This window comes from Marmota flaviventris, chromosome 8, assembly GCF_047511675.1.
Source record: "Marmota flaviventris isolate mMarFla1 chromosome 8, mMarFla1.hap1, whole genome shotgun sequence".
In the NCBI taxonomy this organism is placed as follows: domain Eukaryota; kingdom Metazoa; phylum Chordata; class Mammalia; order Rodentia; family Sciuridae; genus Marmota; species Marmota flaviventris.
This window is the reverse complement of record NC_092505.1, coordinates 65,920,996-66,025,802: the sequence shown is the minus strand read 5'-3', so window position 1 is coordinate 66,025,802 and position 104,807 is coordinate 65,920,996. Positions and strand designations below refer to the sequence as shown.

General features: G+C 36.3%; 1 protein-coding gene and 1 non-coding gene across 2 annotated transcripts; one reads left to right on the top strand and one right to left on the bottom strand.

The window, feature by feature from the left end:
- Positions 1 to 7,354: 7,354 nt before the first annotated feature.
- Slc9c1 (solute carrier family 9 member C1) lies at positions 7,355 to 88,259 on the bottom strand. The gene is made up of 27 exons (XM_027935908.2): positions 88,112 to 88,259; positions 87,158 to 87,258; positions 84,690 to 84,818; positions 83,607 to 83,772; positions 80,665 to 80,793; positions 71,452 to 71,613; positions 69,486 to 69,585; positions 66,442 to 66,585; positions 65,172 to 65,346; positions 61,427 to 61,508; positions 60,019 to 60,185; positions 58,233 to 58,358; positions 40,855 to 40,952; positions 37,942 to 38,061; positions 34,806 to 35,001; positions 32,905 to 33,093; positions 30,650 to 30,799; positions 29,169 to 29,220; positions 27,932 to 28,080; positions 18,515 to 18,640; positions 17,284 to 17,382; positions 16,578 to 16,751; positions 13,868 to 13,999; positions 13,571 to 13,756; positions 12,376 to 12,502; positions 8,880 to 8,935; positions 7,355 to 7,399 (listed from the first exon to the last, which is right to left on the bottom strand). The coding sequence occupies exons 1-27, from the start codon at positions 88,257 to 88,259 to the stop codon at positions 7,355 to 7,357; spliced, it is 3,528 nt and encodes a 1,175-aa protein (XP_027791709.2).
- On the top strand, positions 10,493 to 10,599 carry LOC114093416 (U6 spliceosomal RNA). The gene has a single exon (XR_003582898.1). It is a non-coding gene; the product is annotated as a U6 spliceosomal RNA (small nuclear RNA).
- Positions 88,260 to 104,807: the final 16,548 nt, after the last annotated feature.

Sequence of the window (104,807 nt, the reverse complement as noted above, 5' to 3'; positions counted from 1 at the left end):
ACAAGGGATGGAGTACAAGTGAGAGTGTTACACATTGCTCTTGGCAATCTGAAATGCTACAGCCTCTTTGTAAACCAAATGGCAGTTACGTGTAAAGTTAGACTTCTCATGCAATGCAGTAATCCTGCTTATCTGAGTTTCACAAAAACTCCCTCATCAGAAAATTAAATGAAATAGCAAAGAAAGTAAATTCTTAACAAAGTTTATGTTACCCAAGTGAAACCTACATCCTCTAAGAACCTGTATGTAAAGTTGTATATCTGCCCCCCAAATTGGAAATAGCCCAAATAATCTTCAACTGGTGAATGGCTGAACAAACTATGGAGTGGAATACCAATTGGTGCAACAACTTGATGAATCTCAAATGCATTATTTGAAAAAACCAGACATAAAACTGACATTTTGTGACATTCAGGACAAGACAAAACCAAAGTCTGCCAGAAGCAAGGGATAGGGAAGAAAGTGATTTTCAAAGATATGGAGGGAATTTCTGCTCTTTTCTTTATCCTGATAGTAGTGGTGGTGGTATGTCTCTTTGCATTCCTTGTCACAGAACTGTAGATTATAAAGGGTATATTAGTTTTATATATATCTCAAGAGGAAGAAAAGAAAGAAATTTGGGGATAGGAATCATGGATTTATTTTGCATATTCTTTTATTTTTTATTTGTTCTTTTTTAGATCTACATGACCGTAGAGTGTATTTTGACATATTATACATGCATGAGTAGTGTAACTTATTCTAATTAGGATCCATTCTTGTGGTGTATATGTTGTGGAGTTACACTGATCATGTATTCATACATGAACATAGGAAAGTTATGTCTGATTCATTCTACTGTCTTTCCTATTCTATGCCCCCTCCCTACTCTTCATTTCCCTTTGTCTAATTCAATGAACTTCTATCCTCTTCTTGTGGGTTATCATCAGAGAGAACATTCAGCCTTTGGATTTTGATGATTAGCTTATTTCACTTAGTATGATAGTCTCCAGTTCCATCCATTTACGAGCAAATGCTATAATTTCATTCTTCTTTAAAGATGAGTAATATTGCATTGTGTATATATACCATGTTTTCTTTATCCATTCATCTGTTGAAGGGCACCTAGTTCAGTTCCATAGTTCAGCTATTGTAAATTGATCTACTATAAACATTGACGTGACATAACACATAACATCACTGGTATGTGGAGTGGAATAACTGGGTCAAATGGTGGTTCCATTCAAAGTTTTCTGAGGAATCTCCATACTGCTTTCCATAGTGGTTGCACATATATGCAGTCCCACCAGCAATGTGTGAGTGTGAGAGTCAAGCCAAAGTCACTCCATTTTGTTTAGTAACTCCATTTTATAAAACAACCATTCCAAGTAGAAGGGTCATGACCAGGGCAAGATGTTCTTTTCCTTTTGCTATAGAAACCTTTAAGAACACAGAACTACCTAATGGAGCATTGTTTCTGTAACTAGGGTAATGGGGCTATGTTTCTGTAACTGGGGTGTCTGGGCTAGTTGTGATTGGCTAAGCGTCCTGCTGCCTGACTGCACTCTCTCACTACTGCAACTTGGCTTGCTTGCATTGGCTAGACCCCCAAACGTCCCTTTTGTGATTTTCAAGCTTATAAGGAGCATCCTTGCAATTGTTCAGGGCTGATCAGGGAAACAGGTTTATGTTCTGATCAGTCGCGACCAGTGTGCTTCAATAAAGGCTTGATTCAATTATACATGAGTGGTCTGGAAGTCAATTTATGAAACCCCAGGATGAAGCTTTAACTATAACATGAGTATACCTTTTTCCCCACATGTATTGTTCTTGGCATTTTTGCATTATTCTTGTATGTGACAGCTCTTTGTAGTGTGGTCACTCATTAGTTCATTCCTTCAACAATTATATATTGAATATTTACTATTTGCTGGGCACTGTGGATTCAATGGTAAGCAAAGCAGATGCCTGCCTGCCCTTATGGAGGAAATAAAACAAAGGGCAAAATACTTTTTTATTCCATCTTGGATAATACAGAGTTATACGTATAGGCAGAAACGGGCAGGGGAGAGGCTTGGAAGAAACAATTTGACAGAAACTAGGGAACTAGTTGAGCAACATCGGATCCATCCAGAGCATTCTTATCCAGCTGCTCTCCAGACTGAGTCTAGCTCTGGGAGGAATTTCCAGGTAAATGGATAGAGAGGCAGACAATCCCTACCTAGGAGAACAAAGTACTCCAGAGGCAGGTCAGCCTGTGAAGGAAAGGAGGTAATGCCAATCCAGAAGTCCTGATGCATGAAGGAAACTATATTATTATCTGCAATGTTTTAGTCTTATATGCATAAAGACAAATTTAAAATAAGTCTAATTTTCACTATTGAAAATAAGGGAAGAGATTGTCCTTTGTCTTAGAGTATTTACTTTACAAAACTTGTTTTTTTTTTTTTTGCTCTGTCTTTGAAATGCATGCACTTTTATATTTTTTTTAAGGCAAAATATGCAACCCAGCAAATTTTCTCTAAGAACCTAGGGGGTTTCTCTTGGAAAAGTAACTATGGAGGAAGACAGTGACCCTATCTTCCAGTTTCCCTGGGAGGCCAGGAGCTTAACTTCAGTTGAAACCCAGCTCCAAATTGCAAATCTACCTGCAATTAAAGATAAATGAGAACTATATTTTTCTTTTAAAGGTAATTAGTGAACACATTAACCAAAGAGTGGAGGATGAACCACATGGAACAAATGTCCTCTTATATGAAAACTAATCCTTTTTTATGTTTTGAGAATGTATGCAATAGATTGTTTGCCTGGCTATATAAAAGGACAAAATTACTCTTTTAGGGATTGTGATATGCATTGCATTTATTCCAATTTAATATCTATAAAAATTAAGGGTTTTCTTTCTCTTCTACCTCTGTGGAGAGGTTTAAAGGAGAGACAGGAGAATTTGGTTTAAATTATCTCTAATAGTCATTTTATTAAATTTTTTATTAATCCCTCAGATAATTAACTCTAGGAAAAATGTTATGGTAGAAAATTTTCTTATTTTGTGAACATCTTAAAAATCACAAAATCCCTCTTCCTAGTAAATTAGATAGTTAAATAAGAAAATATATAACAAAGTTTACTTTTAAAATTAGGGTGTTCATTGTATATAGGTTTAAGAAATCTAGGACTACCTTAATCTGTTTCTTCCATTCTTCACTTCTAAAGCCATTTCCTTCCCCAGGCTGGATAATTGCAATAAATATTAAAGGATATCTTCTAAGTTACCTAAATCATCTATGTGTAGAAAATTTGGGATAGCAACCATGGCCTACCATTTTGTGTGTGGACAAAATGTAGCGTGTGTGTGTGTGTAATAATCTAACTTTTACTTACTTTGTGCTGAAGAAGAGGAGCTGATTAGGAGTCCTGATTGATGTCTGAAAACCACAGCTACTCATTGCTAATAGTCCTCATTAAAGAATGTTTTTAAAAAGGTGATAACTGTTTGTCCCAGTAATTCTGGTTGGGCTTTTGCATTTTGCTCCAATGGCTGGTCAAGAACAATGAGTAACCTAGAGGGTTATTTTGATTGGAAAGGCCATTGTCTGAAAGCAAAGTGGGAGTTTGTTCAGTTCACTGAAACTCTCTTATAGATGTGACTGGAAGGAGGGTAGCACAGTACTTCTTTGTTAATGAGTGACCCTTGAGAATAATGTTTCTTCTTTTACAAAGTTTCTCATTAAAAAAAAAAAAGAGTAACATAGAATATAAAAGATAAATAACTACAGGAAAAAAATACAAAACAGGAGGGCAGGCACTGTAAAAGTTCAAGAACTCAGCTAAATTTTTAAAAATCAAAGTGAAAGGCCCTTTTATCAAAATATCATTAAAAAACAAGCAATGTTATGGACATTGTAAACAAATTAAGTGGGTTACCTCTGACAGTCAAATGGAAGCAAGCTCTAAGCGCCCTCTTCAGGCCAAAATCTGTGCATGACATTCTTTCAGATAGAAGTGAAGTCCTGGGCACAGAGCCCCCATTCCTGCACACCAGGCGGGTGCACACCAGCACACATGGTCCAGGGTTATTTCGTGTTTCAGTGCCTTGTGTAGGGAGACGTTTACAATCCAGTCCAAAAACCTAGCAGACATTGACAGCCCCTAATACTGTGGAGTGTGTGCTTCTCCAATAGCTTAGATTTTATTTGGAAACCTAGGCCACCTAAAAACTTTGTAAATTATGCTGTTTGGAGTCTTTCTGATTCCAGAGAAAAGAAAAGAAAGCAATCACATTCTCTTAGGTCAGTAATAAAGGGGTGTGTGTGTGTGTATGTGTGTGTGTGTGTGTGTGTGTGTGTGTGTGTGTGTTTGATTCCTACTCCCCTCAATCCTTTGTCTTAATTTTCATTTGGTAAAGAACCAGGTTATCTTTACCACAAAGGACATTTTTGTGACTGGAATCTCTGCACTTTGCTCCTAAGAATGTGCCCATCGCCAATTGTTTGGCACAGCATTGAGATTTCTTAACTTCCAGGGAGGTCTGAACCTGAAGGCACATTTAAATTTTTATTAATTCTGTAGGTATTTATTCAGTGTTTAGTATGGGGGAATATATGGTATGATGCCTTATTTTCAAATCTATAATCCGCTTCCTACAAGTTGTAGGATTTTTAGCAAATAGCTCAAACTCACCCAAGTTTACTCATTCATAAATTGGAAATAAAGGTGTCTACTTAACCTAGTTGCTATGAAGATTACAGGAGTTCATACCTATATAGTCTATTATATAGGCTAGTATACCTAACAAAGCATGCACTCTCCTGTGATGACTATTTTCTAAATTTGTGTACCTAATATTGTGCTCATTGTTCTGGATAAAATGGATGCTAGAGGTTTCATTTAGGGTTGGGTTATGTGGTTCAGTCTGAATCAGGTTCCATTCTTTACTATTATGGCTGAGAAATTCTGAGCTCCCAAGATGAGTGAAATATGAAGAATGACAAAAATCAATACTTGGATCCAGAGCAACATTTAAACCACATTTTAGTGGCATTTTATTATCCATAATAAAATGAATTGAATCATTATCACTCTAAAGACAATGCTCAAACTACCTTAGGTGACATAAGCTTTTTTTTTCTGACTCTTAAGACTAAAACTTACTGTAATATTTTTGAGATATCTGAATATTTAAAATAATAGATATTTTACATCAAGAACATTTTGCAAATATATATGTATGATCTGAGCTGGCTGGTCACCACGTTCAGATGCCTTTTCTACAGAGCTCCAAGAGCATCCACACAGGATCCAACCAGAAGCTGGCCCCTCTGGATGACGGAAGTGTGCTGCAGCCACAGCAGGCCTCCCAACACAGTCACACCGATGCTTGCTTCCATCTTCAGTACAGGCTTGTCAACTGCTTCTAACCCAGGAGGGAAGAAAAAACACAAAGAAAGCAGAGAGCTTTGGAATCTCGCAGCATTGACCAACAACCTGAAACAGGATGTATAGAGAGTCATTTCCACCCCCTCCCTCTCCCACCATGGAATATCTCCTGGCCTTTATGGTCAAGGGTAAAGAAGGAAATTGCAGGAGTGAGTATGACCATTATCTCATCATAAATTGGTGGCAGCAAGACAAACTGGGGGTAGAGTCAGAGCAGCACCTGGGGCCTGCTGAACTGGATGCAGGTGGTGTATGGATTATTAGGAGGAAGATGTTCTACTCTGGCAAACACTAACTTAGTTCCATAACCCTCACTGAGCTTCAGGTCAGGTTTTTCCCACTCTGTTATATAGCATCGGTGAATGTAAAGAGTGACAGAAAGGAACAGCTAACTCTCAAGTTATACTTCAATAATGCTTAATAATCATTTTTTCATTATAGCACCAATAGAACGACACACAATAAGAGAAGTGAACAAAACCACCTCTGCTTTCACCTAATTACAACATAATCATTTAGATTTATTTTTTTCTAGTCATTTTGGGGTTAAAAGATGTTTATTGTATGTTTGTTGTATGTTCTGCCTTCCTCTTCATAGTCTACATTGGACTACACAACCAGTCTTTTCAGTGGTTGTATGATATTTTCTTGTATGAATGTTCTATATTGGACGCTTGAACTCTTTTAATCATTATATTATTATTGCCATTAGAAATAGTATAGTGTCCTGGACATTTTGTTTACTTTAATACCTGGGCTACTTCCAAGAACCACCGAGTCAAAATATGTGAGCATATTTATGGTTGTTGTTATAATAAATTGCTTTCACTCATCTATCAGCAAAATACAAGAAAACCAGTATCATTCAATTTCCATCTATTTCAAAGGAAATAGATTTTGACATTAAAAAACTGTACATATTTTAAAAAGCAAATGTTTCTATTTCATTGTTGTTTATGTTTGTATTTTGTAATTTACTGTTTTACCACATTTGTCTTGTACCTGAACAGGCTGTTCATGAGCTTGCCTACTGGAGTTATAATTTTCCTTGTTATGCTATATGATAGATAAAGATATTGCTTGTATTGTGAGCACATAATTCTTGCAAATAGTTTTCCCTAGTGTACTGTTCATGTTTAAATCTATTTTTTTTAAATTAAATCTATTTTTAAATGCTTCCTTTATCATAGGATGTGGCATGCAAGGTTACATTTACTTAGATGAAGATAAACCTATTTATCTGATGGTTTTTATTTTTTAACCCAGTGCTGTGCCCTGTGACATAAGTCATGTAAAACAGACATACACACAGATATTTATAACAGACACATCTGGCACAACCAGCTGTCAGATCGCTAGACTCATGGTTCCCCAATGGTCTTGTTTTCTCATGTCCTCCATTCTGAACATCCTCTTTTTTCTCCAAAGAGTCTGTTAATTCTTCATTGCCAGCTCTTTCTATTTCAAATTCCTTCAACAACAGCTGGCACTATCCACAGTGTATCCTCTATTGCTATTTAATTGTCCTCCAGTATGGTTTGTCTATGTAACTAAAACATAAATCCTTAGAAGCGAAGTCATAACTTATTATCTTTTGATATCTTTCAACATTACATGGTCACTTGAAAAACAGCCTAGTGAACTGGGAACAGCCAGTGTTGCATGGTGGGGTTAAGTAGCAGAACAGAGAGGGGGAAACCAGGAATCTATGTTTTAAGAAATCTAGACAGAGGAATCTTATTTTAAAGTTAACGTTTCAAATTGGAATTTAGAGACACTGGGAGAATCAACTAGTGAGTGGGAAGTGCTCTAATCCACACTATCATACTAAGGGCAAATGCACTTCTGGTTTCAGTCTCCATTGGGTATGTTCCTAGTCATGTTGAGGAAACTGAGGCAGCTTACCAGGTTTTCACTTAGGTTTTTTCTAGGAGATGCTTTAGACTTTAATATTCTCCTCGAGTAATGTTCCAGACTCTTCAGCCTAGAAATTGGGATAGGAAACAGGAGTCAAATTCTGAGGCTGTTAATAAGGGTCTGATTTATACAATCTAGTCTATAATCTAGTGTATAATCTAGTTCAAAGCCAGTTGAGGCTGGCTTTGAACTTGTGATCCTCCTGCCTCACCCTCCCAAGCTGCTGGGATTACAGGCGTGCACCACTGCACAAGGCTGGAAAATTAATTTTAAATGCCTACTTATAATCTTGTTGATTGCTTGTTGAGTTACTTAATCATCCATTTATCATTATACATTTTGATTTTTTCTAAGTTTTTATTCTTATAAATAATGCTCAATGAACATTATTAGGAGAGCTGGGACTTCTACATTGTGTGCATTGTCCTGAGAATCAGGACACTTTGCAAGGATGTTGTGACAGGCCTTCAAGGGAGCTTTTCATTTAGTGAAAGCAAAGCCACAATCCTAAGGTGGTCTTGGTGGGGAAAGGGTTTGGGGTAGTGGAAAGGGAGCTGGCACAGAAACACAGCCAGGATCTAACATCAGGGAGCAAAAGTATCTACTAGATAACACAGTCTGATGATGTTCCACTGGCTAATGTTAGTGCCCTTTAGTGAACTCCCACTTTCAACCATCATGCCATCATTTTGTATTTTAATTGATGGACAAGCAGTACTTTTTGAGAACAGGCACAGGAAGAACATCAGCTTCCCTTGCTCTTTCCGCCACCTCCCCACACACCCCAAATGCACTAAACTGAATCCTGCAAGCTTAATAGAGAGATGCCCTAGCCAGCAGGCACTGGAAATAGTTTATCTTAAATGTCTTCCTCATCTTTCTATTTTCATTGTCATTTCCCTTTGTTCTTCCAGGCAGAGGTAGGCTGGTAGAGATGTAATGAGGCATTTTCACTCTATCTCTCCACTCAGTTTCGATTCAAGGTCCCAATACTGTTTCATAACTTAGAATCCTATTGCAAAGTTGGCTTATGATTTTGAAGATCTTAAGATCCCCAAGTGATGTATCCAAATTCGTAGAAAACCATGACATCGATCAATATTTGTGGGACTTTCTGAGTAACTTAGGTTACCGTGGGATAAGTAGATTATAGGGCATTTGTTTTTGAGCTCTTGCTTTTATCAGGCACTGTGAGAACAAGAGCATTGTACCTTCAGGCTGAGAGTCTTCACCCCAGTCCAATTTTAACATGAGGTGGAGGGGAAGGGCCTTATATACTACAGCACAGCCATCTGTGGTGGTACCTGGATGCTAATGTAAGTCAAGGACGTTCTGATATCTCTTTACACTTGTTTTCCTTTGTTATTTCTTTAGTATTTACAAAAAATAATGATTTATATCGTATACCTTGTAATAATAGAAACTTTTCATACTAAAATCTATGTAATGATTTTCTTTGGAGTAAGAAAAATACACTGGTAGTTCCTATAAATTGCAGAGTTTCTTTTACTCAAACAAAATTTAAAAAAGAACTGTTCCAAGTTTACCTCCTCCTTAATATCACTTTCTTCTTGCAGTTCTTCTTCCAGGAATCCACTTGAAACTAGTTCAAAAAAGAAGGTGTGAACTCAACTACTGAAATGTGGGTCACAATTTCAACTAGTCGAACTGTTAAGTTAGACCATATTCAACTCATTCATACTGTGATCTGACATTGTGATCTGACATTGGTGTGAAGCGTAACCTTAAAAAAGGCTTAGATATATTTTATTATAAAGATCATATAACAATGTGCAGAAAGTTTGAAAGTTAAGGAGACAAAAATCATCTTTTATCCCAATATCTCCAAATACTTTCAATATGTATTTGGAGTGCCAGGCACATTAAGTAATAAGGACACCTAAGACAGCACAATAGTTTTAAGATCCTATGCCTTTTTTTTTTAGATAGTACAACAGCAGACCAGCAAACATACAAACAAAACCAAAACCAACTTGACATTGGCCTATAGGACAGTACATGTTGGGCTACTGGAGTGTACAGGAGAGTGGTTCAGTGAGGTTTGGAATTATCATTGATGGCTCCCTGAAGAAAAAATTAAGATTAAAGGGATAAGAAGGAGTTAGCTGTATGGAATGGAGACCTGAGGGTAAGGGGATGTTTAGAGGGTTCTAGGCAGAAGGAGTGTTTTGTGAAGGCTCAGGTGTGGTACACACCCAGATCTCCCATTTCAGGTGAACCATTAATAGTTTGCTATGGCTAGGTTTTGGAGAAGGAGAAGAGACATCTGATGAAGGGGCATATGGTGAAGGACCCATTAATATTTCTTGTGGACGCTTAATCTTAAATTCAGTGGGAACCTATATAAATACAGTACTTTATGTCCACTTAGTTTCAAAATCATGCAACTGTAATGTAACAAATTATAATTCACTTAAAGTTAGCAACCTAGTGTTTTTATCATTGGCATTTTTACTTGACATATATCCTAGGTCCTTCTCTACATTACAAAATAGAAAATTTCTTTTTAAATTATTTATTTGTTTGTTTATTTTTGGTACCAAGATTGAACTGAGGGATGCTTAACCACTAAGCCACCTCCCTAGCCCTTTTTCATATTTTATTTAGAGACAGGGTCTTGCTGAGTTACTTAGCTCCTTGCCAAATTGTTGAGGCTGGCTTTGAACTTGTGATCCTCGTGCCTCACCCTCCCAAGCTGCTGGGAGGCACGAGGCTGGAAAATCAATTTTTAATGCCTACTTATAATCTTGTTGACTGCTTGTTGAGTTACTTAATCATCCATTTATCATTATACATTTTGATTTTTTCTAAGTTTCTATTCTTATAAATAATGCTCAATGAACATTTCTATTTCTTATTTGCTTATATCTTTAGGATAAATGTCTAGAAATTATATTGTTTATAAATACCTTTATGGCTTTTGCAATCTCTGTAACTTTATTAATGTATTCTGGTACCAACAAAGTAAGTACATATAGTAAATTCACAACATTTTAAAATCAATAAGTATTATTATTCTTTTAAAAACTCACTAATAAAATAAACCAAATATCTAATTTGTTATTATATTATTACATCAACAACCTTGAACATTTTTCTGCATTTCACTTTCAATTTCTTCATTAAATTGTCCTTTGTTGTGCTCTCTTTGGCAGCACACAGACTGAAATTGGAACAATACAGAGAAGATTAGCATGGCCCCTGTGCAAGGATGACACGCAAATTTGTGAAGCGTTCCATATTTTTAAGTAGGACCTAATCTCCATCATGTGGAATTAGGCCCCAGCTTCCTTAATAAGATTCCTGTGGCACAAGAATTAAAATCAAGAATCAATAAATGGGATGGACTCAAACTAAAATGTTTCTTCTCAGCAAAAGAAACAATCTGTGAGGTGAATAGAGAGCCTGCATCTTGGGAGCAAATTTTTACCCCTCACACATCAGACAGAGCACTAATCTCTAGGGTATACAAAGAACTCAAAAAGCTAAGCACCAAAAAAACAAATAACCCAATCAATAAATGGGTCAAGGACATGAACAGACACTTCTCAGAAGAGCATATACAATCAATCAACAAATATATGAAAAAAATGTTCATCATCTCTAGCAATTAGAGAAATGTAAATCAAAACAACTCTAAGATTTCATCTCACTCCAGTCAGAATGGCAGCTATTATGCATACAAACAACAATAAGTGTTGGCGAGGATGTGGGGAAAAAGGTACACTCATACACTGCTGGTGGGACTGCAAATTGATGCAGCCAATTTGGAAAGTAGTGTGGAGATTTCTTGGAAAATTGGGAATGGAACCACCATTTGACTCAGCTATCCCTCTCCTTGGTCTATACCCAAAGGACTTAAAAACAGCATACTACAGGGACACAGCCACATCAATGTTTATAACAGCACAATTCACAATAGCTAAACTGTGGAACCAACCTAGATGCCCTTCAATAAATGAATGGATAAAAATATGTGGCATATATATACAATGGAATATTACTCAGCAATAAAAGCAAATAACATCATGGCATTTACAGGTAAATGGATGGAGTTAGAGAAGATAATGCTAAGTGAAGTTAGACAATCCAAAAAAACCCAAATGCTGAATTTTTTTTTTTTTTTTTAAATATAAGGAGGCTGATTCATAGTGGGATAGGGAGTGGGAGCATGGGGGGAATAGACGAACTCTAGATAGGGCAGAGGGGTGGGAGGGAAAGGGAGAGGGCATGGGTTTATTAATGATGGTGGAATGTGAGGATCATTATTATCCAAAGTACAGGTATGAAGACACAAATTGGTGTGAATATACTTTGTATACAACCACAAATATGAAAAATTGTGCTCTATGTGTAATAAATATTGTAATGCATTCCGCCGTCATAAATAAATAAATAAATAAATAAAATTGTCCTTTATTTATTTCTTCATTACTAATATGGTTATTGACACTCAAGATTTTAGAATTAATTTTTATATTTCTAAATTCTAACATTATTTTTCCTTTAAATAAATGACAACTATTAACTTCTATTGTTATTATTTATTTCAAAATTTAATTCTTTATGATTTTAAATCTCAAAATTATTTTTCAAATTTTAGTCAACAGATTTTTTAGGAGTTATTAAATTATCATTTATGTTCTGATATAATTTTTATCATGTGAAATTTGTAGGAAGAACAGAATTTATATCAAGATTACCCATTTAGTTCTAGTGATTTATATGTCAGTTCTTTTAATTTTTATTATTATTGCCATATAAAAATTTTAATTCGGGGGAAGAGCCTGAAGTTCCCTCATAAATTTTTTCATATTATTAAGATCATTATGCATGTTTATTCTTATAGATAAAATACAATAATTTCTAAGCGTAACTTGATATTCTGAGTTCATGTATGAGTATTGAATATGGTGGTTGAAAAATACTCTAGGCAGCATGAATATACCTGTTCCAAATATATATATGACTATTTTATAAAAGAATAGTAAGTTCTCAAATTTCCCAAAAGAAATAACTCACTTATTGATCCTCGTTTCAGGGAAGTTTTAGGTGTAGACATATACTTTCTTGTGTTCCATGTGTGTTTTTCCAGATCAATTGAAGTTTGAATAATCATTATTTTTGTGAAATCTTCTGTGCCTTGTATCTGTAAGTTCATAGAATGCAAGTTAATTTCTGAATACATAAAATGCAATTAAATGTTTCTCTAGTTAGCTACTATTTCAGGTCCTCTCTAAATATTTAAAAGATGATGAAATTATCAATAAATCAACAGAAGTAAGACAGATATCTTAAAATTCTTAGGCTGATTGTGGGAAGGTCAATATTCCATATACTGTCATTGATTTTTAAAAATATTTTTAGTTGTAGGTGGACACAATATCTTTATTTTATTTACTTAATTTTCTGTGGTGCTGAGGATCGAAACCAGTGCCTCATATGTGTGAGACAAGCACTCTACCACTGAGCTACAGCCCACTCTTATTGATTCTTAAAAATATTTTATTTTTCTTCCAGATGAGAAAATTATGAAGTTTAATTATCATTAAAAAAATTAATCAAAGAGTTTTTCTATATGGCAGAAAGAGTTTTAAAAATATTTCAAGAAATCATTCCAACATGTGCTGGTTTTTAATGCATTGAATCACACTGATACTGAAATCCACAATAAGCAGGGCTGTGTGAGTAGGGGATAGACAGAGTTAGACAAGTGTAAGGGGGCTCTGGGACTTTCTTGTGTGAGACAATGCAAGAAAGTTAAGGTGAAATGATTGGGTTTATGGGTGCCATGCCTTAAATCAGTGAGGGAATAACTGGGTGGTACCTGTAGGCAGGTGGGGTGCAGCTGGAGGAGGCGGCGTTATAGGGAGCATAACTTTGGGGTTTACATTTTGTCTGTAGTGAGCACAGTTTCTCTCCCCACGTCCTGGTGCAATGATGTCCTGAGCAGCTTTCCCCTGCCACATCCTTCCTCATGATTTTCTGCCTTCCCTCAAGCCCCGAGGAACGGAGCTGCTATCTGACTGCAAATCGATGCTTTACCAAAGCAATCGATGAAGACTGTATGTGGCTGTCATGGGTGTTTATGGAGTGGGGGGGGAAAGAGGATAATGGGAAGGTAGAAAGTTGAATTATGATAGCGACTTTTCTGATACTAATACATTGTTGGACATAAAACATATTGGCCTGAAGACACGAATCAATATTTCTTTACCCGATGGCATGTTATAGGAATTAAGAAAGGTGCCTTATAAAGTTTTCGTGACAGACAATCTTCTACGGCTCCATGTATGAGGATAACATAGGTTACACTTTCATCATAGATACCAATTTTGGTATTTTTTGGTATATCTCTTATGTGCATGTTATAGAGCTCTAATTGCATCTTATAGTTCCAGTCCTATAAGAAAAACACAATTTCATAGCCTATTGATTATTTATGAAGTTTAATATAAATTTATGGTCAATTTTGGCAATATCTTAATGAGAAGTTTGTACAAACACCTCTCACCTCATAAGATAAATGTTCCCTGATTTTTTGAGCAGTAATTCCACGTCCAATTTTTAGCCACATTTTATCTTCCATGCCAGGATATTTTTGTCTAAAGGCTTCATACAAGTGAGATTTTGGAATAAAATATGTCTGGGAAAAGGAAGATATAAATTTAATATTTCATTCTGTGCACCTATGGTTGAAGAAATAAGGTTTTCCCTATAATAACATTAAAACTAAGATTTTCAATTTAGTAAGTTTCTTACTGTGGCTTGGAAACATAATAAAATGTATATATTGGTCACAATTTTTGTGATCTTGTCTTGTACTAAATTTTATTTTTATTTTTGTGATGTGGTGTTGGTGAATTGAACCCAGGAACTTGCACATGCTAAGCAAATGCTCTACCACTGAGCCACATCCCTAGCCCCACTGTACTAAATTTTATTTTGTTTTATTTATTTATTTTTGGTAACAGGGATTGAACCCAGGGACTCTTGACCATTGAGCCACATCCCCAGCCTGTTTCATTTTTTATTTTGAGACAGGGTCTCTCTAAGTTGCTCAGGACCTCACAAAGTTGCTGAGGTTGGCTTTGAACTTGCAGTCTTTCTGACTTAGCCCCACTGAGCTGAGATTACAGGTGTGAACCACCATGCCAGGCACCACTGCACTAAATTTCAAAAGGCCACACGGTCCAATGAGAAGTTCTTTAGTATTCTTCTATTAAATTGTAGGTATGTGATATTGTGTGAAGTTTTGATATATGTACACGTTGTAAAATGATATCTATTACCTCACCTGCTTATTTTTATTAATTTATTTTAAATTAATAATAATAATAATATATACTTTTGGGTAATGACCCATTTGTAGTTATTTTTTACTCTAGGTTACTACTTCATATTTCTTTGTATGACTCCTGATGATACATTGTAGAATTCTGTCTTTGAAAATTGTTGATTCTTGCTGGAGTTGGCAATCTATATACAATCTGATTACTGTGAGCTTGTGTCAGCTGGGTTTTATGATTTGCTTGGGCCAATCAGCAGAAAACCATATTTTCCAAGACAGTGCAACTTAGAAACTCTTTTCCCTCATGATTCTGCTAGGGCTTGCTCTTAAGCTGTTAGGGTGGATCTATAACAAGCCCCAATCAAGATCATGATCATCACTCCTAAAGTCTATTCTTTCTTATTCCTTAACTGTCTACTTTTGGTTTTAACAAGTATCTCCTTCTCTGGCAAGATAGAACCTTAAAAGTCCCCAATCCTTGATGCTTCTAGACCTCAAAAGTCTCTATTCCATTTTCAACAGCCTAGTAAAGCTGGGCACAGTGGCAGACTCCTAAAATCCCAGCGGCTCCAGAGGCTGAGGAAGGAGAATCACGAGTTCAAAGCCAGACTCAGCAATGTAGAGAGGCCCTAAACAAGTTAGTAAGACCCTGTCTCTAAATAAAATAAAAAGGGCTGGGGATGTGGCTCAGTGGTTAAGTGCCCCTGGGTTCAATCTCCAGTACCAAAACAAACAAACAAACAAATAAAACAAAGCCAAAAAAGAATAACTAAGTCACTCTATTTTTACTCATTCTGTGCATGTGCAATCCTCAACAGAGGGCTTGTGCAGAACCATCCTGCAGACTCCCTGAGTCTCTGCAGTTCCTTTTTTTGCTCCCTGCTTGGCAGATTTCCACCATCTTAACCTCCCCCATTTCTCTTTCCATGAGGTTCTTACCTGCTGCGTCATGGGTGGGATCAGGGTGCATGTGGGGCTTACATTGTGAATTTCTCTTAAGGTTTTCAGGCATAAACTGCCTATTTCAATGGCTGAAAACATTTACCTCATATATTTTGTCAAGTTTTGTAGTCATATATGGTTAGTGTGCTAGTAACTTCATCAAAGCCTAAAGTAGAAAGCTAGTATTTAAATTCAAATCCTAGGTATCACATAATTTCACTTATAAAATTTTTAATTTCCATCACCCAATGACAGAAATGTTTCAAAAATATAACATGTCAATTATCATACTTAAACAAAATTAAAGATAACAGTATCATCTGATATTCTGCTGATATTAAAATTTCCTAAATTATCTCAAATAAACTCCTAAGAATTGGTTTGTTCAAATTAGGACAATTATATTTGGTCACTGTATTTCCTAAGTTTGTTTTTAATAATTTTCTCTTGCCTTCTTTCCCTCTCTCCACACACTATTTGTTGACGAAGTCAGGTCATTTGTCCTGCAGAATCTTCCATATTCTAGATTTAGCTAAGTATTCCTTCCTAGTGTCACTTGTTTTTAGCTTGTATTTTCCATAAACTGGGTTGATATAATAGTTTGTAGAGCTATAGATTTTCTCTTTTCTTGTAACTTCAAGAATGGAAGTCTCCGTTCTTTTTGAGTTCAAATCATGCCAATGGGACCCTGCACATTGAAGATGTTGTCTTCAATCATCTCTAAGGAAGTTTTCCATTAATTAATTCTTTCACTGCCATATCAAAAGAGGAATTTAACCATATGGCAGGTTCACTTTCAGAAGCCATTTAGCTGGACATTATGCTAGGTGAGTACTACTTTGCAATAAAGTTTGCTCCTTTACTTTTCTTATTTAAAAATAATAATAAATTGAAACTAAACAGTAGACATATTACACATTGAAAAGACCTTAAATTTTATATTAGACATTGGATGAGGTACCACAGTAAGACATAGGTGATGTTTTCTAACCTCCACTACAGTTTTGCAGGTGGCAGAATATTTCATTGGCTCATTAGTTAAGCAGTTTAACTCTCCTATTATTTCACCGCTGAGCACATAGTCTGTGTAAATGACTGGGTAAGCTTTCTCCTCTGTCTCCAAGAGTATTGTCTCATTCTCTGTACCTAGATTTACTCTTTTAAGCTGTTCAAGAACAAAGAAACAGAAAAATGCGTTTACCAGGTAATTTATGTTGTCCAAACTGTCAACCTTATGGTTTCTTCCCACTTTGGTTTTAACAATTATAATGCATACATGTTATTTTAAAAATGAAAATACTTATTTTTCCTTAAGTAAACCTATTATTAGCAATGACCTAGACACAAAGCATTCATAAATACTCTGATCTTTTAAATTTCTTCTGCTCAGCCAACTATATCTACTTTATATAAACATAAAATGAACAATAATTTATAATTTTCTGTCTTAAAACATGATCCTTTTGATGGATTCTTACTATCTAGGAGAAAATATGACTTAAAAGGTTATATGTATTATTATCCATTCTCTCTCATCAATAATATTATAGTTTGAGTGGTATCTACTGCCCTAAAAATGAATTATGCAAACTATGTACTTCTTAACATGGAAAGATATCAATTATCAATTTTATAATAAAAGTTTTTCTTAAACTAATGCTCACAAGTACATTTATAAATAAATATCCCTGATTTACCTTTACCATCCCTGAAATAATAATATAGATTCCTTTTGGCTCATCACCTTCTTCAAATATATCATTTCCACAATCAAATGTTACAATTTTAGCTCTTTCCTAAAAAAAAAAAAAAAAAAAAAAAAAAAATCACGAAATACGTAACTTACCAATGATATTTTGGCAGTGGTTGAGAACGTTGAAATTCACATTTTAATAAAAGTGTTACATTTTTAAAGTAAATATTGTAAATGTTCAGCAAAATCTAATGTATTGGTAATAAGTTTGTAAGAGGAAATAGAGATTATGAATAATAAAGAGGCCGGTAGATATTCATGACTATTTTAAATTTCAGCTGGAGTGTTTATATATGGGTGAGGAAAGAAATAATCTAAAAATGAGGATATAATGGAAGAATGAAAATGCTTCATGTGAGTGAAAAATAATGGAAACAGATGAAGGTTTGTGGCATATATTCTATTACTTATGCTCATGAAATAAATTAAAAAATTCCTTCACTCTAAATGTTTTAAGTAGGTGAAAAGATATAATTGGTCTTTTGGCGCTTGATTGACATAGAAAACAAATATTATTGAAGCCAGTTAGACCCATTTATTTCTTAATTCCAAAAACTTTCATTGAGTAACCACTATGCAGCATGCAAAGTGAAAGAAACTGGATATTCAAAAGATGAGTGAGCTAAAAAAACACAGTAGGTGACAGAGATGTAAAAATAATTGTCATATAATGAACTTAACGCTATAATGAAAGCACATACTGGAAACGATGGTAGCACCTTTGGTCCTCCCAAATCCAAGATGGACTACAGGATGGTAAGGAATTGGGCCCAAGGCCTACTTCTCTGAGCACCTCTGGTGGAATGTTTCTGGAGATATAATTAGCATGTAAATTTTGAAAAAAAAAAAAAAGTGGAACTGAAGGGCATTTCAAGGAAAGTAAATAGCACCTACAGATAAATGGAATTAGAAAACAGTGTCAAGTGTGTGGGGCACCATGAGTGGATGGGTAGGAGTAGAATATTAGGGACTGATGACAAATGGGAAGTAGGCAGGGAGCCCGTGGTAGAAGGACTGTGCGTGTCATTTCAAAGGGATTTTGATTTTATCCTACAGATAATCAGGAACAATTAGAGAGTTTTTAACTTAGAGTGTATCATGGCCAAATACTTACTTTTGAAAAGATTAGCTGTTGGTACATGAAAGATGATATTACTAGCAAATAAAAATCTTACCTGAATAAAGTCTATACGGTCTTTGTCTTTCTCAAGCCACGGAATGTGATACATAGTTTCGTCAACAGTTAGTGGCTTGATAACAGATTGAAAATCAAGCACCTCTCTTTTTCTGGCCATGATTACCTAAGACCATACAATTTAAAAAAGAAGATGAAACAAACTGGTGTTCCCGGAATGTTAAAAAAAAAAAAAGTCATTTTCTATTATTTCCTAATCTTGATCTTCTGAGATTTTTGTTCTTGCATAGAAACATCTGACCTCTTCTCTCTTATGACATCTTTGCGTTTCTTTGTATGATCATCATTCTAAAGTAGTAGCTTGGCTTTTTAAAGCAAATCTTCTTACTGAAGTATAGCAGATGTCCAAAAAAATATGCATAAATCATAAATGTCCACACAAAGCAATGGAGTGGCTGACCATGGACTAAAAACTCCGAAACCATCAGCCAAAATAAACCTTCTTCCTTGCTTTTGTCAGGTGTCAAATTTCTGATACTTGGAAGATAGGGTCCTTTTTGTGTGTTCTGTTTTCTGCAAGTTTTATATGATGTGCTTCTGAGACATGTGCACAGTTAACTGTTATGGTGTTGAGAGGTAAGAGATGGGTAACTGATACTGTGCTAAGGACTAAACTTGACAGACATTAACCACAAATTAGTATCCAAACTTTCCCCTGGAATATGTCAACCCTTCAGTAGGTTCTAGAATTACAACATGGTTACTTCAGAGAGATTCTTCCAGTGCAATTCCTGTCTAGGTGGGGAAAAAGACTCAAGAGCTCTCCTCTCACTTTTGCGTGTGTGTTGGGAATCAAACCTAGGTAATCACTCCACTGCCAAGCTGCACCCAGTCCAACAATCAGTTTTTGAAAAAAATAATTTCTGAGCAATAAATTGTATTAGTAACCTACTGGTTAGGATCCCTTGAAGTTTTATTTTTTATTATTGTTTATTACATTAACTTATTATTTTTATTTTTTTTTTATTATTGGTTGTTCAAAACATTACAAAGCTCTTGACATATCATATTTCATACATTAGATTCAAGTTGGTTATGAACTCCCAATTTTACCCCAAATACAGATTGCAGAATCACATCGGTTACACATCCACATTTTTACATAATGCCATATTAGTAACTGTTGTATTCTGCTACCTTTCCTATCCTCTACTATCTCCCATCCCCTCCCCTCCCATCTTCTCTCTCTACCCCATCTACTGTAATTCATTTCTCTCCTTGTTTATTTTCCCATTCCCCTCACAACCTCTTATTTGTAATTTTGTATAACCATGCGGGTCTCCCTCCATTACCATGCAATTTCCCTTTTCTCTCCCTTTCCCTCCCACCTCATGTATCTGTTTAATGTTAATCTTTTCTTCCTGCTCTTCCTCCCTGCTTTGTTCTTAGTTGCTCTCATTATATTAAAGAAGACATTTGGTATTTGTTTTTTAGGGATTGGCTAGCTTCACTAAGCATAACCTGCTCTAGTGCCATCCATTTCCCTGCAAATTCTATGATTTTTTCATTTTTTAGTGCTGCGTAATACTCCATGGTGTATAAATGCCACATTTTTTAATCCATTCATCTATTGAAGGGCATCTGGGTTGGTTCCACAGTCTAGCAATTGTGAATTGTGCTGCTATGAATATCGATGTAGCAGTATCCCTGTAGTACGCTCTTTTAAGGTCTTCAGGGAATAGTCCGAGAAGGGCAATAGCTGGGTCAAATGGTGGTTCCATTCCCAGCTTTCCCAGGAATCTCCATACTGCTTTCCAAATTGGCCGCACCAGTTTGCAGTCCCACCAGCAATGTACAAGAGTACCCTTTTCCCCACATCCTCGCCAGCACTTGTTGTTGTTTGACTTCATAATGGCTGCCAATCTTACTGGAGTGAGATGGTATCTTAGGGTGGTTTTGATTTGCATTTCTCTGACTGCTAGAGATGGTGAGCATTTTTTCATGTACTTGTTGATTGATTGTATGTCCTCCTCTGAGAAGTGTCTGTTCAGGTCTTTGGCCCATTTGTTGATTGGGTTATTTGTTTTCTTATTGTTTAATTTTTTGAGTTCTTTGTATACTCTGGATATTAGGGCTCTATCTGAAGTGTGAGGAGTAAAAATTTGTTCCCATGATGTAGGCTCCCTATTTACCTCTCTTATTGTTTCTCTTGCTGAGAAAAAACTTTTCAGTTTAAGTAAGTCCCATTTGTTGATTCTTGTTATTAACTTTTGTGCTATGGGTGTCCTATTAAGGAATTTGGAGCCCGACCCCACAATATGTATTTCGGAGACAACTTTTTCTTCTATCAAACGCAGAGTCTCTGATTTGATATCTAGCTCCTTGATCCACTTTGAGTTAACTTTTGTGCATGGCAAGAGGAGGGGATAAAGTTTCATTTTGTTGCATATGGATTTCCAGTTTTCCCAGCACCATTTGTTGAAGATGCTATCCTTCCTCCATTGCATGCTTTTAGCTCCTTTATCAAATATAAGATAGTTGTAGCTTTGTGGATTAGTCTCTGTGTCCTCTATTCTGTACCATTGGTCCACCTGCCTGTTTTGGTACCAGTACCATGCTGTTTTTGTTACTATTGCTCTGTAATATAGTTTGAAATCTGGTATCGCTATACCGCCTGATTCACACTTCCTGCTTAGAATTGCTTTTGCTATTCCGGGTCTTTTATTTTTCCATATGAATTTCATGATTGCTTTATCTATTTCTACAAGAAATGTCATTGGGATTTTGATTGGCATTGCATTAAACCTATAGAGAACTTTTGGTAATATCGCCATTTTGATGATGTTAGTTCTGCCTATCCATGAACAGGGTATATTTTTCCATCTTCTAAGATCTTCTTCTACTTCTCTTTTTAGGGTTTTGTAGTTTTCATTGTATAAATCTTTCACCTCTTTTGTTAGGTTGATTCTCAAGTATTTTATTTTTTTTGAGGATATTGTGAATGGAGTGTTTTTCCTCATTTCCGTTTCAGAAGTTTTGTCGCTGATATACAGAAATGCCTTTGATTTATGCGTGTTGATTTTATATCCTGCCACTTTGCTGAATTCATTTATTAGTTCTAGTAGTTTTTTTGTAGACCCTTTTGGGTCTTCTAGGTATAGAATCACGTCATCCGCAAATAGTGATAATTTAAGTTCTTCCTTTCCTATTTTTATGCCTTTAATTTCTTTCGTCTGTCTAATTGCTCTGGCCAGTGTTTCGAGAACTATATTGAATAGAAGTGGTGATAGAGGGCATCCCTGTCTTGTTCCAGATTTTAGGGGGAATGCCTTCATTTTTCTCCATTGAGAATGATGCTAGCCTGAGGCTTAGCATAGATAGCTTTTACAATGTCGAGGTAAGTTCCTGTTATCCCTAGTTTTTCTAAAGTTTTGAACATAAAGGGATGCTGTACTTTGTCGAATGCTTTTTCTGCATCTATTGAGATGATCATATGGTTCTTATCTTTAAGTCTATTGATGTGGTGAATAACATTTATTGATTTCCGTATGTTGAACCATCCTTGCATCCCAGGGATGAATCCTACTTGATCCTGGTGCACAATTTTTTTGATGTGCCTTTGTATCCGATTCGCCAGAATTTTATTGAGGATTTTTGCATCTAGGTTCATCAGAGATATTGGTCTGTAGTTTTCTTTCTTTGAGGTGTCTTTGTCTGGTTTCGGAATCAGGGTGATGTCGGCCTCATAGAATGAATTTGGCAGAGCTCCCTCTTTTTCTATTTCCTGAAATAACTTGAAAAGTATTGGTATTAATTCTTCCTTAAAGGTTTTGTAAAACTCCGCTGTATACCCATCTGGTCCTGGGCTTTTCTTGGTTGGAAGTCTTTTGTTTGCTTCTTCTATTTCATCTATTGATATTGGTCTGTTTAAGTTGTCAGTATCCTCCTGACTCAGTCTGGGCAAATCGTATGACTTAAGGAATTTATCGATGTCTTCACTATCTTCTATTTTATTGGAATATAGGTTTTCAAAATAATTTCTAATTGTCTTCTGTATTTCTGTAGCGTCTGTTGTGATATTTCCTTTTTCATCCCGTATGTTAGTAATTTGAGTTCTCTCTCTTCTTCTCTTCGTTAGCATGGCTAAGGGTCTGTCGATCTTATTTATTTTTTCAAAGAACCAACTTTTAGTTTTGTTAATTTTTTCAATAGTTTCTTTTGTTTCAATTTCGTTGATTTCTGCTCTGATTTTAATTATTTCTTGCCTTCTGCTACATTTGCTGTTGTTTTGCTCTTCCTTTTCTAGGGCTTTGAGATGAAGTGTGAGCTCATTTATTTGTTGGTTTTTCCTTTTTTTGAGGAATGACCTCCAGGCGATGAATTTCCCTCTTAAAACTGCTTTCATTGTGTCCCATAGATTCCAATATGTTGTGTTTGTATTTTCATTTATCTCTAAGAATTTTTTGATTTCCTCCTTTATGTCTTCTGTAACCCATTGATCATTCAGTAACATATTGTTCATTTTCCATGTGATGTAGGATTTTTCCTTCCTTCTTTTATCATTGATTTCCAGTTTCATTCCATTATGATCAGATAAAATGCATGGCATTATCTCCACCCCTGTATATTTACTGAGGGTTGCCCTATGGCATAATATATGGTCTATTTTTGAGAAGGATCCATGTGCTGCTGAGAAAAAAGTATATCCTCTTGATGATGGTTGATATATTCTATATATGTCAGTTAAGTCTAGGTTGTTGATTGTGATATTAAGTTCTATAGTTTCTTTATTCAATTTTTGTTTGTAGGATCTGTCAAATGGTGAGAGAGGTGTGTTGAAGTCACCCATAATTATTGTGTTGTGGTCTATTTGATTCTTGAACTTGAGGAGAATTTGTTTTATGAACGTCTCAGCACCATTATTTGGTGCATACATATTGATAATTGTTATGTCTTGTTGGTGAATGGTTCCTTTTAACAGTATATAATGTCCTTCCTTATCCCTTTTGATTAACTTAGTCTTGAAGTCGATTTTATTTGATATGAGGATGGCCACCCCTGCTTGCTTACGAGGACCGCGTGCGTGGTATATTTTTTCCCAACCTTTCACCTTCAGCCTGTGTATGTCTTTTGCAATCAGATGTGTCTCCTGGAGGCAGCATATTGTTGGATTTGTTTTTTTAATCCATGTTACCAGCCTATGTCGCTTTATTGGAGAGTTTAAGCCATTAACGTTTAGAGTTACTATTGATATATGGTTTGTACTTCCAGCCATGTTTGATTATTTATCTTTTTTTTTTTTTATTTAGTTTGTTTCTCCATGGTTAGCTTTCCCCCTGCCCTCTGTTTTTATAGAGGCACTTCCCACTGTTGGTTTTGGTTATTGTTTTTCATTTCTTCCTCGTGTAGTGTTTTGCTCAAGATGCTTTGCAATGCTGGTTTTCTGGCTGCAAATTCTTTTAGCTTTTGTTTATCATGAAAGGTTTTTTATTTCGTTGTCGTACCTGAAGCTTAATTTTGCTGGATACAGAATTCTTGGTTGGCATCCATTGTCTTTCAGTGTTTGAAATACGTCGTTCCAGGATCTTCTCGCTTTCAGCGTCTGTGATGAAAAATCCGTTGTTAACCTTATTGGTTTACCCCTGAATGTAATCTGCCTCCTTTCTCTTGTAGCTTTTAATATTTTCTCTTTGTTCTGTGTATTGGATATCTTCATAACAATGTGTCTTGGCGTTGGTCTACTGTGATTTTGTGTGCTCGGTGTCCTGTATGCATCTATAATTTGTATATCCGTTTCCTTTTTTATTTCTGGAAAGTTTTCTGTAATTATTTCATTCAGTAGGTTACTCATTCCCTTGGTTTGAATCTCTGTACCTTCTTCTATCCCGATGACTCGTAGGTTTGTTTTTTTTATGTTATCCCATATCTCTTGGATGTTTCTCTCGTGATTTTTAACCAACCTTTCTGAGTTGGCTAGGCTCTTTTCAAGATGATATATTTTGTCTTCATTATCTGACGTTCTGGCTTCTACTTGCTCCACTCTGTTAGTGATACTCTCATTGAGTTTTTAATTTGGTTTATCGTTTCCTTCATTTCTAGAATTATTATTTGATTTTTTTTTATAATCTCTATCTCCTGATAAAGATGCTTAACTTCTTCTTTTATCTGTTTATGTAATTCATTTTCAAAGTGTTCTTTCACTGTTTGGATTTGCTGTCTCGTATCCTCTTTAAGGTTCCATTCCATCTGTCTAAGGTATTCCTTGAGTTCTTTATATGACCATTTTTCTGCTGACTCTAGGTCCTCCTGAATATTTAGTCTGTCCTTCATTGTTTGTACTCCTTTTCTTCCTTGCTTTTTTATGCTGCTCATGTTACTTCTTGTTCTGTTTGACTGCTGAGTTACTGTTTACTCTTATAAATTTATTTGATGCTTGGGAGGAAAGATATTAGAAGGGAAGGGAAGAAGTCACTAAAGAGAATGAGAGCAGGCAGGTAGAATTCAAGGAAGGGGGAATAAGAAAATTGAAAAGAAATGAAAAGACAAAAGAAATAAAAACAAAACACACAAAAAAATTAGAAAATAAATAAATAAAGAAAAGAAAAATTTTTTTTTACAAAAATAATAATGATAATAAAAATAATTAAGATTAAAATTTAAAAAAAATAATAATAATAAAGTAAAAAAAATTAAAAACATTTAAAAAAAGTTAAAGAACGACAACCAAAAAAATTGAAAATGAAAGAAAAAAAAAGAAAAAGAAAAAGAAAAAAAATGATAATAATAATAATAATAAATGCAGTCATAGAGTTCGATTAACTTCTCTCCCAGTAGGTGGAGCTGTGCCCACTGGGTCAAGCTTCTCCTCTCAATAGGTGGGAACCAATCACTGTGCAGCAGCTCTTCGTCCCAGACTGGGCGGGTCTCCAATCCTGAGTGCCTAGGGCCTTCTCTTGTGTTTCCTCAAGCCAGGCCGCGCTCACCTGTGACGCTCACCACAATAATGGCTACACGCCAGGTCTGCTGCTCCTGGGAGCCCTGTCGCGCTGGTTTCAATGCAGTTATCTCCTCCACCCATGACGTCAGTTCTCTGCCAAGGTGGTATCCCATGCAAATGGTGACCGTTCGTTCCCTTTGCCGGGTGACCAATGCAACGGGTGGGTCCTGACTGTCTCTCCCAATCCCCGTTTCAATCCTGTGGCCACTGCCTATGAAGGCTCGGTTGGCTTTTACCTCTGTAAGTTCCTAAGGGCCAACCAGTTATTTCAGCGGGATAGTTAGTGCTGAATCATGAGAGGCAGGTGAACCGGAGCTTGAATGCAGCCGATCCGGGCTCGGTGTGTGTGTTCTGAGGTGCCCAGACTGTACGCCCCAGATCCACGTCAGCTCAGCATTGCCTAGTGATCCTGAGCAATCAGAATTTATACAATTTACAGCTCCCTATGCCCGCGCAGTTGAAGAGGTCAGAGACTTGATCTCTCCCCGCCCGCTGCCATGTTAGATCTCCTCAATGATATTCATGTTGCCCTTACAGCTTCCTGGCATAAGCAAGTTCTTGGGATTATACAAACTGCTGCTTCTGTTTCCAGTCCAGATTTCTAGAAATGAAACCCTGCCGCCGTCGCCTCTCCCCCGGGGCCACGCTCACGGGCGCCCCGGGGCCCAAGCGGCTGCCACCGCGGCTCTCCGGCCCCCTCCTCTGGAGCACGGGTCCCCTCGCAGGGGGATGCAGAACGACCCCAGAGCAGGCTCTGCCCGAAGGTGCAGCAGCGAACAGGCGACCCAGGTGCTTGAGGCCGCGGTCCAGCCTTCGGAGGACAGGGCTCGGCACACAGCCCAGCTCCAACCTCTAGATGCGGCTGCTGGACAATGTAGACAGAGCCATCAAGACAGCAATCAGAGAGCAAATGGCGGCTCCTGCGGAGTGGATTTTCGGCACAGAAACCACAGCCCAGCCAACAATCCCAATCCACGAACTCTCCCTGTATAAAAAATATTCAAAAAAAAAAAAAAAAAAAAAGAAAGGCTGGGCGCACTGAGCTTTCTTTGCCTCGGGTACTTACAATCCACTGCTGATTACACATTCAACTTCTCTGCCCGGAGCGAAGCGAAAGAGGAAGCAGATGGGAGCAAAGCGCCCGCGGCTCTGGGTGGCAAAGCGTCCGGGAGCCAAGCGTCTCTTTTTCAATCTCTTTGTTCTTCCTGCTGCTTGGCAAAGTGGTCCACTACAGATTAACGGTGAAAGGAGCTCTTACACGCTGCGCGAAATCTCGATTAAAGCCGCTGCTCTGAGCACCACGCTCAGCACTTCAGCAACCCCCGTGCGCAGCGGCCATCTTCTCTAACTTATTATTTTATGGATGATTCACATCTTAAATTTTTGAGTCTTTACGACATAGGTTGAAAACTATTATAAGCTACTACTATAAGCTATTATAAACTACTATAAGCCAACTTTGCTTGATGCTTGCTTTTGTAAGGAGTATTTTGGGGATAGGATACTGCCAAGTCATTCATTTACATGTTTTTTATAGTTGCTCTGGTGCGACAATTACATCATCGAATAGTTGTGGCACGAACCATAGTGCTTGAATAATATATTTGCTATGTTGCCCTTTCTAGAAATGTTTGTCAATCCCCCCTTGACAGAAATATGTGCTCAGTGAGATTTTTTTTAGCTCTTACTACATGGGTGTTACATAATTCATGTTGGGTCTGTACTTTTAATTGCAATTGTTAATAGACAGGAAACAGAGCTGGGAAGTTGGCAGGAAGCTGACGGTGGGAGGACTTCACGTGTCGTTCAAAGGGATTTTGAGTCTATCCTATAGATAACCAGGAATAATTAGAAAGAATATTTTTCTACATTGTCTTTTACTGGGGATACATTTTGTATACTATTTTGTTTCTGGGTACTCTATTGAATTCTCTTAATAATTTTACAGCTTTTAAACTAAATCCTTAGGATTTTTAATTAAATGATGAACAAATAACAACAGGTTATAGAATGAGTTATGAAACTTTCTATCTTTTAATATGTCATGTCACTGTACCACTATGTAACTTTGAGAAAGATAATGTAGTTAGTCCTAATCCTACACCTGAGCATTCTCATAGATTATGGCTTGTATGGGAAATGTTATTTCAGTATCATAGATAATTATCAAGAACACATTGATATCCATGGTAGTGAAGGATGAAGATTAGATTAATTAGACCATTGGTTTGAGAGAAAGATATGATCTTTCACTGGGGGCTAAAATGGAAAAAGAAGTTGAATACTGAGGCTACAGGAAGAAACCTTTCTATGGTGGGTGCTTGCCCTTAAATAATTATTTTAAGTGAGATTTTTATATCTCAAGGATGATATTTATTGAAAGAGTCAAAAGCAGGCTCCAATACTGTGAATGACTACATATGAAGTAAATATATTTGCTCCAAAAATATTTCAATTTACCTTAAAAATTTCAGCACCTTCAATTTTATGAAGAATTCCTTCTAACCTGAACGCCTTGACAATTTCTCTCGCCATATTGAGCATGACGTTAATCTCGTCCTTTGTTTTCATGGTGACAGCGATTTCTGGGTGATCATACTCTAAGTAACCTGAAAAGTAACAAATTATTTTCAGATGCAATGAGAATATGCTTGTAAATGCTTCATGTGGACAATAGCTAATGGACTAAAGCCTTCAACATGGGGAAATGAACCTCTCCCTGACACACTCACTGTTGTCAATGGTCTCTTATGAGGAATATCAGAGTTCTGCCATTTTCTTGACAGCGCTCACACCTGTGCCTGAGCCCATGGGAAAGGATAGACAGCCCTCACCCTAAAACTAAGACTTATATTGACCCATTGGCCCTGGACACTGGGAGGCTGCTTGGGGCTCTAAATCTTGGGTGTTCATGATCTACTTTTCTATTCTGCTTAGATCAGGATTTTTGTCTATGGACTGTGTGCTCAGATATGCCTTCTGATTTAAACCCTTTCATTCATCCAGGTTATGGTCCTCTCACCTGGCCTATGTATCTAGATGACTCATCCATTGTGCTTTTCTGCTCATCTCTTCTGGATTCTTGGCTCCTTGGAAAATTTTATCCACGCAGATTTTACATTTGGACTTTTCTTTGATCATGACCTCTTATCTGTCCTGGTAACTGTTTGCCATACACAGTCTTGCTAATCTGGCCTCATTATCAGTCTTTTCTGTGTTCTTTTGCTGCCTACTACCTGGTACTGGACCTCTTTTTCCTAAGACTTGTGCAGCACACTTCTGTATTCAATTCAGTGTAACCCTAAACTTTGAATGGCAGCTCTGTGGGCAGTGAAGAGAAAAAGGAACTTCTTTCCCCATTTTTTCAGGAAGACACAAGTTTGGAAGAAAACGGAACTAATAAGGATATAAAATGGCATGCTTAGTTATGGCATGCAGGTATGGACTATTTAAACAGAAATTAAAAGATCTTCATTGTATCTGGCAGTGAGAATAAGTGTGTGGAGGTAATATTACATTATACCCACTTATACTAGAAAATACAATTATGATGACTGTTGAAGTTATCCACTTTATTATTATTATTGGAAATAAGTTTCCTTAAAGATTAGCTTAGTTATAAAAGAAATCCTTGTTTTTCTGAAATCATGATGATAAAAGATGATCATGCTAAATATGTAGGAAGAAAGGTACTTACCTAGCTCTTTCATAGCTTGTTCCATATTACTTGTTACCTGAATTAATAACATCTACAGAACAAAAGAAATATTATTATCTCTATTGGAAAAATGAAACTTCATAAAATGTCTTTACATTTACAACTTTTGGATAGTTAACCAAATCAAACTTTGTAGAAAAGTATGATGGAGACCTTTGGGGGGATTAGAATTGAATTTTGTGCAATGAAAAGTTTCCATTTCCTTTCTTTTCTTTTCTCTTTTTTTTTCCTTTTGTCGATGCTAAGAATCATCAAACCTCACACACTCTACCACTGAGCTACTAGGCTACACTCCAGCCCTGAAGGCTTCTTTGCTTCAGCAAGAACACTGCAGAAAACAAGAAATGGCATTCCTAGGCTGGTTTGGAGAAGCCTAAAGGCACCTCATATATTTTTCCTCAAGGTAACTTGCTTTAGAATATTATTGATTCGGAAAGGCATGGGGGTTACTTGACCATTCATCTTTACGAGACCCTACAAATTTGGGACACAGGAATGGCTTTCAACCTCAAGGTTGATAAAAGGTTTGGCTAAGGGTGTTTGAAAATTGAAATGAAGACAAAAATTGGACAGTAATTTAGTGATCTAACTCCTTTTGCTTTTTCTCCTGTGCATCCTCCAATTCCAGGACTAAATATCAGAGGTTAAAAAAGACAACTAAACTCAGGAAATCAGTTTTAAAGTTGTGTGGTGAAGAGAGGAAAAACTACTTTTTGTGTTCTACCACACATTGAGTATACAGTTTTTTGTTTTTGTTTTTGTAACTACAAAGCTTTGCGCACATAAAATATAATAGTCAAATGTTCTAAATCACTTCTGGAGGCAAATATTGAATTCTACCTGGACAATAAACTTGTGGGCACATGACAGTATTAGGTGAAACTTAGAATTTAGGCCCTAGCACTGTCTCTGCCTCTTACTATCTATGGGACTTTGAGTTGACCATTTAACCCCTCTTGTTCTCTTGTTCTCATCTGCTTAATGAGAGAATTCCAAAAGGTTTCCATGTAGAAAACTATTGTTTTCTTTACTTCCTTCTATTTGTTAGATCACTCACTTTTATTTCCTTTACTGTTTACTATGGAAAAAACAAGGAGATTGTAGGAAGCCTTTAGGCATTATGAGGAACCTCTGCCCTACACTGCCGTCCCTTCTCACTTTCCAATATTTCCTATCTAATACAACAATAGCCTAATAAATCCTGGAGCTTGCATTGGTAGAAAGCTGACCACTACATACGAGTTTCACGAGGACCAAAAACTGATTTACAAGACTTACTGAAATGTTGTTTCATATTAGCAAGAAATTTAAATGTAGACTAGTTAAAGCTTTTGCAGAGATTAATTAACATACCAGGAGTCAAAGACCACAGCTAAATGTACTGATTCAGAACATAATGGATGAGGTCAACCCGGGTAGAAGGAGTGAAGTCTTTTCCTAGTATTTAAAATTTTTCTCACCTGTTTAATTTGTTCAGAACTTGCAATCCGATCAATTATATTCATGACATCTGCTTCACCTTGGATGTATCCTTTTAGTATAGCATACCGAAAGGACAGCTGATGACTCATCCTTTTATCTATTATTTGCAGCAACTTTGGAGTTATGAGCTGAGAAAAACAGGACAACTATTGTAAATTGCACAAATCTCTCTCTATATATATGTGTGTGTGTGTGTGTGTATGTGTGTATAATATATATATAAATTGCACAAATTTTATTTGCTTATATGTTGATCAGTTTAACCCAAATTAATAATGAAAAATTATGTGCCTTCTAAGGTAACTAGAGTAACCTGCCAAGGTTCTTATTTTATTCATGCTGTCTTTTATAACTTCATGACTAAAACTACTTCTCATAATGGATAATATTAGGTACCTATTTGTAGCTTATAACTTTATTCTTTATATATGTATCTTATGGAGTATTAAATGCTATTTTCAAATGGTTTTAGTTCTTGTGAAACAATGTGACTTATCTTCTGAGTTTAGTTGTAAAATGATTATCTACAAAATACTGACACCCTCACATGCTAAATCTATAAAACTTCCAATTAGATGGTCTCTTCGGGTGAGAACCTACCACTACCATATCCCCAGTTACATTCCACAATTAATTTCTCCTCTTTGCCAAGGGTTTAAGTCTCCAGCTTCTATGTTTTAATTGGGCAGCTCCCTAACTTTAGCAGAGACAGCTATTCCCTCTGTTTTTCTATCTATGCTCCATAATCTCCATACTCTCACCCCAACCACCTGCCACTAATCCCCAAAAGATTCAGCTCAAGTATCACCTAATAAAGGAAGCTTTTTACTTTACTACTTGCATACTACTGTTTTGCATTTATCCTACCATATAACTTTGGAACCTAGAATACTTGTCATTTTCCTTCTACGACAAATTCCTTTGGTGCAGAGATTATCTAATTTGTTTTTCCTGAATCCATAAGCAAAAAAAATTTTTCTTAGATGGGTTATCAGTTTCTTTAACCAAACTTTTTGGTAGGTTCTGTATATCCTCCCTCTTATCAGAAAGAACTAACTAGATGTTAAAATAGACTAGACTTGCCTTCCTTGGGTTAGATTGCACACTAGCATTACTTACTATTCCATAGAATACTAAAGTATTGACTGCATCCTTTTAACCTACTTGATTTATGCCTCTCAGTAGCAAAATAAAAGTTATAAGCACTCTATAATGTTATCTTAAACTCTTGATAAAATTGGTCTATTTAGCTTAGCATGTCACAGAGTGCTTAAATGGGTTCATGCCCTGTGTACGAATAGCAAAAGAATCAGAGAAATTATATCTGCGTCCATATATCCTTACATGTCTTGTCATGGAGTTTCATGTCATTGAAATAATCATACAAAAAATGAAAACCACACATCATACTTGTTATAGAAACATGATTTAGAGCCAGGTGTGGTGGTGCACACCTGGAATCCCAGCAGCTCGGGAGACTGAGGCAAGAAAAGTTCAAAGTCAGCCTCAGCAACTTAGAGAGGCCCTAAGCAACTTAGTGAGACCCTGTCTCAAATAAAAAATAAAAGAGGGCTGTGGATGTGGCTCAGTGATTAAGTGCTCCGGGTTCAATTCCCAGTACCAAAATAAGAAGCACATTTTCGATACTCAAAGGTCATTTTTGATACCACTCTATAACAGTGCTATGAATATATATAACATGGCAATGTAGTTTTTGTTCTTAATTTGTGTGAATGTATGCTATTTGTTTTATTCCTGTGACTATTTTGAGTAAATGTTGTTTTTTATAATCTATATGTTTCATCTTCTTGTATCTATAAAAAGAAAAATTATTTCAAGGTTAACTTGTATTAGTATGGAATTTTTCATCTGCTCTCTGTTAAAAGGAAAAGCTGTGACGAGTACGTCTATACTTTCACATGATAAACTAATTTCTAATTTAATTAAATTATTATTCTTACTTCTTATATTTAGTCATTGATTAATCTTTATTTATTTATATGTAGTGCTGAGAATCACACATGCCAGGCAAGCGCTCTACCACTGAGCCACAAGCCCAGCCCTAATTTAATTATTCATAACATAAAATGTTATAAAACTTGATTCATCAAAGGGAGCTAAAATTTAAGATCTAAACAACCCAATAGAAAGTAGTTGCCATAAGTAAACTGATTTTAGCCACATTTCATGAAACAGGAGAAATCTGAAATTGAGTGATTTACTGGCTCTTTACCTTCAAAATGCGTAATATACGAAGGAGTCGAACTATTTTCATAAAGACCACTTTGGCTTCAATGAAATTCAAATAATAATTAATGAAATTTGTCTCAGTAAGTATTATATCTATGATGCCAATCAATGAAATTACTGACTCAAAAATATTCCAGGTGTGTGAAAAATAGTTCTTCCTCATTGCTGCCATCTGTTGATTTAAGAAGAAATTACATGGTCATGGTTTCAATTTTACTACATCATTTTCCACAATATCTTAAATTTCACCAGTTAGGTTTTTCTCTGATGCATCTAAGAGTCTGAATGTCTAAAATGCCACCAAAAACCAAAGACCAACAGGTTCAGCAATGCAGTCTGTAAAGGGGCACTCAGGACCATTGACTTAGAATGGGTCTTCAAGTATAGGCATAGATAGAAAGAAGAAGATTTATAAAATGTCCCTGGAAATAAGGGGCAGCAGTGAAAAGACAAATTCAAGCAAATACACAGTGTGTCATGGTCCTTTAATGTAAAACAAACAGCCAAAAATGCTTACAGAATTAATGTAAGGATTTGAAATCTTGTAATGCAAGGATTTGAAATAGATGAAGAAAGCAATAACTGGTGCCTTTATAGTTGATAAATTGTTGTTATGAACATAATGGAGATTTTGAAAGACAGGATGAAAAGGGGCAGAGCTGAAATCAATAGAAAAAAAGGGTAAAAAAAAATAAAAGAGAAACAAGTGCCAGGTTGCAAATTGAGCAGTAAGAATGATTCTTGAGTTAAGAATCATTTGATTCTGGAGGTAATTATTTGAAGTTAAGTTGAAGGTAGAGACAAGGATTGTGCAGAGGAAGTTTCCTCCCGGTATCTCCATAAAGTACAATGATGTCTTTATAGTCCAGTTCTGATACTTAACTAAGCTTGACTGTATGAAGCCAACTATAGCTAGGGCAGCAGCTCAAACTTGGTAAAGTACAAAGACTAATAGAAGCATTTAACAAATAAATATTTTTTAAAAGAGGCATCTATTATTGGATCCAGAAGCATTTTCATATATCACTTAGTAACACTGCCCTTCTATAGTAGAGGAAATTAAGGTTGGGAAAAGTTCAGTAACTTGATGAATAGCTTACAACTCATCACAGAAAACTAAAATCAGAGGCAAGGTTGACTGCATTCTAGCTTAATGTTTTTTTCACCACAGTGTGTGTTAAATGATGTTAAGGCACTCTTTACCCTACCACTATTAAACCTAACCCCGATTGCTTAATTTCCTTTTAATTCTGATACCCCCTATGTTCTTTCTGACTAGCTTGGAATTTACCAAGCACTTTGTGATTGGATTTGAATCCACTCTTTTCCACTACTATGACTCTGCAACAGCATTTAAATTTTACAGCCAAGATTTGAGATTTATTTATTTTGTCCAAACATCATATGCATTTATTTTATTTAAATCTTCTGGCGAAAAATGTTTTATACTACAAATTGTAGATCCGTATGACAGAATATTGCTGTCCTTGCATTTAAAAATCCAGTTATGACTTTTTTCAAGTATAAAAAATATGTCACGTTATCTATTCATTTGTTTATCTTAATATAATAAAAGTATAAAGTATAAAAATAATAGAATGAACATCCATCTGCTTAATACCTTGCTGAGTTTAAGAACATTCATAATACTATTTAAACTGTGTCCCTTTGACTTATACTGTTCTAAAACTGATTTTTTGCAATATGGAATCAATGCTATAAGCATGCATATTTACTACTGAGTCACCCTAAACACCATCTTTAAAAAATAAAGTCTGTCTTGAGAAGGAAAATTTCATATATTCTTTTAGAAAATTGTCTGTAGTTAGTGTTTTAAAAGTCTCATTAAACATAACGTATTCACACACATACATTTTATATTACCTTAAGTAGATCCTCTAGAATATAAAATGCAAGAAAATAGTAGTTAGTGAATCTTATTTCATGCTCATAGATGTCATTTAACTGGGATATCCAAGAGATTATAATAGGAAATATATTCATTAATACCACAAGGTATCCAATATACTCAAATTCATCAGTAAATACTATTTTATGGCATAGACGAAGAAAGCAGTATCTGTAAAATAAAGAGAGAGTTTTATCTGACAAGAGGATTATGTTAAATAGTGTTCATTATACACTCAGTTCTGCTCTTAGTAGCCATAGCACCATGCTTAAGTCTGAAAAGCAGCCACCACTGGCTTAATATTGTCATCCTGACTCAGACATTGTCCTTTTAATTTCCTCTTCTGCTTAATCTCTTTAGTTTTCCCTTTCCCTTTCCTTCTTTTCTCACCTTTCATTAACTTTTATTTAACATTTAATAGAAATGCTTTTGGAATAAGCCATGGATAATTCAAACTGAATTTTAAATAAAACAATAAGAATTCCTCTTACCTATATTATGAACATAAAGGAATTATAGCATGTATGTGTGGTATTAGAACAGTATGGACCCAAATCTTATCAAAAAATTTTGAAATGGTGATGTGCTTTAAAAAATAGTTTTCATACCAAGGATGATACTAAAGAGTATAACTGTGGATGAGAAAATTTACTCTTTATATACAATAATAACAATAATACTTAAAAATATTTTCAAGTAGTATAATAATATATTATTGTTTAAAATTAAATGATATGATTGATTAATAAATCAAATAATGCTGGATTATTTTCCCATTCTTAGGGGTACATTTGCGTTATGAGGCAGAAGCTCTTTATAATTTTGTGTTCTATTTGAAAAAAAAAGAAAATGACATTTTTGAATACAAAAACATTGCCAGAGTCCTCCAAAGCCTTAAGCAATGCTTGCATGTGCAAGGAGCCAAGGTAAGCCTTGTTAACGTCATGACAGCAACACATCTGCCCTTCTTGGTCCGCTCTCCAGAATGTTGTTCTTGATCTCCTCCAGCAGCAAAGCTGTATTGGCACAGAACTGCACTTGTGATACCTTTTGCTTAAATTTATGGTTGATTATAATCTGTCTTGTTGGTGTCAGATAAGTGAATTTTGAAGGAGAAAAAAATAGAGACTATAGGGCTATTCATATTTCCTTTAAATCTTTATTGTTATGTTAACTTCTTCATTCCTCCTGGAATACTATATTGCCTCTTACTTACTATTTTGTTTATTGGTTCCACTTGGCCGCTTGGCCACTCCTGCTGTAATAGGATAGTGGATCCACGTGAATGTTTGACCTGATAGTTATGTATATGTGCCCTCAGGGATCTGGAGAAACAATCACATAGTAATTGATCTTATCCCTTTCGTAACCAGGTTCTCTTTAGAAAAGTGTCTTTCTAGTTTACTGTTCATCTAAATGGCCCTTTGACACACATAATTTCTTAGCCATCCCAGATCAAGGAGACTGAGGCCTGAAAAGCTCTTTTGGCTAATAAATCATGCAGCTAGGATTCTAAACTGAGACACCTGACTTCAAAATCTGTACCACTAATTACCTAGGAACGATAATATTTAAAGACTACAGGGACTGCCAATACTAGCTTTTCAAATCTCATTTTTTTCAAATTTAATCAATAGAAATGATTACTCAGAAGAGTTGTAGCGTAAATCAGTATTAAAAGCTCTTAAAGCTATGCAATACAAACATAAACATTTGCCATTTGAGTGTGGTAGATTAAAGTAGCCACAAATTTTTTGAAACTCCTGTTGAGAAACAGGGTCAATATCCCTTCCCATCAGTTCTAAGAAAAGAAACATAAGGCATACAAATTGAAAAAAAAAAAAAGAAATACAATTATCTTAATTTTTACATGGCATATACAGTGGGAATAAACTGTCTGAAAATGAAATTAAGGAAGTAACTCTGGTTAAAACAACATTAAAAAGAATAAATACTTAAAATTACATTTAACCAAAGATTTATACTCTGAAAACTACAATATACTACTAAAAGAAATTAAGGGTCTAAATTTTTTAAAGAGAGAAATTCCATTCCATTTTCATGGATTGGAAGGTTTAATATTGCTAAATTATATACTACAGATAGCAACGTACGGATTCAATGCATCTGCGGATTCAGTGCATCTGCAGATTCAATACAACCCCTATGAACATGTCAGTGATTTTTTTTTTTTTTGCAGAAATAGATAGGATAATCATAAAATTTATATGGCGTTTCAAGAGAGCTCAAATAACTACTGCAGTTTTGTAAAAGAAAAAATAGAGTTGAAGAACTCATACTTTCTAATATTAAAATTGTTTAGCAGCTGTGGAAAACAATTTGGTGGTAGCTTAAGAAGCTAAATATAAAATTATCAAGAAGTTAAATATAAAATTATCTAAAGAATGGAAAGCAAACATTCAAACAAATACTTTTACACAAATATTTATAACAGTGCTATTTATACTAGCCAAAAGGTGGAAACAGTTCAAATGTCCATGATCAGATGAATGGGTTAAAAAAAATTATATTCCACACAATGGAATATCATTCAGATGTAAAAAGGAGTAAAATATTGATATAAACTACAAAGTGGATGAACCTCATGCTAATGATACATACTACATTCATGTGCATGAAAACATTATGGTAAGTGAAAGAAGCTAGAAATAAAAGGCTACCCATGGATGATTCTATTAAAATTCAGAGCAGGCAAAAGAATATAATTTAGTGCTATCTGGGAGTTGGAGAAAGAAGGGAAAGAATGCAAAATGACTGCTAAATGAATATTGGCTTTATTTTGGGTTAGTGAAACTGTTACAGAATTTGACAGAATTGATGGTTGTCCAACACTGTGATTGTACAAAATAATATTGAATTGTACATTTGAAAATAACTAGTGGTTAATTTTATGTTATATGAGATTTATCTCAATTAAAAAAAGAGAACATTATTTGTCTTTCCTTTTTAAAGTAATTTTTGTTTAGTATACAAGTAATTTAAGCTACTTAAAATATTTTGCAAAGTATTTAGGTTATAATTAAAAAGAGAATGAAAAGGGAATTTCAAAAAAAAAAACCAACATTTTTTATAAGTCTCAAAAGCATTTACCTTGATGGAATCCCTTTATCTTTCTTAGTATTGTATACCCAATTGAGCAGTACTTTTCTAAGGAAGCTAAGTAGTTTTTTGCTTTCAGAATAATGCTTTATTGTCTCAGGAGTCATATATCTAAAAAAAAAAAGAGAGAGAGAGAGAGATATCTTTAAATATGCTTTAAACATGTTGAGATAAGTTTAAAACAGTGTTGTCAGAAAGCAGGAAAAACATTTTATGAAGTGATATCTGTGAATGAGACATTTTCATGAGTACGGATGAAAGCCATGAAATCATAGACTCAAGTAGATACACAATTATAAAGTTAGGTTGTCAGACCCACTCATTAAAAAAAGAGCACACAAAAATCGGGGATCCATGGTTTAAAAGAGCAGAGAGTTCAAGGCCCAGGAAGAGAATATCATTCAAATATTCAGGATTCAGATTCACCTTGGTTTTCATTTTGGATTTCCTACTGTCTGATATGGCAGTGAACACATAAACACATAAACTCACAAACATGTACTTACAACTAGGGGTAAAAATATCATGTCAGACTAGGATAGTTAAATGAGGAGATTATATATATAAAGTAGCTAGAGCATCTCACACATTTATCTCTTTTGTTTCATCTTTAGGGCAATGAGTCAAATTACAATGGAAAGGTTAGTGCTATGAAGGACCCCAAAAGACTTTCTGGTAGCGCTGCTTCAGATTGTCTGCAGGGTTTGTGCTGAGAAGGGTCAGATCCCTGTGTTGTGGCTTGATCTTGTTCAGTCAACCCTTTTGGTTTTATAAGAAATTTCCCTGCTGTTGACCAGAAACCCTCACTGCCTTCATCAGACAGGTGACAGAGGTCTGGGTAAATGGGCCTGAGGCCCAAGCTTGTCCTGTGGCTTCAAGGAAGGGCAATTGAACCTGAATTTAAAGGTGGACCTTGTCCTCTCTATTGATTAAAATGCTCTCACTTTGAAATGTGTGCAATTTCTCTGCTAGAGGGATATTAATGTAATGGAAAAGAATATGTTGTCATTTGATTCTCCAAGATTCAATACAATAATGTGTTAGTTACATGGAAAATCTTGAGTGTAGAGGTGATTTGATCCATTCACTATTTGAAAAAAAAATCTATTGAACACCCATTTTGTTTGCTGTGGATTTACTAGTCTCTGCCTTTGACACAATGTGGTGGTACCTCAAGAAATTAAATACCAATTTTATACTTAGGGGTTTACCCAAAAAACAAGAGGGATAAAACTTGCCCATAACAATTATATTGAAGTGTAGTGAGTGTTGCCACAGAGACACTCTCTAAGGGGGACATTTAACAGAGTTCTGGAGAAGCAGGAAACCCTCCTAAAATAATTCATATCTAAGCTAAGATCTGATGATTTCATGAGTTCCTATGAATCTTAAAGTTCTGTGATATCAGTAAGTATGTGATCATTTACAGTCCAAATTTCTAAGTAATGCAGGCTCCTGAATTCATATTTTACATCACATGTTCACTCTTTAGACATGATGTAGGGAACAGATGATGTCTCTAACTGGATGGTGAGGCACCTTGCCTTATTATACAAAAGACCATGAGTAAGTTATCTAAAATCTTATGCTTCATTTTCTTCCCCCCATCGTAAAGATAATAATAGCACTTCTCTCATATAATTTTTGTGAGCTAAAAATAAATAATGCATCTAAAGTGTCAGGAGCTGCCACATAGGAACCGAGTGCCCTTAGCCTTGAGCCATGAGAATGTGGAGATGTGGCAAGCCAGCCATGGGCTGTGTGTGTGTGTGTGAACTATGAACATTGAGTGCACAAAGTGAATTTAATCAATTTTGCCCCTCTGGGCGGGCCTCACTCTGGTCTTTTCACTTGCTCTGCCTCTGATCCCCACACAGCTCATGAGATGGGCATGGCCTTCCTAGATGACAGTCAATCAGCTGACAGCAGACATCAGGAAGCTAGACTCAACCCCTTGCCTTATTTGAATGGCTTCTCCCCATTGAAAGGGTTCAGCAAGTGCTCCTTGCTCTCTCTCTTTTCCACGGATCCCTAAGGTCAGAGGAGCCATCACAAGACCCAAAGAAAAAGGTATTTCTCTGTCTCTGTGTGATTGTTTCGTGTCAGCCCAGTTCACCTGGAGTGACCTTGGGCGTTTAGTGTTAAAAAATGTGTCTGGCACAGCACACAATAAACTATACATTATTCTTGAGCAATTTCATAGACTTTTAGCATAGGCCATGCTACCTTTGTGTAAATCCTCTACTCTTTCTATGCTTAAACTTGTTTTCTGGTCACAGAACACCCCAACCCAAGGAGCTACTACGGGAATGGTTAATAAATAGCAAAGTCAGCTCTCAGACATTCCAGCAAAGAAGCAAGTTCCATCAACAGACATTCTCTAGAAGCTGGAACATCAATTTACTAATCATGATATTCCTCACAATGCCTGACATGCAGCTTTGCACATATTAGCATTCAATGCATGTCTCTGACATGTATAAGTAAAAAATATCATATATTCCAAAATTTGTATGTTGAATATTAATAGATGATGTTTGAAGTGCCACTTGTGCTTTGGGAAGATGTGCATGTGGAGATGAAGGAACACTGTGCCCTTAAGCATTCAAATAGTCTTAGATAAAGTAATTTATCACCGCTTAACTTTGGGGTAGGGGCCAAAAATAGGAAGAGGAGAGCATTTTGTTCAAAAGGAGCAGCTTGTACAAAAGCACAGGCATGAACAAGTGCAGCAAGCTTGGCAAAGTGGAAGTAAGTGATTTTGCCTAACCCTGAGGGTAGAACAGGCTGTGCCTTGTACTCGCACATGAACCTGAGTTACCATACAAAAGCAGAAAAACTCACTTGCATAATTTCCTACATGCCCTGGCTTAAGATAGGAGGCCTCTCTTAACACATACTTACTCTCCCTTCCTTTCACCAAAGCTTCCTGCTGCACCAACCAACACCTGGGCTGCACTCTGGGACAGAGTCTCATTCTTGTATTGTCTTTGGTAGCTCGCCTAAAAGAAACATTGATTAAAATTATTGGATAGCATGGAAGACAATGAAAACTTATTATTTTCCTTATGAAAAGATAATCTTTGAAAAAGAAGTCAAAATCCCCAGATAATCCAGTTTGTTTACATAGAGCATCTTTCTATGAAGTCCAGACTATCAGATCAGCACAGAAGGTAAGACCTGAGCTTTGGGTGGAACAAGCTATCACCAAAAGACCTATTGCTGGTTGTTAATCAAGTTTCCAAAAAATCAGTGGAGTTCTGTGCCAAATAAATCTGAGAATGGCTGGAAGCTGTATTCCCAATTTTAAAAGTTCATAATGCATATTTGAATACTTAAAAAAAAGACTCTTGGAAATCCTAAAGGATTAAAGTGATTCTGGTTTACAGCTTTATTTAATTTCACTTCTCTAAATATTTCCAATCAGAACTCTGCTCTGTGCAGTCTATTATAAAGATAAAATGGACCGATACTGCTTTGCAAAGCACAATCCTTTTTAATTATACATAATAATTATACAGAATAGTGGAGTTCTTTGTGGCATAGTCATACATGCATATAACATAATTGTCCAATAGATGGAGAGTTGGGTAGCTTCATGTCTCCTCATGTATGAGCAGGAAATGTTGTGGAAACCATGATCTGATATGGTTCTTGATTTCTGTGTGCTGACACTTTTGAGAATCACTCTAGAAACCAACTTTGTACCTCAAATATGTGATATGACCAAGGATTCCTGGGTCCTGTAGCAGGAATTCTCTCACACAATTAAAACACTGTTTTGTTCTTGGGGAGTTTACTAGAAAAGGATACCAACAAAATTTGGGGATTTAAATTTATCTGTGGGATTAAAAAAATTATCTGTTCATAATGACAGGAATTCTACAGAGTAGTACTCTCCTCCTAAAACAACATTAAAGTATTTATAAACAAACAAACAAAAAAAATCCAACAAAACGAAACATGTAAGATTAAAACATTTTCATTTTCCTCAAAGATAAAATTATAGCTTGTAGAAAAAACGAGGATGTCAAAAATAATGTGGGTCTCATGAAAGCTTTGCAATACAAATGACAAAGCAGTTATAACTAGAAAAATGTTCATCCTTACATGATCATTTCCACCAAAACAGAAGAATTTAGAAAATGGCTGATTCCTAAAAAGTAACTGCCATTAAATTAACTGATTAATATATGTTTTATATTCTTGTAACAACATTGAGAATATTCTAATCTATATTTTATAATGGTGAAAGCCGAGGCTCAGAGAATTAAGTAACTTTTCAGAGATGACATTAGTAGCTCACATTTCTCTGAATTTAAAGCTGACTTTCCCAGCTCCATGATGGTTGGCTGCCTCTTTTTTCTTTGTTTTCCCATAGTTTTTTTATTGCTCATTATTACATAATGGTGGGATCCATTGTCTCATATTTGTACATGCACACAATGTGACAATAAATTCATACAAATTTCATTCTTCTTTTTTAAAATTTTTAATTTGTTTTAATTAGTTATACAAGACAGTAGAATGCATTAATGCACTTTGCTACATCATACATAGATGGGATATAATTTCTCTTTTTTCTGAGTGTACATGTTGCAGCATCACATTGGTCATGAAGTCATATATACATATAAAGTCATAATGTCTGTTTAATTCTACTATCCTTCCTATCCTCACATCCTCTCCCCTTCCTTCCCTTCACTTCCCTCTACCTAATCTAATGTAACTCTATTCTTCTCTAGTGCCCCCCACCTTATTGTGAATTAGTATCTGCACATTAGAGAACACATTCAGCCTTTGGTTTTTTGGAATTGGCTTATTTCACTTAGAATGATAATCTCCAACTCCAACCATTTACCTGCCAATGCCATGACTTCATTCTTCTTTAACTCTGAGTAAAATTCCATTGACTATATATACCACATTTTCTTTATCCAGTCATCTATTGAAGGACACCTAGGTTGACTCCATAATTTAGCTATTGTGAATTGAGCTGCTATAAATATTAATGTGGCTGCATCACTATAGTATGCTGATTTTAAGTCCTTTGGGTATAAACCAAGGAGTGGGATAGCTGGGTCAAATGGCGGATCCAGATTTCTGAGGAATCTTCATACTGCTTTCCATAGTGGTTGCACCAATTTGCAGTCCCACCAGAAATGTATGAGTGTACCTTTTCCCCCCACATCCTCACCAACACTTATTGTTGTTTGTATTCTTGATGATTGCCATTCTGACTGGAGTGAGATGAAATCTCAGTATAGTTTTTAATTTGCATTTCTCTAATTTCTAGAGATGTGGAACACTTTTTCATATATTTGTCGATTGATTGTATTTCTTCTTCTGTGAAGTGTCTGTTCTGTTCTTTTGCCCATTTATTGATTGGGTTATTTGTTTTTAGTATTAAGTTTTTTGAGTTCTTTGTATATCCTGGAGATTAATGCTTTTTTAGAGGTACGTTTGGTAAAGATTTTCTTCCAATTCTGTAGGCTCTCTCCTCACATTATTGATTGTTTCCTTTGCTAAGAAGAATCTTTTTAATGTGCGTCCATCCCATTTATTGATTCTTGATTTTATTTCTTGTGCTTTAGGGGTCTTGTTAAGGAAGTTAGATCCTAGGCTGACTTGGTGAAGATTTGGTCCTAATTTTTCTTCTATCAGGCACAGGGTCTTTGTTCTAATGCCTAATTCTTTGATCCACTTTGAGTTGATTTTTGTGAAGGGTGAGAGATAGAGGTTTAATTTCATTTTACTACATATGGATTTCTAGTTTTGCCAGCACCATTTGTTGAATAGGCTCTTTTCTTCAGTGAATGTTTTTGGCACATTTGTCTAGTATGAGATAACTGCATTTGTGTAGGGTTGTCTCTGTGTCTTCTATTTTGTGCCATTGGTATGTGTGTCTATTTTGGTGCCAATAAATGCTGTTTTTATTATTATAGCTCTATAATATAGTTTAAGGTCTGGTATTGTGATGCTTCCTGCTTCACTTCTCTTGCTAAGTATTGTTTTGGCTATTCTTCCAAATAAATTACATGATTGCTTTTTCTATTTCTATGAAGAATACCATTGGGGTTTTAATAGGAATTGCGTTAAATCTGTATAATGCTTTTGGTAGTATGGCCATTTTGACAATATTATTCTGCCTATTCAGGACCATGGGAGATCTTTCAATCTTCTGAGGTTTTCTTCAATTTCTTTCTTTAGTCTTCTATAGTTTTCATTGTAGAGGTCTTTCACTGGTGAAGGCGATCCCCCACTCACTGTCTTGACAGGGTCACAGTGAGAATAAGTGCTGGCAAAGCCGCTCTCCCACTGTCTTGACAGGGTCACAGTGAGGATGAATGCTGGCAAAGCCACGCTGGTTGGTGGGAAACCGAAACCATGAGACCCTTTTTTATGTAATTGGGACTTTTCATTTTCATGCTTATGTTCCTGACAGGAGGCATGAGTTTGTTAAATGCCAAACAAATTAAATTTCAGATGGCTAGAACATAACAGGTAGTTCATGCCTTGAAGGCTGTTCTACTACCCCTCAGCATATCAAAGACAAAGTAGAAGGCTGTTCTTCTATCTCAGTACATTGAGGACAAATCTGATAATGGACAACAATCATTTTCTGAAAGGTCATGAGAATTTTAGGCACCACATTGATTATATCAACTATAACCCAAGCCCGTATTTCCGGCCTCTTAGAAAACCTAATCATTATGCTTATTTTACAAAGCCCACCATATGTAGTCTCATTCTTGATTGAGGAAAGTTATATTATACACTTAGGAAAGTTAAAACATATAAAGATATATTCTTCTCTTTTTATAAACCCTTTTTTACTTTACATAGGAATTTATGATGAGCATAGTTAATATTGGTGGAAAGTGGACTGATGTTTAGAACTTACTTTCTATTGAGAAAGATTATAAAGATATGAGAACTAGTGCACCTTGACTGAGAAACAAAGAAACTCTGAGAAAGCAGCTCAACCAGTTTCATGAGAATAAATTTAGGAATTAATTAAAGTAGCTTTATAAGATATATTTTTAGAATAATGTTAGAAATATTATCCTATTTAGATAGTTGGTTTAGAAATTCTTAAGTTCTTAGTCGTATGGGTTTCTGATATGTTTTAAGAATGATTTATAAACTTTAGGATATTTTAAGTATAAGATTTAAGGGGATTTTTTTAGATGGGAATTTTAGATTAGAAATAAAGTAAAGGTGTACTTTAAACTTAAAAGTTAATGATAGGTTAGGAGACTTAGAGTCTGGTTACGTAGTTTGGCATTAGTTAATAAGAAAATAGCATATCTTGGGGAAAATAGTAAATCTTGGGAAAATCTGAAAAATGTAAATTAGTGATGCATTTTATTAATGATTCTGTACTTTTAATAATTAAATAACTAAAGGTCATATCCTGTAAAAATGTAAATTGAAGTTACATTTTTTGTACCCCTAATCATGGTTAAGGAAAAGTTTTAAATTGTCTTGGCAAAAGTTTTAAAATGTATAATCAATGACGTATTCTGAATCTATAATGATGAGAAAATTTGCAATAAAAGATGACCCAGAGAAAGCTGCATTAGAGCTCTCTCTCTGGAGATTGCTCCAACGGAACGACTCCTATCTCATCTTTTCGCCGACGCCACTCATCCTTCAGGACTCCCTGGACCTTGCTAGGGCAGGACCCCCCGGCATTTCACCTCTTTTGTTAGATTGATTCCCAGGTTTTTTTTGAGGCTATTGTAAATGAGGAAAGAAAACTTCAGACCAATATCCCTGATGAATACAGATACAAAAATAATCACCTCAATGCAGAAAAAGCATTCGACAAAATACAGTACTCCTTCATGTTCAAAACACTAAAAAAAACTAGGGATAGTAAGAACATTCCTCAGCATCATAAAAGCTATATATGCTAAACCCAAGACAAGCATCATTTTATTTTTTATTTTTTTTTTTAATTTTTTATTGTTGGTTGTTCAAAACATTACATAGTTCTTGATATATCATATTTCACACTTTGATTCAAGTGGGTTATGAACTCCCATTTTTACCCCGTATACAGGTTGCAGAATCACATCAGTTACACATCCATTGATTTACATATTGCCATACTAGTGTCTGTTGTATTCTGCTGCCTTTCCTATCCTCTAATATCCCCCCTCCCCTCCCCTCCCCTCCCCTCTTCTCTCTCTACCCCCTCTACTGTCATTCATTTCTCCCCCTTGTATTATTTTTCCCTTTCCCCTCACTTCCTCTTGTATGTAATTTTGTATAACCCTGAGGGTCTCCTTCCATTTCCATACAATTTCCCTTCTCTCTCCCTTTCCCTCCCACCTCTCATCCCTGTTTAATGTTAATCTTCTTCTCATGCTCTTGGTCCCTACTCTGTTCTTAGTTACTCTCCTTATATCAAAGAAGACATTTGGCATTTGTTTTTTAGGGATTGGCTAGCTTCACTTAGCATAATCTGCTCTAATGCCATCCATTTCCCTGCAAATTCTATGATTTTGTCATTTTTTAATGCAGAGTAATACTCCATTGTGTATAAATGCCACATTTTTTTTATCCATTTGTCTATTGAAGGGCATCTAGGTTGGTTCCACAGTCTTGCTATTGTGAATTGTGCTGCTATGAATATCGATGTAGCAGTGTCCCTGTAGCATGCTCTTTTTAGGTCTTTAGGGAATAGACCGAGAAGGGGAATAGCTGGGTCAAATGGTGGTTCCATTCCCAGCTTTCCAAGAAATCTCCATACTGCTTTCCAAATTGGCTGCACCAATTTGCAGTCCCACCAGCAATGTACAAGTGTACCCTTTTCCCCACATCCTCGCCAGCATTTGTTGCTGTTTGACTTCATAATGGCTGCCAATCTTACTGGAGTGAGATGGTATTTTAGGGTGGTTTTGATTTGCATTTCTCTGACTGCTAGAGATGATGAGCATTTTTTCATGTACTTGTTGATTGATTGTATGTCCTCCTCTGAGAAGTGTCTGTTCAGGTCCTTGGCCCATTTGTTGATTGGGTTATTTGTTATCTTATTGTCTAATTTTTTGAGTTCTTTGTATACTCTGGATATTAGGGCTCTATCTGAAGTGTGAGGAGTAAAGATTTGTTCCCAGGATGTAAGCTCCCTATTTACCTCTCTTATTGTTTCTTTTGCTGAGAAAAAATTTTTTAGTTTAAGTAAGTCCCATTTGTTGATTCTAGTTATTAACTTTTGTGCTATGGGTGTCCTATTGAGGAATTTGGAGCCCGACCCCACAGTATGTAGATCGTAGCCAACTTTTTCTTCTATCAGATGCCGTGTCTCTGATTTGATATCAAGCTCCTTGATCCATTTTGAATTAACTTTTGTGCATGGCGAGAGAAAGGGATTCAGTTTCATATGGATTTCCAGTTTTCCCAGCACCATTTGTTGAAAATGCTATCCTTCCTCCATTGCATGCTTTTAGCCCCTTTATCAAATATAAGATAGTTGTAGTTTTGTGGATTGGTTTCTGTGTCCTCTATTCTGTACCATTGGTCCACCCGCCTGTTTTGGTACCAGTACCATGTTGTTTTTGTTACTATTGCTCTGTAGTATAGTTTGAAGTCTGGTATCGCTATACCGCCTGATTCACACTTCCTGCTTAGCATTGTTTTTGCTATTCTGGGTCTTTTATTTTTCCATATGAATTTCATGATTGCTTTCTCTATTTCTACAAGAAATGCCATTGGGATTTTGATTGGCATTGCATTAAACCTATAGAGAACTTTTGGTAATATCGCCATTTTGATGATGTTAGTTCTGCCTATCCATGAACAGGGTATATTTTTCCATCTTCTAAGATCTTCTTCTATTTCTCTCTTTAGGGTTCTGTAGTTTTCCTTTATAAGTCTTTCACCTCTTTTGTTAGGTTGATTCCCAAGTATTTTATTTTTTTTTTGAGGATATTGTGAATGGAGTGGTTGTCCTCATTTCCATTTCAGAGGATTTGTCGTTGATATACAGGAATGCCTTTGATTTATGCGTGTTGATTTTATATCCTGCCACTTTGCTGAATTCATTTATTAGCTCTAATAGTTTCTTTGTAGACCCTTTTGGGTCTGCTAGGTATAGAATTATGTCACCTGCAAATAGTGATAATTTAAGTTCTTCTTTTCCTATTTTGATGCCTTTAATTTCTTTCGTGTGTCTAATTGCTCTGGCCAGTGTTTCGAGAACTATGTTGAACAGAAGTGGTGAGAGAGGGCATCCCTGTCTTGTTCCAGATTTTAGAGGGAATGCCTTCAGTTTTTCTCCATTCAGAATGATGCTAGCCTGAGGCTTAGCATAGATTGCTTTTACAATATTGAGGTATGTTCCTGTTATCCCTAGTTTTTCTAGAGTTTTGAACATAAAGGGATGCTGTACTTTGTCGAATGCTTTTTCCGCATCTATCGAGATGATCATATGGTTCTTATTTTTAAGTCTATTGATGTGGTGAATAACATTTATTGATTTCCGTATATTGAACCAGCCTTGCATCCCAGGGAATGAATTCTACTTGATCATGGTGCACAATTTTTTTGATGTGCCTTTGTATCCGATTCGCCAGAATTTTATTGAGGATTTTTGCATCTAGGTTCATCAGAGATATTGGTCTGTAGTTTTCTTTCTTTGAAGTGTCTTTGTCTGGTTTAGGTATCAGGGTGATGTTGGCCTCGTAGAATGAATTTGGAAGTTGTCCCTCTTTTTCTATTTCCTAAAGTAGCTTGAAAAGTATTGGTATTAGTTCCTCTTTAAAGGTTTTGTAAAACTCTGCTGTATACCCATCCGGTCCTGGGCTTTTCTTAGTTGGTAGTCTTTTGATGGTTTCTTCTATTTCCTCAATTGATATTGGTCTGTTTAGGTTGTCTATATCCTCCTGACTCAATCTGGGCAGATCATATGACTTAAGAAATTTATCGATGCCTTCACTATCTTCTAATTTATTGGAGTATAAGGATTCAAAATAATTTCTGATTATCTTCTGTATTTCTGAAGTGTCTGTTGTGATATTGCCTTTTTCATCCCGTATGCTAGTAATTTGAGTTCTCTCTCTTCTTCTCTTTGTTAGCATGGCTAAGGGTCTGTCGATTTTATTTATTTTTTCAAAGAACCAACTTTTAGTTTTGTCAATTTTTTCAATTGTTTCTTTTGTTTCGATTTCATTAATTTCAGCTCTGATTTTAATTATTTCTTGCCTTCTACTTCTTTTGCTGTTGTTTTGCTCTTCTTTTTCTAGGATTTTGAGATGAAGTATGAGATCATTTATTTGTTGGCTTTTTCTTTTTTTAAGGAATGAACTCCAAGCAATGAATTTTCCTCTTAGAACTGCTTTCAATGTGTCCCATAGATTCCAATATGTTGTGTCTGTGTTTTCATTTATCTCTAAGAATTTTTTAATTTCCTCCTTGATGTCTTCTATAACCCATTGTTCATTCAGTAACCTATTGTTCATTCTCCAAGTGATGCATGATTTTTCCTTCCTTCTTTTATCGTTGATTTTCAGTTTCATTCCATTATGATCAGATAAGATGCATGGTATTATCTCTACTCCTTTATATTGTCTAAGAGTTGCCCTGTGACATAATATATGATCTATTTTTGAGAAGGATCCATGTGCTGCTGAGAAAAAAGTGTAACTGCTTGATGTTGGGTGGTATATTCTATATATGTCAATTAAGTCTAGCATATTAATTGTGTTATTGAGTTCTATAGTTTAATTATTCAACTTTTGTTTGGAAGATCTGTCCAGTGGCGAGAGAGGTGTGTTGAAGTCTCCCATGATTATTGTATGGTGGTCTATTAGACTCTTGAACTTGAGAAGAGTTTGTTTGATGAACATAGCTGCACCATTGTTTGGGGCATATATATTTATGATTGTTATGTCTTGTTGGTGTATGGTTCCCTTGAGCAGTATGTAGTGTCCCTCTTTATCCCTTTTGATTAACTTTGGCTTGAAATCTATTTTATTTGATATGAGTATGGACACTCCTGCTTGTTTCCGAAGTCCATATGAGTGATATGATTTTTCCCAACCTTTCACCTTCAGCCTATGTATGTCTTTTCCTATCAAATGCGTCTCCTGTAGGCAGCATATTGTTGGGTCTTGTTTTGTGATCCATTCTACTAGCCTGTGTCTCTTAATTGGTGAGTTTAAGCCATTAACATTTAGGGTTATTATTGAGATATGGGTTGTTCTTCCAGCCATATTTGTTTATTTATGTTACTAAACATGGTTTGTTTTCCTCTTTGATTATTTTTCCCCCCTTTACTGTCCTATCTCCCACTGTTGGTTTTCATTGTTATTTTCCATTTCCTCTTCCTGTAATGTTTTGCCGAGGATGTTTTGAAGAGATGGTTTTCTAGCTGCAAATTCTTTTAACTTTTGTTTATCGTGGAAGGTTTTAATTTCATCTTCCATCCTGAAGCTTAATTTCGCTGGATACACAATTCTTGGTTGGAACCCATTTTCTTTCAGTGTTTGAAATATGTTATTCCAGGATCTTCTAGCTTTCAGAGTCTGTGTTGAAAGATCAGCTGTTATCCTGATTGGCTTACCCCTAAATGTAATCTGCTTCCTTTCTCTTGTAGCTTTCAAAATTCTCTCCTTATTCTGTATGTTGGGCATCTTCATTATAATGTGTCTAGGTGTGGATCTCTTATGATTTTGCACATTCGGCGTCCTGTAGGCTTCTAGGATTTGGGATTCTGTCTCATTCTTCAAGTCTGGGAAGTTTTCTCGTATTATTTCATTGAATAGATTGCTCATTCCTTTGGTTTGGAACTCTATACCTTCCTGTATCCCAATGACTCTTAAGTTTGGTCTCTTGATGTTATCCCATATTTCTTGGATGTTCTGCTCATGGTTTCCTAACAGTCTTGCTGAGCTGTCTATGTTCTTTTCAAGTTGAAATACTTTGTCTTCATTGTCTGATGTTCTATCTTCTAAGTGTTCTACTCTGCTGGTAGTATTCTCAATTGAGTTTTTAAGTTGGTTTATTGCTTCCTGCATTTCTAGGATTTCTGCTTGTTTGTTTTTTATAACCTCTACCTCCCTGTATAGTTGATCTTTTGCTGCCTGGATTTGTTTGTGTAATTCATTGTCGAAGTGATCTTTCATTGTCTGATTTTGCTGTCTAATGTCTTCCTTGAGACTCCAGATCATCTGAAGCATGTATATCCTGAATTCTTTATCTGACATTCCATCTGTTGCAGCTGTTACCTCTTCTAAAGTTGAGTTGACCTGCATTGCTTGTGGTCCTTTCTTTCCTTGTCTTTTCATATCGCTTGCGTTTCTTTCTGCTTGGTGAAACTGTTGTGTTTTTGAAAATTTTTCCCCCCTATATATTCATATTGCTCTTGTATAGTTGAAAAGTCTCCCTTGCAGGGTTGAGCGGCGGTCTGCCTACCTTGCAGGCGCGGGCGGCAGCTCTGCTCTGCCCCTCCTCCAATTGGTGTGACGTGTCTACCACGCCCGCGGACCCCTGGGCCTGTTCTGCTGGTCGGTCGCAGGTCTGCCTACCTTGCAGGCGCGGGCGGCGGCTCTGCTCTGCCCCTACTCCAATTGGGGTGACATGACTACTGCGCTGGCGGGCCGCTGGGCCTGTCCCGGGCGTGGGCGAAAGCTCTGCTCTGCCCCTACTCCAATTGGGGTGACGTGTGTACCACGCTGGCAGGCCACCGGGCCTGATCCGCCGTTCGGTTGCAGGTCTGCCTACCTTGCAGGCGTGGGCGGCGGCTCTGCTCTGCCCCTCCTCCAATTGGTGTGATTTGTCTTCCACACCCACGGACTTCTGGGCCTGTTCCGGGCGCGGGCGAAGGCTCTGCTCTGCTCCTACTCCAATTGGGGTGACGTGCCTACCACCCCGGCCGGCCGCTGGGCCTGTTTCACTGGTCAATCGCAGGTCTGCCTACCTTTCGGGCGCGGGTGGCGGCTCTGCTCTGCCCCTACTCCAGTTGGGGTGACGTGTGTACCGCTCTGGCAGGCCGCTGGGCCTGATCCGCCGGTCTGTCGCAGGTCTGCCTACCTTGCAGGCGCGGGCAGCAGCTCTGCCCTGCCCCTCCTACCACGCCCGCGGACCACTGGGCCTGTTCTGCCGGTCGGTCGCAGGTCTGCCTACCTTGCAGGCGCAGATGGCGGCTCTGCTCTGCCCCTACTCCAATTGGGGTCACGTCGGCGGGCCGCTGGGCCTGAAACGGGCGCGGGCGGCGGCTCTGCTCTGCCCCTCTGGCTTGATGACAAAGTGAGAGAGACTCGGGTGTTTGTGACTCACTTTCTTTACCAGGAGACCAACTGTTTCTGTCGCCACTGGTATCGATGAAGTTCTGTCCTCCGCCGCTTTCTGATGACATCAGATCTCTGCCATGTTGGTATCCCATGCGAATGGCAGCATTTCGTTCCCTTTGCCGGGTGACCAAAGCAGCGGGTAAGTCCTGACCAGCCCTCACAAGCCCCGTCTCAGTCCTGTTGCCACTGCCTATGAAGGCTCGGTTGGTATTTACCTCCACAGTATTCAGCAGGACCTGGACCAAGAAGCAGTTTCCGCGGATTCTTTAGCCCTGGGCCAGAGCAGTTCCAGGAGCCGGAATTCGGCCGCTCCGTGCTTGGTGTATGTTCTGATAGGAGCAGGCTCCAAGAAGCAGTTTCCGCGGGTTAATTAGCACTGAGCCTGAGTAATTTGTCTATAAGCCGCAGGCGAATGGCAGCCTGAAATTACCTGCTCTATGGCTGAATGAGCTGCGATCAGTCGAAAACAGGGATGGTGACGTCAGCTCTCCAAGATGGTGGCCGCTGGCTTCCTCTGTGGTCTGACCGGTGTGGAGAAGCAAATTGGACTGCTTCCTTCCCCCGTCTCAAACCCAGAATTCAGCACTTAGTACGGTGATTGCACAGCTGGCAGAAGCCCGCGGAAACTGCAGCGCTGTATCTTTGCGTTGCTATCTCCTCGTTTCCCAGCGTGCGCCGCAGACTCTAGCCGTGGGGCGATTTGCTGAATAAGCAGCGTGACCCTCCGTGCGGACAAATCTCTCGCGTTTGAGCCCCCGTAGCTGACCCTCGTGCGATGGAAATCCTTCCTCTAGGTTTTGGAGCACCCCAATTTTGCTGGAAATTCCTAACAAGATAGCTTTTAGGCTTTCTAACTCGTCATTCTCCTGCACAGTGATGCCAAGCATCATTTTAAATGGAGAAAAATTGAAAGCATTCCCTCTAAAAACTGGAACAAGACAAGAAGTTCCTCTTTCACCGATTCTATTTAATATCATCCTTGTAAATCTAGCCAGAGCACTTAGAAGAAAGAAATTAAAGGTATACAAATAGGTAAAGAAAAACTATCATTATTTGATGATGACATAATTCTATATCTAGAAGGTCCAAAAAATTTCACCAGAAAACTTCTAGAATAAATGAATTCAGTGAAGTAGCAGGATATAAAATCGACACCTATTATTCAAACGCATTCCTATACATCAGTGATGAAACCACTAAAAGAGAAAATAGGAAAACTACCATATAAAACCATTTATATAGTTGAATAAAACTCTATTGTGTGAATATGTTGCATTAATCCATCGATGGACACTTAGCCTGGTTACATAGTTTGACTATTGTGAATTAAACTGCCATAAACACACCATATGCATGTATCACTATAGTATGATGACTTTAATTCTATAAGATAAATACTGAGATGTGATATATCTGGGTCATATGGTGCTTCTATTCCTAGTTGTCTGATTTGATAGTGGTTGTACTAATTTACAATCTCATCAGCAGTGTAAAAGTGTTCCTTTTTCTCCATATCCTCTCGTTTTTATTATTTTTTGTATTCTGAAGACTGTCATTCTGACTGAGATGAGATGAAATCTCAGTGTAATTTTGATTTGCATTTCATTAATTGCTAAAGATATTGAACATTTTGAAATATATATTGTTGGCCATTTATATTTCTTTTTTTGAGAATTGTCTGTTTAGTTTATTTGCCCATTTATTAATTGGGTAATTTGTTTCTTGATGTTAATTTGTTTTTAGTTTTTTACATGTTCTGCATATTAATCCTCTGTTAGAAGAGTAGCTAGCAAAGATTTTTCTCCCATTCCGTAGGTTCCTTCTTCACATTCTTAATTGTTTCCTTTGTTGTGCAGAAGCTTTTTAATTTGTTGCCATCCCATTTACGAATTCTTGGTATTATTTCATGAAATTTAGGAGTCCTATAGTCATTGCCTATAGCCTGTATGTTGGATACATACAGAGTTGGTATGCCACCTCTTCTGTACCACTTTTTTTTTCTGTCATGCTATGCTTTTTTCCTAACATATATTAATAGAGAAGATATTCTCCCAGTTAACAAAAAGTGGCTGAGATTCAAAGCTCTGAAAACTGTTATAGATGAATTTCTATTATTACAATTGGGATTGCAGAAACCAAATCAGCAAAAGAAGATAAATGTAAAAATGCCTCTAGAAGGAAGATGAGTTAAAACCTCACAAAGTAAGCTGAGGATTTAGAAGACAGAGGGGAGAGATTCAGCTTTGAAAACTAGGGATTCCTGGTTAAGACGTAGCATACAGAGCCACCAATCAGAGATGTAACAGTATAAATAATACATTTGAGAAAAGGAATCAAAAAGACACATGGAGTGTTTATTGCAGAAAATGCAGACTATCAGAAGAGGAAAGAACCAAAGAGGCTGGTCAAAGTCTCCTGTTCTATAAATGGGAGAATAAAGACTAAAAGGAGTAGTCCTGAGGTACACATCGAACTAATGACAATAGCAAGACTTGAAATGAAGTCCTTCTGCATTTGTTTTGATGCTTCTTGAATATTATATTTTTTTGGAAATGACTAAGAAATTTGAGCCGGGCGTGGTGGCACACACCTGTAATCCCAGCAACTCAGGAGGCAGAGGCAGGAGGATCAAGAGTTCAAAGCCAGTCTCAGCAATTTAGCGAGGCGCTGAGCAACTCCGGGAGACTCTGTCTCTAATAAAATACAAAATAGGGCTGGGGATGTGGCTCAGTGGTTGAGTGTCCCTGAGTTCAATCCCTGGTACCCGCCCCCCGCCCCCCGCCCCCCGGCATAAAAAAGAAAGAAAGAAATTGGGAAGTGATTTAAAGACCTCATAAATTTTTTAAGTGACAAGGAAAAAATTTTACAACCATTCAAGCAGGAAAAGAGGCTATATTTAATTTCATAACTATTAATTTATTGATTTCATACTTATCACTGCATTATCTTTATATGAACATATCATTAGTTAGATGCAGCTCTCATAGTTTCAGATCTAAATCATCTTTAGACACTTACTAATCAAATTGCTTTTTCTCCAATGTCAGGCCAAAAGCATGAGCCAAACCATTAAAATGTAAATTTTTAAATATTCTCAATTGGAAATGTTGTTACAAATAATCAGTACAATTATAAAATAATATCAAATTGAATGTTGAAGAATATAATGCTTAAGAAAGAACATCTATAAAAGACTTGTTTATAAAATAACTAATGAGCATGATTGTTAGAATAAAAATTATAAAATATAAAAGTTAAAATTAAAAGAGGAGTAACAAAGTTGTTTTAGAACACTGAATGAAATTTATCTTTGTATTCTTGGCCACTGGTGCAGTGCCCAGGACATTGTTTCTTTTTGCCTTTTAAAAAATAAAGTCATAGCAATATTGAGAAAAAGGAAATGGGAAAATATATCTATATGAAGAGCTGTAGTTGGCATTTTAATTAAAAGGTATAGATACATATGTATTAATGTTTATAACATGTTCTAAGATAAAGTTATATTTTAAATTGGTTTACCATAAGAAACAAAAGGTATAACTAATCAGCATGATAGTTAGAATAAAACAAACATCTCTATACAAAAGAAAAAAAGGAAGGAAGGAAAGCAGGCAAGGAGAGAAAATTAAAGTGTCAAGAGAGAAGGCAAAGCAGAGAAAAATTGAGATGGCAAAACAGACAATCTGTTTGTTCTCATAATCACCACTAATCAATTGAGCAAACGTTAACTTAACACCAATTCTGTGCTACACATTATGCTATTCATTAAAGGTGAGCAGTTTAATGACAGATCATACCTTTGGGATTCTGCCCTGGTTCACTATCAGATTTACCTTGGAAGTAAATGACTTCTACTAAAAGGTAAAATTCAATAACTTCATGTACAAAGATAACAGCAAACAAAATGACATACTTTAAGATTGGAAAAATTCTGTGGATGTATACATATGCACAAGATATGTGTGACAGTAAGGTGGAGTGGGAAATGGATTGTAGTAGTGGCAGAGCCTTTGGTCATGAGTTTGACTAGAAGGGTTATTAGGAAAATTAGCTAGCAATTATATTATGTGGAGAAGTAGAGGTAAATATTTGGAGAAAAGTCAAGTGAGAAATGGGAGAGATCAAAATGGATGTCTCTACAAATCTGAGTAGTAGATTTGTAGAGGAGAACACAGTGAACCAGTTCAAGTCCAAGGTGAAGTGAGATAAAGGCTGAGGTGTGGGCTTTCAGGGATGATCTGATAGTGAGAAATGGGTGATGGCTCCGTACACAAAGGGAAGGGCCAACTGTGAACATTTTGAGAAGTGGTCTGAAAAGAGTCACCTTTACAGATTTTGAGGATAACATTTAGTATGAATAGCATATTTGGGCAGGTAAAGATTATGTAATTAGTGGTTGATTTTTTTTTCATGATGCAATGTTCATATTCTCCTAAGGTTTTCTTTTCTATCTCACTGCAAATGTTTTGATTGTAAAAAACAAAACAAAACAAAACAAAAAACAGAATAGTGATTTCTACTTCCTAAATTATATAGCAGATTGCATGAACTTTTCCATTATTCTATCACTTTTTTTTTTTTTTGCAGTTATGGAGGAAGTTTTTGCAAACTTCCCTTTCTGTTTTCCTAAGAAAAGGGAGCAATTATTTTCGCTTAAGGAAGCCACACATGAGTTTGACTAGAAGGGTTAGTCAAACTCACCCAGTGTTATGTCAGAACTAGCCCTACTCCATTGTTTCTAAATCCTCTTCTATTTTGGAATTCTGGTCTGGTTGTTTGTCTAACCTGTTCCATTGTTTCCTTTCCACTGACAATTTTTCCCTCTCATTCCTGCTGGCTTGATGTATTCAGACAGCCCAGCCCTTTGTCTTTGTTTTAGAAGCTGCTCAGAGGTGGTTTCCCAGGGAAACCTGATGAATGGCTTTTGTCTACTCACCTCACAGACTCATGCCCCCTGCAGCATAGGATTTAGAAGAGAGGGTAGAACAAGAAAGGTGACTTTTCCCCTTGTGAAGCTGTGTGGTAGGAAACTATTGCCTAGCCAGCAGCAATAACTAATTTGGTACAAATGGAAAACTTGTTGGAGGAGTAAAACTATGTGGGCATAAGCTTCAGTCTTTTTTTTTTTAATATTTATTATTTACTTGTAGTTGGACACAATACCTTTATTTTATTTATTTATTTTTATGTGGTGCTGAGGATCGAACCCAGGGCCTCACACGTGCTAGGCAAATGCTCTACCATTGAGCCCCAACCCCAACCTATAAGTTTCATTCTTAATGAAACTGCATCAAATGCTTAATGAAGTCATTTAGGTCCCCCCTAAAAGTGATTTTCAGACAAGTTTCCTACCAGGACTATTGCTGAGGACAGAACAGTCATGCCTAACAGATCCCCTGTTTCCCAGGTTAGACTGAGTGAGTACAGTTCTTAGATCCCCATGTGGCTAGAATAGCTGATAAATGCTTGATGGCTCCATGTACAACAGGAAAGCCCAACATGAATATTTGAGATGATGGGTGGCAGCAAATAGTCAAGATCCTGATGGGTAGTTGAATAGCAACGTCTGAGTCTTATATTCTACTAGTACACAATGTCTATAACTTTTATGCCAGATTTGGATGAAGATAGGAAACCCTCTACCTGCATTTTTTTAGAGGACTTGGTGGCATCCTTCCAAGAAAAATTGGATTGGAACTAGAGAAGGCAGTGTCAAGGAACTGATGGTCTAACACACCTGAAGGTTAGCCCACTGGTATCTGTGAAATTTACAAATCTTCATAATAAATTACCTTTTACTTAAACTAATTTGAGTAGATTTCTTTCTTCCCAGTTTCTCCCTCCCTCCCTCTTTTCCTTTTCTTTGTCAAGCAAATTTCTAAGAAAATGCTGAACTTCTCTTTGCTTTTTAGCAAGAGAGAGGGCTTTCAGTATAGCTTTAGGCTCCTAAATGTCAATAAATGAGTATGATAGAGTACTCACAATTTGTGCTGACAGGAGGCGTCTGTTGGCCAGCTTTATTGCTTCAATATTAAGGGTCTCATTTATTTCCTTGTTACAATCTGGACATACCACCTTCTGGTGTTCTGTTGTTTCTCCTTGTTTTAACTAAATAAAACACAAATTAAAAAGCAACAAAAAATACATGAATATGAATGCATTGTTTAGCATAAACCCCAAACAATCCTCCCACTAGTTTGGTTTAAAAAAATGATAGAAAATCTGGAAGATACAGAAAAATGTTCTTATGCTCATCATTTGCTCAAAAGTCCTCACCATTTGCTCAATAATGCTGGAGGTAAAATATTTGCCAGACTTAGGGGAAAGGGTAATATCATATATTTACTTTTACATGGCATTATTAAGTTTACAAAAGTTATCACATGAATGATCATACTTTAAGCCAGTAGTTCCATGTGGTCCCTGTTAGGTGCAGGACAGGCTGAGTAAGCTGTCTGCAGGGCATGCCAAACAAAGTTAGCTGCAGGATGACCTGGCCACTCAAACCCTCTGTCTGGTTCTTTATCAACTATTTGCCTCAAGCCCAAACGCCCAAGCCCCCTCTCAAGGCTGAACACTCAACCCCTTGCTCAAGGCCAAACACTTAACCCCCCTTGTGCCAACAAGGCAGCTTGCAGACCCAGAGATCTCATTAGATTTGGGCTATAAAAACTCCCTCCTGCCGAGCCTCTCTCTCTCTCTTGCTCTCTCTCTTGCCCTCTCTCTTGCTCTCTCTCTCTCTTGCTCTTTGTCTTTCTTGCGTGCGCTCTCTGTCTCTCTCTTGCTCTTGCTCTCTCCCTCTTCATCTGTCCTCTTCTCTTTTCTCTCTCTCTCTCTCTCTCTCTCTCTCTCTCTCTCTCTCCTTCTTTCTTTTCTCTTTGTTGCACTGCTGCAATAAAGATCTTTTGGTTGCTCCGAATGTTGTGGTCACTTTCCTTTCAGTCCCCTGGTGACAACAGCAGCACTTGGGAATTGTTAGAAATGCACATTCTCAAACCACTGAGACTCAGCAAATCAGAACTGGGAGAGGCAGCCAGCGATTGCTACAAACTCATTCAATGATTCTGCTTCAGTTATAGTTTGACAACCATGAGGCGGGGGTTGGGGGTGGGGCAAAAAGACAGTCAGTGTAGGTAATGAATGATCAGGTAGGTTTGGGAAGATGGGGGCTGGTTATAAATAAAAAGAAATAAAATGCTAATATATTCAGGACACTTCCCTTCCTGGTCACCTGTTGCCAAGGTTACCTGCCTCCAAGGAACTGTTCCTACTACAAAGAGTTGTTAATGAATACCCTCTGGGCTGCTAGCTTCCTGCCAGTACCCCTGAGCAGTTTCTTTCCTGCCCTTGGATCACTATACCTTTTGGCCCACCTTTTAGATCAGGTAGGCAAGATAGGGGAGGAACAGGCATGAGAACAAAGGAAATCTAAGATCTATAAAAGAGTCAGGACACACCCACTTTGTACCAACTTACAACTTGGACCTCCTCCTCTGCCTCTGCAGAGGAATGCAATATGCTGTTCCCTCTTTTGAACTTACAATATATATTTTCTGAATATTCAAAGGGGTTTTGACTTATTTGTCCCACGGTGATCACTTAATTTCTCAAGATTCCCTCCTTTCTCTTATGGTAAACAAGGAATAACCAATAAAACTTCTCTGTTTATTACAAATATGTAAAATCATAAATTAGTATTTATGACATGATTTATACTTAACGACAATCATATCTAATTTGTGAGGATAGAAAGATATTACATGCTTACTGCATATGGATTTTGAAGTACAATCGCCTTCTCAACCATGTTCCAATCAGCATTAGCAAGATCTTTGTCAAATTTGAGTGCAGATGCTGTAGATTTGGTTAGCTCTTGAAAGTGTTGAAATGTATAATAAACTGATTTATATTTTGTTGATGTGACATCTCGAAGACCTTCAGTGAAAAGAGCGCATTTCATAAACAAGAACACTATCATTTTGAGGGATTATAGAGCTTACTTTTGTTCTTATTATCAATAAAGGGTTTTTAGACATTAAATAAAGATTCACTATAAATTGTTTAATAATAGGAATGCTAACAATTTTTTTTAACATTCACACTCCTTCTTACAAAAAGTGAAGATACAATAACAACAATAAGAGCTAATGCTTATTAGGGTGCTTGCTCTATGCTGGAAAATATGCTTCAGCTCTTTCCATGTATTAAGGTTTTTTTTTTTTTGTTATCTTGACCATCTTTTCAGGTGAGTCCTTTTTTCCCCATTTGATGAGGAAACAGAAGAACAGAAGTATGATGATTCAATTTATGTGTTAACTTGCTTGGACCACAGGGTGCCTAGATATTTGGTTAAACAATGTTCTAGGTATGTCTGTAGGGATGCTTGTGGATGAGAATACATTTAAATTGGTAGATTCTCCAATGTGACTGAGACTCATTCAATCTGTTGGAGGCTTGAATGAAATAAAGACAGAACATAGGAGAATTATACTTTCTCTATCTGCCTGATGATCTAGGAGCTGGGACATTGGTGTCCTCCTGCCTTTGAACTCAGGCTGAAACTTACCCCATTCACTCTTTTTGTTCCAAGGCATTCAGGCTGCAGATATGGCACTTAGCTTCCATAATCACATAAGCCAGTTAAACACATGTGAGGAATTATCTGCATTATTCTCTAAGATCCAATACCTCAAACGTTTTTCTGTTCTTCAACACACCCAGTCTCTAGCTTCCTCAGGAATTTAGCATCTGCTATGTTCTCTATTTTATTTAATACTATTTTTTCTTTATTTTGATGCACAGATGACTCTGATATTATTTGACTTGTTTATCGTTTCTTTTTACTTTAACATAGGATCTTTCAGTTCAGAAATCTTTTCTGTCTTCAGGTGGCAATACTCCCAGTCAGAGTAGTACCAATCATCTAGGAGGCTTGTAAAGTTATTGAATAATTAGACTTATACTATTGATTTAGATATAAAGTAAATCACTAATCCTTTTAAATAAACAATCTTATTGGCCTGAACCATCAATATAACTTTACATAGAAATTTAATTTCATCTTCAGCTAGAAATCTTTGATTCATCTTTACATGGACTCTTTATTGTTAGCATATTTCATTAGCATATTTAGAATATTTTTCTCTTCACTAAGAATCGTAAATAGGAGTGCTTACCTAGTTTAGTAACTGCCATTGGCAAAATAAATCTATTGATAATCAGATTAATTAAGCATACCAACACTCCATGAAATAGTACCTAGAATTCAAAAGAAATATACAAAATGAGTATTCAGGATAGTTCACTATAATATACTCTGCAGTTTCCAATGTAAATTAAGCTAGGTTGTATGATGCTAATAGATGCTCATGGCAGGTAAGAAATTTGTATGTCAAGCATGATGAAACCACTCTGGAGATTCTCTGTCTTCCTGAGCATACTTCATTCATGTGTGAGAATAAAACCAAAATCAGAACTGTGAGTAAGTGTTCTTTCTAGCTTTCTCGTTTGCTCATTCTGAGGGAAGTCAGCTACTTAATTGTGAACTGAGCTATGGAGAGATCCCAGTGACAAGGAACTGTGGCAGGCTTCTGGCCAATGGCCAGCAAGAAACCAAGGCCCTTTATAGTTCAGCCGTCTGCTAGGATTGAATCTTACCAACAGCCAGCTTCTTGACTCACAAAAATCAAGATAATGTTTCTTCTTTGAAGCAGCTAAACATGGGGATCATTTGTCATATATCCATGGATAATTAATACAAATGTTTCATTTTTTTTATTCCTATTTCATGCTTCTGATGCTATGTTAGTTATTATTTCAAGTTTATTTTTTTCTCTCTCAGGGCTTTGTTCACTCTTTCATGTTAAGTGATGCTCTACTACTGAGCTACACCCTCAGCACTATTTTTTTTTTTAATGTTTCTGATGGTTTTTTTGATGTAGAAATAAAATTTAGTTTTCTATACTGCAATGCATCTCACGATCTTGCTAAATTCACTTTTTAATTCTAGTAGTTCTTTAATACAAACTAATCTCTGTGCCTTTCCCCCCATTGTGGTGGGTAGTACATTGAGGACAATGTTCCATAGAAGTGTAGAAAGCAGATGTATTTGCTGTTTTCCCCAAACTTAGGGGAAAGCATACAGTATGTGATCATTAAGTGTCATATAAGCTTTAAGATGTTTAAAAGATATACTGTATCAGGTTAAGATGGTTTTCTTCAAATTCTATTTTACAGAAAGTTTTTTCTTCTCTCTTTTTTAAAATTTATTAAGAATGTGTTAAATTTTGTCAAATGTTTAGTCTTGGATTGTGAAGACAATTACAGGGGTTTTCTCTTTTATTGCAGTAGTATATTGAATGATTTTGATTGATTTTGAATACTGATATTACATATTTAGATAAAACCTACTTAGCCATAAAGTATTATTCTTCATATATACATTTAGATTTTTTTGATAAATATTTGGGGATTTTAAAAAAATCATATTTTGTGAGTAGATTAGTTTTCCTTGTAAAATCTTTATGATGTTTGGTATCAGAGTGGGTTGGCCACGTAAAACGAGTAAGGAAGTGTTTCATCCTTTTCTATTTTATGGAACAACTTGGGTAGAATTACTTATTCCTTATTCGGTAAAATTTGCCAACCAACTTATCTGTCTTTCAGTTTTCTCTGTGAGAACATTTTAATTTAAATAATTTCTTTAACAAACATAGGGCTATTCAGATTTTCTATTTTTATGTGTTTGTCAGTTTGGGTAAGTCTCATTGTGAGTGTGTGGGGTGTGTGTGTGTGTGCATGCGCACGTGTGAATGCACGGGTGATTAGGAGTTTAACCATGTGAAATATTGAATTTCTTGCCATAAAGTCATACAAAATTTTCACTTATTATTCTTTTAATAATTGTGAAATTTGTAGTCATATTCCCTTTTTTATTATTAAGAATAGTAATTTTCATGTTTTCTCTATCTCCCCATCTCTCTCTCTCATTGTTTTTAAAGTTTAACATTTTTATTTTGAGATAATTGTAGATTCATGTACAGTTTCAAGAAATAATACAGAGAATGCTAAATGTAATGGTTCATGCCTGTAATCCCAGCAACTTTGGAGACTGAGACTGGGAGGATCTCCAGTTCAAGGCCAGCCTCCGAAACTTAGTGAAAACCTGTCTTAAAATAAAAAATAAAAAGAGCTGGGAATGTAGATCAGTGGCAGAACACCCTGGGTTTCATCCCTAGTACTGGGGAGGAGGATAAGAAAAAGAAAATCAACAAAATAACACACAGAGTTCCTGTGTGCCATTTACCCAGTCTGAAGCTACAGTAATAAGATAAGCAGTACAATAACATAAGTGCACTCAGGATACAGAACAGTTCCATTATCTTAAGGATTTTCCTCCTGCTACCTTTTCATAGTCACCTCTGCTTTCCTCCAGCTCTCACCTCTCTAACCACCAGCAACTGCTTATATTTTCTTTATTTCTATAATTTTGACATTAATGAATATTATATAATTGGAATCAGCTAATTTTGTCCTTTTTGAGATGAGCTTTTTTACTCAGCATAATTCTCTGGAAATTCAAAAGGTATCAATAATTTGTATGAATAATTTGGTCCTTTTCATTGCTAAGTAGCATTCCATGGTACAGATACACAACAGTATACTGGGACATTTACCAGCTGAAGGATCTCTGAATTGTTTTCAGTTTTTTTATTATTATAAATAAAACTTCTATAATCATCATTGCTCATATTTGGTATACATTTACTATCTCTTAATGTCCTAAGAATTTTACATATAATTTTATTTCTCATAGAAACCCTTTGAGATAATGGTGTGCTAGATTTTATTCTTACCAGCTCATGAGAGCTAATCATTGAATATTCAGGAAGCTTATGGGCAGATTTGTATTCTGTTGATGGGAATGAATACAAAATGGAAATTTAGTGAATATTAAAAATTATGACCTCTGCCCCCACACGAACATACTTGTTGAACACTTACCAGCAAATTATTAGCTGCTTTAGAATGAGGAAACGGGCCTTTCGGGTGAGAAAAAAGTAACTTTTTCATAGCCACACAGAAAATCCCAGCTAAGCTAAAAATTTTAGAACCCAGATGCATGTGCAGGGTTCACTATCACACTGGTCAAGTTGATTTTGATTATTCAAGCAGGTGAAAATAGATTGAAAAGAGGAGGGAGATCATCTAAAATTAGATCATTTGGTTTCAAAAACAGTTAAAAGAGTTAGTATTTTTAAATATTTGAGCTATTATTTAATTAGCCGTGTAAAGATTACATTTGCATGCTTCACTTTACACTTGGGATTTATATAAAACTTATGCATGCACAATGAAAATGGCAGATATATTAAAATTTCCCACAGAACTCTTTGCAATTATCTTGCCTTGAAATGCTGTGGAGGAAGAGCTGTTGGACAATCTGCAGATACTACCTTAGAGATACTATGCCTAATAATTAAAATGCTTCCCTGCCCCCAGCATTACTACAAGTGACCTTATAAAGTTATAGAAAGCAATAGAGCTTTAAGTAATTAATTTTAAGTAAGTTCAGGCTTTAAGTAACTTTAAGTAAATTTCTGCCTCTTCTGAGTGAATATTAAGGAGTAAAGAAAATTTAAAACATTGGATATTTTATACCAAGCACTATTTTAAATGATTTATACGTTTTAATTCCTTGAATCTTCATAATGCACCCATTTTAAGGCTTCTAAAGGAACTGAGGAATACTTATAAACTGGTATGAAGAAGAGAACAGGAAGCCTGCCAGTTTCTCTCCAATCTTGCCATGATAGCTACAGCCCAAGTAGGGTTGAGCTATTTTACTCCAAAACCATAGTTTGAAAACACGGCAACACTTTTTTATAAAATATTCAAATAAGAAACTGAAACTTTCTTTACTTGAGATTTTTCCCTTTCTGTTCCAACAGAAAAGTTCGAGTAGGCAACCAGAAGGGCCATGCTTATGTTTGGTGTCCCTTTCATTTCACTCCAGACCATTATGAATGCCCAGCGCCAGCTGAATCCATGACCAAGTCGAGACAAAATGGGACTCATCATTATAAAAACCAGAAGTCTGAAAGATAAAACAGTTTTGAAAAAGTTATTCTTGTCATAGAAATTTCTTACCATTTCACTCTATTTTATTCCATTCTATTCCCCATGGAGAGGCTAACTCTGAAACAACTGAGCCATCTTTCATACACGGTTGGCATGCAATCCAAGGAGGGCAAAGGTATCCCATAGAGAGACATGCTCAGAGAATGACATTATTCTCTGTTTCTTTCTACTGAACAAGTGGTAGGGTCATTTCACATCACTCTTGAGTGGTGTTTTCTCAGGTGGAAATAAAAATTGGAGATTTTTTTAGCTATATTCTATATCCCAATAAGAAATAAAACAAATTCAATAAATAAGCAATGAGAAGAAAATGTCCTTCCTTTCTTTTTATTCCTAGATTTTAGCACTGCTAAATCTGTCCAAGATTAGTCAATAATTTTCTATTTCTTCTTTCAGTTTCATGGCATTCCTACCTTTGACACTAATTTTGTCTGATAAAAAAATTGGGGGCCAATTTCCACTTACTTAGCTCTAGCTGAGTTGATGTCAGCAACCCAACTAACATTGCTAGATCAAAGTGGAATATTAGCAATTTGAGTGAGGAGCTGAGATTCCAATTACAGTAGGTTTTGCTATTCCTCATCAACTGCATGGGCAGACTGGTCTTCCCTTTAAAATTGCAAAAAAAGGGGCTACAAAAATTATTTGAGGAGAAAAGTCATTTACAAGAGTGTTTCCTTACAATTTTTAAAAAGGTATTTTCAATTCTAATTCATAAAAATTGCTATATCTTTTAAGCAAAAACACAGATTTCTAATTTTGATAGGTGCTTAACTTCTTGAAACTTCATAGGAAAAATAACAATGGATGCCAAATATTAATAGTGGTTGTCTCAATAATCTTAACAGATTATGAAAAATTTTTCCTTCTAATTTTCAGAAATTCTATGAAGTATTTAACTGAGAAAACTACTGAGGATCAATTTGTTGATAACTCTGAAAATTTTGAGTCAGTTGTTCAATATAAGGTATGAAAGTTATTAATATTTTAAAAATACTCTTAAGACTTATTCTGTTTCCTATAAATGGAAAAATTCAAATAGCATTCTTACCTTAAAACAATCAGTGTGAAGTAGATATTTAATGAATAATATATATCAGAAAATGATATATATAAATATGTATGTGCAGGAATTAAAACTCCAAGAAAAGTAAACACCATAAGAAAAGCAACAAAAGATATACAATTCCAGAATCTGCATTTTCAGAAAAAATTAAGATATAGTTAATTATAATTAAGCTAACAAATTTTTTACAAAGTTTACCAATATGAGTTATTATGCCATTCCTTATCAAATAAAGATGAATATGACATGTGTCAACACACAATAAGGCTTAAAGTTGAACTACAAAGAAATGGCACTAAGGCAAGTAAACAAAAGATTCTGAAGCAATTCAAACCAATGTGTGTGTGTAAATTAGTGTATTTCTTTTTTCATTGTATCTGAAAGAAATATTCAGATTGTAGTCATGCTGTGTGATGAAACTCAAACATGGAGACATCATCATTGATGCAACTTGAAAATACAGATTGTAAAATCTTTCATTTCTTTTAGGAAAGCTAAACTCATTTACATTTAAATAGAATACTAAAACACCAGAGTCTGATGTATGTAGTGATAGAACTGAGTCATCCTGTAAAATCTAGCTGGTGTTCAGAGATGTGAATCTTTTTTTCCTGCTAATCTTATGGGGGATAATTGAAAAATACAAGTTGTATATTTTTAAGGTCTATTATTTGATATTTACATGAATACAAACCTCAAAACATCAAAGAAATCATCACCACAGACAAGCTAGTTAACATATCCATCACCTCAAATACTGTGTGTGCCTGACATAAAAAACACTATCAGTCCTCTCAGCAAATTCCAAATATACAATGAAGTAAACTATAGGGCACGTGAAAAATACAAATTTACAAGAAAAAAATTAAATAAACCCTGATAAGACGTCATGATAATATGATATAGTACTTAGTGATCATGTAATAAGCAGAGCGGGTCACACCAGTGGAGCTGGGCAACCTGGGAAGTTCAAGAAGGAAGCCCTCCTTAGCCTGGGTCCTAGAAACAAGTTGAACATATGCTTTTTCTTTTCTTTTTCTTTCTTTCTTTCTCTCTCTCTCTTTCTTTTTTCTTTTTTTTTTTTACCATGAGTGAACCCAGTGCTGCTTAACCACTGAGCCACATCAATAACTCTTTATTATTATTATTATTATTATTTTAATTTTTAAGGCAGGGTCTCATTACACTGCCTAGGGCCTTGCAAAGTTGCTGATGCTGGCTTTGAACTTGCAATCCTGCTGCCTCAGCCTTCTGAGTCACTAGAATTACAAGCCTACAACACTATGCCTGGCTTATGGGGAGAGTGTAAAAATTATGAATCCTATGATTGTACTCTCATGGATTTTGATTCTGGTACATCTAAACATCTATTATTTTTTATTGTCCAGTGTTGAATAGCCAATAGTCTGGAGGGATGATAATGGACTGGGCATTCTGGGGAAATCAATTTAACAGGAATAAAAGATTGTATAATCTGGGAAGAGTGGAAACATTTAAATAGAATACTAAAACACCAGTCTGATGTATGTAGTGATAGAACTGAGTCTAAACAGGGGAGCATGCTAGGCACGTTTGAGGAATAGCAAGGGTCTTGAAATTGGGATTGTATAGTGTTTATTTATATATCCACGGAAGTAGGTGACCTAAGTAGAGTGGGAGACATACTCATTAAAGGAGAGAAGGTTCAGGAAATAAAAGCCAGAGTGTAAGTATCAACTCAATGGATACTGACATCACTAAGAGTAATGATGGGGAAATGTTGGAGACAGTTAAAGAGAGACAGGAGCCAAAATTGCTGCAAAATGGAGAGTGTATCTTAGGATTCTAGAGATAACCACAGTCTAGATTGTAGCAAATGGTGTAACCTGAAAGCATGAATTTTAAAACCGGGCTCTTCTGGAGTAAGATAAAGAATGATCTAGAAATGTCTTTGAGGTGCAGAGAGATTACCTACCTCAACTGCAGACTCAATAATACCAGTGTGCAGGTGAGAAACACACAACAACTTAAGGGAAAGATGATGATGATGATGATGATGGATGATGATGATGATGATAATTATTATTATTATTATTATTATTATTATTATTATTATTATTATTATTCAGGGGGGATCCAGCCTTCAGTTATAACAAGAAGGTGAAGAGAGCTTTCTGAATTACTTCCTATAGATATAAATACTTTCATATACTTTTAAATTCCCCTCACAACCGTGGTCCAGTTAATTCTCCCTCACTACAGGTACAACTGACTTTTGTTGCAGCTGACATGATTTTATTGCTGTTCTCCTTGATGAAGAACTTATTCCTTGAGCTTCTGGCTTCTGAATTTATCATCTATAATATTCTCTCAAACTCAAAAAATCATCGTTTACTTTCAGGGCCTCTGTTCACACATACGTATCCATTGTGTGTTTAGGTTGGATTACCAAACCTGTGTATTAAAGCATCTCAGACAACAGCTCCCACTTATCCCATGGCTGGGTGCATTGGAGCAAGACATGAACTTTTTCACCCATAATCTGGCTCACATTTAGTGTGTCCACACCTTCTTTCCTGAGACTATCATTCCCTCTTTAAATCACCTGCCTTAATCTTTTAATTTACCTTATATGGCATCTCTTCATTGTTTCTAAAACAATAGCCTTCAAATGTTTTTACATAAATTTCATTTCTTTAAAAAATACTGCATTGAAATATTTATCTCAATTATTATATTTTTCCCTTTGAAATTTCATGCCTGAGATGAGTCTCTCAACTTGTTTAATCCTGGCCTGGTCTAAGTGGGTTCAGGATTTAGATTGGAAAGTATTGGGTAGATGGTCAGAGATTTCAGGACTTAATAGGGAAATAGAACCAACACAAACTCAAAGTGGGGTTACAACTTTTGCCTAAAATTAAAACATTTGAAGACACAGGTTTTCAGTGGAATAGTTTCCATGTCAATGTCTTACTTAGACTATGTAAATATAGTTACTATTTTAATCTAATAGCTTCTAATGAAACAAAATGAAAATATGCGACACTCACTCGAGAAGAAGCGTTTCGACTCCTGGTTTAAAACTCGTAGAATTTAAAAAAAGTCCCATAATGGCCAGAGTGAATATTCCAGACATTTCAACCAACTCACCTTTTGTTAAAAAGGGGAAAAAATAGTATTGACAGTAGCACAAATTTTTACCAGAGGTGAAAAAATACGTATGTTAGCATATATATAGTAGGCAAGTGTGCCCTACCCCTGAGCTACATCCCAGCCCTTTCTAATTTTATCTTATTTGGAAATAGGCTTTCATTTAAGTTGCCCACATTAGCCTTGAACTTGGGCTTCCAAGTAGCTGGAATTTCAGGTGTGTGCCACCAGGCGTGGCTGCTTGCTGAGTCTCTATGCTGGAGACCAGTGAAATGTGAAAAAGATGAAAAGTAGGAAAGATGAAAAAGTGAGGAACTAGAGGTAGCTGTCAGAGCACATAGAATTGTGAACTATGTGACATTACTTCCCCTGTGAACTTCTCTTTTCCCCATCGTCAGTAAATTTGTCTAAAACCAGAAACTACTGTATATTCAGAAGGAGGAAGAGGAGATCATGAAGAGGAAAAACCCAGGATCAGGCATCATAAGACCACTGGATTTCCATAGAATTTCTATAGAATTGAAACTTCAAGATAATTGGATCAAAATCTTTAAGAGGAGTGGAGTACCCAGTGAGCTCCCCGGCATGCACCCAAATGTATATGTACACAAAGTCACACATTCAAAAAACAGACGGGATTATACAGTAAAATCTGTTAAAGCTCGTATTTCCACTGAATGTTTAACAGACATTGTTCCAATTAACAAATTTGTTGTTAATCCTAAGGAGTATTGTGGATGTGTTATTTTTATCATATGTTAAATTACCATCCTGACGCATCTTTGCATCTGCCTGGGTCCTTTTCTGTTTCTCTGACTAACTTTGTATATGTGTTACTACAGCTGTATTTCATTTGCTGTAGGCATATTAAATATTCAGATAGCTACCTGGTAGGGCAGGTTGTCCACTTCAAAAATAAATCGTGTTGTGTATTCACACACAATAATTTTCCTAAATGAACTTTGGACTTGTTTTTATAAAATTTCAAAGTCAAGAAATTTTGTTATTGTTTGATTTGGATTGTGATAGATTTTAATTTAATAGTCTTTCCTCCTAGAGATGTAAAATTATAAACTTTATAATTTTAATTTTTGTCCTGGCTAGTAACACTGTTAAAGGCAGAAGCAAACACTTTATTTGGCTACTTTTTTTTCTTTTTTTGGTACCAGGGATTGAACTCAGGGGTACTTAACTGCTGAGCCACATCTCCAGAGGCACATCTCCAGCCCTTTTTATTTTTTATTTTGAGACAGGGTCTAATTAAGTTGCTTTGAGCCTCACTGAATTGTTGAGGCTGATCTTGAATTTGTGATTCTCTTGCCTCAGCCTCCCAAGTCACTGGGATTACAGGTCTGTGCCTGCACACAAGAAAAATTCCTATACAAATATATACAGAGACACATTCAATCAATGATTGGTTGATGTGGACTCTGGAGATATGGAGAGCTTACTTTATATGTAAAGGATACGCATTGTGTCTTTGGAAGTAAAACTCTTTGTATATCTTTAAAACCAAGCATATAAGTTGTTATACAAATCTTTGTATAACCAAAATTACTATTTGTCCAGCTGATCACACAATTCTTTCTCCAGGAAAGGCATTCAATTAAGTACTTACTGCAGCTGTGATTTTGTCACATTTATCTTTCTTTTATAACAGTATTTGTTTTACATTCTTGGTAGGTTGTTTTCTGTGTATAAATATTCACATATATCTTTTTTGATAGATTATTTTAACCAAAAATATTCCTTATATAGATAAGTTGACTTATTTTATAAACTTTTTGGCCTGGTAGTTGTTTTCCTAGTATTCTTATTTTGACTCCTTCTATATTATTTAATATTAGGCATTGACACTTCACTTACAAACATAAAAGATGAGGTACAGAATTGCAAGAATGAGACTTATATGATGGACATCATCACCAAAAACTGTTGACATACACAATTGAATCAGTTTTGAATTTAGAATTCCAAACAAGAAACTTTCCAGAAAATATGACCAAATTCCATGCATGACATGAAAGCCTAAAAGAAAAGGGAGAAAATAGAAACTAGTTAATAGAACTTACTTGTCCTTAATTTTAAATGATACCCTGGGTCAACTCTTCTTTTTGGCATTATCTTTAAAATTAGCTCATTGTTGTGATGAACATCAGAGTGTGGATATCCTTTCAACACACTGATTTTAATTCCTTTAGATATCTATCCTGAAGTGAGATTATTGGTTTATATGGGATTCTATCTAGCTTTTTGAGGAACATCTACACTGATTTACCTAATGGCTATGTTGATTCACATTCCCACCAACAACGCACAAGAATTCCCTCTTCTTCACATATTCATCAACACTTATTTTATGTTTTTGACAAAAATTATTATAACAGATATAGCTCATTTGTGACTTTAGTTTACATTCCCCTAGTAATTAATGATAATAAGTGATATTGAACATTTTTTTGAGAAATGTCTGTTCAGATTCTTTGCCCATTTTTTAATTGAGGTATTTGTTTCCAAGATACGGAATCAATCACGTGTCTATCAACAGACAAATGGATAAAGAAATATGGCGCGCGCGCGCGCACACACACACACACACACACACACACACCTGTTAAGAGGAAGAAGAAGGAAATTGTGTCACGTGCAACAACAGAGATGAACTATAGGACATTAAAGTAAGGCAGGCACAGAAAGATAATACCACACAATCTCACTTATATGTGGAATTTAACAAAATTTGAGCTCATAAAAATAGAAAGAAGGGCTGTGGCTCAGTGGTAGTGCGCTTGCCTGTGTGAGGCACTGGGTTCGATTCTCAGCACCACATATAAATAAATAAAGGTCTATCAACAACTAAAAAAGCATTTTAAAAAAAGTAGAAAGGAGAATGATGATTACTAGAGACTAGAGGGGAGGAGGGATACGGAGGAGGAAGTTATTGATCAAAGGGTACAAAGTTTTACGTGGACAGAAAGAATCAATTTTGAGATCTATTGCATAGCAGAGACTACAGTAAATAATCATTCATGTTTCAAAATAATTAATTTTAAAATGTCTCAACAAAAAAATTATAGGTAGCAATACGGTGGATATGTTCATTAATTTAATTTCATTCCACTTTGTGTACTATATGAAAATGAGATGGGGCAAAGGACAGGAGGTCAGCTTAGGTAGCAAAAGATCTGGTTGCAAAGATGGGGGTTAGCTGGCTAATTATCAAGGAAATGAGTTGTTAACTCCACTAGGAATCACTCTTCCCTAACCCCTTGAGCTGCTCTTTTCCTGCCCTTCGGCAAGGTAGGCAGGTGTGAAAGGCAATCTGGGATCTATAAAAAAGGCAAGACACACCCACCCCTGAGTATACCCAGCTCTGGGTCCCCTTCTCTCTATCTCTATCTCTATCTCTATCTCTATCTCTATCTCTATCTCTATCTTTCTCTCTCTCTTAAATAAAACTTGCTTTAATCTTCAACACCAGGGGAATGAGGACCCAATCCTGATTTCCAAGACCAGTATCCTTGTACCCCACAAGTACATAAAAGAATGGCCTGTTAAACGTTTAAAGTAATATTGATTTAAAAATAGCTCATTTCCTGTGGAACACATACACGGTGTTTTCTTTTTTTGATGTGGCAGTGGTGCATGAACCCAGGGTTTCTCTACCATTAAGCTAACGTCCTAGCCCTTTTTATTTTCTTCTCCCTCCTCCTCCTCCTCCTCCTCCTCCTCCTCCTCCTCCTCCTCCTCCTCCTCCTCCTCCTCTTCTTCTTCTTCTTTTTTAAATTTTGAGACAGGATCTCACTAAGCTACTGAGGCCTGCCTTGAACTTGTGATCCTCCTGTCTCAGCAGACTGAGTCACTGGGATTACAAGTACCAGCAAACACACTGGAGGAAATAGTTTCTTTTTATTTGCTAAAAGTCACACTTCAGTTTGTAAAATTTGGTTTTAGGAGTTTGGGAGCTTCTTTTGTTCAGGCAGCACTAAGGAGTAAGTACATTTGCATCCAGTGCCTAGAGTCAAATGGTGTCATAAATCTTGGAGGTACAGAAATGAGCAAGAACTAGGAAATCCCAAACTCATGAAATTCATATTCTAGATCTAATGTAAGATGTATAGGGAACAGCAAAAGAAATGCCTCTGGGTGGCCACTGGGTGAATCTCCTGCATTGTGGCCGCCTGTGGAACTGACTGCTTCTTTATTGTTGGGCATTTCATTTGCTTTAAAGTTACCCCTGATAAACAATGTTTCAGTGTGTATTTCCACGCGTCAATTTTTTACGCTTCTTTGCTTATTTCCTTAGTTACTAAAAGTGAAATCACTGAACTGAAAGATGGTCACTCCTTTGTTATTCTTCACAGTTTTAGGTTTTGCTAAATTGCTTTCCACAAGAAGACCCATGCCTTGCCAAGGAAAACAGCCTGAGCCACAGCACCGGGCACAGCCTCGGGCAAGGAAGCCCTCTCACCTTTACTGGGGCAGTGGGGGCTGGGGTGGGGAGAACAAGGGAGCAAAATTCAAATCCCAGCTGAGAGTAGGTCTTGGGGTCAGAAGCCTGAGGTGTGGTGGCACCCCCTCCTCCACAGAAAATCTTAATTAAGCTTCTCCAGAAATCTTCACCATAATTAGTTTTAGGATTATCAGTAAAAGAGTCTCTACAAGAGTTCGGTGCAGTCAAACTTCCTATTTTCCTGTTGCTCTATTTTACTTGGCCACTGGCCTGAAAGAGATCAGCACTCCAGGTGCTGAACGCCCCCTTGCTAGTTTTTCCACAAACATTTATCCAGTATAGTAGTTTGTAGAAGTGTGTTTGCAAATGCAAAATGTGATTAAAAAAACAAAACAAAACAAAACAGCGCAGATCCTTTAACAAGGCCTCTGGCCTTGAGCTGGGGCTTCACAGAGATGAATACATTTCTAAGATAAGAGAAGTTACCAGTTGGGCTCCACTGTAAGGAAGCCAGAATTAGACAGGAAGTCAGTATAGATAGGAAAATTGAGTCAGGTCAGATCAAGGAGGCCAATTATGAGTGAGTCTGGGAAGTTGGAGACTGTCCACCGAGGGACTGAAATGTTAATTCCCTCAGAGCCCTTCCTCCACCCTTATCAAGAACCTGCCCCCTGGGGCTGGGGATGTGGCTCAAGTGGTAGCGCGCTCGCCTGGCATGCGTGCGGCCCGGGTTCGATCCTCAGCACCACATACAAACAAAGATGTTGTGTCCACCGAAAAATAAATAAATAAAAAAAAAAAGAACCTGCCCCTGCTTCAACCTGTTGCCAAGATAACCTGTCCCAGGATTGCCCCTCCCTACAGAGAGCTATAAGGTTGTTAATGTGTCCTTGGCTTCTCTATCCTGCCCTTCCCCCTTCAGCCCACCTGTTTCCCACCTTTTGGCCATCCCACCAAGCATTCCTGGGCCTAGTCCCATAAGCAGGAAGGAGAAAGGTCAGGGGGAAAAGGCAGGAGAACAAAGAAAGCCTAGGAGATATAAAAAGGGCAGAACACCTCACTTCTTGGTATACCAGGACACCAGCTAAGGCTGAAAGGTGAGTGACTCACCCAAGAGATTGGGGGGGGGGGGGGCGGGGCTGCCCGAAGGGGAAGAAAGGAGAGGAAGAGAGCAGAGGAAGAGGGCAGAGAGCGTGAGCTTGCAAGCTTCAGTTTAAGAAGGGTTGCTTGGAGACTTGGTGGGTGGGTGCTGATTGGCAGGGTGTCTCAGGAATGGGCGAGCAGACACTGTGTCCCACAGGGATTGGTCGAGAAAACTTTTGACTTTGGTGCCCTTTGGAGAGAAGGGGGAGGGATAAGGGATTACGTGATGCTCTTCTCCCAATGGGGGAAATAAAACCAAAAGGCAAGGTCTTCCACACACCCACAACGGCTCCCTTCTCCCTCCTGGGAGAAGTCTACGTTACCCCTCTTTAAATAAACCCTGCTTTATGTGCTTGCCTCAGCGTGTTTGTGCTTCTCTTCATGTTCAAACTTCAACACGTGGCTAAGCAGGACTCACAGATAAATGGTGGTATCAATAATAGCTGGCAGGGGGAGGAAAAAAAAGGGGAGGAGAAGCTCTCCCCTCCTCAGGTGTTGTCCTTGAAGGGTTAACTTGCCCAGAACAGTGAAAGAAAAAGCTGCTTTTATGTGAACTTCTGCAGTCTGTGAACTTGTGAGCCCTTCCCCTTACATGCTGGGTATAAAACTCTGAAACTACATGAACTTGGGGTTCAGGGGATTAATTGATTATAGCAGAAGCTGTGCCCTCTGAACCTGGCTGCAGCCAAATAAAACTCTTTCCTGTTAGCTTGGTGCCTTGTGTCATCTGTCCCCTACAACAGAGGAACAGTCCAGTGGAACAGGTGGAAAGAGAGAAATCAACCAAAGCAAAGGCTGCCCCCCCTGAGCAGCAACAACTGCCTCAACAAAAACAAGTAAATCCTAAAATGGTGCTCTGAGGTGGCAGATGAAGGGGGAAAAAGTACTTTTAGGAGTACTTGTCCATAAGCTGAGGTTAATTTAAAGTTATCCGTGTCTGAAATGGCATTTTTTTGTGAAGACTTCTGATCTTCTGAGGTTCGGCTTTTTAATACATATTTTGAAAATACATATTAAAATAGTTTTTGTTAAAATAAAGTGTATTATTCTTATTTCTTAAAAAAAATAAAAATTAAAAGTTTTTGTCCATAACCTCCATTGGTGGGGAGGCCACCATCAGGATTGATGAGGTGACTGAGAGTCCTTCCCAAGTACACTCATTCCCATGTCAAAAAGAGAGCCATAGTTTCTAGATTTACCAGCTAAAAAGAATAGTATCTCTTGGAATAGTCTGAATGTGAGAGGGGAATTCCATGCATGGCTCTCCAGGCCACAAGAGTTCCAGCCATGGAGCTGCTATTTCTTGTCACTGAAATATGAGATGGAGGCTGACTCTGGTTTCAGAAGCACACAGGCCTCTGGAGTTAGAGGACTTCTGTTGGAAAGTTATTTTCTCCTTTAAGAAAGGAAAATCACTTCAGTCAGAACGGCAATCATCAAGAGTACAGACAATAATAAATGTTGGTGAGGATGTAGGGGTAAAGGTACACTCACACATTTCTGGTGGGACTGCAAATTGGTGCAACACCTATGAAAAGCGGTATGAAGATTTCTTAGAAAACTTGGAATGGATCCACCATTTGACCCAGATATCCTACTTCTCAGTTTATACCCAAAGGACTTAAAATAAGTGTACTACAGGGATGCAGCCACATCATTGTTTATAGCAGTTCAAGTCACAATAGCTAAACATGAAACCAACCTAAGTGACCTTCAGTAGATGACTGGATAAGGAAAGTGTGGTATATATATTCAATGGAATATTGCTCAGCATTAAAGAAGAATGAAATTATGGCATTTGCAGGTAAATGGATGGGGTTGGAGACTATCATGCTAAGTGAAGTAAGCCAATCCCAAAAAACTAAAGGCTGAATGTGTTCTATAATATGCAGATGCTAATTCACACTAAGTGTAGGGGGGCACTAGAGATGAATAGAGTTACATTAGATTAGGTAGAGGGAAGTGAAGGGAAGGAAGGGGAGAGGATGTGGGGATAGGAAGAATAGTAGAACAAAACTGACATTATGACTTTATGTGTATATATGACTGAATGACCAATGTGATTCTACAACATGTATACTCAGAACAGAAAAAAAAAGAGAGAAATTATATCCCATCTATGTATGATGTATCAAAGTGCATAAATGCATTCTACTGTCATATATAACTAATTAAAATAAATTTAAAAATTTTTTAAAAAGAAAGGAAAATAACATTTAATAAATAACATGTTTGCTGCCTAGATTTGTTGGCAAGGAAAAGTCTCAAAGCAAATAAATCTGTTACTACATAACACTTTTCTTAAAATGCTAACATACAAGTTGGATATGTAAGAACAATATTCTTGTTAATTTTTCTCTGTTATAAAATATGTCATAACTTCAAAGAGTAACACTATTTAATAACTTCATAAGTTTAGAAGCAAATTTACTCAGAAAACATCTGTTTTCTTAAGGAAAATTTTTCTTTCAAAGTTATTACAAGTTCAAAGTCCTAATGTCTAAGTAAGTTAGTCCAGCATGGTTTTTATTCCTGAAGTTATTACTATTATTATTTTAGTTTTCTATCCTTCTAATAATAACCTAAAAATAAGTCCACAAAGTTCTGTTCCATTGGTTGCTATCAAAACTACAAGGCAATCTCTATCAAAGGAAGGCAGCTTTGTCTACTGTGTTCATGAATTCCTAGATCCTAGAATAAGATCTATGACATTGTGCACATCACTAAATAATTTTTGAATTGAAGAATGAGCCAATTTTCACATTAGTACTCCCCCCACCTTTTTCCCCTTATAGTGATTTTCAAGAAAGTCCTCTAGATTAGACTGTAGATATAATTTCTGATATGTTTCTCTGAAATTCTGTGAACATTATATCATATTTTATTTATTTATTTGGCATTGAAGATTTGAACCCAGGGACATTTTACTACTGAGCCACATCCCCATATCTTTTTATTTTTTTTTAATTTTGAGACAGGGCTTGCTAAGTTGCTTAGGGTCTTGTTAAATTGCTAAAGGTGGCCTTGAATTTGCAATCCTCCTGCCTCAGCCTCCAGAGACTGGGATTATAGGTGTGCACCATTACACTGGCAATATATCATATTTTAAATGGGGCCAGGTACAATACTATTCTAGCTGACATGAATCTTCTTGACTGGCATGAACCATTTTACTTCTTTGTACTTTTCAGTTATCCCTAGGTTGACCCTTCAGGGTTTTTTTTGTTTTTTTTTTTTTTGTTTTTTTTTGGCAGTAGGGTAGGTACTGGGGATTGAACTCAGGGGCACTCGACCACTGAACCACATCCCCAGTCCTATTTTGTATTTTATTTAGAGGCAGGGTCTCAGTGAGTTGCTTAATGCCCTCCTTTTGCTGAGGCTGGCTTTGAACTTGCAATTCTCCTGCCTCATCCTCACTGGAATTACAGGCATGTGACACAGTGCCCAGCAGCCCTTCAGTTTTTAGGATGCTCTGGACACAGAAAATCTCCTATTTTCACCTTAGTCATATTCAGGGAGATCATATTTGAGGAAATTTTTACTAGTTTGTTGCTCACAAGTCTCAGAGGCTGAAAGCAAGGGCTTCATATTCCCAAATTGGATAACTGTTGGCTACCAGCTCCTGTAAGGAAGAGATGAGAAGTAGTCCCCAAGATGGGTCTTCTTGGGAAAGAATAGTCTTTACTTAGAAGTTTAGACATAGGGTGGGCAAAGCGGAGGTGGATCAGAATAGAAGTGAACAGAGTTGGCTGGATGTTCAACAACGAAGCACTCTCTAAGACAGGAGAAACTATAGCTAGCACCACACTTTTTGAGTGTTTAGAAAGGTAATTTGGGATAGTCTTCATTTCTGAGAGAAATGTAGCAGAAAGATCGCATTTTTTAAAAAATTGTTGATGGACCTTTACTTTATTTATGAATTTATTTATATGTGGTGCTGAGAATCGAACCCAGTGCCATTTCAACAGAGTGGCTTATTTGGTATCATACAGACCTCTCCATGGGCTAGACCATGCCCTGGAGGCACCTCCCAAACATTCTTTGCTCAAGGGGAGAAAGTTGATAGTGGGATGTGGAAATGCTACAGAAGACGCCTGGTGAGTGGAATACCGTTATTTTCTTAAGAAGGCCAATAACCACTGCTTTTCCCAAAATGAGTGCAAATGCCAACATGATAAAAAAAAAAGGTAAATAAATTCTTAGTATTATTATGAAAATATTCTTATTTCATGGACACCTCTTCTCCCCTTCTCCCACTGCCTAGTGATTTAGATTACACATTAAGAATGATTTTTTTTTTTTTTGCTGGGCATGGGCATGGAGGCGCATGCCTGTAATCCCAGAAGCTTGGGAGGCTGAGGCAGGAGGATCTCGAGTTCCAAGCCAGACTCAGCAACTTAGTGAGGCCCTAAGCAACTCAGTGGTACTTTGTCTCAAAATAAAATATAAAAAAGGGTTAAGGATGTGGCTCAGAAATTAAGTGCCTTTGAGTTCAATCCCCAATACCAAAAAAAAAAAAAAAAAAAAAAAAAAATTAGGAGATATAGTTTTGACCAGGGAGGGGGACTAAGTAAGGATGCTTCTACAAGTTTAGCACTCTATTTCTTGTCCTGAGTAATAATTACACAGATATATTTTTAAGATCACTTACTATAATGCACGTATGTCATTTATTTTATGCACACATGTGCATATGATAGATAAAAGGGGGGAAATCCCTCATGTTTCAGGGTTATCTGAAAAGGGTGAATGAGAGCACTTATGAGCACCGCTGCTGTCCGCAGCACTGCTCTCTGGCCCTGTAGATGGTTATGTAACTCACTTTCTCCCTGGGTTGACCTCTTTCTATGATACTCCTGGGAGATGGTCCCAGGGCAAATAGAAGGGAAGCTACCTCCTCCCACTACTAGTAAATGTGCGTCTCGGCTTATCCTCTTAGCTGTTCTGCAGCACCTTAACAACAGCCCCTACTCCCACCCCTGTCAAGTGTTTTGGTTTAGACCAGGTCTGGGGAATCTGGCTCTTATAGGCATCCTCAGGAAAAGCTCCTATCTATATTCACAACAAAACCACAACTGATATTAATTAAATAAGGAAGCTGTGGTGGCAGCACTATATAAAGTGTAAATCAGTATACAATACTATTTTCTTTCTTTTTTTGCGGGTGTGTGTGTGTGTGTGTGTACCAGGGATTGAACTCAGGGGCACTTGACCACTAAGCCACATCCCCAGCCCAGCTTTGTATTTTATTTAGAGACAGGGTCTCACTGAGTTGCTTAGCACCTTGCTTTTGCTAAGGCTGGTTTTGAACATGTGATCCTCCTGCTTTAGCCTCCTGAGCTGGCATGTGCCACTGCACCCAGCTAATACTACTTTATATCTATAAGCATAGTTTATGGCAAGATATTATGAAACCCATGTCAGCTTTCAGAAAATCCAGAAATCTTATTTTAAGAAATTGAAAAAAAAAGGGGGGTCCTTACCTAGGGGTTTGGACTTCGAATACTGTCTTTTGAAGTTAATATTCACAACAGTACTGAATACAATTATTGATATAACAGAGGTCATCAGACTTTCTCCACTAATAAGATTTGTGAGGGCTCTTGAAAGACCTGTGTGTATACATAAGTAAAGTATTAAAGCAATTGTGTAGATTATCCAGTTAGAAATGATCTGACTTTCCCATACATTCCTTTCCATAGATTAAGAAATCAAGCTCCATGAATAGAAAGCACCCTGGTATTACCTACCTTCATCCTGATTCATGTCTGTTTATGATGATCTTCCAAGTTGAAACACTGATTGGTCATCTTTTTTCCTCTGCCTATACTACCTAAGTTGTAACTTTGAGTATCTTTAATAATTTTCGGGTAAAAACCATAGAAGAAAAATATTATTATATAGTAAAATTCCTTTCTGTGAATCAACCACTCTATAAACGGATCACGATCTAATGTAATAAGTCTGCCAATAGAAGAGAAGAAAGGCTAGGACATTCAATTTCTGAGACAGCTTATCTGCCTCAAGGGTCCACTCCTCCACTTTCCTGTATCCATACAGCAAGATGCTGTGTGAAAAGATCCAGTCTCTTTTGTTATGAGACCTGATGAAAGCAGAAAAATTCTACTTCTTCTCTGTCGCATGCCTGCCACCATCATTGCAGCATGCCTTGGCTTTCCCACCAGATGGGAGAGCCCAGCCCATCTCATGGGAACTGCCATACTCATGAGGAATAGCACACCATTGTTGCTGTAAGACACTACATTCATTACTCAGCAAGACCTGCTATTGTGGCCTAATTCTGAAAATGTGAATATTTGGAAATAACAGACTTAAGGGTATAAAATAAGCCAAAGAACAAAGAAAGCTCAAGACAATATGGATGTACTCATGTAGTCTACTGATAGTCCTGGCAGATTAATTTTTTAAAGATACTATATCATTCATATGCATATGTATGTGACACTAGTATGGCAGTATGTATAAACGTGGAAGTATAACCAATGTGATCCTGCAATTTGTACATGTGGTAAAAATAAGAATTCATACCCCATTTGAATCAAATGTATGATATATGATATGTCAAGATCATTGTAATGTTTTGAGCAACCAATAAAAAAAATATATAAATTATATAGAGTATATAAATGTATATGTGTAAATAGCAATATATTTATAAATAGATATATAAATGTAATTTATCAGTGCACATTTATAAATATATATGAACATGCATTTATAAATCTTGTTTAGAAAATTTAGGCAAAAATGCTGCTAAGAGGAAATGAGTTAAAATTTTTTTGAAAGATTCAAAGTGAGGAAAAAATAAAACTCAAAAAGGTAGTGTCAAGGGGCTGGGGTTGTGGCTCAGTGGTAGAGTGCTTGCCTAGCACATGCAAGGTGCTGGGTTCAAGCCTTGGCATCACATAAAAATTAATTAATTAATTAATTAAAGGTTAAAAAAAGGTAGTATCAAGATGGCTAACATTTATAAGAATAACTTTGCAAGATCCACCAAATAGATTATTTAAATTAAAAAATGACAGGCTAGAAAAAAAATCAGTAGAATACTGGGTTTCAAGATTGTGAAGTTAAGCTGGGCACAGTGGTGCACGCCTGTAATCCCAGCAGTTTGGGAGGCTGAGGGAGGAGGATCACAAGTTTGTGGCCAGCCTTAGCAAGTTAGTGAGACTCTAAGCATTTAGCGAGACCCTATCTCAAAATAAAAAATAGAAACAGCTGAGAATGTAGCTGAGTGGTAAAACACCCTTGGATTCAATCTCTAATACCAGAAAAAAACAAAACAAACAACAAAAAACATTAAGAAGTAAAAAAAAAAAAAGAAAAGATGTGAAATCAGATTCCAGGTATTATAGAACTCCCTCAAATTTATTGAAAAGAAAGTGCTGACACAAAGTCACATAAAAGTAGCAATATGGGTTAAAAGAGTAGGGGGAGGAAGACACAAATTGAGGATAGGGTGATTGATGTTGGATTGGCACTTCCTTCCAAACTTTCACCTCACTCCTTTTCGTGAATATTCAATTTCCTTTATTCTTGTATTTGTTCATATATTTACACAAGCTGTGTCTACCTCATGCTTTCTTTCCACTTGTCTCATATAGGTCTTTTCTCCTTAACTGGCCATAAAGTGAAAATGGAATTGAAATGAGTGTGTGTGTGTGTGTGTGTGTCAGAGAGAGAGAGAGAGAGAGAGAGAGAGAGAGAGAATATACATGGGCATGTCATATTAGTATTCTATTTTGAAGCATTTTTTTAGTACCCATTATTAAAAAGTAACTGGGGAGGAAATTAGTTTATTACTTTTCTTGTATGAGGCTCTCAGATTGTTTTGCTTTTCTTAAATTAACTTGGTATTTTACCTTTAAATATAGATTTATTTATCAAAAAGACATTTATATATTATAAACACTATGTGATTGATAATTTTTTTCATTTTTGACTGTTTTAGACTTTTGGTCTTAATGGTGACAATGACTCCAAAGGAATTTCTCTTTTAGAGTGACATCATCCTAATGACTGTTAAAAGAGAGAAGAAAAAAAAAAACAAAACAAAACTGGGTAACAGAAACGTCACCACATGAGTATGGAACAGTGTAATGCTTCAGAATTGTTCTATTGGCTCAAGTAGAAGCATGTATAAAGAATTCTAAATTATTCCTGTCCTAATTCACAACTGGATATAAGGCCTTTTTTGGACACTATCTAAGCCCATTACTGACACTATCTAAGCCCATTCTTCTGTCCTAACCCTCACTTCCAGAATCTTTACTAATCCTCCAGGTCCTCACTAGACTATTTCACATAGTGAAAAACTACCACACACAAAGGGATCTTAAAATAAACAAACGTGAACTATAAAATATGATATATTCAATACAGGAAATAAGAAAAATATACCTACCAAGGTCTCTTATGGCAGCTGCAGTCAGCATGGGGTCTGAACTCATAAGAATAACTGCAAATAGGAGCCATGGGATGGTCTTCAAAAGTAATTTATTCACGGATTGCAGATACCAAAGAATTAAGACATAATTAATCACAAAGCCGGGAATTGTGATTAAAAGTATCTGCAAAGAAAGTTCAGAGTAGAAAAATCAGATTGGTTTTATATTCCATTTTAGAAAGCAGATGATCACAATTTTTTTAGAAACGTAGAACCAGATAACACTAACAGCACCTACCAAGAGATGCATGAATGGGGAGACTCTCAATTGGCCCTGTTCCAGCTAACCCCTGCCTGAAAACCCTACCTCATCCCACAAGACCAGAAATGCAGGAAATGGCTTAGCGGACATCATCTGAGTCAACCCAACCTAAATCATATCTCTGTTCTTTTCAGTTTCATTTTGTGTCATTTGTCTGAATTTAATGTACCTGGATTTGGATTAAAATGTAAATTGTTCTAATAGTTTTGTTTTAGGTAATGCTTTCTATTTACAAAACTGTTTTGATTACTTTGAAAGAAATATACATCCTGCTCCTGATCTGAAGAAGTTTATCACAAGTTCTTTCCCTGATACAGTCCCAATTTCCCAAGATTGAAAAATAATAATTTTAAATAGGGTTACGTCTGCTTCTATGCATTTTCTTATCTGCTTTTATTCTTTGAAATGTGGATATAGGAAGCTTTAGACAGTAAGAATTAAAACTTGATTTTTCTTAACAGTTTCTTTTTTCCTAGAGCTAATATATTCCATAATAGCTCTCTTGTAGCTTCTCAGAACAAAAATTTTAATTGAAGTTCTGCCAGTCAGATTTTCAGAATTGCTCCCCCCATCCCATCATGTTCCCCCTGGGTTGCTAATGTGCTAGATGATTGCCAAGATACAGTTTATTCACTAAAATACTAAGCTGAATTTAGACTCTGATACTATGTACTTTTTTTCAATCCTTTTTGTTTTCTATTTTGTAGCAAAATTTAAAAAATCTGAAAATAAATGATATGGTTCATGAGTGAAAGGTATTACTGAAAAAGAATACTTACCTGCCAAAATAACTTTTGAAGCATGTATACATCCATGTCATATGCAACATTAAAGATAATTATTGGTGTAAATATACCAAAAAATAACTCTGGGTTCATCCATTGTATGGCATCTGCATATCTTTGGATCTAGTAACATAAAATTCTTTTATTCTTATTTGTCCATCTCTTTCTTAGTATAAATATATACCACATACTCTTATCTCTAGAAATGGAGAAAGAAAATCTGAAAATATATCAGATATAAGTGGCACTCATCTGAAATCTAGCAAACTCAAGTTTGAGGCCAGCTTCAGAAATTTACTGAGGTCCTAAGCAATTGAGCAAGATCCCTATCTCAAAATAAAAACTTAAAAGGGGCTGGAGATGTACTTTAGTGATAAAGCACCCCTGGTACCATTACAAAAAAAAAATCTGAAAAGTTATGACATAATGTTTGTAAGTGCTAGAGTCTTAATTCTATTGGATTTTCATTATTTTCCATCTGATTATTATTGCCAATTACAGAAGAAAGTTAATGTATGCCTATTTTATTTTTGTAAACAGGTATAGGAAACATTGACATAGGAATCAGAGAATACATAGTAGATTTTCAGGCATACAAGAGAAAAATTTCAGATGGATGGATTAACACACAAATATCCATGAAGGAATAAATGATTATATTAAATTATAGAAAATACAAATATTTAGTCATGGCTTATATAGAAGATACATGTGAAAGTATAAAAGACTAACAAAATAGAAACTGAAAAGTTAATAAAGTTTATGAAATAACTGATTAATGATGTGCATCATAAAATATCTAATTGACATTAGTAAATCCGGTTATGGATATCCACTCACCTTTCACTCATAAACACTGACAATACCTTATTGTTGGGGTGATAATTTTCCACAAGTTACTTTTATTACTCCAGGTCTAATGAAAGCAGGCCCTGATTGCGTTTCATGAATACTTGTAAGGCTGGGAAACAGAGCAAGAGTGTTTCTCCAGAGGAGAGTTCAGGTTTAATTTACAGCCGAGAATAATAAAAATAACTTCTCCCTCTGGGACAAGCAAGCAAATGATTTTACAATCTAATTTAAAAGATTCAGGTTCCCTAAACTCAGGTGTCTCATTTAATAATTCAGTCCCATTGGGTGTGCAGATTTCACTAACTCTCTTTGTTTCTCTTTGTGCAATGGGGATTCTGAGAACAAGCACAGGATAAGGCTCATACTCTGATTATTGTTATTGCATAATAAATCCTCTGTCTCTAACCCAGGTATTCCCTGTCTTGTGCCTGGACCATGAAATTGTGGCAGGCTAGCTCGAAAGTGGAGTAAAATCTGAATCCCTTCACAACTCTTGACATGTGGTCTCTTCCTTTGAAGAAGTTACTGAAATAATAAAGTTTATAGAAATAATTGAAATTGCATTTTTGTTAAAATCATATAATTATAAAACCTCTTTATGATAAGTGAAGAAATAACCTGCTTTTGGTTTTTTACATGAATGTGTGTTTTCTGTAATATTTTTAACATTACTGGCTAATTTTATTTGGGAAAGTCAATGATTTTCAGACAAGTTCTCATATCTATGCTGACTAACTAGGGTAGGCAAACTATAGATCCTGGGCCAAATCTGGCCTACTGGTTTTTGTGGGTTTGTTGGTAAATAAAATTTTATTGGGACCCAGCCATGCCACTTCATTTATGTACTACCCTTGGCTGCTTTTGAGCTGTAGTGATAGAGTTTAATAGCTGGACAGAGATCATAAGGCCTACATACTGTAAAATTTCTATGTGGCCCTTCACAGACATTTGCCACAAACTCCTGGGCTATAGTTCTATGTAATATATACAGTAATGCATTCTATGTAACTTAGATTAAGCATTTTCCCTTTCTTCTCCCTGACTCTGTTCCCAACTATTTTAAAATACTATAGCTTCCTTGGCTATATCTGTAGTTTACCTTATTCCTCACTTCTGACTCCAGACAAGTTATTTTTTCATATGTTCTACCCTAGATATGCTTACACACTATCATCTATTCTTAAGGAAACCCTATGAAACATTTCTGAGGCCAAAAGATGGTTCAATATTAGAATTATCTTGCTACTAAAATTCTGCACCAGCAGCACATTCTCCCTGAGCTTCCATCTTGTTAGCCGATTTCTTGTCTACGCTATTGAATTCTGCTGAAACACCCATTGGCCACTGCTGCGCAGGGGCTGTATGCACGCTCATTCTGAGTTGCCTACATACTTTCAGTCCTGGGTTCTTCTTTGACTATATATAGATGGATCTCATCTTTTTCAGCCCTTGATCCTTTTTCAGCCCTTGATCCTTTTTCTATATCACAAGCATCTCCATCACAAGCACAAGTGGGGCAGAGAGGGGACGAGTATTTTTGTAAATTTTCTTAAGCCATCTTTGCATTTATGTAATTCTTATAGTGCAAAATACTCATTTATTATACACACCTGGAAAGATGTAAAACTTAGTATTTCAAAACTGCATCCAATTAAAAATAATATCACAGGGAGAGGAATTGGAAAGTCTTTCAAGTGCATGTTCAAAAATGCTGCAAAAAAAATGTTGTTACTGAAAGGCAATATAATATCACATATATAGAACTTTTATGTGCTATGATTTCTTAATACTGAGGATAATGAATTACTGTTCCATTGCTAATTTTCTATTTTCCTATAACTGAGACCTTCCCTCACACTTGCAGTACACAGAATCAGTGTAATTGTTAATCTATCAGTTTCTTGCTTTATTTCTCCCATGATGTATCTCATTTCCTTATAATCTTTAGTAACATTGCTAGCAATCATTGGTTGTCTGGTTTTTACTGAAATATTTATATTAATTTTTGAATACACCATAAATAATAGGTTAGTTTAACTAGCAATTCTGCAATGAAAGGTTAATGAATACATTTTAATGAAAACTCCTGAGAAACATTATCATTGTTATCAAAGTGCAACAAATAACATCATAGTTTTTTCTTTCATTTAATTGTTTTTCTGCTTCTTCATATATAAATTTTAAAGAAAGTGGAAAAAAACCCTGAAGAACAGCACTTTATTTTGGTTCTTTGTATCATAACTAGGCATAAATTTATCATTTGAGTATAACTCATGAGACATTCTACCCTAACATGTGATTTTCTGCTCATTTGCTTCCATTAACCGTATTGCTGAGATTGAACCCTGACACAGCCAGTAGGAAGTTGTGCATATTTTTAATCCGATGGAGAAGAATATGGAAGTCATATGCTACATAATTGTTTTGATTGAAAATATTGAGATAAAAGTATAAATTTAAGTACAAAACTCTTATTTCCCATGATTGCTACTTGCCTGAATTCCCCATAGTAGCATTTATATTATATACCCATAATATAAAATTGGAGCTAGAATGACACTTACCTCCAATAGCACAGATCAACGACAATACTAGAATGATTTCAGGGAGGTCCTTGGGAGTGCTCAATAATACCGTCTTGAAAAATTCCATCCATGTGCCAGGAAGTTTGTTATAAAACGTTACATTGATATGGATTCCGTGTTCATCCATACTGTTGTTTCTTGCAGTTAATCTGAATGTGACTTTATTATGTATCTCTGTAAAATTCAGAGAGGATCACAGAAGCATAAGGTTTGCCTTCTAGGTGGCCTTCAGGTGATTTTCTAAAAAGAAGGAAACAACACCATTATTTCTCCTTTAATTATTTCTAGTGACATCTTATTATTTACCACAATTAGCAATGCCTCTCCCTTAAGATACTTTCAACTTAAATGAAAGGGGCAGAATCCCTTGTGATACAGAATAGCCAGTGACACCTTGGGTTCACTTACAATACCAAGCACTACTCAATTTATTATCCACCCCACATCTACCCAACTATTTGAAAGAATTCTTTTGTTTTTCCTTATTGAATTTTGTTTTTTAAATTTGTTCTAATTAGTTAAAAGGATTCTTTATATAACCACAAGCAGATTACTGAGATCTGGACATGGACATGTTCTGGCAGCAACTCCAAGTAGGAAGTTGAATGAATGAAGAATTTGCTAATCTTTATTGTTACTTTATCTGGACAGAAACTAATAGCTTATGTTGTTATATATTCCTGACCTTCTTTAATCTCATTTGGAACACCAACAGGTGAGGTTTTCTATCTTTATAACTTTATACAGCAATCAAAAACATATGAGAAATATTGAAACCAAAAGAACTTATCTAATACAGGGTTAATCATTGATTGATAAGGGTTTGAAGCAATAGATAATAGCCACCTTCCGTTAATTTTATCTGCTTTACATGGAAAACAGTTTTACATCAAAGGTCTTAAACTTCCTTCAGTGAATTCTTATGATTCTCTCATAAGAGTAGCTTAGCATTTCCTAGTACCTGCTCATAGCTTTCCCTCTGACAGCCTTGCTAAGTGACCAGTTAGTTGACATTAAAATTCCTCTTATAGTTCAGTGATTTGTCTTTTTTAATTCAGTTTCTGTGATATATAAGCTATATATATATACATAGAGAGAGCTTGTGTGCTCTTATCTGATTATAAAAACAGTATTTTGAAAGAGAAAAACAAATTAATACATTTTTTGAAATAAACATGTAAACATTTCAAAAGCATTAAAAAAACCTCCATGCATATCATCAAGTGTCTTTTATATTTCATTTACATAGTTGAGCTCATCTTTTTAATATGTATACTTCTTGCTGCTTTTTAATTGTTACTGTATTGCCAGTATCTAAAAGCTTTGCAGACAACCCTTTACAAAGGTTGGTCATATTAGCAACAAAGTAAAAGTACAGACTCCTGTGGTCAGGCTTCCTGAACAGAAAGGTCTGACTGACAGGCTTCTGCAGGTAGGTTGAAAGACTGTGCAAACTAATTCAACTCCATTGGACTGTTTTCAAATCTGTATAGTTTCACAGTCTATGTAATTTTTATTCCTGTATTTATTACTTTTCAGAATCATCTGGGGGAGATATAGTGATACTAGGGGTTTGGGTCCTATCTGCAGAGATTCTGATTTAAATTTAATCTGGGGTTCAGCCTTGATTCCCCAGGTGATTTTAATGTGTAGCCAAAGTTAACAACCACTATGATCTGCCCAATTAAGAGGCAACATTGCTCAAGTTTGACCCTCCAAGTGAACTTTTCAATATTCTTGGTAACCCTTAAGAGAAAGGGTATCAGTGCTCTCCAGCCAAAGACCACCAGAAATACCTCTGTGATTGATAGGTATTGTTTATTATTTGTTGCCACAAAGGAGATTGCTTACACTTGGATCCCTGAGACCTCTCAGTAAAAGAATGTTAGATAGAACCCATTATAAGACATGCACTTAGACTGGGTCAATTTTGGAGAGGGCCTAAGGAACTCAGGGTTCATTCTAGATAGGGTGTTGTTAAAAGATGAGGCCAATTCTCTGATTGGGTATCCCAATAAATCTAGTTTTGGGAGAGAGCTGATTAAGGTGAAGATAAAGCAGTACTTGGTAGGAGAGTGAGAATGTTTGTTGTTGCAAGGGTTGCACAGTGACCTTGTTTTGTCTCACTTTGTTGTGGTTTAGGATGACCTTAACTGATGTTCTGTGGGATAGTTTATGTCCAAGAGGGGAACAACTTGCTCTAGCCATTAGCATCAGGCCTTTTCTTTTAAACACTGAGCCCCAGCTACGAGACTGCCTTAGTTTAGTGTTTGTTTGTTTTTTCCTCAAAGCATATTTAAACTCCTTATCCTGACCTTGGTATATCAAGAGTGAGAGGTAGACCTGGAGATCTTGATGTGAGTGATTAAGTTCAGCTGTGCCTCGTAAGTCGAGAGATTCTCAACCTTGGTTACACATGGCATTACCTGGAGAGTGTTTTTTAAAAGTACAGATGCCTGGGTACCACTCTAAGAGGTTAATTGGCTTGGGGTGCAGCCTGGGCACTAGGAACTTTAAAAGCGTCCCAGTGATTCTAACAAGCATACAGCTTTTAAAATCACTGCTCCTGGAGAAGTCCCTGCTCTTAGGGAGGAACGTTTTGATTGTTGATACTTGCTCTTAATTAGATCAAACTATTTAGGAGAAAATTTTCATTGCCACCTCTTAACTCACTCACTCTTACTCCAAAGTCAAACATACTGGAACATAATGGCTCCACCAAATAAATAAATAAAAGATACCAGATGATTCTGATAGTTACACATTCCTACATGCTTTCAGAAGTTAAAATAGTTAAGAAGGGGCTGGGGATGTGGCTCAAGCAGTAACACGCTCACCTGGCATGCACGGGGTGCTGGGTTTGATCCTCAGCACCACATAAAAATAAAATAAAGATGTTGTGTCCACCGAAAACTGAAAAATAAGTATTAAAAAATTATTTCTCTCTTCTCTCTCTCTCTTTAAAAAAAATTAGTTAAGAAGCCTATTGTTTTCTGAACTCTAAGTGGGGATACCCAGATACATGTTCCCATAGCATTTTTCTCATTAGATTATTTATCTAATAATCTTAATAAGTGTTTACACATTCAGTCCTAATAAATTCTTTTCAGAAAATAATGAAATTGCCAGAAGTCCTGATTACCCTTGAATTTCACAAAGACATGTTCTCAACTGACACAATTTCTATTCTGACGGTGAATATGTGATAAATTCTTAGGTTAGTATCCCCAAACTTTAAAACATCCTAAATAATCTTTACCCAATACAAAGATTTCATGTTAAATTAACTTGTAAATGCTAATGTAACTCTAGTTTAATATTTTAAAGTTTGGGGTAATGAAGCAACAGAGAGATTAAATAGGTTTTCAATGCCATTATAATTCTTTTTTCAGGTTAAATTGACTTTTGGCAGCTTTATCAGACCAAATCTGTGTTGTTGTTTTTTTACAGTCTTCAGTTTATTATTTTTAAAAATTTTTATTTGTTCTTCATAGTTATACATTACAGAATGTATTTTGACATATTATACATACATGGAGCATAATTTCCCATTTTTGTGGTTGTACATGATGTGGAGTTACACTGGTCATGTATTCATATATGAACACAGGAAAGTTATGTCTTATTTATTCTATTTCCTATTCCCATTCTCCTTCCTTTCCCTTCATTCCCCATTGTCTAATCCAAACTCCATCTATTCTCCCTACCCCCTTATTGTGGGTTACCATCCACATATCAGAGAGAACATTTAGCCTTTGGTTTATTGGGATTGGCTTATTTCCCTTAATATGATAGTCTCCAGTTCCACCCATTTACTGGAAAATGCCATAATTTGATTCTTTATGGCTGAGTAACAGTCCATAGTATGTATATATACTACATTTTCTTTATCCATTCATTTGTTGAAGGGTTCCTAGGTTGGTTCCATAGCTTAGCTATTGTGAATTGAGCTGCTAAAACATTGATGTGGCTGAGTATATGCAAAGGAGTGGAATAACTGGGTCAAATAGTATTTCCATTCCAAGTTTTCTGAAGAATCTACTTACTGCTTTCCAGAATGGTTGCACCAATTTGTAGTCCCACCAGAAATGTATGAGTGAACCTTTTTTCCCACATACTTACCAATCTTTATTGTTTCTTGTATTGTTGATCATTGCCATTCTGCCTGGAGTGAGATGAAATCTCAGTGTAGTTTTATTTTGCATTTCTTTAATTGCTAGAGATGTTGAACACTTTTTCATGTATTTGTTGATTGTATTTCTTCTTCTGTGAGGTGTGTGTTCAGTTCCTTTGCCCATTTATTGAGTTATTTGATTTTAGTGTTTTTTTTTTTGTTGTTGTTGTTTTTTGTTTTTTTTAGTTTTTTGTAGATCCTGGAGATTAGTTCTTTATCTGAGGTATAGGTGGCAAAGATTTCTACCATTCTGTAGGCTCTCTCATCATGTTCTTGATTGTTTCCTTTGCTGTAAAGAAGCTTTTTAATTTGCCAGCATCCTATTTATTGATTCTCAATTTCAATTCTTGTGCTTTAGGAATCTTGTTGAGGAATTCAGTTTCTAAGCTGACATGATGGATATTTGGGCCAACTTTTTCTTCTAGTAGGCACAGGATCTCTGTTTTAGTGCCTAAGTCTTTGATCTACTTTGAGTTGATTTTTGTGCAAGGCAAGAGGTGTTTAATTTCATTTTGCTACATATGGGTTTCCAGTTTTCCCAGCACCATTTGTTGAACAGGCTATCTTTTCTCTAATGTATGTTTTTGGCACCTTTGTCTAGTATGAGATAACTGTATTTATGTGGATTTGTCTCTGTGTCCTCTATTCTGTATCATTGGCATACGTGTCTGTTTTGGAACAGGCTATCTTTTCTCTAATGTATGTTTTTGGCACCTTTGTCTAGTATGAGATAACTGTATTTATGTGGATTTGTCTCTGTGTCCTCTATTCTGTATCATTGGCATACGTGTCTGTTTTGGTACCATGCTGTTTTTGTTACTATGGCTCTGTAGTATAGTTTAAGTTCTGCTTTACTTTTCGTGCAAAGAGTTGCTTTGGTCTGGGTTTTTTATTTTCCCAAATGAATTTAATGACTGCTCTTTTTATTTCTTTGAAGAACATCATCGAAACCCTAATAGAAATTGCATTAAATTTGTATAGCACTTTTGGTAGTATGGCCATTTTACAATATTAATTCTACCTATCTAAGAGCACAGGAGATCTTTCCATCTTCTAATGTCTTCTTTACTTTTTTTTCTTTAGTGTTTTGTAGTTTTCATTGTAGAGCTATTTCACCTCTTTTGTTAGATTGATTCCCAAGTATTTTATGTTTTTTAACACTATTCTGAATACAGTAACTTTCTAATTTCTTTCAGTTGATTCATCATTTATGTATAGGAACACAATTTATTTATGGGTGTTTATATGCTGCTACTTTGCTGAATTCTTTTATAAGTTCTAGAAGTTTTCTGGTGGAGTTTTTTGGGCTTTCTAAATATAGAGTCATGTCATTAAAAAGTAGGGATAATTTGAGTTCTTGAGGATAGGTACATCCCATTCGTTTTCCTTTAATTTCTTTCTCCTAATTGCTCTGGCTAAAATTTCAAGGATGATGTTGAATAGAAGTGGTGAAAGAGGGCATCCTTGTCTTGCTCCAGTTCTTAGAGGCAATGCTTTCAAATTTTCTCCATTTCAAATGATGTCGGCCTTGGTTTTAACATACATAGCTTTTATAATGTTGAGGTATGTTCCTACTAGCCCTAGTTTTTCTAGTGTTTTGAGCATGAATGGATGCTGAATTTTGTTAGATGCTTTTTTTTTTTGTATCTGTGGAGATAATCATGTGATTCTTTACCTCTATTGATGGGATGAATTATATTTATTGATTTCTATATGTTGCACCAAACTTGCATCCCTAGGATAAACTCCATTTGATCATGGCGTACTATCTTTTAAATATGTTTTTGTATCTGATTTTCCAGTATTTTATTAAAAATTTTTGCCTCTATGTTCATCAGGGATATTGGTCTAAAGTTTTCTTTCCTTGATGTTCCTATTTGGTTTTGGTATCAGGATTATTCTAGATCCATAGAATGCATTTGGAAGGTTTCTCTTCTTTTCTATTTCATGGAATAATTTGAGGAGTATTGATGTTAGTTCTTCTTTGAAGGTCAGTAGAAATTGGCCGAGAATCCATCTGATCCTGGGCTTTCCTTGTTTGGTAGGTTTTTGATGGCATCTTCAATTTCATTGCTTGAAATTTATCTGCTTAAATTTTCTGTGTACTCCTGATTTAATTTGGGTAGATCATATGTCTCTAGAAGTTTGTTAATGTCTTCACGATTTTCTATTTTATTGGAGTATAAATTTTCAAAATAATTTGATTGTCATCTGTATTTCAGTAGCATCTGTCATGACATTTCATCATAAATTTTAGTAATTTGCTTTCTCTCTCTTTGTTAGCTTGGCTAAGGATTTATCAAATTTATTGATTTTTTTCAAAGAACCAATTTTTTGTTTTGTCAATTTTTTTGTTGTTTCCATTTCACTGATTTCAGCTCTGATTTTAATTATTTCCTGTATTCTACTGCTTTTGTTGTTGGTTTGTTCTTTTTTCCTAGGGCTTTGAGATGTAATGTTAGGTTATTTACTTGTTGACTTTCTATTCTTTTAATGAATCAGCTCATGCAATGAATTTTCCTCTTGGCACTGTCTTCATGGTGTCCCAGAGATTTTGATATGTTGTATCACTATTCTCATTTACCTCTAAGTAATTTTTGTTCCATCCCTGATTTCTTCTGCTATCCATTGGTCATTTAATAGCATATTATATATATATATCTTCAGTTGTTAGAGTAGCTTCTATTTTTTAATTTTATCATTGATTTCTAATTTCATTCCAATATGATCTGAAAGAATGCAAACTATTATCTCTATTTTTTTTTTATATTTGTTAGGGGTTGCTTTGTGGACTAAGATATGATCTATTTTAGAGAAGTATTCATGTGCTCCTGAGAAAAAGTGTATTTAGTTATTGAAGGATGAAATATTCTATATATCTCTCTTATGTCTAAATTATAAATTGTATCTTTAGTTCTATAGCTCCTTTATTTAGTTTTTGTTTGGAGGATCTATCCAGTAGTGAGAGAGGTGTGTTAAAGTCACCCAGTATTACTGTGTTGTGGTCTCTTTGATTCTTGAAATTGAAAAGGGTTTATTTGATGTACATAGATGCTCTATTGTTTGGGGCATAAATATTTACCATTGTTATGTCTTGTTGATGTATAATTCCCTTAAGCAGTATGAAATGTCCTTCTTTGTCCCTTCTGATTAACTTTGGCTTGAAGTCCACTTTATCTGATGAGCATAGAAACTGCTGCTTATTTATGAGATCCATGTGAATGATAGATTGTTTTCCATTCTTTTACCTTCAATCTGTAGATGTATTTGCTTATGATGTGGGTCTCTTGGAGACAGCATATAGTTGGGTCTTGTTTATAAATCCAAGTATGTCAGTTTATGTCTTTTGATGGATGAGTGCAGGCCATTTACATTCAATGTCATTATTGAGATATGATTTTTATTCCCTGCCATTTTGATTTATTTCTGGTATTAAACTTGAATTAGTTTCTACTTTGATTGACTATTCTTCTAGTGTAGTTCCTCCCTTAGCTTGTTTTCACTTTCATTTTTCATTTCTTCTTCATGAAATATTTTGTTGAGTATGTTTTGTAGTGCCAGCTTTCTAGTTGTAAGTTCTCTTAAATTTTGTTTATCTTGAAAGGTGTTATTTCATCATCAATTTTGAAGCTTAATTTTGGTGGATATACTATGGGTACCATTTTATTTCACAGATTGATACATATTATTCTAAGACCTCCTAGCTCTGAGGGTCTGCATTGAGAAAACACCTGGGATCTGGATTGGTTTCCCTTTAAATGTGACTTGTCTTTTTTCTCTGGCAGACTTTAGAATTCTATCCTTATTCTGTATTTTAGGCAATTTCACATGTGCCTTCATGTGGGTCTGTTATAGTTTTGTATATTCAGAGTCCTGTAAGCCTCTTGTATCTGATTTTCCATTTTATTCTTAAGTTTGGGAAGTTTTCTGATATTTCATTTTAAAGTTTGTGCATTCCTTTTGTTTGTATCTCTGAGCCTTCTTCTGTCCCACGTTATCCCAAATTTCTTGGAAATTCTGTTCATAGTCTCTTAACATCTTTTCTCCATGATCAACTTGATTTTCAAGATTATACATTTTGTCTTTTTGTCCAAAACTTTGTATTTCATGTGGTCTAGCCTGTTGGTGATGCTTTCCATTGAATTTGGTTTATTGATTCCATTCATTTCAAGTATTTCTGCTTAACTTTTTTCAAAATATCTGTCTTTATTGAAGGGATCTTTCACTTCCTGCATTTTCTCTGATTTCATTCCTTACATTATCCTTTACCTTGCAGATTAGTTTAACTATGTACATTCTCAATGCCTTCTCTGATACATCTTCCACTGTGATGTTGATGGATTCTGGTATTGGCATATCTTGGTTTGTTTGGGGTGATTTGTTCCCTTGCTTTTCCACGCTGTTCTTGTGTCTATGTATCTAATAGTATGGGTCTGAGATAGTAGAGTTTCTATCCTGTAGACATACTATATATAGCATAAAACAAATAGTTCCTGCTATGACGTCTTCAATGTCTTCACAATAAACAGAGATTTTATAATCAGTTATTGCCTACTGTAAAAATAGTAAGTTTGCAAAAGGGTTGATACTTTCAAATTGTGGACAGAGGGATGTGATGATTATGAGGGATTAGGAGAAAAGATAGAAGTAAAATATTAAAGAGAAGGTGAAAGAAAACAATATAGATTGGATGTTAGCAGAAGAGAGAAAGAACTGTGAGATAAAAGGTATATATATAAAGAAAATATTTTAAAAGTTAAAAATAAAAATAAAAGAATACCAAACAAAACAGAAATATACTGATTGATCATCCTTGTCCTCACAAAACTGATCCTATGTGTGTGTGTGTGTGTGTGTGTGTGTGTGTGTGTGTGTCCATAAGGTCACATTTAAACAGAAAAAAGAAAAAAGGTAGAAAAAAAATTTGGGGTGAAAAGTTAAAGAGTTATTTCTGTTGAAGTTCAAAAGACTCTCAGCTTCCCTTCTCAGCAGTATTAGGTGAAGTCATCTGGAGTATGATGCTGCTCCATGCTTGGGGTGGGGTTGCTAGAGTGAGAGAGTTAATCCTATAGGCAGAACTCCTGGAGGTGGGGTTTAGGCTTAGGCAGGCTCCAGGCTCTTCACTGAATGCCAATTGGTCTGGAGATTTTAAATCGGCACATCTCCAGGGCCAAGCAAGTGCAGGTTCATGCTGGAATACCGCACCCCAGGATCTCCCCTGGGTTCCACTCCTGTGGTGGAGAAGCCAATTTCTGGGAACCACATTTTCTGGTTCAGTCTCCAAACTCAATCTCTCCTGCCCCTACCCTTTTGAATTCCCAGCCAGGCATGTCTCTTCCAGCCAGTCCTGCAAATGACCAGATTGGAGGGGAAGGGGGAAAGTTGGGTGGATTTCCATGACCAATTGTTCCCTGTGTAAATCTCTCTCCACGTTTCATTTTTCTTCTGGTCACTTAGGCATACTCTATGTTGTGCAGTGTGGGTTTGCCAGGATTGTATTTCGGGCCAGAATTGGGTTTGTCAGGAATAGTCTCCCTCAGTGGCCAGCCCCCACTGTGGCTGCAAAATGGTTCCTTACTGTTCTCTTCATGCAGCCAATAGAGATGTGGTTTCTTTCCTGTACAAGGATATTGTGTCACATGCTTTTCCGTTTAGTTGGGAAATGTCTTTTAACTCTAAACTCTCTGTATCCAGATGTGCCTCAAGCCTCTTAAAAATGCAGGTTCCTTTAATTTTACTTATGCTCCCACTTTGCTCATGGAGACACAGCTCTGGCTGGTGCCTCTAGTGGTGGCAGCACCTGTAGCACTGGGGATTTCTTCCTTTTTATATTATATCCAATCTCCTACACTCCCAATCTGCTGTGAGTGTCCTGTATTAAATTCCAGTAAGGTTCCCCCTTTTTCTTCTTGTTCACCCACTTTGCTGAGAAACTGCCTATCTGTTTTCTTGGTTTCACAGCATGGAGCAGCCAGGAAAGTGACTGTCTCTATCCTGCCATCTTGAAACAATCCCAGATAAAGTCTTATTAAGGAAAAAATAATAATATACTATATAGATTTTATAAATTAATTTACCAATTATTAAGATCTCAGTTTTTGCTGTGGGCAGTGGTGCACTCCTATAATCCCAGTGGCTCTCTGGAGGTTGAGACAGAAGGATCATGAGTTCAACATCAGCCTCAGCAACTTAGTGAGGTTCTAAAGCAAAACTTAGCAAGACCCAGTCTTTAAATAAAATATAAAAAAGGACTGGAGATGTAGCTCACTCATTTAAGTACCACTGGGTTCAATCCATGGTTCAAAAAAAAAAAAAAAAAACAACCTTAATTTTCTTTGTGTGTGATGGTAATTAAAGACTGCCCTCTTACAAATGGCATATAGATTGTCCTTTACAGTCAGCCACCTTCAGAAATTCTCTTTCTCATGGAATGTGACATTAATTTCATCTTGTCGCTGAAAATGAGAAATCTTCCTTTCAATCACATTTTGCAGGATTGTGGTGACAAAAATACCCTTAAGAAGGCACAGTGGAATCTCAGTAATCTGCACAAGCTTCAAAGTTCAAACTTAATGCTTTATTGAGTGTAGGTTTAAATCACAAAGGCTGGATTGTCTCTAAACTTTCCTAGTCCACTAGGCAGCCTTTTCCCCCACTGACTCTGAGGGCGGGTGGTCTATCACCCTCCAAATGCCCTATTTCTTGGAATAAGTCCTTCCTCAGGTCAGGACCCTCTCCATATTCATTACTTGGAAGTGCTTTCCTCTGGGGCTTTACTTTTCAGTGCCTCATCAATGAAAAAAGGTGCTATTGAATCATTTGGAAAGAACTGAGGATAAAAGCATAATGGAGGAGGGGTGGGGCAAAGGGCCAGACATTCAAACTAAGAGCCTGGTTGATCTTTAGGACAGTCCTTGATTATCTGCCACAAGACAGACAGAAACTACAAGAGGGGACATGGCTGAACCTGTAGCTGAGAACTGTAAGGGCATTTGTTGTTCTGGGAGAAGAGACTAAGAGAGAAAGCACCAATGGGAATTGTCAACTCCTGAAAGGGAAACTATAGCAGATCTCACCTTCCAGAGCCTCAGGAGGAGCATCTAATAGTATGGGAGGTGAGGCCAGTAGCTTCTTTCACTCCAGAATGGTCAAGACCAACTGCAAACTCACTGACAGTTATTTGCTCCAAGCCCCGCCCCTGGCCTGCACCCATTGGCTTGGAACTCACAAGCCCTGACTTGATTTGGTAGTAAAATACAGCCTTATTTCCCTGTGGACTAAGGCATTAAAGTTATAAGGCTGTGTATATTTAAAAGTAAGTGAGGCCAGATGTCATGGCACATTCCTGTAATCCCAGGGCTGGGGAGGCTGAGGCAGGAGGATCACTTGTTCAAAGCCAGCCTCAGCAAAAGCCAGGGCCTAAGCAACTCATTGAGACCCTGCCTCTAAATAAAATACGAAATAGGGCAGGAGATATGGTTCAGTGGTGGCATGCCCCTGAGTTCAATCCCCGGTATAAAAAAACCAAAAAACCAAACACACAAACAAACAAACAAAAAAGAAACATAAAATAAGTGAATAAATAAGTAAACAAGGGCTGAAAAGAAACTTCCAAAAATTTTATTGCTTATGTTAATATAAAGCTTTGGAACAGCAAATTTTTGGCAAAGAGCCAATGGATGCTGTTTTCTCAGAATTCTAGGGGGAGGGAGTTTCTTGGATAAAATAGGGTGGTTGACGTTTTGCAATATAAGAATATTGGTTCCTGGGTTAGAAAAAAGAGAATGGCTATTCTGGGCAATTAGAAGAATAAAATCAAGACAGATAGACTAGGTCAATGTTTATTATGGATCATATGTGATAAAATGTTTAGGAATAATGATTTACTCATTTCTTTTTTCTAAATATAATACCAAACTATTTTAATTGAAATTACTTAGCATTATTACTATAGAGGTGATTTCCATATTTCTACTTAAACAAAAATATTTGGCAAGAAATTTTATAATGATTTTGAAATCTAGTAACTATTGGGCAAGAGATGCTTCTTTATACTTTCGCTGAAAGTTTTTGTGAAGCTATTTTGATTCTTGTGAAAAGGGAGGAAGAGGTGAGAGAGGTCAAAGATTGAGGAAATAAAAGAAGAAGATAAAGATGGAAGTAATGCTTAGGAATAGCCAATTCTTGGCTCTCAGAGAAGCATTTACTGTCTACACTGTCTTGTGGACAATAGGTGTTATGAGGGAAATGATCTTCACAAGGTTAACATTCTGGAGAACAGTCACTCAAGGAAAGTGCACATATATTTTAATAAAATAAAAATTAAGATTATTTTTGAGTCATTCATTTAGAAGGAAATACATATTTAGTAGTAGAAATGGAATTAGATAATGAAACAATCACTATATTTTAAGAGAAGGATAATTGATTTATATTTTAAAGTTAGTTTTTAATTTTAACTTTATTTTTTATTATTTGTGTTCTGTCTTTTGCCAGCCCACTCTTAATTCACTCTGGTGACTGTGAAGATCAGGTAACTAACTGTATTATCTCTAATTAGTTTTACTGGAATTCAATGGAAAATAGTAATTATTTGTTTCTATTATGTGATTTTACAACAGTTATTTGGCTTCCTGGTTTGATTATGATTTTTTTTAAATGTCACCATTTTTAAATTTAAAATTTGTATGTGCTAAAATCTATTGATGCTTTTTATTCACAGCTTTCTTCTTTGATCTTTAAGTGCCTTTCTTTTATAGTTAAGAAGTATACTTAATATTAAAACCTATTGACTTCCAATTTTGAAAGAATTTTTTTTCATTTGTTTGTTTGTTTTGGTACCAGGAATCAAATGCAGGAGTGCTTAATCACTGAGTCACATTCTTGGCTCTTTTTGTTTTATTTTGAGACAGGGTCTCCCTAAGTTGTGTAGGGTCTCACAAAGTTGCTGAGGCTAGTTTTGAACTTGCAATCCTCCTGCCCACCTCCCAAACAACTGGATATGTGTGTGAATCATAGTGACAAACAAGTTCCAATTTTTGAAGTATTATTATTATTTTATTTTATTTATTTTTTATACCTGGGATTGAACTCAGGGCACTTAATCACTGAGTCACATCCCCAGCCCTTTTTTTGTATTTTACTTAGGACAGGGTCTCACTGAATTGCTTAGGACCTTGCTAAGTTGCTGAGGCTGGCTTCAAACTCACAATCCTCCTGCCTCAGTCTCCCAAGCCCCTGGGATTATAGGCATGTGCCACTGTGCCCAGCAAGAATTAAAAAATTTCTGAAGCCCATTAAACTCAGATTCCTTCAAAATTATTTTGGTATAAAGTAAATGCCATAAAAATGGTGTTATTGCTCTTCAGAGACAAGGTCATGATCACTTTGACTGAGATGATCAGTGAAGGCCTTCTAAAAGAAGTAGGATTTGAGTCTCATGAAGCCTTGCTGAATGTACAAGTTCTGTGAGAAAATGGGGAAAACATAGCAATCATCTTTTATGCATTACTTCTATATACATAAGAGCAGAGTGTGTGTGTGTGTCAAGATAAACAGTAAGGGAATAATGAGATTTCTTTTTCTTTTTTAGAGTTCATAGGAGATTGGTAAAAATGGGGCAATATTTTAGCAGATTTTGACAGACCAAGCTGTGTATACTCTGGGTTTTGGAAACTACTATAATGTGTTTAGGATACTCTAAGTAGTTCGTTATAGTGGATACTGGGGCTATGCCATTGGTGTTGATAGACTGGTAGGAGATTGTATATCTTAAGGCTCTGAAGTATATGTGTAATAGTAATTAGGTACAAAGAGCTGGAGAATTTGGTTAAAAAAGTGATAGTTACACTTAATGCCAAACACTTATCTTTTTTATGTATCGATTGGCTACTTGAAGGGTTTTGCTTGTGAAGTGCCTGTTGAAGTCTGTTACTTGTTCTTAAAAATTGATACGTGAAGGCTGGGGAAGTAGCTCAGTGGCAGAGCACTTGCTGAGCATACATAAGGCCCTGGTTTGGATCCTCAGCACCAATTTAAAAAAAAATTATAAATGAGGGATTTTGATTTCTGGGAATACATAGTCAGTGTATCTTTCTCAATCCCTTGCAGTAAGTGTAACTAAAAGCCCTGGACATTATATATAAAATAAATACAAGAAGACTCTGAAGATGAAGAAAAAGGAAACCAGATAGGGACTTTGAGAATGAAACAGTGATGAGTTCCCTGGATGATGATGATGATGATGATGATTATCATCATCATTTTTTATCTCTTCTATCCCAGACTGGGTACTGGAAATTCCAATGAGTATGGATTTAAAAAGAAAGAAAAGAAAAGAAAAAGAAAAAAAAAAAAACTAGAGAAACCTATTCTTTCCAGTTAAGAAAGAGGAAAGGGGTAGCCTAGAAGACTGAAAACATTTACCCAAATTGCTCTCCTCTGGTTAAACAACACAGAAAAATTTTCACTCACCCACCCATACTCAAATACCAGCAAGGGCTCAGAGAGAAGCCCACAGTCCACCCAGCTAGGCTATGGCTGGGTTCCAGAGCCTTGCCCTTCCATCTATCCCAATCCAAGTGTTATCAGAAAAGGCCTGTGGGATCTGGGACTTTCACACCTGACCAAAAGGAGGGAGGCTAAAGGGAGAGTCAAGACTTTCACAGTACCAAAAAATGATTTCTCTGTGTCTTGGTGGAGGCCACACAGGGAACAGGACTGGGGAATGGCTGATAGCCCTTTCCCATCCAGGAGCTCTCAGCAGAGACGCAGTTAGAGACCTCAACTCCCTCTCTTAGCTAGCAGAAGACACTACTTCCCCAGCTGTGTGTCAGTTAAGACCAATTAGAGAAGTTGAACTTTCATCTCAACCTGCCTGCAACAAGATAGTATCCCTGCTTCACACAACAAAGCAGTGTTAGAGAAGCCCTGCAAACATAAGATTTAAATAAAAATCTCGAGTATTATAATGTCCACAAGATCCAGATATTAGGTGAAAATCACTCGTTCAAGAACAAAGATCAGGGCTGGGGTTGTGACTCCGTGGCGGAGCACTTGCCTCACTTATGTAAGGCACTGGGTTCCATCCTTAGCACCACATAAAAATAAATAAAGAAAAACAAAGATATTGTGCCCATGTATAACTAAAAAAAATAATAATAAAAAATAAAAAAAGAACCAAGTTCATCCCAACTTAAATTTGAAGCTCATCCCATCCTCAAATGACATAAATGTCAAAATTCTCTGAAAAGAATTTAAACACAGCTATCATCAAAATATTTTACCACTGGGCACAGTGGCACCAACCTGTATTCCCAGTGCCTTGGGAGGCTGAGACAGTAAGATTGTAAATTCAAGGCCAGGCTCAGCAATTTAGCAAGGCACTAAACAACTTAGTGAGACCTTGTTCCAAAATATAAAAACAAAACAAGGGCTGGGGATGTAACTCAGTGGTAAAGTGCCCCAGCACCAAAAATAAATAAATAAATAAATAAATAAAAATAAAATATTTCACCAAATAATGATGAACCTAATTATTTCAGCAAATAATTAATTATTACAAATGAAAAATAACAACTCTAGACAAATATAAAAATCTCAGGGGAACAAATACATAATATAAGGAAAATCCAAATGGAAATTTCAGATGCAGAAAATGCAATCAATACAAATTTTAAATATCAGGAAAAAAAAGCTCAAAAAACTAGCGCTTCTTTGGCTACATTTATTCCTAGGTATTGAATTATTTTTTATTATAATGGGATTAATTTCTTCATTTCAATTTCTCCTTATTCATTGCTACTGTATAGAAGTAAAACTGATTTTTCTACATTGACATTGTATCCTATAACCTTAGAAAATTTACTAACTACTTTTCTTCTTTTTTTTTGTACCAGGGATGGAACCCTGGGGTGGTTAACCATTGAGCCACATCCCCAGCCCTTTTAATATTTTTTATTTAGATACAGGGTCTCACTAAGTTGCTTATGGCCTCTCTAAATTGCTGAGGCTGGCTTTGAACATGGAAGCCTCCTGCCTCAGTCTCTGGAGCCACTGGAATTACAGGTGAGCCACTGAGTTCAGCTATTTATCAGTTATTACTGGCATTTTGTGGAACTTTTGGGGGTCATTGGTGGTTCCATAAAAATTTTAGAATTGTTTTTGCTATTTCTGTAAAATAAAATGTCATTGGAGTTTTGAAAGAGATTGCATTGAATCTACAGATTGCTTTGGAAATTATGGACATTTTCACAGTATTAATTAATTTGATCTGTGAAGATGTAATATTCTCTCATTTATTTATGACTTCTTCAACTTCATCAATGTTTTAGAGATTTTGCATACTATTCATTCACATACTTGGTTAAATTTAATTCCCCCCCCACTGAAATGAGCATTTTTATTTATTTTTCAATTTTATTTTTTAAATTTATATATAACAGCGGAATGCATTACAATTCTTTTTTTAATATTTATTTTTTAGTTGTAGTTGGACACAAT

Bases quoted from the DNA above. Each gene is read 5' to 3' on its own strand.
- Slc9c1 (XM_027935908.2), bottom strand. From the start codon at position 88,259: ATGGATGAACACGGAATCCATATCAATGTAACGTTTTATAACAAACTT. The intron at 65,347-66,441 runs GTAAGAATGCTA...TTTATCTTTCAG, and splicing joins TTCACACTGATTGTTTTAAG to ACTTCTGGTTTTTATAATGA. The intron at 16,752-17,283 runs GTAAATCAGGGA...GTTCTTGAACAG, and splicing joins TTATTTCAGGGATGGTAAAG to CTTAAAAGAGTAAATCTAGG.